This window comes from Phoenix dactylifera, chromosome 5 (genome assembly GCF_009389715.1).
Source record: "Phoenix dactylifera cultivar Barhee BC4 chromosome 5, palm_55x_up_171113_PBpolish2nd_filt_p, whole genome shotgun sequence".
NCBI classification, from domain to species: domain Eukaryota; kingdom Viridiplantae; phylum Streptophyta; class Magnoliopsida; order Arecales; family Arecaceae; genus Phoenix; species Phoenix dactylifera.
The window spans coordinates 687,035-828,285 of record NC_052396.1 but is presented as its reverse complement, the minus strand read 5'-3'; the positions used below and the strand labels follow the sequence as shown (position 1 = coordinate 828,285).

The window sequence follows — 141,251 nt, the reverse complement described above, 5'->3', positions numbered from 1 at the left end:
TAGGATTTTTCCATTCATACCATTCTAAATATCGGGTTTCTTTTTTTATACGTACCAATACCATCTAATGTTATTAAGAAAGTAGCGATTTAAAATTAAAATAACTGAAATACTCTTAATGGATAAACATGCGAAAAGAAATACTTATAATGGCATGCAAACAAATAGCAACTTTATAAGAATATTCACGCAATTTCACATATTTAGGAGGGTATACATGTAAAAAAAATTCTAATTTTGTTTTTGTCTATTCAACTTATTTTAATGCTCAAGTTAGTTTAGTATCTGCTCCCCAATATCTTCTGCGAAAATATTTCTCAAGAAAAAAAATAGATTCAATGATTAGATAATAAAGAGAGTTATAAAAGCTCTTTTACTAATCATGAGATTATTCTATTTTATTCTTATTCATTTATAACAACCATTATATTTTATTTAATCAAAAACCAGCTCGTAATATTTATTATCTTAGATGCATATGTAAGAGCATGGATCAAAATATAGAAAGAAATTAAAATCTCTTCAAGGCACATAATAGATTGCAATAATTAAGCTTTCTTGTTACTTGCTATGCTTATGGCTCGAAGAACAACATCAATCATCCTCATGCAAAATCATTAAAGGATTTCAGAACCCTTTAAACTTATTAACAACTTCCACACCCCTTACGTTGAGTACCTTAAGTCACTTTCCTTTGGAGCTTCAATATTTTGGACTATTATGTCAAAGGTATTCCTGCAAAACAATGTTTTGTGAGTTTAGAAGGATAATCATATAAATTCGAATATTTAGGAGATTTTTTATGTATATACCTTCTAAATATATGAAATTACATGAATACCCTCATAAAATTGCTATTTGCATGTATATCCTTATAAATATTTCTTTTTGCATGTCTACTTGTTAAATATATTTTAGTCATTTTAATTTTAAACCGCTAATTTTTTTAACGACGTCTGGTAGTGTGGGTACAGATAAAAAAAATACAAACAAAATAAATATTTTAAGAGGATATGCATATAAATATTAATTTTAGAAGAATATTTATATATATTTTAATATTAAAGGTGGCAAGTATATAAAGAGCCCGTCCAATTTCACTATACGCAGTACGTCCGTAAATAGGTTGAGTGGCAAGCTTCGTTTGGGATTCCAAGAATTTGGTTTAAAGTATTGTATTGATTCCTGCTCCATTTCCTGTCTTATGCGGCAGTTAAAATATTGGGAATGCATGGGAGTAGGTGAGTATCACCTGAGTTGGGAGTATTCATAGAGTGCCACAACAGCACTTGTTGAATGGAGCTCTGGGTCTTTTAATATTTTCCATTGATGTATGATCCCATTGGGGCCGGGAGGGAAAATAATAGTTGGATTTGTCTCAGCATATCAGCATGGGAATAGAATCTACTTGATGAGTCCAGCTATGATGGGTCCATAGGAAATGAAGCTATTACCTTTGACGATTTTCAGAGGTACTCGTGCAATTCTAAATATTTGTCACTGTAACAATATCAAGTTGCATCTGCCTCCAGAATGGTTTGCCTGCTATTGCCTTCTCTTGCCCTGCCTGAAGCTATTGCCATTATATATTTTCACTGCAATTTGTAATCCTGAAAGAAACAAAGACTAGCTCTAATGTCACATAACTTATAATTTTCTTTTTAAATGCAGTATTGCAGTGTGATATCTTCCTACCTTATTCTGTCCGGACATGAAAGGTTATATCAAAATCATCTAGTAGATGTGACTCCACGCATTACGAAGGAGACAAGGCATTCATATCTATACAGTCCAAGGTCTCTAGATCCATCTTACACCTCCTTTTGCCTTTACAAAAAAAAAAAAAAGACTTTATTGTTCTTATCATTCTCTGTTCGGATTCAAGATCTAATAATAATCAGTTAATCAGAACTCTCTATAAAATGATCAAATTGCTTGTTAGACCTACTGCACGACTTGATTAACTTCTAATTCAGGATTTCAAGTCAGAAATCATCAACAGTTTGGCAATCTTAGAGAAGACTATATAGAAGATTCTTTGAAGGTCTTCTTTTATAAGGCAACATCGAACTCTTAGCGAGAGGCGATTTACATGTTCATATTAAGCTGCATCCTAGTTTAGGAAGGTGAAAAGATTAAAAAAAAATGGTGTCCAAAAAAAAAAAAATATGTATATTAAAAAAATGAGGTTAAAACCTTTGTTTTCATGGTTCTAATTGACAAGCTATCACAATTCACGTAGTCTAGCCTTTCATAGAGTCAAGCATCGAGACCAGACCTAAATATATATTTTATCTTAACTTGCCAAAGCCTTGGTGTAGGATTCTTTTTTGGGTTTCACTCCAAGAAATAAATCGCATTAAATGGGCATGGAATTCCTCTAGGTCGGGCATGCGCTACGTTTCCTACTTAGATATCCTAAGCCTGCTTCATCCAGGACTACGATTCCCACCTCCCTATGAGGGAGTTGACATTGATGGATCTCTCATAATAAGGTCCCATGGATGACATGAAGGACAAAACATCACTTGTTGATCCCTTGTAACCTTGTTGGTCTATGGACCCATCATCATTTAACAATTTAACAAGAGCTAGCACAAAGGTACACACAAGAGGAACACTCTGATGTCATGTCATTAATCTCATTGAGGGGTGGGCTGATGAAATTTCTTTAGGACATGACCTTCATCATAGCGAGATCTACTCTGGGGATTTTGGGGAAGATTTCCTCCATATGTCACAAGATATCTAAATGCCCCAGATATGTGTGTGGGGTTAGGGTATTCAAAAAAACCCTTAAAGAATGAGAATAGACCTATGGTTTCAGATTAGGTAGGTCTTGGAGAACGGTGAGTGGGCTGTTTTACCTTTCTAGCTATAGGCAATTTTGACTGTCGGTTATTGAATGGAACCCATGACCTCATTGCACAGGGCCCATATAGCTTAAATATATGATAGAAAGTTCCGCCAAAATCAAAGCACCCATACCAACAAGCATTTATAGCTATGGATCTCCCCTATGGGAGCATTACACTCTCTTATGTCTGCTGGTATGGCACTAGTGTTGGTGTCCCTGAATCCATACAAGTGATGTTGGGGAATTTTACCCAAGTGAAAGAAAACAAGAGGTGTTGCTCCTATTATCTCTCTAGTAACATGAGTCTGGAATTGTGTATGCAAACTTTTTCTCCTTCACTTTTCTATAAAATTTGGGGCGCATTTGGTTCACAGCAATTGGAATCAGAATGAATTCGAATGGGAATCGAAATAGCCATATCCTCCAATATGTTTGGTTTGTGACTGGAACCAGAATCGAAATAGTATTTGAATACTAGGGGATAGAAGAGATTGAATTTTGAAGGATTGAAACATTTTCATTCCCAACTAGGAGATAGGAGAGACTGAGTTTTGGGGAATTAGGGCATTCCCATTCTCCTTTGGAATCGGAACGGAAATGAGACTCCCCCCAATCAAATAGCTAGAATGAGAGTCGCTTATTTCTATTTTCATTATAGAGTCCAAATCTCTCCAGCCAAGCATGCTTTTGACGTTTTCTCAGTTTGTTCTATTTCTTTTTTTTTAATACAGAGCAGGAAAATGGAAGGAGAACGCGAGAATAACCCGACACCAGTATTCTTTTTTCTTTTTTGCTTGAGAGAGAATTGAGCAAAGCCAAAAGAATTGAGCAAAACCAATATCAGATTCATTAAATAATGAAGAACACAATAACAAAAACCAAAATATTAGACTTGTATAATAAAATATCTAATGCCGCATTTAAAAGCACCTGTAGGATACTTCTTTAACCTATGGACTTAGAAATGCAATTGCCAAATTGATACTAGCATTAGGGTTAAAATATCTCAGCTAATATAGATAGTAGTTTATGGAATGCAAGCGGAATATAATGGCTGGGAATTTAAAAGGGCTTAGAGTGAATTATTTTATATTCTTCATATAGATTTTCTTATGAAAATACAATATATCTTCCAAAAAATAAATATAATCACGAAAATCATTATGATTCAGTTAAAAAAGATTATAATAATATGGAATGAAGTAGTATGAAGGAGATTAAAGAATGTGGGAAAAAGGTATTACTTTAAGTAGAAAAATAGGGACAAATAAATGTAGTAAATAAAGTGGCTGATGGATCTAATGCGATTACATGGATTGGATGCTTATCTTTTAGTGAGAATAACCAAGGTTTTTATACGATATGATTTATTTTAATTAAATTATTACTCTATCACTTAATAATTTGGTTTATGTTTGATAGGAGGCTTCTTAATTATCAGAATCTTTAAAAGCAAACACCTTTTGAATAGAAGTTAGAGGCTATGTGTATGTCATTTTAAGAAGCTAAAAAGACTAATACTTGGTAGCAGAACCTGTATTGAAGTTGTAGATTATTTTAGCCTCGTAGTTTCTATTTTGAACTAATAGATCTCCTCCTTTTTCTTAAAGAAAAACCTTTTAGTTTCTATTAAGATGAAAGAAATTTAAATATATCCAAAGAGTTAATGCAAGAATGTAACCGTAACTAACAAAAATAAGGCCTGTATATGAGATAATTAGGTTTCTCAAACCTATCAAAAAATATGGGCATGATTGCATGAACTATAGGTTTCCAATATAAACATTTTTAAGCATAATCTTCTTCATGTTAAAGCGAATTATACCAATTTTGTTCAAGAGCATGCACTACTGCCGCTAGAAAAGAGGTAACTCAAGCTTTATACTACGGCACACATGATTTGTCATGCTTAAACTTTAGTAAATGATTTTTATGTTTTCAATATTTCACTGCATGGTGCATTTTTTGCATAGTTATAGTTTTCTCTTCTTTCAACACGAAAAGGAAATAAAATTGTAACTTTTCCACTACACGTGGAAAGGACAGTGACCAAGTTAATCTTTGAAGCTGGATTATCTAGCAAAAGGTTTAAAGCCAGACTAAGGTAAGTAATGGAAAACTAAAACCATGGTAATTACCATCTACAAGGCAATTTCACACGAGATGTTAGGCAAGTGAGAAAATCAAAAAACGTTTCCCTATTCCAATAAGCTTGAGGTGGACAGGACATTACAAACCAATAAATGTGTATATGGACTTGAGAAAGAGGTTTTCCAACTTTCCATTCCATCACTTCCGCCAGTATATGGTGAAGAATAAAAACCAGAGAGGAAAAGGGGAGCATGCCTATGGAGTGGAACCCAAGGTTTAGAAGAGACATGTACAGAGTTGTGTGTGAAAACGTACGTCGCACCAACCACGGTTTCAAATTCAATGAAGAGCTGGAGGTAACCTTGATGGCTCGAGAGACATACCACAGGTTTATGGACCCACTAAAAATTCCCTTTTCCCAAAATGAATGCAAATGGGAAAGGTGTGAAAGGGAATCGATACCTCATTATATTTCATTTATTTCCTCCCTCCATCCATGCGCGCGTGTCCCTGTGGAAGGCAAGCAACCCAAGTGTCACTTTCTCACACTTTCACTATACAACATGGCTCTTTTTACCACTCCATCATTCCCCCACCTTTCAAACAACTCCTATTCCCCTCGTAACCCGTATAACAAAGCCTATTACTCCACGCATACACGCAACTTAACTCATTTCTCATATCATTGAAGAGACTGGTATAAGCAGTACTGCTTGAATAAGGAGGAGGGGGAGGAAGAGGAGAAGAAGAGTGAGCAAATGGAGCTTTTTCCGGCACAACCCGACTTATCACTGCAAATTAGCCCCCCAGACAGCAAGGCCACATCAAGCTGGGGCAAAAGTGATGAGAGCTTGGATTTAGGGTTTTGGAGGAGAGCCATGGACTCCAGCAGCAGCAGCATCAAGAGCAGCATCACCCCCTCGACATCGAAGGCCGATACCGGTGGCTTCGACCTCTCCTTAGCAAACCCGAGTGTCTCAAACACCAACACCACCGACCATCTCCCTCACCACCATTTCCATCTCCATCAACACGAACAACTCCTTCATGATGGGTATCACCAAGATCTTGGGATTACGAGGCCTATAAGGGGAATTCCGGTGTACCAGACCCCTCCTTCCTTTTCTTTCCTCCAAAGGCGACAGCAGCACCAGAACCAACACCACCAACTTTTATGTGACTCATCTTCCACTACTGCTTCGACCCCCTACACGATGCAAGGCATGCCGAGGTCCCCGCGATTATTGCCACGGTTCCCTGCGAAGCGAGGCATGAGGGCGCCGAGGATGCGGTGGACGACCACCCTCCATGCTCGCTTCGTCCATGCTGTCGAGTTGTTGGGAGGCCATGAAAGTATGAATCACTGCTGTGTTGTTTTTTTTTTCCTGACTCATCACTTTCATATGAGGCATAATTCACTTTGTGTGAAATGATCTGATCTTGGTATCCTGTTATTTCTTGTGTCGGCTGGATCTTATAAGGGGCCACGCCAAAGTCTGTTCTCGAGCTTATGGATGTCAAAGATCTCACGTTAGCTCATGTGAAGTCTCATTTACAGGTGAGGAATTCTCTCTTGAGTCTTGAGTACTCTCAGTTGGGTTCTCAGTATCGAGGTTGCAGAAAATTTTTGACTCTTCTGTTCCCCTTCTTTCTCCGCCTCCTTTTGGTCTTTTTTGCTTTCTTTTCTCTCACTTGGGCAGCTTGTTCTCATACTAAATCACATCGTAAGTAAGGAAACATCAAACTCTATATTGATTCAAGATGGGCTTTTTCTTATGTATTTTTTCAGAAAGATCCAAGACAAAACATAGATATTACACTCGAGGGGAGAAAAGGGATGATCAAAATTTTTCGGGGAAAAGGGGGGTAAATCATTTAAGCTGAAATTTTTCTTGCTCTCTTTTCCTTCTTTTCTTTTCTTCCATTACAGTGCACCGGCAGTTCCTAACATTATCATGAATCTCGTCACCCATTGGCTAGGCTCTCTCTCTCTCTCTCTCTCTCTCTCTCTCTCTCTCTCTCTCTCTCTCTCTCTCTGCGGAGAGTTGTAAGTTCTGCAAGTTTCTAGCAGCTTTTACTTGAGCTGCAGAAAGCACGCCATTAAAAGAATAGGAGAAAAGCAAAATACTGAGAAAATCAACGTACCGACGTTCAGTTCTAAAGAAAAAAATATATGAAGCACAGTGAACCATCATTTCTCAATAATTCTATCTACTTGGAGCTACATATGATGGCTGATATCACAATAAATGAATGTAGAAATGCATGAATATATTGGTACTTTTGTAGAGAAATAAATATTTTACTTCATGTTTTAATCCAAAATAAATGATGAATGGGAACTTTATTCATAAGCATTCAATGTGTCATCATTTACTAAAATGATATGAATTATAGAACAATAACACATACATATAAGACTGCTTTAGCAAATCTGCCAAGCTATTATTTGTTTACTGATTCATGGTACATTTATATGAATGGTTGCAGATGTATCGAACTGTGAAGACAACTGATAGACAGCCCACTTCTTCTGGTAATGCTGATCTATTTCTTCCAATGGATTTTATCATCGGTCTATCATTTTATTGCTGAAGGGAGAGCTTTTTTCTGTTCTAATTTATAATAGCAATAATGATTGCTTATCCCAGACCAAACTGAACCCGTAGAGATTTCTGATGACAACTTGCTCAACATCCGTGGATCAGAAGCCTCAATTCAGCCCGGAAGATCGGGTGGTAGTAATAGCACGAATCATTCTGGCCTATGGAGCAAAACTTCAAGGTGATAAGAAACTATTTCTTGTTATCCTTTTCTATCCAGTACGTTATTTTAATTAAGATACTGCTCGGAAGGATTTCTCATTGTATAAGAAGAGATTTTTTCCCCCTTTTTTTGGGAGTGGGGGTGGGAGTAATAGACCTATTTCATTATCCTAAAATATTTCTCAGCTGGATGATAAAAAATAACCGACGGGAAGAAATAATTTATATCTCACGGCCCTTCTGAGAAGCTAGTTACTTCTTCTGATTACTCAATGGTCAGAAATAGATTAAAAAATCCTTCTCAAAAAAGGAATTCTTTTTAATCTAATTCTTGAATAACTCAAGTGGGTGATTTAATAGCTTTCGCAATTCATTTGCTGCTAGTTTACTGACTTGATATGGTTTGAATAGAGTTTTTGAATCTAATTCTTGGCTCTTGTTTTTTAACATAGAAGATCCAATTCTTTATTGTTATTTTAGTTATGTAACTAGTATTTCTAGTGCGCAGACTTCCATTTATTTCACATTGAAAGAAGGATAATGTTTTAGTGGACTGGAGAGTTCAATGTCCGAGTCTTCAGGCGAGAGTCCTGAGATTTTAAATACTAATCATGAATGATGAAAAAGGATTTGCTATATGTAAAAGAGCTAGAACCTTTTCTTTTCTCCATTTTTGATTTCATACACAGCCTTGTTCTATGGATATTTCTTCCTTTAGGAAGTGAACATGTAAACCTTTTTCGAGCTTACGGTTCGTTCTTCACTAGTCTTCTGTCGTGGACTAACTCTGCCTTGCTCGATCTGTTTATTGGTAGAATTGAAAAGAAGGCACGTTGGAACACACCACAGCTTCATATATCTTCTTCCTTGTGTTTCACTTTTGGCCAATATAAGAATAAAGTGAGAGCCCTTGCCATTGACATCATGAAAAATCAAACTCAAGTAATAGAAAAATGGGGCACTTAAATTAATTGAGAAATAAGAAAGTTAATGCTTAGTAAAGGGTATTGCCATAGCAATAACAGAATTAAAAATGTGGTCCCTGAGTATCCACATTTGTCTAGATTCACAGCCCAATATACTTTAGGCAGATAAAAGCACCTCTCCTCATTCCCTTTCCTTCTATAACACCAATCTCCATCCAAAATGCTCCCCAAAAGCAACAGAGCTCATAGCTTTGTTCCATCTGTCCCAGGTTAGCATTGAAGATCCATCATGGTGCAATGATCTCCACAAGTAATTTAAAAAGACTAGGGAGCCAAGCTATCTCCCACTTCAAGAAACAGACCCATTTGAAAAATCTACATCAAAAGACACAGGTTTCACTTCGGGATTTTGTGGGTGCATGAGGCTAACAGAAGCAACCTTGGTGAACTATACTGCTTAGCCTTTTGAAACTTCCTCGCAGTTTCTTTTAAGGATAATGGGCAATCACATGGGAATGCAACTTTAATTCAATGGGTACCGCTGATAAAGCTAGCAATTTATGACAAGCTAATAGTGGAAGATGGCTTTCCTTTTCCTAGCATGCTTTTTTCTTGCATGGACTTCCACTGAAAGAAAATATTCCCTCCATGATGGTTGCTGCAGCAGGGGAGGCCGGTTCCATGACAAACCAAAGGAATCCACCACTGGGAGCATACTATCTTTCGAGGTGCTCATTTCAACCCATAACTCATATGATTATAGACAGTTATCTCTGTAACCATTATGATATAAAATGGCATTAGCATAATTACTTGCATGGAAAACACAACTATACCATCTTTTTGATCAAAGTAAGAAACTTTTATGGGATCTTTGACACCCATATATTGTCCCTTTTTGACAGTCGCTCCCTTTGAGAATAGTTATCTTATGCCTACCCCTGTTGTAAAAAGAAAAAGCAATAATTTCCTTTTGATTGCAGTGTTGGTGTTGCACTTTGGTCGGAACAAAAGATTGACATGGAAGCACTTTTGTGGTGCAGGACATGCAATCCAAAAGCTTCGAGATGGTATCGGATTTAAACTCATCGTGCCTCTCAGATATGAGCACAAAGAAGCCCAATCTCGAATTCACCTTGGGAAGGCCGCATTGAATCTTTGGGTTTTCATCCGCATCATGTGATCATCTGGGAGGAGTAATCAGGTGCCTGCAGGGGAAACACGAAAAAAAGGAAAAGAGAGAAAGACAAGGAGACCATTGAGGCGGAAAGCAGAAACAAGGCGACATGAGTTTGAGAGGAGCGAGCGAGTAAAAGCTATGCAAGCTGAGAGATCCCTGATGCTATGTTCTGCGTAAATATGAGACTGGTTTATTGTTTTCAAGATGTTGAGAGTGAGAAGAGAGGGTCTCCTTTTGCTGTCATAAAGGCATAAAGCACTGAAGGGATGGGGCTCCTTCATTCTCTTGCATATGCACGTGATTTGCTTTGTAGTTTCCCAACAAAGAGAAAAGGAAGGGACCATGACACTAATCAGTAGAATATTATATAATATAATCGAAATCAGATGCAAGGTTTCCATAGCTTATCCAATCTCGAATGCAAGGCTTTTAGCATAGCTTGGTATGAGGAAGAAAAACTCATAATCTTTGTAGGTATCTTCTTTGCTGAGCTAATACTGTTTGTACGTGTGTAAATGCGCACACGTGTATGTGCGTGTGGTCTTGAACTTTCATTCTTCCTTCTAGTAATAGATGGCCTAAGATATCATGAATGTAAGAATATGACAAACCATATGGAGAAGTTGACAATGACAACAGTTTGGAGTTTAAAAGGAAGAAATGAAGAAGAAGGATTTATAAAGTTGGTCTCAAATTAATTGAGATGCAACCTGCTCATGAAAAGGAATTTACAGAAAAACCGCTGCCTATGATAGTTGATATAGTTCTTGGTAAGAAAACATGCAGAAAGTTGACCTGAATGTCTGAGAAGGCTCATATATTTCACTAAACTTGGCCACTTCCTTGGTTCATGAGGACTAGTGGTGGAGGGCTCCATTGATGAAATAATGAATAATGATACAGGATCATGACAGGGTGTAAAGTTTAGGTGGTTCGACTAGTACAATTATGAAAAGAAAAGGGAGGAACAAAAAAGGTTAATTATTTCAAAAGAAAGTGACATGCATATCAAATAGAGAAGGTTAATGATCATGATGCCTTTTTTTTCCCTAGGTTTGCAAATACGTGAGTGCTTTGGTTGTATCGCGATTGCAAACCATGCTGAGGTGCTCTCTTTCTCTTTTTTTTGAATGCAGTGCTCCGATGCTTTTAAACGCCAAATCCTCCATCACTTCCATCGATCCATCATTTTGAGCCACCCCTTCTCTTCTTGGGACGCGGTTTACCTTGCTGCTGCTGCTACCTGCATTCATAGGAAATACAAGATGCATGCAGCCACTTGGGTCATGGAGCAGATCCAAAAGACCCAAAAGATGCATGAATCACACTGCCCCATGCATGTTTAAACACAGGTATAACTGTGACAATTCACTTGGGCTGCCAGAATGTCCATGCCATGGATTCCATGGTACTTGCATTTACAATTATTGATGAGGTAAATCACATCCATCTTCCAAGGTTACCAGCCGATTCAATTGGTAAAGTCAGTGGGGAGGTAGCTGCTAATGGTTTAGCTCCGAGCCTCCGAGTCCTACCTTCACCATAATTCATGATTTCAATAAAGTTCAGCCAGCCTCTCCTATCTCTCTCTTCTTCAAAAAACAATAAGAAAATTAAAAGCCTCTACATCTTTCAGACCCTTCTTTTACATATATTACATACATACTTATATACATGCATGCATACATATATGACTTCCTCCATTTTTTCTAAAAAGGAAAAAAGAGACCTCTTTTTGATCCCTCCCTCACTCCGGGCATCAGTTGGACTTCCATCCATTCAAGTTCCCGAATAAAATTATGATCTCTAAAGGTTTGGGTGAGGACATTTTATATGTTAATATGGTCTCTAAAGTTTCAAACTTTGGCAACTGCATTGTTACTGATGTTAGTGATGTATAGGGTTGAAAGGGAAAGATAAATAGAACGCAGTTAGGAGAATTACTTTTTCGATGCCCATGGAATGGACAGAAGGCTCCAGTTTTTTATTGGTGCTGGGCGGTTGGTCCGACTAATGGTAAAGGGAGGCTCCGAAGAGATGTCCCCATCTTTGAAATAAAGGCAGCTGGCTAAGGATGCGGAAGCAAAGGCAGTACTGTGTCAAAATACTGTAGGCTATAAATGATGCATAAGGGCCGGAAACCTAGTACTGTAGACAGAAACATGGTGTTCATGACAAACACAGGGACACAAAAGACTGTGTCTCTGATAATTTATTATACTAATTTTTTATGAAAGATTATAAGAAAAGTAAGTGTCATAGACATAACGAGACATACGGATGCCAATGTCACAAAGTCAATCTTGACCGAATACAACATCTATATGAGCGAAAGCATGCATCTCCATTTTTAACTTTATATATATAAGAATAAGTAGAGGAAAAAAAAAAAGGAGGAGAAGATTGAGTGTCTAATGGAAACCAAGGTCGCCCTATACATAATTAAATTTTAATATTATATTACAAGTTCATGGCTTGATTACTTTCAATGCTTTGTGCTGGTCACTATGAGGTTTAGCCGCTTGCTGGTTCTCATGCACCACAATGGCTAAGATGCTGTTTGGATGGTCTAATGTGCTATACATCAATAGCAAAATGTATCTTAAAAAAAAAATTCAATTGATGTGACTATCTAAGGAAGTTCTAATTTTTAATCCTAAAAATTTTATATAATAATTTAGGACCTCACCTAGAAATACTAGCCAAAATTTATTGTTTTAGTTCTCTGGCCTTATATAAGTACCGATCAAAATTTTTTCGGTGCACGACTGATATGGGACTAAATTCAGTAGATCTACCAATCCCCAAAAGATCCATGCTGCTAGTCCCTCATAAAGTTTTAGGTGAATCCACCCCAATATCATAATCACTAGGATTTCACTTAAGAAGACCCATCGAAAGGTGCTATTTGAATATTTTGATCATGCATATGAATGCATTCAAGATCTATCTAATGCATTATCGTTGTGAGGCTAAACATACACATATATACGCACGGATTCTCATATTTTGATCGGAAGGTTTGACATTATTATACAAATATCCTGTTTTACCACCTAATTATGATTATCTGGGTCAAACGCTGGGGAAACAGCTTCCAAGGTTTTGATCCTAGAGCCTCCTTCCACGACATAGGGTGCTAATACCTAATAGCACTCATAGCTTGACAAGGCCTAACTTACTAGGTCCAAAATTCCAAGTTCTCTTAGATTGCCCAGTACAGACATGGTTTTCCATTCTCTGCTGCTGCATCCGATAACGGGCATGATGCTTTATTAAGACATTTAACGTACACAAAATATTAACTCCTATAACCTCGTCCCATGTAATTTGATAGATCCCACGACCAGCCAAGTTAAGAAAGTAAGTCAATTTCTTTTACTTATTTTCTAGCTATCTTTTTGTTTATTCTGTTAATTACTAATTAGTAACACAATCGATGTAATTTTATTTTTATTATGTCGGTAAATGTTTCAATACCTCTGTTATTATTTACCAGTCCAAATGTTACATGGCATCTTTTTGAAGATAAGTCACTGCTTTGATCCATTTTTTCCATCAAATTTACTCTGGACGGGTTCAAAATCTATTGGCGTTGTTTTTGTTCTCTCATCAGGAGGGGGGAAAAAAAAGATAGCGTATCTCAAGTTATGTAAATAATGACACGATCATCTCTTCTTTTTTTTTTTTTTTGGTACACCAGTGTCTTACACGACATGCACAGGATAGCAGCCAACAAGGTCAGAAAAAAAAAAAAAAAGACGAAGAGAATAAGAAATATCTGCTTGGTTCACTTAGAGAAACTCACCAAAATGATGCACCACATAAGAGATCATTCAGTTTGCTATACTGTTCGTCTTCTGATAAATATGAATAATTTGAAGAAAAAATTATCGTCACTTACCGGGCATCGGATGTTGTGGAGCAAAACCCGAGGTCGGGCCGGTCATTTGGGAGGCGACACCCGTGTCTTGTCGAGCGACGTTGGATCCTGTCCGAGAGGCGCGCTGTCTCCGCGGTGGGGTATGGACCCCCGTGAGGGGACGCCTCCTTCCGTCCTTGTTTTCACCAAGCCTCGCTCGCACGCCCAAACAAACAGGGTCCCTCTCTCTAGGAGCTGAGCCTATACATATATAATAAACCTTTTTACTCGCTTTTAATGACCCAAGACGGCAGTGAAAAAGGTTTATATACATACATGCATATATATATATATATATATATTATATATATATATATATATATTATATATATATATATATATATATATATATATATATATATATATATATATATATATATATATATATATATATATATATATATTGGTGGGCCCGGTCAATCAAAGGATTGGCATGGTGATGACAAGGATGAGTATAAAATAAAAGGTGAATCCTCCATGAGATGCACTCCTTTTCTAGCGGATGGACTTCACTTGGTGCTTCTCTTCCTCCCCAAAGCACTGTCTAAAGAAACACCAGACCAGTTTATCTACCAGCGGAGGACTGTCGTCACAATGCTCCAAGCATGGTACTTCTTGTAAATTGTGCCTGCATTATGTTCTTAAAATGGAGTAAAACAAAGGGTAGGGCTCCAAAAGAGGTCAAGTGACCTAAGAAAGTCGTTATTAAAAGATAATCAACAATAAGAAGTGAAAAAAATAATAGAACCAACGTCCAAAAGAGGTCAAGTGACCTAAGAAAGTCGTTATTAAAAGATAATCAACAATAAGAAGTGAAAAAAATAGTAGAATCAAAGTCCAAAAGAGGTCAAGTGACCTAAGAAAGTCGTTATTAAAAGATAATCAAGAAGAAGAAGTGAAAAAAATAATAGAACCAACGTTGAATAAGTGGAGTACGATTTGTGGGTCATAGATATGGCTATAGCAGTCGATGACCAATGCATGGATCCCTATGTTCTTTTAGATATAATCATAATTACTCTTTCATCTACTAATTAAATGCCCATTTGCTCATAGTTTATGGACAACAATTAAAGTGCAGCTAAATCTGAAAGGATGGCCTGCAATGATTAGTGATCTGTAGACCAAATGGAGAAACAGAAAATTCTAACAACCAATGAGAAGAGTTACAGATCAATTGATTACTTTGATCTATTGGAAAATATTGAAGGAGCGAAATGCTCGAATTTTCTTAAAGAAATCAAGTTCTATCTATTGTGTTTTGTAGAAAATTTTATCAATCTTCTTCAGCTGGAAGCATCTATTTAGAGAAGCTGCTGGATCATCATCTCAAATTTTGGAATAACCTCGCAATATATTGGCGTCGCACTTAAGAGATGTTAACTTATCTTATTTAAAAAAAGACTGATTCACATCAGGATACAGAGTTCATGTAGTTGCACATTGAAGATATAGAGATCCTTCAAATTATTTATGAGATTGTTCAGTTTGTTGAATAGTTTAATGGGTCTACTTACGGACCACTATCTTTTTTAAAAGACATTTATTGCTCTTTCGTGTTTTCCTTTCTTACAATTTCTTTGTAAATAATTTCTGTAAACTCTATTTTTTAATAAATTCTAAGTGGCCTAGCCTACCTCTTCATAAAAAAAAGAAGATATAATCATAATTACAAACATGATCATCAAGTCTTGTTTTAATTACTTCATGTTAACTTCTTGATATCATTCATCTGGCTTTTTATTTTATTTTAAAATGCAATAAAAGAGGATATATCATTAAATATTTTGACTCCTTTGAAATGCTTGGCTCTCCGAGCAAGTGGATCAAATCTAAGTTTGTCCACTGGCCTAATAAAATTTTACATTGTTTTGGCCTTGCCTGCTTGGAGTCGTTCATTCTATACGGTCACCAATTGGCATGACCCGAATGAATCGGAACCTTGATCATTAAAGCTAAACCAAAGTAACCCACTTTGTCATCTAGCTTAGGTTGGATACAATTATAGAACTCATTTAGAACTTCACAATTATATGACCACAAACACATAAAATCAACCATTTCATGGTTGGCTACTAAGATGACAGAAATCATGTTGGTTATCTTTTGTCGTTCTCGACTCGTAACACAAAAAACTAGTACATTCATGCAGACAAGTTGTAATGATAGATAAGACAAGAGTGAAATGTCAAGATCGACATCTGTTATTGTATATGATAGAAAAAAGCATAGTTTACAGGCTATATGCTTCGACAGATCGTCAGAGCTATCATGTCTACAGGAAAAACACTGACCTTAGGTAGGCTCCACATGGCAGTGAGACTAGTAAATTTTCACTAACAACTAATACCATCAACCGATAGAGCCGTAAATAGTTCAAATCTGAGTTGAAACCTATTCAAAGTTTCAGAAACAATGTAAAATTTTATCAAAAGTACATCCACATACATCCCTCCTAACCCTTCTCATGATCTATGTCAGCCTTAGGTGGTTGTTCTGCGACTTATAACAATTGCAGCAAGTTGCAATCGAAATCAATTTCATCCCTTTGTTGCAGATAAAAGATCAACAGGCATCTTGTGTCTGTACAGCAAAAACTTGTTTTCCAAACTATTCCTAATAGCGTAATCAGTGGCTACCCTTGCGGTTGTTCTAATCCATTTCCACTGCGTCCCGTTTCCCAAACAAATATCGATTCCCATGCATTCCAAAAGGGGCTTCTACGCTTGTCTCTCCTCGCCAAGTCGAATTATGCGAGAATCACGCGGGAGCCCAAACGGTATTATTCTGCTCCTTTCCTGCCACCGCACAAAAAGGATACATGGAATAATATCAACCAGCTTGGTACACGGGAGGAGCACCGACCCCAGAATCACCAACCGTCCATTCCCTGGCACCCTTCCTGTATACGTTCCCATGACAGCCATGGACAGAGAGAGAAAGAGAGACAGGGGAATCAGGAAGGCCCGGTCAGCCCGGGCAGGTCCCATCAGGCAGTGGAATCGAGGAAAATCTCGGAAACCGAGGAAGAAAATATAAGAAAAAGGGCGGAAAATAAATGATTTGGCACTCCATTGCTTTATGATTGGGAGCTGCCCGCGGGCAGGGGCAGGGGCAGGGGCCCGTCCTATCACATCTCCGGGCAGCTCGGGTTTCGCATCGTCTGCTGCCGACCCGGCCCCGCTGGGCCGTCCTTTGTCCGCCCGGCATTCAAGACCCCGTCCCAATTCTTTATTTATTTTATTATTTTTGTGATTTGTTTTATTATAAATTTCCCCCTATCATAATATAAATATATATATGCGGGTGATTTGATAAATAGCTATTTTTACAGCAGAGTGAGAATGGGTACTGTACGGACGGTTCACATGCGAATGCTGATGTGACTACTCTGGGGATTTCTTTGCCAGTGATAACCGGGGATGATATCGCGAGAAGTGGTATGGAACGATCTATTGTGTGGTTAGGTTTTCGTGGAGGTGGGAGGGGAAACAAAATTATGCAAATGTGTTGTTCCGGAAAATTGATTAATGCTAGTCGGCAATAGAGAAATACATTGCGGATAAGAAACTTGAGTTAGGTACCACATCATGGGAAAAAGTAGGATTGGTTTCTAATGAACAATTCTGGCGGGGCCAACTTGAATGCGTGATTTGCATTTGATATTGTCTAGATATGGCGCCCACAGTTGCCAGCTCGGCCGACCAATGGCGCAACGACATGTAGCATGTGCAATCAACATCCGAGCGAACAACTCGGTATAGATAAAGAAGAATGTAATAGCTCGGTACAGGATCATGCGATAGGATCGTAACAAATTTTTGCTCTCCTCTCTATATAGATCAGATCGAGGGATCCTTGGTAGGAGGACTTTCAATCATAGTCTTCAGCTCTTCTTTTTTTCTACGCTTTATTCGGCCGAAACTCTGTTTGACTTAAACATCGGAGGATCTTCCGTTGAACAAGTTTCGGCAATCCCCAAGTGCTGCCAATTCAGCCTCCCAACTTATTTCCTCAATACACCATGCCTCAAGGTAACCAAGCTTTCCAAAACCAGGGCAAGGGCAAAGAAGAAAATTCGATGCTAAAATTTTCTTCACCTACGATGCTGCAAATGCCCATAAGCCTCTTCAAGAAAACAAAGTCTTTCCCTGTTCCTTGTGAATAATCCTTGATGGACTCTAAGCCAGAGGCAAGATCACTTTACCTAAGCAAAGGCCTCAGGATCTAACCAAAGTGAATATGTTCAAGTTCTGCTCCTATCACCGAGCATATGGCCCCCTATCAAAATCTAATATAATCTGATACTAGATACTTGATTAGGGCAAAGCATGAGAGCATATCTTTCAATCATCTTCCAACCAGTAGTTATATGCCATCACTGTCCATGGGTAGCCCATGATAAACGTATGGGCCTAACAAGCCATAGAGTCTAAGCCCAATGAGTCCATCTACCACAATGTCAACTCAAGCGGGCCTGCCTAGCCCGCTGGCGCCCCTATCGATATTACTAGAATGCCATTTTATAAAATAACGGCATCCTATCGTCTCCCTCGCTTTCCCATGGTCGCTCTACAGCTCTCATCTCCACCCTCTCCTTCTCTCGGCAAAACCCTGGCAGAACCCTAAGGGCCTCCCCCAAAGAATGCCCCCTCCAAAGCCCTCGACTTTTCTTTAAGCAAGGAAAGCTTCCATCTTTGACGCCTCTTCTCCTCACCCATGGCAACGGCTTCTTGGAGGGTTTCCAGCAATCATCTCACCGCGGTTCCAATTGGGACAAGAATCTACGAGGTGCGAAAAAATACGTTCTTTTCAAGTTTATTCTATTTGTAGGGTTCTGAAACTAGTCTTCATGTGAGAAATCTGTAGTTTTCGAATTTGTTTGCAAGGGGAATGATTAGTTGTTATATTGGGGAGAATTTTGTGGGAACAGTAAATGAGAAATCCTGAAGTCCGAAAGAGTTCTTTTTATTTTTGCGGCTCTAAATTCGATTTGGTTGCAAGAAACAGAGATTAGGGTTTCAATAGTTCTTACTTGCTATAATGAAGAAGTTTAAATTGAAACTCTGAATGAGAAAATATGAGGTGCGAGGAAATATTGAGCCTTTATCTTTCCCTATTTGTATTCCTTCTTTAGTTCCTTGTGGTGAGCAAGCTATTGCTTTTTGAATTTTGTTTGAAGAAGAATAATTAGGGCTTTCATAGTTGTTATTTTGTATAGAATTTTGTTAAACTTGTGAACAAGTAACAATTTGGTATATGAAAACTTTGTTTTCTTATTTGAGTCCCTATTTAGTTCGAAATAGTTTAACTGTACCTTTCTCATTTCAATCTGTTCTCTCTCTTCAGTTCTGAGATAGTCTTGACTCTTGAAGAGAGAAATCCCTAGTTTATGATATGTCAGTGAGAGGTGTGATTAGGGTTTCGGTAGGCTTATTGGAAGAGGACTTTCTCATCTTTTGTTCTCTATGAATGGGGAACAATTGCCTATACTTTAAAGTTGGGAACCCGTGGAACTAGAGAAATCAGAATATTAAATGATGGAGAAAAGTGTGAAATTTGCCAAAAATTTTACATCGGTGCATGGAAAGACAAGCACAGAGAGGCAATTAGAACAATGATCGTCAAAACAATGACTAAAACAAATTATTTAATTCATGTATAGTGTTTGGGTTGTGAATAGTTCCAGACGGTTCATGAAATTGACAGATTGTTGAATGTTTTGTGAATGATTCGATTATTCAAAGATGTTTCATTGATGATTCAGCAGTGACTATTTTGCGAACAATTGGAGAAGTTCTTGATGATTTGAGGGATGATTTAACTATGATTTTGTGAATATCTTGCATTACATTAATATTTTGCAGTTGCTTTGGTGTGATTTCAATATTTTAATATTGTTTTTGAGAAGCCAAATAATTGGCACTAGATATTTTTTCTGTATATGGTATCTAATATTTTGGGCATTGTCTTAAATGGGCATTTCATGTGGTAGGGATGCAGCTAGTAAATTTCAATCATTTGTGTCTAGTTTTAGTGTCTCCGAGAAAAATTTGGTTTGTCATTCTTCGCAGACTAGCTCAATGTGTAGATTTGATTCTCTGCAGTTTCTAGATAGTGTTGTGGAGGTGCAACTGAGGCTAGAATTGGAGCATTAGGTGGTATTCAGAGGTCCAGTAATATTTTTGTGGATGTAGATGAATCCTTGTTAGATCAGAGTTAAAGCTTCTGAGTCTCTTATGACTCTAATGGAAACTAATCATATCTTTGACAAGATAAAACCTTCTGTAATTGTAGTTGTATAAATGTATATAGTGTATTTAATTGTGCCTTGCAAAACCTAGATTATGGATCAAAACATAAGACAAAGGAAGGTTAGGAGTGGCATCATTAAGGATAATTTGACCTTTCTATCGAATTAGTTTCCGATGCTAAGCTTATGTTTCTTTAAAAAATTCAATGCCTTAGACTGTTGGCAAGTTGGTAAACAGGACCATAACACGAGTGACGGTCATTGGACATAAGAGAATAGTTGGATCCACCATGGGCCCTAACATTCTGTGAGCCCCAAATATTGGAGTAAATAATTTCAAGCAATGAGCTGCACACTTTTCAGAGAAAAATTAGTAGGTACCTTACTAATTCTATGCATCGAGGTGGCTACACATGGGACAATAGCCTAGTATGCAATCTTGAGCTATATGTATTGGTCTAGCATGCCAAAGAGCACTTTTAGAGATCCTCATGTCGCCAGAGGAAATAGTAAGAGAAGAGGTAGTGTTACTGAAGCAACAACCTAAATCGAATATCAGATCCAGTAAGAGCATCTCGTTTATCAATATAACATCATGAAGCCTAATAAAAGCCCTAAACCTACTCCATAGTGAAATTGACTTTAGAAATCCTCTACAAGAGCCAAAACAAGAATCAGATTCTTTCACACCTCAAAAGAGTATAAAACATCCTTCACGATCCATGCCTATCCTTTTCCATGTCCAAAGATGGTAGCTTCCCACTCTCCCATCCTCAATAGAATCATTTCCTAAGAACATTCCTCGTTTCCCATTTAGAATGCTTCGAAACTAGAGAAACTATCTTGACGCATGGTTATGCACTTGATTGATCCTAAGGCTTCATATTAAACAAGCCATGCAAAATTAACAAGCAAACTCAGTGTAGAATAGAGAATATACATTAAGAACAAAGAAACATAAGCTTATATTATACTTTTGTTAAGAATAATGCTGGCTACTGACTTGCTATCTATGATTAGCTTACATGTATGTGCATCTTTAATGTATTATGATATTCGATATTAGATTAGATGTTGTTATAAACGTATAGTATGATAACGTAGATCTATTTTTGCACTGTTGCTACATCGTATGTGCATGTATTCTAGTTGTAGCATTGGCGACGAGTCGACGAGAGAGATATGGACATGTATGGAACGTAGAATGTGGACTGCCCATTAGGTGTAGCCCCATCTAGACTGGTCGAAAGATGGAGTGGCATGTGGGAAAAGCATGCATGATTTTCTAAATTTAGTGGTAGAAATGTGGGCATGCACAGGCATGAAAAATAACGTGACAACGTTAAAAGTAAGTGCAAGTGCAAAGCTGATTGTCCATTTGTTAGATTGTTTTGCCCAGTCCATTTAGTAGTCAGCTTGTCTGGCTTGGTTGCATTGCATCCCGAGCAACTCATTGAGCAGAGTTTAAACTTGGCATGAGAATAGGATAAGCCAAAAACATAAAGTCTCAACGTATTAGATTGGAAAAGACCTGCCCAATTTTCAGTATGAATCACCCGTGTTTTTAATGGATCAATGGATCGATTGATTCAAATGGATTGGTTTATTGGTTTAAATTTGATATCTGTGTTCATAATTTGGACCACATAGAATTTGATAGATCATGCCTCCTGAAATCTACAGTGTCTATGATTTATGCCAAAGCAAGATAGAAACACAAGTTATTTTTCTTCAGCTCTGTCCTCAATTGGTTATAACAAAATTGATTCAAAAAAATGATTTTTAGTTTGAAATTTTAAGTTATTTTCAGCACATTATTCCTTCTATTGCAGTTGAATGGTGGAAAAGAGCATTAATTGGTCCAAATTAAGAAGATTCTGTTCGCGTATGGTCAAAACATGGACTTCATCTAATTGCAAATAAATCTGGAGGACTCCTGATAAGGGAAAACTAGATGAAATCGCATTAACTAAATTGAAAAAAAAAGCACAGGAATGTCCTATATAATTTTCATAAAACCCCCTTCCCATTAACTGAATCATACAGAATTTGACTATGATCATGGTTAGATTTATTTATGTAGAAGAACAGTTTTGCTTCTGCATTTAATAGCGGAACTTAGTTTTCCACTTGGAAAAATTGCATATAGGATTAATATCACATAATCGAAATGAAAAATAAACTGGGTTACATAAATAAGTGTAGGGGAAGAACTTGTCTTTTTGCACCCATAGTAGGTTAAACCGGGACACACACAGTCCGATACCATGTAGCTTAGAGATGAGGCTAATAAAAAGGAGTCCTATCTGAATAAACAGAGATTTGCTTGTGTTGTTTTGTAAAGATAAAAAATTACCGATGTTTTTATACAAAATATAATAATGCAGAGTGTTGTATGGAAAAAAAACTTGAAAAATGTTTACTTAGTTAATTGAACGATTAATCTAAGTAAGAGGCAGCCGGTTTGGTTGCCCATCGGTTGAACAGGGAAAGATGGGATTGAAACCTGTCAACAATGTGCCTATGATGGCAAAGAGCTCTGCAATTTAATTTCCTCCAATCAGAGAAAAAAAAAATTCTCATCTTTGGCATTCTCCCATACCATAGGATCATCAAATAAGTAACCTTCTGCATGTAATCCCAACCTGCTGTTTTTGTGACATAAAACTGCTTCAAGGTATGAGTCTTGGCTCATTGTGCGTGCTCATTGGATCCTGTCCTTCTCCCAATAACCTCATCCATCTCAGTATAACCTTCATGGCCCATACATGTCCTTCACTGCCACATCAATTTGGAGGAAAGATCAACAGAGCCTCTCCTCCTCATCCATCTAAACCAATCCATCTCAGAGTTTATTGTGAAAAAACCTAATTAATTACCTTTTCCACTTGACCCTTGCACCATCCCCACAACCTTAGCTCCATGGCTTTCTACAAACAAATGCCTATGGGCAGCCTTGTTAATGATCATTATTTGGGCTTCTCATGCAGCATCGTGCACCCTTTTCGACACATCATTGCTGGAGAAGCACGACCGGTGGATATCTCAGTATGGGCATGATATAACCTTCGCCACGACATTAGTGGCTACTTCATCAGGCACTGATGGTCTGCTCCTCGGAGAATGCGGTCCAAATCTGTTTTCAGATGTTTGAGAAGGCGACGCCTCCTCATTGTCAGCTCAAGAACTCACTTTAAAGGCAAATGTCATGTGCATTGTCGCAGCTGAAAAAGAGCTGGGCTTCAAAATGTAACATCGAATTGATTGAATCATTCATTGCTGCAACTACAAGCTACCGAACAACAGTTTGCAGACCTCACCAGTGACGAATTCAAGCCTTTGTACGCTGGATTTGGGCCATACCAAGCAAGCTCGGGGAAGGCAGTGAAGAGCTTCAACTATGAGAACATCTTTGCAGTGCCTGCAAGCATGGATTGGAGGGCTAAGGGCACAGTTGCTCCCATCAAGGATGAGGGCCAATTTGGTAAGTAAATGGTTGACCTAGCAGATGTTACACTGCCCCTTTGAATCGTCTTACTAAAGACCTAAACTATAATGTAAACTGACAAAGTGTCCAATTTTATAAACCGCAAACTTACCTGAACCTAACGTGACTCAAGCCAGATTCTGTTGCGATGAGTGAAAGAGGTAACTACGTTGGTGCAGCTCAGGTAGGAGGTACGTCAACATGGAAGCTTTTCACGGGAGTGAAAAGCTTCTCCTCGAATATGAATAAGTCTTCTTCGTCTATTAAGGGGTGAAACGAGCAAGCGGAGGCGAAAAACGGAATATCGCAGGTGCCCCATCAAAGTAGTAGCCTCCTTCCCTGTAAGAAGCCCAGTCAGTGTACTCCAGACTAGTGGACCATAGAAAGACGGGTGCCCACAGACCAACGTAGCCCACAGTAGCCCGCATACAATGGGAAGTCAAAAATGGTAGTTGTTTCCTTTCGTGTTGGATCGAAGGAGCTACTGGGCTTGAATGAAAGACGCGTAGTTCCGATACGAAAAAAGTGAAGTGAGGGTGGAGCAGCGAAATTTCATCTCGTGTAGTGGGTGTCCGTTTGGATGGAAAGAAAGTGATCCATCCAGTTCGGTTCATTTACATTGTTGTTTTATCTCCTGTTCGTTCGGTTGGAAGATCATATCGTTCCGCCGCCATGGAATAGATCGACTCAGTTCCCGTTCTTTTCCGGTGCACTCGCTTTATATCTCCGACACACAAGGAAGGACGCGGTGGGAAGGAAGCAGCCCTAGCCTCTGTCCGGCCGATCATTCGCTGGCATCTTGCATTCACGCCTCCGTTGACTGCCGCTCGGGGATGTAGTTGTAGATACGTGAGTCTTAGTGGGTCGTTGGCTCCACCTGTTATCTCCTTCTACGACATGCTGTTGTCGTCGCCATATCAAATATGTCACTTAGTAATATCTGCCTCGCTGCGGGTCAGCACCTCCGAAAGAAACGGAGGACTTCATTCAGTGACTCCGCGATCGCCCTCTGAACGATCAAGGGAGTGAAAAGTCACCCAGTTCACGGTGAGCCGGGGAAGAGGTCAGTCCTTTTGCTCTTGTTCAACTCGGAGCTTGGGAAGCTCGGACCCGGTCAAGATCCGAAGAACGACGTAATTTTAGGGCCTTGACTGGGGTTCAGGTTTAGGTTGTCAAGCTCACAGTTGAGCACTTTGTTGGTTGGTCTGCATCTGAAATGGTCCATAAGGCCATACTGAGACTGCCAGACAAAGTAATGGTAACCTTGAATTCTTTCATTTGTTTGAATTGCACGCTTGACATTTGATTTAATGCACGAACTAGGGTTCTGTTGGGTTTCGCTGCAGTAGCTGCAATGGAAGGAATCACCAAACAGGGCACTGGTATGCTGATTTCCTTATCAGAGCATGTGCTTGTGGATTGTGACGTTGATGGTGAATACCAACGATGCAACGAGGGCTATGAAGATGTAGCAGGAAACAATGAGACGACACTTCTTTAAGGCAGCGGCCAAGCAGCCGGCGTCTGTTGCCATCGAAGCCAGCAATTCTGCTTTTCAGTTCTATCCAAGCAGGGTTTCTAGTGGTTACTGTGGGACTGATTTGCATCATGGAGTTGCTGCAGTTGGATATGGTGTCGGCGACTGGACCAAACATTGGCTCGTTAAGAACTCATGGGGCTCGACATCAGGCGAGAATGGATACATTAGGGTGGAAAGTGACATTAAGGCCAAGGAGGGGTGGAGCTTTGCAGTGCCGCCATGCAGGCATCTTACCCCACTGCATGAGGGGAGTGAATGAACTCTTCATGGAACCTGCTTACCTTGCCACTGTTGCTGCTCCCCACTGAGGCAGGGTTCCTTAAACTCGGGATACATGTCCAGCTTTTTTTAACAAAAAGAAGGCCAGTAAAATCCTTAGCAAACTATACGATGCTTGGAGTCTTCAACAACTTGCTTATTTAACTGGCGTACAAGCAGTATGAACTTTCATGGCAAAGGAATATCAGGAAACTATTTTGTTTAAAGCAGATATGGCTCTAGTATTGGGAGAGCTGTTGTTTGTTCTCTCTGGTTTTTTTTTTTTTTTGATGAATGCCGTAGTTTCTTCCAGTAATTCTCTTTGAGGTTGCTCTTGTATGAACTAAAATCCCTTCTTTTGCTTCCTTTTATCAATCATAAAAAATCAAACATGGGTGGACTCTCACCTCTTTCTCAAGAAGAAATTGTAAATGAGTCAAGTTCGTCTAGATGCGACAGTAACTGTAGATACGACCTTATCTACAACCTTTTATTGAGTAGGAAGATATGAAGCAGCATCCAAAACGTGACCTTTCAGCGAGTCAGCTTATCTATCAATAGATATTGTCCCTAAGAATATTTAATATCATTTAATTGACTGATCTTGTTGAAATAGTTCTGAGCAGAAATTGATCTCATTATCTTATGCATTTCAACTGATTGATAATACAACAGCGATTAAGAATTAAAGAAATTATATTCTGACTTGCACGAAACTGTTGCTTGACCATGGGTTCTAAATCATCAAATTGATTAGGTGTCACCATCGGGACAATGAGTTCTCAATCGCCACCTCCATAGAACATATGCTGTGGAAAAGAAGTTCACTGGTGATACTGAAATCAGACGATTACTAGAGCACACATAAAAACGTGAGCATATTATTGCTCGGAAAATTTAAGGTCAATTTATTAAAAAAAAAAAAAAACAGGGTGCATTGATTTTTCGGTTTTTTTGCAAGCAGGGTGCATTGATTTATTGTTTGCATTTTGTTAAACAAGTTCGGAAAAGCACAATATACTTACTTGATAAATTCTGATGAGATTATAATTTGACTCTTGAGAGATGTGTAACCTGGTAAATCTAGAGAACCAGCCTGGCAAGATGTTCAAGATTTTTTTTTTAGAGAAAGAATTATTAATTATAATGGACAATAAACAAACAGCAAGTTCCTAACCTTTGGGCAGCTATTTGTCGTTCTTATTTCACGTTTTCTTCTTTAACTTATGTTGTCTGTGCAACTTATGTATAAACTGTGGCTTCCATCTTGGTGATGCCTGCAATTTAAATTTGCAGCAAAACAGAAAGTGGATTTGAGCATTCTTCCTGTTCGACATTCCTTGAAATATAATGGCCCCATTGCAAGCAGCATCATAGAAGGTACGCATGCATGACTGGTCATGCTTGTACGTTAAAACTTACCATATACTTCATCACTCGACCATACTAAAAATTCAGAAATTAATTGACGTGCATCAGATTTTGCAAGCTATTGTTAACTAGTGCTTCATCAAGAAGTGATACAATGATTGGAATATTTCTGGTGAAGCAGTGCTACGATTCCACCAAATCAACTATTGGACGACGAAATAAAAAAGAAGAAGAAGAAGAAGAAAAGATTGCCTAAGCAAATCGACTAAAGGAGGTAAAAAAGGAAATAATATCTCTAGCTAGTTTGTATTCTTGGGGACTTATTTTCATCAATTAATCTATCTCGATGACCGCGCCAAATAACTTAATCTGTTCCTTCTTCCGAGCCGCCCTCCTTACATCGATCGAGTAATAGCAGTTCTCGAGAATCTCGTTGTCCGTGAAAGCCTTAAAGATCAAAGTATCGTCAGGCTTAAGAGCCTTCTCCTTGGCGAAGGAGGACCACCCCGAGACAAACGCATACCGTTGCCCACAGCTTGAGCGGCAATATTGGAAAATCCACCATCGCCGGCTCTGCTCATCCCAAAACATAAGATAAGGCGCATCCGGAAAGAACCTTTTTGCTGGTTGTGCCGGTATGATCAGCCGATTCAAATATTGCATGCCGCTGTATGTCAGCTTCAAGCCGAACAACTCGCGGCCCTCTGTATTTCCTCTCCCGTCGCCATCGCTGCGAGGGCCCGTTGGTATGGCAGAGTGACCGCCAATGGACAAGCGGTGGGAACTGGAGATTGGATCTTGGAACCCAAGCTTACGTACAGGAAGCTCGGGCCGTGAGAGATTACTAACCAGGTTGTTGATGTAGTGGATGCCAGTGGCATATGTTTGAGCTATATTCCAGACAGCGTTGCTATACGGCATCGGCATTCCTGATCCAAGACGTTGCAGTGTCCTGGCATTGTTCCCTCTAGCCCTGCTCGAAGAACTCGAAGCCATCATCATTGCATGCGTCCCCTCTTGCCTTGTTGGAAAGTGGTGCAGCGAACTCGAGATATGGAACCCTGGATCGTCCACCTCTTCCTTCACAGCAACCCTGAGAAGAAAAACAATGGAGGATTAACGTACGTTAATATATAAAAATAAGAGGACAGAGGATTGAGTTAATCTTACAAGGGAAATCCGTATTGATTGCTCGGTAGAGAAGCCATGTTGAAAGCAATGAAGAGGAGGCGGCGCCGCTGGGACGGAGCAGGAGGAGGAAGAGGCGTTTGTATAATAGCAACGAGGAGTAGGAGGGGTTTATATAATTGAGAATCCAACTAGAAGAAAGGAAAAAAGAATCCAGAAAAGGAAACTTGCATGATGGGTCGCGTCCAAATAGGTAGATTCGGATCTCTCCGATGACACAGCAGAGGCAAGCTTATTATGAGCAGAAAAGGGCGGTGCCATAGCTAAGGCTTTCCTATTTGTTCTTCGTTTCCTTTTTTGAAATCTACACACTAAATCTTAATTCATTAGGACATCCATATTTAGTCGGCCTGACTAGATTTGGTGAGCTGGTAATGGTACTTGGTTTCTTTGGGAGATTTGGTTGAAGAGGAACGTAATATTCGTGGAATCAAAGTCCACCATAACCCAGATACACCCACATTTGAAACAGAGAAGTGATAGTCAGATCATCCATGTTGCGAGCAACGTGGATTAATGGAGGTGCCTCTTTTAATATTACTTGCAGCATTGGTCAGCCATACGTTACAACCTCGCACATCAGCGTCATGGCAAGTTTATGTATTTATAGATGGTTATAGGAAAATTTGTTTATAAAGTCCCCTAATCACCCTGTTCCCCAGCAGCCGCCACATCTACACCATCCTCCCAAAACCATCAAATTTTCCTATGCACCACCACCAGCCTTGGACGGTTTTACGTCCTGGAGTATCCTGAAAAAGGGCTCATAGATACATACCCCTTAGGAGGGGTATCTATCAAGCTCCTGCTACCATATTCATGAATAAGCGCAAGAGCCAAATGCCAAAAATCTGTATGGAGACAAAAGCTTCCAATCCCTCCAACTCAGAACGTTCTGAATACCTTAAATCCATCTAAAAGGTGATTTATGGAATACGCCTCTCTCAGATGACATGGTAGCCAAGCATTCATACAACCACTAGCTGATACCATATTCCCTGATCGCAACAATTGCACTCAGCATAGCATGGAAAGATCAAAACATGGACAAGTGTAACAACAAGGACACTATGAGAAAAGAAAGGAGTACAGTTGTAATGGTTCCCGATACATTCTACAATATGCTATATAAACTAGTCTTTCCTTTCTGTCATCAACCTACAGACTACTGAGTTCTCTGACACCACTGAAATAAGAACATGCAAACCTGACTCCTACATGCCATGATCATTTGAGTTCGAAGGAGCAACGCCTTTACCGGGTCAAGGCTTCATTTGCAGCTTCCCTGCCCAGGATCTTGGTGGTTCATGTCTCGCCATTGGTGGTAGCTGCAAAATAAAAGCACATATTTTTTTGAAGTTATGATCAATAATACGAGCACAAGAAGTACAAAAAGACGGATATGTAACCAGAGATGCCGACTTCTCCGCTCAGCAAGCATATCCGCCTGTATTTACAGAAATGAGCTGGATACACAACTGGCAGAAAAGTATAAAGGATAGGGGTCAACGTCCTATCTCATTCCGTCCGCCATGAGAGCACCAAATCAAGTAATGTTCCAGGGGACCATGCTTGTCACATTGCTGCAGATTGTACTGTCGCTATGAGAGCCCCAAGTCCGGTGGCATTGCAGACGATTGTGCTCATCTCAATGCCAGAGATCATCCCCCTTCTATCCTTGTTTCACCATGAGAGCCTCAAATCCGACAGCTTCGTGTGATACTTTTCTTTCTACAGTATCAGAAACCATGGCGACATCATATTTCAAAGTACTCTCCTCAGAAAGATATCAATTCAATCCCATTTTCATCTATTCTGGATTTAGAGTTTTTGGGCGGTGAGGTGGGAGGAAGAGATCTAAGGTTTTTTCTAGCTTGGGAGGTTCATTTCAATCAAGATTTAACTTGAGCTTGGTTTCAAGCTCAAACTCAGTTCGATTGGTGAAACAAACCAATCACAAACTGAGTCCAAGCCTCTTCCACCAGTGCCAAAGCCGAGATTGAACACGTTCTTGAGCTCGACTCGAGCTCAAGCCGAGTTCGAACACTAACTAGCTTGACCAGGCCAAACCTCAGTAGCTTAGTAAGCCCGGCTTGGCTTGTTTGCACCCCTAGGTAGGATGCACCATCCATCCAATAAGACATTGAGTAGTAAAGTGGGAAAGCAAGCAACTACATAAGACAATCATAGTTGATACAAAATGTAGTTCTAAAATTTAAGACCAGTACCAAAGAGAAATCTAACAAAATTTTAAACATCAAAAATCAAGTGCTTCTGTTTCACAAGATACCAAACACAAAATGGCAACTAAGCCTACCTATTAGATCAACTTTGGGCCACACTCATGGCACACTATCAATATCACTTGCACTCGGAATTCAAATCGACCCAAGCATGGGCTCAAACAAGGCAAAGTTCAATCTACAAAGCAACCTGCCTTAGCCTTGGTAAGCCCATAAATACAAATAAGCCCATAATTACAAAAACTGGACAGCACCAAAAGGCATGTGAAAGTCCATAACTACCATTATTAGATCCAATCGAGGAGAAGGAATTCCTTCAACCTACTGAACTCAAATCTCTAGACTAAAATAAGAAACAATAAGAATTTTCAAAAGCAAAACTATAAGCCTTTTACTTTCATTAATGTCCCATGATCCACAAATTATGGTATACGCCATAGGTGGAAAGTCGAGTCTGTAGTTTGCTTTCACTCCATCTGTTTAGGGTTCTAACGAGGGGAAGTAGAGTCTATGCTCTTTGCTTTTACTCCCTCTATTCTTTCTCTCCAAAATAACCACTATATATACTAGTATGGTCATTTTTATTTGAGTCAGATTTTTCTTCTTGCTAAAAAAGGAGAACATTCAAGTTCTCCAATATTTTATAGAGATCTACCCATTTTATTTCAATTGGATTTCTTTTCTAATTAGAAGAGAATGAGAACTTTTTATGCCAGTGAAGTCCAGACCAAATTGGACTTGGTTCCTATCCTAATTAAAAGAAGATACAAATTATCAAAATAATAAGAATATTATAAAATTCTCGACTTTAAGCAGAAGCTAAATCTTGACCCTGCATCAACCTCCCCATCAAATGCATCGACAAATTCTTTCTGCATTAAAAGTTAAGACTTCCCAAAGTTTTGAAACTTGATTTTATTCTAGATATGGCAGATCTTACTCCTGAAACTTGTCCAAACATACCTAAGCGGCCAGATTGGTCCACGACGGTTCAGATAATCCTTCTGGATCATTAGTTAAACTAAGTTCCAGCCACCACATAATCAGAGTTTAATTTAGCATCAACTACCAAAAAAGCCGGCTGTGCAGGCTTTATGTTTGCTACCCTAAGATCTCATAGTCAAACAAACCTAACTATTTGCTGAGAACCCAAAAAAATGACAAATTCTTCAATTCAGAAAACTCACCTTGTGCTGAAGTCTCATTATTGTTGATATCAACAGTTTGTCACCAATTATCTGCCTCAACTTTTTAATCAGGTCAATCCTGCTTATCTTTCTTTTCTGGTAAAAGTAAAGAAATATAAATTTTGAAGATGTCAAAGAACCATGAAAACAGAAAACAGTTGTCCGGAGACATTTCAAACCTTGAATTCTTCATAGTGAGTATTAACCGAGTCCATGTCTTGCGGAGACACTTTAGTCGAAATTGCAGCAAACAACATTGAGAAAGGCATCCAGGGTGATGTGGGAGTTCTTGGAGCTCTACCAAACATTGGTGCTTGCGATTGATTTCCCAAAGCTGGAGGTGGTTGAGGGTTCCTATCCTGATTATGACAAAACAGAATAAAATCAATCAAAACATTAATTATGCCAGCTTGTAAAGAACCACATGGTCTGCAATTGTGGTTATGGAGATTCAAAGACCATTGGCAAAGAATTTGGGTAATAAACAGTTGGACTTCCCTTTCCTAATATTTCCAACTATTTTATATGTCCAGTAAAATGAATTCAAGGATGAACTTACTTACATATGGAACATTTTTCATTTGCATTGCAATCACAAAATCAATGACAAATCTATGGGTAGGCATAGCTAACATGATCGCTTATGTGTATCATTTGACTTAAATATACCAACATAAATAGAATATTTTAATGGTCAAAGCTGTATTGTATCTCTGCACTTTCATGACGTGGATACAGAACACACCTGCAATAAGCTCTCAGGTGGACTCAAATTTGTGACTGCAGATGCATTAGATATACTTTCTTTACCGACCAAACATTCTGCAATAACATCAAAAACAACAGCTTTTTCAGACTTCAAATTGTAATGATAGACATAAATAAATGAACTAAATGACAGTATTCTAATAAAATCACCTCTGGCTCTGGAAGGCACTTTAAATGCCACAATATATTCTGGATAGATGTGAGTATTCACATGCATATCCCATATAACATAATGCTTTGGCTTTTGAAGATCGTCCACACCACTATCAAAATTTTCATTACTGGGCTGATACTGTTTTGATCCGGGGTGGATGACTTCCACATTTCCCATTATTACACGGCATAACATCATATGGACAACATCATTTTCGTCGACATCAGAATAACTAGCACTGTGAAGTGTGAACAGGAGTCTGTAAGTGAGGTATATTTCTTGAAAAAAGATATCAGCACAAATGATCAACAAAAAAAAAAAAAGACATCACTACCAATATGGTGGAAGGTAATAGGTTCAGAATTATTGATGTTGACAGTTCTACCTGTAACACAATTACATGCTATTCGAATAGCATAGAAATAAAACCAAAATAAAAGTTGAATAAAGCCGTACCAGATATTGGAGCAATTCGCTGGTGCAAGGTGAGTGCCAATGCCATATACGGGTCCATGCACAGGCTTCTTTATCCTCATAATCCCCCGCAAAATCATATCTTCCACAGCATCCCTAGAAGAAGAAAGCCAGGCATAACGGACATTTGCGTTGCCGCGGAAATTCTTAGTTATCTCAACCTGCTTTTGAAAAAGATTAAAGCGGATCTGCCCCAAATTATCTTTCAAAGGGGTTCTGAAGATACCAAGAATGTCCTTTGCATCAATAAAGGGACCCAAACCCTGGAGTAACATATCTTGCACAGCATTATTGACACGAGGAGCATCAACAGGTTTCTTCAACTTTCCCTGCAAAGTTCCAAGACCAGAGACCTTCGGAGGGACAAAAGAACACGGCTCATTTTCTCCGACTGTTTCATTGACTTCGGCATACATATTCTGGTTACTGGCAAAAATATTTTCACTCTTAACTCTCTTGACATTAGACACTACCTCATCATCAGGTCCTGAATTGGAGCTTTCAGCAGCACTCACAGAAATCTCAATATGCGCATTAGTTTCACGTGTTCCATTTGGCTCACAACTCATATGAACATGTTTCCCTTTGCTAGAATGATAACATCCATTTAATGCATAAAATTCAGGATGCCATTCTGGAAAAAAGCATTTACCATGTTCATCAATCCAAGCAATAGGCTTCTGCAGGCCTGTTTTCAAGTCAACACAAACCATGTGGACAAAGTCTAACAACAATTGCTGGTTCTGAAACATTGCTTCGGTAATTGCCTTCTTTAACCGGAAATCTTCACAGACCAGACTGATGATATTCTCAGGAAAATCTTTCCATTCACCATCCTGGTAAGACAGCATTCGCTGTGGTAATCCACTCCTCATAAAGTTGCGATAGTTTTTAACAATACACATCTCCGAATTACAGCTGGAGCCCAATTTACATTCTATCGCATCATAGCATCTGACAGCGGATTGATCTGCAATAGGCTGATGCGCCAAAACATGGCCAGCATCAGTTAAATATGCAGCAGAATCTCGCTTCCTTTTTATATTGCCTAAAATTCTTCCACTTTTACCCAACACCTTTTCGTTCGTCCCTTCCATTTTTTACAAAAGTGAACAGTAACCACTGATTAATCTTTTGCAACAGACTTGTTTCCACGAAACCTGCTTATTTGCAGTAATTTACAACTTCCCAAAAGGGTATATCCAAGTAAAGATCGTGCCAGAGATGACAGTGAGCAAGGTGACCCTGAAAAAATAAGCACAGCATTTAACATCGGTATTTACTTGAAGAAAAAATAAACTAGAATTAAAACAAAGAAAATTGGAACGAAACATTTTTAACCATATATATGCGTGTATATATAAATAAACAACTGAAGCAAGCTACTTGTCAGTCATTTAGCTTTATCATGAAGAAAGTGCATAATAGAAGAGGAAGAAAACCAATAAAGATAATGAATGGAGACATGAACAACCAACTAGAGATGAAATATCTGATGACAGCACCTAAAGTTTGATGTTCTAGCTAATGGTAAGCATCACAATTGACATTGAAAATCCTAAATGAAATGTGTTATTGTTTCATGAACTATTCAGTATTAGAATCTAAGTCAAGCAAACATCACAAATGTTCAGGGAAGTACAAAGATCCAGAAGGAAATATAGTGGTAAAAGCAAACTGCTAACAAGATGTTAGACGTGCATAGCCTATATATGGTCCTATATCGAAGGAAAATGTTGAAAATCCTCTAGTTTTCTAGTTCTGATGGTACCCCAATCTCTTAGAGTGCACAAGTACCTAAGCAACGGTAGCTAGACAATCCAGACTTTAGGCAACACGAAACTCATTCAGAATTTCTAACCTAAAATAACAAGACTTCTAAGGCTGATCGTACAAATGGAAAGGTGAAAACACGCCAATTCATACAAAGCAACAATATAGGTCCTCAGATTGTACCTACAGCAGAGAAGAAAACATTATTTTTCTTCCACAAATGGTGATATTTTTATAGAAAGGGTTTTTTTTTCTTTCTTCCAAAGCAATATGTAGACATAATAAGTCACCTAGATCTATTGTTGGGGAAAAAAGCTTCTATATCCATGTTTTGAAGCAAATGAGGCAGCAGAACATGCATAATATCTAAAAGGCAGAAAATTTGCAAGCGTGAAAAGCATCCAAAACCATAAAAAGCAGATAGAAAAATTGCAAAGTAAATAACTGTGACTTTGTACGTTCCCCTTTGCAGGACTGGATGCAAATGCATAGCTTATACTTTCATTACTTAAGGTAGTAGGACAGAGGTGTAGATACTAATTGCTAACAAAATAACACAGACATCATAACCTGTTTCTCCTTAAAATGCATAATAAAAATATCTTGGATTATAGCAGCCTCAAAGAGAAGCTACTCAAGAGTTTTAGCATGTCTATGAACCAAAATCATAAAACTGAATAGAGAACTAGGTGTTCTGCTTCCACCAAGAAGCTCACCAAGTCATCAATCTATTCAATAACTTCGGCAGCAAATTCCATTCTTTGGATAATGACCTAGACGAAGGCTTGCCAGAGGCATCTCTCACCACTGGCCAACTAATCAGCATACACAAAGTAACTCATCCTTTCCTCTTCAAGGGTTGCAGTGTTTTTATGATTGACTATCCACAGTGAATCGTAGAATTTATGGAGGACACGCGTATTGCAAATTATCTCCACTAAGAGAACAGTCGACTATAAATTGTCTCCATTCTAAGAACTAACACCTGAATATTTATCAATCGATGCTCGTAACTAGTTACATACAAGCAAATATTTGTGACAATACATGGTAAAGTTTCATGGCAAAATTATAGTTGTCAACTGAAAATCTTATTATGCTCATTGATCATTCATTGCTCACACAAAAATATAAAGTAAAATAAAAGAACGTCCTGGCCCTGCCCTTTCACAAGACCATGCTTTTTCGCTAGACAAATAAGATAACAAACAAAATCCATGCAAGTGAAGGAAACATCGCACGAAAGGCAACTTCAATGAAATGCAAGAAAACACTGGCTGCATCAGCAATAATTTTAACATTATTATGTAATACGGAAATGATACCAATTACAGTAGTAAGCTTCTTAAGAATTATGAACCAGAAGTTGTGCACACCCATTTGCTGCATGCAAGTTGACACATAGACTATCTTAAATGCACCAAATAACTATATAACAGCTTCTAGTATGTAGAATCCACTCAGGCGATAAATGAAGTAGCCCACTAAACTGGTCAAAGATAGTGCTCCTATAAAGCAATACAAGGTACATGCTAAAAGGGGAAAAACACCACTTGTCTAACGTAACACATATAATTAACTAGGTTTCCACTTAGAGATACTACTATTTAGCTCCATCTTCAATTCAATGTTTGAAATACCAAGAATTGATACCATTTTGACCAAGGGTTGGTATGGCACATGCCATAGCACTAACAAAGATACGTATGCATACACATGCTCAAAACATCCTCAGTATGGCCTTCTTTGGCCTTCAAACTCTGATTTTGGATTTTTTTATCATATTTTCTTTTCAAAGTGTGATGTTTTATAAGGAAAATGTGGGAATATCAAGTTGATTGCTTTAGACAATGTTTTATGTGTATTGAAGTCCTAAACGTGCTGAAATATCACATGGCATCATGTACCTAGCATACATTTAAAAGAAATGTGCTAAAATTAATCCCAATTTGGTTATTTTTTATCTTGGATTTATGCTCAAGGTAATGAATCCGATTATCTTGATCAAGTGGAGTTTTCACCTAATTTTTTGCCGATGTCATGGATTAGAGGTTGGATAGTCAATGAAATTTTTAAAATAATTGCATGGAATACATTACCTGGCTAGAATTAATTTCTAGCTTATGACTTCAAATTGGTCAATACAATGTGAAAAATCCCTATAGCAGCTTGTCCCTTCTTCTCTTATTTTTACCTTGAAATGGTTGCAAACAAGGGAAAACCACCCTTCAATCCACTTCCTGAGTGGTATCCAAGTATACTGCTTGGTTCCGGAGCAGTCCGAGATTGGTTCAGGAAAACCGACCTCAATCCATCCCTAAAATGCTTGATCTACCCCTAGTTCGAGCGACTTGGGGGCGGTTTGGATGGTTTTTGCTCGAATCAAGCCTCCCTGTACTGAATCGAGGCTCCCTGTATTGAGAAGGCCTCAACAGAGTATGTATCATTAGGTACAAGCCGCAACTACTCAGTATTTCAAACCTTGCTTCAATTAAAATGTGATCCAGAATTACTTTCCATGACTTAAAAGCAACAAAGTGGACCATGTTTGACTATTAAAATATGTTGAGCAATAGCTTATCATTATTGGACTCTTGTGACTTTTGTCATTTTTAAAAGCTCTAATTTGTCATTCTAAATATCTGAAATTGGAACTCATATTTCAATGACCAGCTTGTACCGAATTTCCTTCAAACACTTCTCACATTTAATCATGTAGTAAAATTCATCATCAGAAGAATTAAATATTGGAATGGGTATTTGTTTTCAAGAACTCTTATGCACTTTGACAAAAGAATCAACTTACGGAAGCTCCTGATACATTACATGACATGATGTTGCGAACTTTGACAAAAGAATCAACTCATGTAAGTTCGTTATACATTACATGACATCATGACAACATTTGAAGAAAATAACAGGATCTAGTAGCCAATATTTATTGTTAGACTAGTATCCTGAACTTCAATCATGAGTTAGCAAACGAGGCCAATAGACTGGAATATGTAAACCAAAGAACCACCAGCCGAATGTATAGCTAGAATGCTAAGCAACCCCAAGTAAATGCAATGAGGAATACACGGTTTGACAAAAAAAAAAAAAACCACCATGGAAATGATTTTTTAAAAAAGAAATGCCTATTGCAAATTATCTCTTGCTATGGTAAAATAGTGAAAAAGAAGGCCTAGAGAAAACTAACATCACATACCAAAACGATGCTCAGTTAATATCATGGATTATAGAACTTTAGGTAATCTTCAAATTGCAGTTTATTTGGATTATTTATTAAATAAAAATCATGTGAACACAAAACTGTAAACTAGCAATTATGCCTTAAAAGGAGACTTGTACGAGAAAACCAGTCCTATTTAAAAATATATAATGGACTCTGAATGAAAACTCAAACATCAAAGATGATTCAGTAAGTTCACTATTTCTCTAATAATCTTAATTGTCAAATATGTTATTGTATCAGTGAACCAGAGTCACTTGCAAAATCTAAATGTTAACACGTAAGTGACTTGCTTCAATATAAGAAAGAGTAGGAGATATAGAAGCCAATGGAAGTGGCAATTTTCAGATTTATTGTACAATCATGTTATAGCCAAAGTTGATGCGTTAAATTGCAGACACATTCCAGGGGCACTAGAAATGTACTCATATTATGAAAGAAAACTGGCATTGCACTAAAAAGAGGTTGCATGCATGTTCTTTTTTCTATAGGACACTTCATCTTAGACCAGAAGAAGGAAAAAGCATGACGATTTACCCAATAAAGGATAAAATACATCACTCGAAACAAAACTTTTTGAAGTTCAAAATGCTATTCAATTACATAAATCACAAAGAATATCAGATCCTGAACTTCTCTATTTACTGCATATGGACATGTCCAAAAACAAGTGAAAATGGAATGAAAAGAAAAGATAGAAATTATGCTGCAACTTGTAATCCAACTTTAGATTACATGAAAGTTCCAGACCCTTATCTAAAAGATGAAGAAGATGCTCCCAACTGTTGCTACCAACCTTTCCTAAGAAACAGCGAAGGAATTCCAAAACTTTGCCAATCAAAACCACAAAACATTATTGCAGGTTAAATGTAATAAACCACCAACAAATAAGATTACACAGACTAAGACTTGCTGTTCTGATAAAGTTATGATCTTCCAATAGAAAATAACACCTAACATTACAATTCAAGACTTATAGGAAACACATAGGATCACGCATGATCTATTTCCATAGATAAATTAGGAAAAGTGAATATTGGCATCACTCATGAACCGCTGCCATAAATAGAAAATGCACACAGATGACTTGGGTTTATACTTCTACCAACACACGTAAATGACACAAGAATATCAAACTGAAACATGAACATAAGAGTAGGAAAAACCACGATGATACAACACAGTATGAACAGGTCCATATTGCAAAACTTCCGTGGAAAAGGGGCGAAATGATAAACAAATGACTAAACAACTATATATATGTGCCAAATATTAATTTTATTTGGTTGCTAAAATCCTTTGATTGTAATTTATGCAAATGGTAGCCATTGGAACACCTCTTACATATTTATCAAGAAAGAAAATGGACATCAAAAGGCTCAATGATGCCGAACCGGGAGGGAGAAATGGCTATAGTGATGAGAATGTACTATTGAGCTTACAGTACGTTGTAGCTTTAAGATGAAATAGAAGAAGAGAGATAAAAGAATGAGGAAGAGGAAGAAAAGAGGGGAAAGAGGAGGAGGAAGAGAGGAGAGGAAGACGTGGGGGAAAATTATTAAACTTTCATTAACCCTAATTACCATCAAAGTTCCTTATAAATAGGGCCCAATAAGAACAATTAAAATAAACCCCCTTACACAAGAATAATTCCCAATAAACCCAAAATACATAAATGAACCCTAAAATGCAAACAAGCCTAGAATAAAACAAATGTGCAAATAAAATGGTCCCTAGCTGATGTCCCCATCAACTCCTTCCGGGTAGAAAAAACTCGACCCCGTCGAGTTCAGATCTGGCCGGCTGTCGTACTGCTCCAGAAGATCAGGGTCAAGGCGCTGCAACTCGGCTCATGAAATCCACATCACATCTGATTCGGGTCGACCTTTCCACCGAACAAGGTAACGTTGGTAGCTTTCTCTCCTGGGCTCATCTAATATATGTTCTATGTGTTCTCTGCATGCATGAAACTGTGGAGGTGGAGGCTCAATAGCAGGTGCTGAATCAGGATGATCAACAACAGTGGATGTACCAACAAAAGGGTCAGAAGGAATGAATGTTGACTTCTTGTATGGGACTAAATCTTCAATATTAAATGTCGCACTAATCCCATAGTCTTCAGGAAGATCTACAACATAAGCATTCGAACTGATTTTCTTTAGGACTTTGAACGGTCCCGCACTACGAGATTGCAACTTTTTGAACGTTTCCGAAGGGAGTCGTTCAGGTCTAATTCTTACCATGACATAATCACCTACATTCAATTCTTTATAACGTCTGTGCAAATCAGCAAGTGATTTATATTTTAAGTTATTAGAGTGAATATGTTTGCTGATCTCCTGATGCAATGAATGCAAGTGTGAAGCAAATGATTGTGCAGACTCAGAGACTCTATGTTGATGAGACATGGAAATCAAGTCTATGGGTTGCCTAGGTTTATATCCATTCACCACTTCGAAAGGACTCATGCCTAAGGTCCTATTGACCGAACTATTATATGCAAACTCGGCGGTTGGTAACACGAGATCCCAAGTCCTAGCATGCTCACCTACCAAACATCTTAAAAGATTTCCTAGACTTCGGTTGACAACTTCTGTCTGGCCATCAGTTTGGGGATGATAGGCAGAGGAAAATTTTAATTTGGTATCCATCATGTGCCATAGCGTTTTCCAAAAATAGCTCATAAATTTAACATTCCTATCGGACACAATAAATTTTGGGAGGCCATGGAGTCTAACGACTTCGTCAAAATAGAGTTTCGCAATCCTAGAAGCATCGGAAGTCTTGAAACATGGAAGAAAATGAGCCATTTTAGAGAATCGGTCCACTACAAAAATGACATCGTGTTTGGTCGAGGTACGTGGAAGCCCTATCACAAAATTCATTTACGTTGCTTGGCTAGTTGACATGTGCGACACTGACCGACAATTTTGGCCACGTCTCTCTTGAGACTCGGCCAGAAGAAACGTCTTTCCACCATTTTAATGATTTTGTCTCTTCCGAAATGCCCAGACAGTCCTCCAGCGTGTATTTCCCATACTAGGAAATCTCTCAAGGAGGTTCGGAGAATACACAACCGGTCAGAGCGAAAGAGGTAATCATCTTGTAAAAAGAAGTCATCTTGTTCTCTCTCTACTCCATCTCGTAGGATCAGGTATACATTACTAAAATCGGAACAAGTGGTATATTGTTCCCTGATCCTTTCAAAACCAATTACTTCAGTGCTCATCACAGATAGAAGAAAGATCCGTCGGCTGAGCGCATCAGCAGCCTTGTTCTCAACTCCAGCTTTATGTTTCAGTACAAAAGTATAGGCTTGCAAAAACTCAATCCATCGGCTGTGTCGATGGTTCAGTTTCTTTTGGGAGTTAAGATACTTTAAAGCCTCATAGTCTGAATACAAGATAAATTCTTGCGGTAGCAAATAGTATCGCCAATGTCGCAAAGTTTGCACTACTGCATAGAATTCCTTATCATAGGTGGAATAACGCAACCTGCCGTCGCTTAATTTTTCGCTAAAAAACGCGACAGGGTGACCTTCTTGGCTTAATACGCCACCTATGCCAACGCCAGAAGCATCACATGCGACCTCGAATACCTTAGTGAAATCGGGGAGGCACAAGACAGGCGCTTCGGTCATCCTTTTTTTAATTTCTTTAAATGCTTGGGATGCCGACTTAGTCCAAATAAAGTCTCCTTTCTTCATGCAATCTGTAATGGAAGACATTATAGAACTAAAATTTCTAATAAAGCATCGATAGAAAGTAGCCAGGCCATGAAAACTACGTACTTCTGCTAGAATTTTGGGCTCAGGCCATTCGACTATCGCGTTTACTTTTTTCGGATCCGCGGAGATACCCTTGAAAGACACTATGAACCCTAGAAAAGTAACGTGATCAGTTAGGAAGGCACACTTCTTAGGGTTTGCAAAGAAACTTTCTCTCCGCAGGACATCACAAACCTGCCTTAAGTGTAAGAGATGGAGCTCTTGAGTTTGACTATAGATGAGGATGTCATCAAAATATACAACAACAAATTTATTCAAGAAAGATCGTAAGATCTGTGTCATCACTCTCATAAAAGTACTTTGAGCATTTGTTAATCCGAAAGGCATTACTAGCCATTCGTCGAGTCCATCTTTAGTCTTAAAGGCAGTTTTTCATTATCCCCAGGACGAATCCGAATCTGGTGATACCCACTCTTTAGGTCAATCTTGAAAAATACTGTAGCACCAGACATATAGTCTAAAAGGTCGTCCAGCCTAGGAATGGAAAAACAATACTTAACCGTGATTTTATTGATAGCACGGCTATCGACGCACATCCTCCAAGAGCCATCTTTCTTGGGAGTGAGGAGTGCAGGTACAGCACAGGGATTCAGACTCTCACGAATATATCCTCGAGTGAAGAGTTCGTCAACTTGACGTTTTAATTCAGTGTGCTCGTTTGGGTTTAGCTTATGATGGGGAAGATTTGGCAAAGATGCTCCAGGAATGAGATCAATTACGTGCTGGATATCACGCATTGGAGGGCTTGTATCTGGAAGATCCTTAGGAAAAATAGAGTGAAACTCCTCCAACAGGAGAACTACGGCGGCCGGATGCTCGAGATTTGACTCCACATTGATAACTCTAGCCACAAGGGTGAACACAGGTGAGTGGCTTTCGATATCTTTCATTACCTCTTTCGAAGTAATGATGTGAAGCGACTCATCTTTCTGTGGTGTAGCACCCTTCTTTTCAGGGGCGGGATCTCTAGGAGGCAATGAATTCAGTATAATTTTTCGATCCTGAAACATAAAGCTACACGAATTCGACTGACCATGAAGGGTGACGTCCCTATCATATAACCAAGGTCTCCCTAGAATGATTTGACCTACGTCTATCGGAAGGCAATCGCACCAGATCTCATCTTTATAAGATAGGAATTGAATCGGGACAAGACATCTTTCCGACACCGAGATAGACGTCTTATCTACCCAGGCCACTTTATATAGGTTGAGATGAGGGGTAGATTTCAGACCGAGGCGGAAAACAACTCCAGACGCAATGGCGTTGATGCAACTCCCGCTGTCAAATAGGATCTTGCATGTTTTACTATTGATCTTAATAAGCGTGTAAAATAGGAAGGTTCTACGCCAATCTTGTTCGATCTTAGTTTGGGCTAGAGTACACCTAACCACATGGAGCCTAAGGCTTTGGTCATTCCGATCAGTGGGCTCATTTTGGTATTCAGTCTGAACAAACTCTAACCCGATCTGTTCATCTCCAAAGTCTTTTACGAAATCCTCAATGTTTGGTTCATAGACTTCTTCGACACATTCAGTCTCCTAGGCTCCTACTTCTAGTTCAGTCATTAGATAGGTCTTGGCATTACATTGGGACGCGATATGACCAAACTTTTGGCACCTGAAACACTGGATTTGACTTCTTGATGACGGATTGGAACCTACTATGCCTTTTCCTTTATCAGTTGACGAATTTTGAGCAGGCATCGGGGACGGCCTAGTCGGTGCTTGGCCAGAGCCGGGCTGATTAGGATGGTTGGAACATGGTCTGGATTGCGGAAAATAGCTTTGAATAGCTCGGGCTCCTGGGGGTATGGACCGAGAGTCGGTACGCCTCACTGCAGGGATTCGTAAGAAACTATCCACATCTTGAGCCAACTGATATGCTTGGCCAAGGGTGGTAATCTCTCGAAGGATTAATTCTTTCTGGATCTCCTCGCGGAGTCCTGCCCGAAATCTAGAAAGGGTAACAATTTCTTCTTCGATTACACCGCACCTCATGTGAAACTCCTCAAATCGTGCAATGTAATCGGCAACGGTAGAAGTCCCTTGAGTTAGTTTCTGCCACATATTCATAAGGCGTTGTCGGTAAAAGAATGGCAGATACTTCTCATTCAGTTTTTCTTTCATATCCTTCCAGGTGGTGATACGAGGAAGCCTCTGAGTCTCACGCATATATTCAACGTTATGCCAGTACCAGTGAGCTTGCCCAATAAGCTTCATTTTAGAGAACCGTACTTTTCTATCATCAGTCATTTCGTACCACTCAAAATAGTTATCCATGGCTGCTCTCCAATCAAGGTACACACTCGGCTCTAATTGACCAGCAAATGTGGGAGCATCTACTCATAAGGTACGAAGTAGTCGCTCGTCAAGATCACGCTGGTGATCAGGAGGAATTTGGTTCCTAGGGGGATGGAAAAAAGCTACAGGTGGTATGGTCAAACCAAGCTCGGGATAAGCTGCGATTAGGGTTGACGGTTCAGGAGTCCTAGGGTGTTGCACTAGAGCACGGATCTCTCTTTTGAATTCATCTTGATCAGCTCGTAATGCAGCTAATTGTTCTAAAATATCTTGTAGAACTCTGGGGTCCATGGTGGGTAAAGGGGTCTGAAAGTCAGTGAGGAGGTACTCTCTACCACTACGGGTTAGCATGCAGGGACTACTCTAGTTGGTGCTATGATATGCAATGCTACTAATGAACCCTAACTTACCAAATGCAATGCAGGACAACCTACTAATGCAATCTACTATGAATTCGAAAATCAGCAAATTTTCACAAAAATAACTTAAAAGTAAATATTACTAATCTGTACTGTGGTTATTTCAGAATTAAGGTAGAAAATTAGTCACTATAAAAAATTAGGTTGCAAACACGTGTTACGGTCGTTCAAAATCCGAAAGTAATCTGATTGATGGATATCGAGAACTGTCCTGTCGCTAAGTGTGCTAATTTAATATTTAGATTTAAATGGTGGGTAGGATAGGTGTGGTGGTAAATGTTCTAGATTTTACGGTTTGACAAGAAAATAAGTTTTAAAATAGGACTGTCATGCAAGAGAACTAGAACATAATTAGATAAACAAGCCGAAAAGAAAGAACCTGTTACCTGTGGCGGATGCAGTCAATCAGAATCGTGTAATCGTGGACTGGGGCGACGATCGGGGCGTGGTTGCAGACGATGGACACTCGAAACGGCTCCAATTGGATCTGATCACAGCTTGGTTGGGCTTGCGGAAGAGAGGAAATGGGGCCCAAAAGGCCTGCGGGTCAGGGCCCTCAACAGAGTTAACAGGGTGGGCGGGCTGGAGTGAGGTTGGGCCTTGAGGGTGTGTAGGTGGTTTGGGCCCGATGAGTCGGCCCGTGAAGGAAGAGGGGGGTAGCCAGGGGGGAATGAACCTGAGGTGGGTGAAGAGGGTTCAATGTGGAGACCCTCGATGAAATGAAAAGGGGGGGGAAGTGGAACGGCGGTGAAGTGGTGGTGTGCAAGCAGAGGAGGGGGACAAAGGGAGCTAAGCGGAGGCGGAGGCGCGGGTTGGGGCGGAGGCGGAGGCGCGACGGGCGGTGCGGAGGGGTGGTGTGCTCGAGGAAGGGGAAGGCGGAGCGGCGAGCTTTATTGGCGTGGTGCGGCTCAGCGGTGGTGCGGCGGAAGGGGGCAGCACGACGGGCGGTGCGGAGGGCGGTGTGCTCGGGGAAGAACAAGGCGGAGCGGTGACGGTGGCGCGACGGAGCAGCGGACGAAGGCGGAGGCGGTGATGGCGCTACGGATGCAGCGGCGATGGCAACAGCGGCGAGCAAAGCTCGATGGATGCGCGGCGGCACGGCGGAGGCGGTAGCGGCAGCAACGGCAGCGAAACCCTAGGGTTTCCCTTCGGCAGAAACAGAGGTAAGCAGGTTTTTTTTTCGGGACATGTGCAGGTCACGTGATCCTACGGTTTTTTTTCTGGGACACGTGCAGGTCACGTAATCCTACATTTTTTTTTGTAACCTTAACGGGTTCGGGTTAACGGATTCGAGTTTTCGGGTGCAACCCGCTCCGATAACCGTGAAGTTGAACACGTGAAGGTCACGTGCAAAATCTTTTTTTTTAATGGCTGCTGGACCCGAGTTACCCGATTGTGGGTAACGGGTTTAAGACTTACCCATTACCGGCTGCTTCTTCAACCTCCCGACCGATTCGGAAGGGCGATCCTGTTGCTTCGGCGGTGGTTGCGGAACGGTCGAACGGCGTGGCGACGGAGTTCGCGGCCGCAGCTCCGTGGTCAGCGGCCGGACGTGGCAGCAGGCGGACGACCTCTGTGTGCGGTGGTCGGCGGGTGCGTCGACAGTGCCAAGGGACAAGGCTGAAAATAGATCGGCGACGCTCTTCTTCTTTTCGGCAGCGGGAGTCACTCGTGGCCCTTCGACACGCTCCGGTGTCCGTGGTAGAGGTACCACGTAGAGCTCGTGCGCCAACCGGAATCCGGGGATCCGGCGACGCTCGGCCATACACCAGCAAGTTTTCTGTGGAAGGCGAAGCGGCCGCCGGCGATGAAGCAGGGGAGGACCAGCCGTAGAGATCTCTTCGTTCTTCTATTTTTTTTTTGTTGAAACTGACAGAGGGAAAGAAGAAGGAACTGAGAGAGGTCCGGTGAACCAGGGGTTGTTCCCCTCTGTCCCTTCTTGTGAGAACTGAGAGAGCGAAAGATCTTTTTTTTTGTTGGCTCTCGGTTTGGAAGAAGTAGCCGGGAGATAGAAGTGCCAACACAGTCTTCACCTGATGGCAGCCCACGGAAACTAAGGCCCTGATGATCTGGATCGGGGCTTTGGCAGCAAGGGCAAAACCCGCCAAAGCTCTAATACCAAGTTGATGCCGAACCGGAAGGAAGAAATGGTTGTAGTGATGAGAATGTACTATTGAGCTTACAGTACGTTGTAGCTTTAAGATGAAATAGAAGAAGAGAGAGAAAAGAATGAGGAAGAGGAAGAAAAGAGGGGAAAGAGAAGGAGGAAGAGAGGAGAGGAAGACGTGGGGGAAAATTGTTAAACTTTCATTAACCCTAATTACCATCAAAGTTCCCTATAAATAGGGAACAATAAGAACAATTAAAATAAACCCCCTTACACAAGAATAATTCCCAATAGTAGATGCAATATACGAATTTCCCCCCGATCGCTACATTACATTGATTTACAATTATTCATATCATCGAATCTCACCGCCAAGAGAGGAAGAAAGAAGAGGTGCTTTCAAGCCAGGGCGCGGAGCCCGCTACGCTCAGTCAAGTAACGAAGAAAAGAAAAATGGAATTTTTGTCAGAAGCGACTGATGAGTGAGAGCGCTACGAAGAGCAAAGCCCCGTAGCCTATCCGTGGTCAGGACAAATGTGCAAATAAAATGGTCCCTAGCTGATGTCCCCATCACTCAAGCTATTGTTATTTATGTTAGGGATTCAAGATGCAGTGAGGAATAAGGAAACATGAATTTATAATTCAATAGCAACACATGGCTAACAAGTATCCAACAATTTTCTCACTGCATATGCAACTAATTTTAAAATTTAAATGTGGATGTTGTATAGTGCTGAACATAGGTATGTCAGTGTTCATATGTACTACATATGGCCACAGCTAGTCTTACCCTCTAAGAAAATATTCATGCTTTAAACCAAGAATGTGGAATATTCATAAAGAATATGGATAAACAATTAGAAAGGCACCCAGAGTTTATCTCAGACCACTGGCTCCAGAGTCGGCAGCTTTTAAGTGGATTAACATCCACTTCATCACTAAGAATGCCATGTCTCACAAGTCTAGCAGAAACCCAGCTATTGAACACCATGAAAATGGTCGAGTATGATCCAATCATATGAATCTATCTGACAACATTGAAGGAACCAAAAGAGCTTAAAAATCCAAAAGTGTACATAGGGACACATGGATAAAATTAGCCTGCTAACTACGATGAAGATTTGATCTTGTTCCACCGAATGGCATGTCAATGTAAATCATAAACTTAGGTCATATGATAAGTAGAGGACACATCTTCCTTATTTTAAGTTTAAGTGATTTCTGAAAATAAGCAGCATTCGAGCGTGCAAATCCTCCAAAGTTTGTAATAGCAAAGAAAGCTGTCATGTATGCAGTCTGTCAGTATGGTAACAAACATTATTGTAGTATACTAATGGTGGTGCATGAAAACTTGCAAAACTATCAACTACACACTTGAAAACTTTTGAATGGACAAATGCTTGATAACTAAGCTTGCAACATCATACAATTCAGTGGATGCTTGGGTCTAGACATGCCAACTAGCTAGCATTATAAGTTATAAATCAACTCTTTAGAGTTAAGTTTGCCTACTTCACTCTTTCCGAGGAGTATTTGTAAAGTTCCCCTGATGCCACTTGCCCAATCCCCAATGATATTGCAATAATGATGGCATCAAAAATAGCAACCAAATGCCAGGTTTGGACTCCAAAACTTCTAACTAGGCTACCATACTCTTTATATCCAAGCTTGACACGTCTCACTATTCCAGTGGACAAGTATTAGTACGCTGTTGTCAAAGCTACTAGTAGATAATGGTTAGGTAAGTCAATTTGTCCACTTTTGTCGTTTATAAAAACCCAAGTGTTGCTCCATAATGAGTAACCACATTAACCTGAAGCAAAAGAAGCTGCATCCTTGTCATCTAGCCTGGTCTAATCTCTACAAAAAAGAGATATTTACTGAAACAATGTCAAAACCATGCCCCAGTCAATAAGCTAATCCTTTCCCATATCTTCATGCCTGTCCCATTGGATGTTCAAGTTATTAGCAGTCCTTAAAAGAAGTCCCTATATATGAAAATGCCACTAAAAAACTCTCCCTCACAGAATCACTGGAGCAACCTAAGCCTTCATTAACTCTGAGAGCAAAAATAGCTACAAAATATGATATGTGAGAGAGAAAAGAATGTCATGACAATGGATGCAGTATTTGATAATTATAACATCAAAAAATAGAAACCAAAAATCACACTTGTGAGCCAAACTAATATGGTAGCTATGATTGAAATTTGCAGCAGGAATAGAACGGGATGACAATTTTCACCCTAGAAGCCATATTCAACTATAAGCAACAACTCGCCTATTCAATTTGTAGCTATTTTTAACCCTAAAAATCATGTTTGACTATAAGCAAAAATCCATATCACAGACTCACCTTTTCCCTCACCTCTGTCTATATCCATCAAAAAAACTATTCCCAAATACCCATGATATTTTTAAAGCAAAACAGATATTAATTGACATCATTCTCTTCCTTCCTCATGCAAGTCCGACAACATACGGTACCACTACTAGTAGAATTAACAATGGAAACGAAAAATAAAAACGAAATAGTCTTGTCACAAAGTGCAAGAAATCTCGAAATCTGGAACCCGATGAACCACCATGAATGGCGTCTTCCCAACGGGATTCCCATTCAAAATCCCATGAAATCAAGCATGCAATGCAACCCACCCATATACGCACTGCGTCACGATGAAACAAGATCAAGCACCGAACACCGTCTAATACCTATCGATCCCTCAATTCCACTCAAATCATTCCAAGATCCCAACTTTTCTTTACGAAAAAGGACCCGGAGACCAAAACCCTCACCTAGAACCCAGCAATAGTACAACAATAACGGAATCAACAGATCCAGCTCCAAAGATCACAATCAGATGCAACAGATCAAACCAAAACAGACGCCGATCCGATTCAAGAACTTCATAACAGAAAAAATAGATCTTCACGAGATGGCGAAAGCAAGAACGAACCTTGATTCGACAGAGAGAAGGAGATCTAGAAATCGAAGAATCGATACCTTGGGCCGTTAGCGATTGTTAAATACTTCATCTCTGCGAAGAAGGGCTCTATCTCTCTCTCGATTCTCTGAGGTCGGGGCGGAGCTTCGAACCCTCGATTCCGAGAACGAGAAGAAGAGCGAGGAGATGACGGCGAGAGAGAGGCGGCTAGAAATAGCGGAGGACGGTCGGCGGTACGCTCTCTTTCTTGCGCCAAAAGCAAATGATGCTGCAACGCTGACAAGCGAGATCCGACGGCTGGGACGCGGTCTTGGAGGAGCGAGCATACCGGTGATCGCGATCTGGCCGTTGATCTGGTCTGATATTTTGGGGGGAGTATTGGGTGTTTATTGTTCGATGTATGGCGTAGACCGGGTGGACGCTGGCGAGAGGGGACACGTGGCGCGTAGGGCGGGCATCGACGCGAGGCGACCGACGGCCCGTTTGCGGGTGGAAGTTTGGGTCGTCGGATTTTAGAGTCGGCTCGCTTTTGACTTTTACCCCGGGAGCTGACCAGGCTTAAAGGCAAGGCACACGCGATTTAAGGCACGACCGCATCGGTGTGGATGGATTCGAGCGAAGGTCAAATAATCGGACGGTAAATGGTTGATAAATGATCAGCAATTGGACAGTGATTTCATCTCCATTCAACTGAAAGATTGTTTTTTCTTTTTTTTTTTTAGCTAGGTTGGTGAGCCTGTAAATTCTACTTTAAACCTAGGCGTCAAGGAAGACAAACCTTTCTTCATGCAAAATTTTAAATAAATGAAAGGGTTAGCGTAATCCCAAGTCTCACTTTAAAGTATTTTCACAATTTTTTACAAAAAGAAAGAAAGAAAGAAAGAAAAAAAAAGGCATACCATATAAAGTATGGGGCGTTGGTTTGGTATGACCGCGCTATACGTCTTCTCGGCCCAACTCTGAAGTCTTTAAATGTTTCATTTAAAAGCAAATTATATTTTAAATGATATTATCTCATATTTAAAAGCAAATTTTACACATCAGGCCATTAGACATGAGATAAAAATGCAGCTGAGACTCGGCTAAAAAACATTTAATCAAAAAAAAATAAAAAAAGAGATATCCATCCTATCCTTTATCATCGTATTTTCTACTATGCAATTATAACCAGCTACTAGAAATATATATTTTTCTATAATTTTTTTCAAAATTGTCTTGCTTGACATACTTTTTTTTCTCAGAAGTATCATGACTCAATTTCATCCATTCATACCCTTATTTCGAAGATCATATGAGACTTGGGAATACGTTTGCACTTTCATTTTTCAAAACTTTATATTAAAAAAGAAAAAAAAAACTGTGTTCCTTGAGATTTAGGAAAGAAGGCTGACCTTCTAAATTATAGCATAGCCCAAAAACTTTTTACAAATAGATCTTATGATCTATTCATAAATAAATAAAAAACGCAACCTTTTAATGTATGCCACAGTTGGTTGTTTGCTGTACAAAGATCCTATATTTATTTCAGATTTGAATGAAGATAGAATAATCATCTACGGATAATTCTCAATTAAACAGTTACCATCCACTTGGTATACTCATGCTGTCTACATCCAATGTCATCATTTATTACATCATTTTCACCCTCTGTTTTCGAAGTAAGGCTGCAATTTTGATGGTTTTGAGTTGGATTGAACATAGAATCTAATCTAACCCAACCTTTACACCTCTCAATCTGAATCAACTAACCCATCATATATTTAGATTTCTCTAACCCAATCTAAGCCAATCCTATTTTAAGCTAAATTTGAGTTGAGTCATAGCGGATTAGGCCATATAAATTGAGTTGGATAAGATCAAATATAAAATATAAGATGCAAAAAATATTTATGATATTTTTGCTGGATTAATAGTTGTTGAATTGGAGCCTCGATCATTTATCAATTTCAATGACATATCTAGATATAATTTAATAAAATCAAATATAGGGAGATTTTTTTGTGAAATATGAATGCAAATTTACAATAAATATATATAAATTATTTATTAATTTATAAATCGGGTTGTGCGTGCTAGGGCTAGGCTCGGGTCATGTTAGGTTGGGATTCAAGTTGAGGCGAAGAGTTCTCTATTAACCGGATTAGGATTTTTTAAATCTAAATTCAATTTAAATTTATAAAACCTCAATCCAATTTTACTCAACGAGCGGGTTAGGCAGGAGTTGAGCCCAACTCCAGCTCTACCGAAAGAAACGAAGTAACTCATTCTCGAAGTAAAAGCTCCTTAAAGGCGATTCGGCTACGGTGATCGATTGGATCTAGGGTGGAAATCGTGTAGGAAAGAATAGACCGCTGTTCTTCGACATTCTCAGACTATTATAGAAGTGTGGCGCCCATCAGGCCACACATGCCTATAAGGAAGTGAATTGGTGCAGTAATTGAGTTGCATTCTATACGGCCTACCATTTTAGAGGCTTCGTATGGATTAAGTGTGTAGAGTATCGAGAATGCACCGGTAGGATGTGAACTGTCGTTGTACCAAAAAAAAGAAAAAAAGAAAAAGAAAAAAAGAGAAGAAGTAAAGTCCCCACCACGCGTCTCCTCCGGGCAGCGCCCACCCAGTCCCCGCTCATACGCCGGTCGATAAAACCCCAATGCGCGCGCACACAAAACAAAAAAAAACAGTAAAACCCCAACAGCCCTAAATTTGATCAGACACGATCACCTCGCTCTTCTTTATCTTCTCGGAAGCCGGGGGTCCGAGACCTCCAACCCCGGCCCCGGAGAACACAGAGAGAGATAGAGCCCTTCTTCGCTGAGATGAAGTATTTAACAATCGCTAACAGTCCAAGGTATCGATTCTTTGATCTCTAGGTCTTCCCTCTGTCGATTCAAGGTTCGTTCCTGCTTCCCCATATCGTAAAAATCTATTTTTGTTATGAAGTTCTTCGAATCGAATCGGCGTCTGTTTTCGCTTGATCTGTGACTTCTGATTGCGATCTTTGGGTTCTGTTAATGTTTTACCATTGCTGGGTTTAGGCTAGGGTTTTGGTCTCGGGTTCCATTTTCGTGACGGAAAATTGGGATCTTCTAGTGATTTGGGTGGAATTCAGGGATCGTCTTGTTGAGTCCTGACAGACACAGTGGGGGGTAGGGTGGGTTGCATTGCATGCTCGATTTTAATTCCGTTGGGAGACGACGGTCATGGTGGTTCATCGGGTTCCATTTGGAGATTTCTTGAATTTTGTGACGGGTCCTTTTTTCGTTCCTATGGTTAGTTCTTGTAATAGAAGTACCGTGGATTGCCGGACTTGCATGAAGAAGGAAGAGAAAGATGTCAATTAAACATGTGTTTTTTGCTTTAAAAATATCATAGGATTCAAGGAATAGCTTGTCTTTCTGTATATTTAGAGGAAGGCGAAAGTCTGCCATATGGTTTGTTGTTTATAGTCAAACATGTTTTTTAGAGTTAAAAATGGAGACGAATAGAAGTTGTGTTGTTGCTTATAGTGGAATATGGTTTTTAGGGTGAAAAATGTCCACTCGTTCTATTCCCGCTGCAAATTTCAATGCTAGCTACCTTATTAGTTTGGGTTCTATTTTTGATGTTATTGTTATTAATTACTCAATTCATTGTCACAGCATCCCTTGATCTCGCATGTATCTTTTTTTGCTCTTAACAAAGGCACTGGTAGTTCTATAAGGGAGAGCTTTTTTTTTGGGGAGGGGGGGGGGAGTGGTTGTACCCAAGGGAGAGGTTTTTTAATGGCATTTTTATATAAAGGTACTTCTTTTAAGGAATGCAAATTACTTGAATATCCAATCAAGCAAACATGGAAATATGGGAGATTGGCTTATTGATTGGGAGAAAAAAAAATTTGATATTGTTCCAGCAGATGTCACATGTATGTAAAGGTAAGATCAAGTTATACATCAATAACACAACTTCCCTTGCTTTAGGTTAATATGGTTTCTCAATATGGCACAACACTTGAGAAAGGTCACAAGGTCCTTTGTAAAGGGCAACCGGACAAGTTAACTCTGCCTGCTTATTACCTATTAATAGCATTTGCAGCACATGTATTAATACTTGGTCACTGGAGTAGTGCGACATGGCGAGCTTAGATATAAATAGTTTGCTGCTCTTGTTTGAATCTTTCGAGTCTAGACCTGGCATTTTGTTTCTATTTTAGATGTTATCTTATGAGGAACTAGGTTTGGCAAAGGAGCTAGCTGTTCATGAGCTAGCTTGAGTGTGGCTTGCTCAGTTAGGAAGAGCTGAACTAGAGCTAGGCTTAGCTTGCTCGAGCTCGCAGAAAATAGCTTGAAATACTGGTTATATTATTTTAGTTATCATATACATGAATATTTTTTATGATTATTATTATAAATTAATAGAGATTATGTAAAATGAGATGTATTTTAATTATGTGATTAAAAATAATTGAGGTTGTTATTCTGAACTATATAAATGAAAGCCTTGAATGATTTTAAACTCGGTAGATCTCTCAAACAGGCCATTCATGAACAGGTGAACTCGGTGCTAAATTAAATGAGATAACCTGAGCTTGGCTTCATTATTAAACAAGCTGAGCTAGAGCTAGGTCTGGTTTGACTTGTGTTCAGGTTGTTTCCACCCCAGGGGCGGCCCAATACATTTGGGGGCCTTAGGTGACCTCATTGGAAGGGGCCTTTTTTATTATTTTTTAAATAATAATTTTTTTTAATAAGTATAAAAATATTTTTAAATTTTTATTTAAAAATAATTCGTCTAGCTTTTTGAGAAGCAAAATTACTAATTAAACTTTTATACTCAAGATCCATTAAAATACTATTTTCAATCGATAATATAGCTAATTCATTTAATCTTTCTTGTGACATAGTTGATCACAAATAAGATTTTATCAACTTTAATTTTGAAAAACTTCTTTCAGCAGAAGCAACTGTTGCAGGTATTGTTAATAATATCCTATATGCAATGCATGCATTTGGAAAAGAATCTGTTTTTTTATAAAACTAAAAATATCAATAGGGGTACTAGTTTCTGTTTGTAAAAATTTTTTTAAAATTTTTAACTCTGAAAACAGATCAATACCATCACTATCAGAATATTCACCATGCTTTAAAAAGTTTTCAAGATTAAGACAACACTTTTTCAAATCATCTTCATTCAAAGATTTTAACTTCTAAAATTAAACAAAAAACCAAAAACATTTTCATATATGGTAAATTGCTCAAACCTATTTTGAATTGAAAAAATAGCTTGATCTACTATATATAAAAAGTAATCAATTCTAAAAGATTCTTCAGCTGATCTTGTTATCTCATCATTATTATTTTCATCAAAATATTTTTTTCTACGGATCACACGTTTTTCACGAAATATAGGTTCTATTTCTATTTCATTTGCAATTTCTTTAGATGAATTCAAAGCATTCATGAATCTATTTGCCCTATAACTTTTCAAATAAGAAAGAAGACCTTTTAATTGATCTATAGCAACATCAATATGCATGTCTTCAGATTGTAAAATCTTACTAACTGAGTTAACAGCAAGCAATGTATCGTGCCAAATATTCATGCCTAATAAAAATTCAAAATTTTCAATCTCATATGTAGCTAAACATGTGGCTTCACTTTTTATTTTAGGATCTTCACTAGTTTCCGCTAATTAAACTAAAGCATCTCTTATTTTAGAAGCTTGGTTTTTAATTGCTTTGACACTTTCAATACGACTTTCCCAACGTGTTTGTGATAAGGGTTTAAGAGTTAATGTGGACATATTATCTTGTAAAATTTTTCATCGTTTTGTAGAAGAAGAAAATAAGGTATAAATTCGTTGCATCACTCCAAAAAAAGATATAGCCTTAGGACACGAGTTAGCAGTATCACATAATACTAAATTCAAGTTATGACATCCACATGGTGTGTAAAATGCTCTAGGATTTATATCTAATAATCTCCTTTATACACCTTGATGTTTTTCTTTCATATTAGATCCGTTGTCGCCTTGTCCTTTTATATCATTAACCTCAAGTTTATGTTTTTCTATTATATTTATAAGTTCATAAAAAAGTCCCTTTCCAGAGGTATCATTTACTTTTAAAAATTCTAAAAAATATTCTTCTACTTTTACTGAACTTGTTGAAGTATCTACACATCTTAAAACTAGGGTCATTTGTTCCCGATGACTTGCATCAGGAATGCAATCAAGTATTACAGAAAAATATTTTGCTTCTTTAATCTTTTTAAGTATTATAGCTTTAATTTCAGATGCTAACATTTGAATCAATTCATTTTGAATATTATGACCTAAATAATGATTGTGAATTTCACCATGTTGAATGCGTCGAATATGTTCTTGCATTATTGGATCAAATTCTGCAATCGTTTCAATAAAACTTAGAAAATTTCCGTTATTGCTTTGATAGATCTTTTCATTCTTTCCTCGAAATGCTAAATTATTTTTTGCAAGATTTTTTATGACAGCAATAATTCTAAATAGAACTTTTTTCCAATGATCCTTCTCTTGGTTTATTTGTTCTTGGAGACTTTTATCAATTGTATTATTTTTTAGCAATCTCACTTCTAAATCAATCCACCTATTCATGCTAATGATATGTTCATTAGTTGTTTCATGACTTTTAAGCTTGATGCCTAGATTTTTTCAATCCCTACTTCCTTCATTGACTAATTGACTCGTGCTAGGCTTTGAATCAAATAATTTACAGCAAAAACAATATACTCTATCCAAATTTTTCGAATACACTAACCATTTTCTATCATGTTTTTCACCATTAGGTAACTTACGAATATAATATATCGTAGAAAAGTGTATATTGTTTTCATCCTTAGGAAAATGAAAGTCATAATCCCTAATTGGACCTCTTTCCACTATTAGATCTCTAAATTTTGTATCAATCATTTTCCATTGACCAGGATCATATAAATTTGTAGGAATAGAACTAGATATTGTTTCACTAGCTCTTTTTCCACTATTAGATCTCTAATTGGACCTCTTTTTTCTTGTTTATCCTGTCTCCATCTGATTCTCCATTGTGTTCTTCACTAGATATTGTTTCACTAGCAATCTTATTTTTTAACTCTATTTCGGGTGCCTATTCTATTGATAATTCTTGAGTTGAATTTGATGTAGTGTTATGTTTGTTTGTAACAACAAATCTATCTAGAGCTCCTTTTTGAGATTGAATGAGTTTATCGATTTTTCTTTTTTTTTTTTGAGTTTTTCATACCCACAGTCATATTTTCTATTAGACATTTTAATCTATAAATAATATTATCAAACTAAGCAATTAAAAAAACACCACAAACAAATCAAAATATAAAAAAAGTTAAAAATGATAAAACTTAATTGTGTCAAGAAAAACAAACTCGGGTCCCGACAAGTAGTGCCGAACTTAATTGTGTCGAGAAGAGGTGGAATAGTTCCGAACTCGATGGCGAGAAGAGGCCGAATAGTGCCGAACCGTTGAAGTAGTGAAGTCACAACCAATCTACAATTGGACCAAAAAATAACCAATTCTAAATTAATTACTTGACTAAATAAAAATTAATTAGACCAAAAATTAATTAATAAACTAAGTAACTACAGTTACTTACTAACTCACCTGCCTCACATAGTCACACTCACAGACTCACAGTGAACCGCCGATTTGAACTGGGGGTCCGGGATCAGTGGGAATCGGGATCAGTGGGAACAGGGGAGGAGGTCGGGAGGTGGGACCGTGGGAGGAGGTCGGGACTCGGAAACCGGGAACCCCGAGGAGGCCGGAGCGGCGGAGGAGCTGAGGAGAGGACGGGGTCACCGTTCACGGCCTCACGGGAGGAGGTCGGAGGACCGTGGGTGGGGGCCTTCCCTGGGCCGGGACTCAGGAGTCGGGAGTCAGGACTCGGGAGGTCGGAGACTCGGAAGTCGGAAGAGCCGAGGAGGAAGTCGGAACTCGGAAGTCAGGAGGCCTCGCCGCCCCGGTCGCCGCGGAGCCCGGAGGTCGGAGGAGCCGAGGACGGCGACTCGGAGTCGGCAAGGAGAGGACTCTGCACGGACGCACGGTGGACCGAAGCTCGGAGTCGGAGGCCGGAGCTCGGAGCCGAGGACGGCGACGTCGGCGAGGAGAGCTGGAGAGGGTTTGCGCTCGCCGCTCTGCAACTTTGCAAGCCGATTCTGCCGAGTGCCGAGAACTGGAGAAGGTTCCGGCATTGAAAAGGCAGAGAAGGGGGGAGCCGGGGAGGAAATAGCTGTTGCGTTGCCCGTTGCTTGTCGACGACTCGACTGCTCGACCACGCCATCGCCCGTCGCCAGTCCCCAGTCCCCAGTCCCCGTCGCCAGTCCCAGCTCAGCCGCTCAGGCACTCAGCGCCGCTAAAACCCACTCCCCGTCTGGCCGTCTCAGCCTTTCACGTCGCCGCCCAAACCCACTCCCCGTCTGCAGTCTGCCATAGCGCCATTATGGAGGGAAAACTGGGTGGGGGCCTTCCCTGGGCCGGGGGCCTTAGGCGACCGAGGCGGTCGCCTAAGGCTCGAGCCGGCACTGTTCCACCCCTAAGGGAAACTGTATGAATACCCCTTGGAAAGAATGAAGTAGGCAAGCTTAACTTTAAAAAATCAATTTATAACTTGCAGCAGTAGCTATTTGGCATGGCTATACTGGAGCATCCACTAAATTATTAAGTTATGGCAAGCTTAGTTATCAAACATTTGTCTGCCCAAAAGTTTTCAAGCATAGTCTTGGTAGTTTTGCAAGTTTTCATGTCATCAGTAGTATACTACTACAATGTTACTGTACTGTCAGATCGCAGGCATGACAACTTTCTCTGGCCTTTTCTATTACTGGTATTGTTGACAATGCTGCTCAGTGTTCAAAAAGCATATCATCACGTAACCTATCTTACAATTTAAATTCACGTGTCATTCGTTTGAACAATATCAAATCTTTGTTGCAATTGACAGGCCAATGTTATCACTTATCAATGCATCCTTATGTGCAACCTTTGAATTTTAAGTTGTTATCCATGTGTCCATGTGTGCACCCTTGGCATTTTAAGTTCTCTCTGTTTCTTAGAAGTTGTCGGATAGATGCATATTATTGGCTCCAAGGCTTTCATAGAGTTAAATAGCCAAACCCTGGAGTATCCGTGAACATGCCAATATTAGGGCCGTTCTAAGCAACTCAATGGTTTTAACAAGCACCTGCTAGAAAGTCATTATTGTGGTTTCTAAATATGATTTGATCATTTGAATTAGTAGTCAGTATGCTTAATATAGTTGGTAGTTAATGATTTTTTTTAATATTTATTTTAACCATGTTGTGAAGAAATAACAGAATCTATAAGATATATTTGCTAAAGTTCAATAGCTAAGATCCTGATCAATAATGGACACGATTTATGTGTAAGAAGTAATTGTAGGATATCACTAATGTTATATTTTTCAGAGAATATGATATGTATCCTGATCAATAATGAACATGGTTTTCATGTCAGAAGTAAGATATCAATAATGTTATATTTTTTTAGAGAATAGGATGGATGGAAGCATGTCCAGGATTAGGTCGGGGATTTCAGACCCGAGTCCTGGTAAAGTGATATAACATTCAAGATGAAATTAAAAATGTAACCCCCCATTATCATTAAATCGGTTGGATTTTTTTTGAAAGTAGAGTACGACTTTTAATACAATGGAAATCATAGGCTAAAATCCCTGTACATGACGAAACAAAGATTCATCCACTGTTCATCCTCCAGGTTCTTGTATCAGATACATGGCGTCGTCAAAATAGTAGTAGTGATATAAAAACACATAAGTGAATGAGTTCTAAGTAAAAAAAATAAAAATATGATGATGATATTTGCAGCTAAGCAATTTAATGACATCGAACTTAACAAAAGCCAGTGAAAAATGTATTCATAACTAGGTTTTGGGTTCCTACTATACTTGGCTTATCTTTTTCGATAAGTGTATAAGCTTTTTGAGCTTTAGATTTTCATCCATATATAGCATTGCATTGCCTAGGATGGATCATATATACTCTATGTAGTGGGATTGGGGCAATATATTAAGTGTTGTAAAGATGAGAGTCTTCACATATGAAGAAAAAGGAAAAAAATTACAAATATAGGAATGGAATTCATATATTCACGAAAGCCATCATTGTTCAAATAACTTCTTTTACAGTGGCCAAGAGAAGGTTATTTTGAAATAAATGGGTATATAGTTCTAAAAAAGAAATATAGTTCTAAAAAATAAATTGATACATAAATCTTCGTGGAATACTTTAAATTTAAAAAACTCATATTTTAATATAGTATAAATTTGTCTTGTTTGATTGGGAGAAATTTGGGTTCATGAAAGAAGGCTCACATGCTCTTATTTGTTTATCCTGGCCAGATATATGTAACAATATAAAAACTTTATGCCAAGCAAAGAGAAGAAGGACAGAAAGAGAGGAGAAAACATGGGAAAGGGAACTGATCTATGGGATGATTCTGCCCTTATTAATGCCTTTGATCACGCCATGGCCACCTACAAGGTCTGTCTTCCCTTTGTCCCTCTTTATTCCCCTGCTATTTTCCTCTTTGTTTGATGAATCTCTTTGTTTTCACTTTTCAGTTTAATTTTCAATTTTTGAGCAGCAAAGGTTCACTTTTCCCCTTTTACTTCTCAGCACGCGCGTGCGCGCGCGCACACACACAGAGAGAGAGAGAGAGAGAGAGAGAGAGAGAGAGGGGGGGGAGGGAGAGGGAGAGAGAGAGAGAGAGAGAGGGTTTTGAAATAAAGGACCATCATGCTCATGCTACTGAATAAGCTGTCCTCCTGTCCCTCCCAACCCCACCAAAGAAAAGAAGGAAATCAGAGACTGTAAAAATTAGAGGAAGAAGATTTAAGACCTGACTACAAAAGGAGAGGCTTAGGATTGTAGTTTGGAGTTTCTTGTTAGAAGTATGATGTCTTTAGGTTCTGGAGTTGCCCAAGGGATTCTTATATCCGCATGGAAGAGATATTTTCACTGATCACCACTACACATGGGACTTTGGAATTGTATAATTGTAGTTTACATTGATGAGAATTTGGCATTTGTTTTATTCCTCATCATCTTTCCTTATATTTGATTTTGTTTGTTGTTAGTTCATGTTACATAAACAATAATCCAGTGACAGCAAAGTAACTTTCTTGAAGTGAGCTGGTGTGTTGATTTCGTAAGGATGACTACAAAAATGTTCTTAAGCTATAATTAGATCTTCTTTGTGTGAGCTATGGTGAAGGGATATTTAATTGAAACCACACTCTCATTTAAGAAAGGCATTTCTGTCTGTAATATGTTTAAAAGCATAAAAAATCTTCTTTATATGCTATAAAATAAAAATCTGGTTTAATAAAAGGGATACATGTCACTTTTTGTCCATTTAATTGAAACAAGATCATAATGGATAAAAAAGATTATCAAATTGGAGTTCTTAATCTCCAATCACAAAATGGTCATACTGGTTTATGAACTCAAGCTGGTGGAAAGAAAATCAAGTTTCACATGTCAAGTTCTGAAAAATGAGAAATTCCTTTAGTCTAATGGATTAAGAGGCATGCATCTGATTGGCATTGGATCTATGCTAGTATGTTTCTTCTTCTTATTCTTCATATTTATTTTCACGCAATCTTTTCAATAAATTGACATTTTAATAATGGCTAATTTGAATAAATAGTAAAACATGATTCCAATTTGTGCTTGATCTGTTATGCCTTACTTTTGCCTATTTATTTTATTAATATTTCCGTTTACACATTCTTGCAATTATATATCTATTTTCATGCAAAAAATGACCTTTTCTTTTTTCAACAACATTGTGGATATTTAGCAATGCCTACTTGAATTAAATAGTAAAACATAAATCCAATTTGAGTTAAATCTATGTATCATGCCTTAGTTTGGCCCAATTTTAAACTTTCATTGATCGCTGCTGTATGTCAGGCAATGCATACTGAGGAGTACCAAGGCAATTTCCTGAAGGAAGGAAAACAAACAACTGAAAGTAATAAAGATGAACCTGTTCATGCCGAAAAGACAACGGAGTAAGTTAAATATGATTTCTCGTGCAGATGGATTATTCCTTGAATGTTATTGAAATATTTCATCATATTCATGAGTTTGTGTTTAACTTTTTGTTTCTCTTATAAACCATAAAGAACATTTTTTTTAAAAAAACAAATATTTTGCAGGAAAAAGAGCTCTGAATGCATCATGTCACTGCATTATTATGGTGTGACCTCATTGACCTTAAATATCATTCTTTCTTTGCATCTTATGATATGGAGGAAGTCTCATAAGTTTCTTTTGGACTTCACTCCTGATTTCTTAATTTTTCTACTGAATATTAGCCACCAAATGCAACGATGAAACAATTATAAATAGTGAATGTGCGTTTACCTATGATGGCATTGATGTTTAGCTGCTCTAGTGTCATTTAGGTATAACCTTTCTGGATGGTCAGCTGTCATGGTCTCAGTTAATGGATCAGTACATTTATTGGTGAACCTGTCCATACAGCTTAGATTCTTTTGACAGAGATTCTACTTATTCAACAATTCTTGGTTATCGCGATTTTTTATTTTCCCATGGCTGCCTGATGGTTTTAATTACCCCTCTGAAGAGATAACCTCTGATTGAAAGAAGCTAGGAGCTTATTTTCTATTAAAAAACTGAATAATGTCTGGGCAATATGACAACCCATAGTGGATTAGAAGAGAGAATTATTGTGACACAAGACTGGAATTTAGAGTCACTGAAGACAGAGAACCTTTGGCTTATTGCGTGGTCTGTAAATAAAAGATGATTAATCATAACAGCTAACCTTTGCCTTGGGTTATTTTAGAAGCAAGCGGACCCATTTTTCTCATGTCAAAGAGACACCACCACTGAGCTTGTATCTGGTCTATGACCCAGATTTGTTAGAGAAAACTGTTTAGATGAATAAGGCCTGATGACACCATTCAATCTAGTTTCAAATGGTATTGTTTAAAGTCTAAACCTGGACTTGGGTTAAATAAACCTTGACTTTGTTGGAATTTGGAACATATCATACTACCTGAGTTTCATGGTTCACATATAGTTTAGGTTTGAACTGATACAACTCGAACTAATTGGGTCCACTGGTTAAATAATACATACTTGCTAGTTACAAGCCCAAACCACATACTGATGGGCTTTCTGATTGGTTGATGGAGCATCCAACTCACTTCGTCTGCCTATGAAAATGAAGGAAACCCCATCTCACATCAAGAAATTCTCCTTTTTAAGTATTTTTGCATACAGAGCAATGTTGGGATATTTTCTGTTGAAGTACCAAGCATTGCATGTATGATGATTGTAAAACTGGCTTGGTACTCTGATTTTCCTTTGAAATTTATTATAAAACCAAAAATATCTTCTTTAGATAATTACTGGTTGTGTTCAAAACTTTTTCATTCACATTATATTGTGTAGTTTATATTAACTATTCTTTTGTTATGCTTTTCATCTGAAGACAGATAGAGCCGGATGATGACATCAATAACATAAACAGTGGTGCAGCAGAGGTTCATGTATCCTGCTGTTCCAATGAAGTAACTGCTGAAGATCTTCCAGATCAAAAAGATAATCTGGGCATGGATTTCCATGCCACAGAATCTTACCCATATTCATCAGGCGCCCTCTATACTGATGGGAAGATAGATGGTTATTCTGTTCAGCAAAGCACCGAATTTAATGAACTGTTAAGACAGTATTATGAACTTGAGGAGAAGAAGCAGAAGATTGTCGAGCAACTTCAGGATACAAATTATTTGAATTACCAAACGACAGCTCAATCTTTCACATCTCAGATGCATGATGTTCCTGCATCTAACGCATGTAATGCTTCTGAATATGCTCGACAGCATCCATGCTCCCTGTGCTCGTGTCATTATTTAGCTGTTCCAATATCTGCTTGTGCCATTGGTGGTTTGTCATCTGAAGGCTATGGTTGTTGCCCACCATGGATTGCAAGCTGTTCTGTATCTCCGGCAAATCTATTTCCTGGTGACATACCCTTTCTCCCTAGCCCTTTATCTCCATGTTTCTGAAAATTTTTCAGCTGCATGCTAACATTGTGGTTCTCATTAGCTGCTCACGCCTCAGGTGCTCAGTGTCCTGCTCAAAGTGGAACTTGTTCTATTGGTGCATCATGCTCAATGGATCCTGCAAAACAATCTACATATGCAGATGACGAGGTTGTAAAAGCAGGAATGATAGCTGCTGAAAGAACAATAAATTCGATGAAGACAGAAATATCTGCAACTTCTAATATCTGTGAAGGTAGGTGGACATACTATTGGACTAAACATATTTTATCTGGATCACCAATTTTGTTTGATGCTTATATGCTTTTAGTTAGTTAGGCTGTTGGTCTCTCTCTCTGTTGGCTTATCTTAGCTCAATACTATTTCAATGGGACATGATTACATTATGATTTATGGTTCTCTTTATTTTCAACAGTATTTTCTTGATATGGCAATAGCTGGCAAAGTGCCCTTGGGTAAATAGAATACATTATAATTTTCTGTTTAATATTGCCTTTTCTAGAGGTAAACCTTTCTTGGGCTATTTATTTAACTAATTTCGTCAAAGCCTGTGATATTGACCAGCAAATAATGCTTACTTTGACTCTGCTTTTTCATGGTGTAAATTTGAATGTTTTTGAGATAAGAATTTCCTCCTTAGACATCTTTAATATAATAAGTAGAGCACTCCTGAAAGAACATAAAACCATAGGATTGAGCAGGGTGAATTTTCATTTTGCTTTGAAATTTTCTTTCAATTCTAATGAATTTGTTTTGTTCTGGTAACCTGTCTAGTTTGATTATGAACATGCAAATAAACAATTGATGCAAACATGGCAGTGTCAAATACTATATACCCAACTAGTATGGTTTTTTAATGGAATAGTGTCCTTAATTGACTGCTATTTCGGCCTTCAGTAATGGGATGGTAACCACACATCATTTCAAGACATAAGCATTGTTTGGCATTTTATGACCTGCAGTGATATTGTTGGTTTTTGCTCATCTGAGTCTTGACATGGGTCAGCTTCGCTATCAAACTTATAAGGTCATACAGTATACCTGTATACTCGTGTGATTATTATGGAGCTGGATGTTCTATGAAAATCCAAAAAAAACTGTTCTCTTATTGGTTGGTGAAGGTGGAGATGATAGACTTATGCAAGGATTCTTATATATGCCAGGGACACTCTAGTTGTCACTCTTTCACTGCGAGCAACTAATATGCCCCATCTTCATTCCCAAGCAGTTTGATGGTAACTTTCTCCTTTGTTCTCAGCATTTGTTGCTTTTGTATTGTTCCCCGTAAGGCAGGAGGGAAGGTCCTGATTACATGAGCTCCTACCAACTGAGGTGCTATAGCGTGCGTTAATGCGGTAATCTAAGAAAGAGAATAAATTGTGCTCTACACCCTGAGAATGTATGACTCAGCATTTTATTGCAAACAGGGTAATGTTCATTAACGCAGAGTTTGTTTTTTGCACATTGCAAGGAAAGGATTAATATCTCCATTATTTATTAGTGGAGCCTGTGGTGCCATAGATGGAGTTTCACCTGATCACCAACTCATGATGAGTCATGGCTCGCAAAACATATTTTAAAGATGTGATTTCTCTCACATCAAATCGCTAATTACACTTCCAAATCCTCAAAGTAGTTAGATAACATGATTCTCCTTATTCACTTATTTACACCTCCAACCTTGCAAGGTTGCCTCCACCCTGTTAGTACCACGGGGCACTACCACCCCCTTTTTAGAAAAGGAGGAAATACATCTAAAATGACTTTCAACACTGTGTTGTTGCCAACATTTGCTAATTTGTTGCACTGAACTGGGAGAAACATGGGACAGGTTTAAAGTTGTTTGCCTTGCTGAGCATCTTATGGCACATTGTTCATAGAACATCTCCTTTTGTGCACTTTAGTCTAATCCTACTGATCCATTAACATTGCTATTTCATTCCGTCTTCCTCTTGCCATTTTCATGAACTATTTGGTCTGGCTGAGCAGGGGAAAAACTTATTGCTGCCACCCTAAGAAGTGAGAATTTGTAATAATATTGTTGGTCTATCATAGCTCTGCTGATGTGGATCTGGTCTTCTGGTAACTTTTGTGTGAGGCAATAGCAAGCACGGAAAAAAGTGCTGATGTTGATATCTTGATCAATTGGAGCTCTGAAAGATTTTGTGATTGCATAGTTTGACATAAAAGGCTGATAGTAACATCAATAGCATATTATTAACAAAAAATTCATGATTCTCATTTGGAATTGCAAGCACGGAATGAGAATGTATTCTATCCTATAGCATATTGCTACCTACCATCTAACTCTATGGTAATATGTGGAGTTACTCCAGATTTGAAACTCTAGTTTGAAAGAAAGCACAAGATTTTCAAATGCATCAGAATGACCATGCTCGTGTTATTCACTTCTTTGTATTGGTTGTTATTGGAACCTTACATGACTGGATGGGGCTTACATCATTATCAAACGTATCATATCTTAAAATTATTGTGCAAGAATTTCTTCAAATTTATACTATGCCTGCATTGGTTAACCAGATTGTGGTCATTATTTACTTTTATATAAGTAACAAAATTTCCATGAACGCGAAATGCTTTATTTTTGTGAACATAGGAAAGGAAATGGGAAAGGATAAATCAGAGAACTCAGGTATACAAGAGCGCAAAGGGTCGGAAAGCATTGGCCCAGAGACTGATCTCGCCTGTGTTCTGAATGCGTGGTATTCTGCAGGCTTCCATACTGGCAGGCAAGAATATATAATTTTCAGATCACATGTTACACATTTTTTGGGAAATTCTATTGTGGAAGTGTTTCTAGTGCCATGTAGCCTACGCCTTATCCATATTGGAAGCAGTTCACATTGCATCTGGATGTGATTGGATCCTGGTGTGGTGTGAACTGATTCCATCTCTAACGTCTAATCAAATTCTGTCAAATGTTTTCTTTTTTCGCTCTTAGCCTGGTAGTGATGTTCAATTTGATTATTCAGCCTACTGCACATATCCTAAATGACCTGATTACAATTACTTCTTTTCATAAGTAAAATTCCACTTTAGCTGATTGCCATTGCTCATGACTAGTAGTACCTCTAAGCTATCTATTGGCCTACAATTTTCCTAACTGGTTTTCTTTGGGAACAATAAAATCTAGTGTTTCACTTGTTTTGTCTTGCAGGTACCTGTTGGAGCAGTCTAGGAGAAATTCTCACCAGTAACACTGCTATTGGTGATTTTAGCATCATGGTTGGGCCAACCCTTCAATTGCATCAAACTTGAAAGTAATGTTGGTAGGTTCATTGTCAAGCAGTTACAGTCGCTGTAGTTGGCGGACACTATATTCTGATTGTGAACGGTTGTTTTTTTTTTTTGTACTTGAATGGCTTGACAACCGACTAAGTTATTGTTTTTAAAAAACAATAGGAATGGTAAATTATGAATTATTTTATAGAATACTAAGAGCATGTCTTATTACAATTTTTTGTGAGGATTGCTATTTTTTCAGTTATTTTATAAATAACGTGACCGTAGTGTCATAGAACTATTATGTTAATTTATGTTTTATACTCCGTGAGTAACCTTCTAGACATGACTATAGGCACGATTTGGTGGTGTTTCAGGCTCCACTAAGGGTAGAGATTTGGATATTGTATTAAAAGTTTGAAAAGAATTAGAGAATCAAAATTTAGAAAATGAAAAGGAAACAAGTCATATAGGCAACCATTTTTTTTAAGTTATCTAACGGCACACCCGCCATCAGTAATGATATGTAATCGTTAAATTTATTATTCATGTGTATTCATCAATAGGACATTGTATAATCTATGAGTAAATTATGAAAGAAGTTTTAATTATGATAATTCAAAAATATTTTTAGAATTTTTACCCATTTTTTAACTATATAAAATTAAATAAATATCTTCATAAAATTATTATCTATATGCATTTTTTTTGCATTTTTAAATTATTTAATATTATTAAAAATCAAACGGCTTAAAATTAATTAATTATTAATAAATAATATTTATAATAAATATATAAATATAAAACAAATATTATTACTCATTATATTAATATATTTATAATATATTAATATAATATATAAATATAATTAATATTAATTTTATAGTATAATAAATATAATATTAATATAATATAAATAAAGATATTTTTGTCGAGAAATAATAATTTGAGATTATTTTAATTCAATCCAACATGAAAAATTCTCTGGCGTTATTTGTTTTATTTTCTCTTTAAAAAAAATTAGATAAAAAACTTATTATTTATTTTATCATCTCTTCTATCTATTTTTTATCAAATATAATAATTTAATATAGAATTTATTCTCATGCTAGATTAGCCCCAAACAAACGGGCTCTAAGTGAAAAATTGAAGCGGTCAAAATATATTTCTAAGCTTATTCGCCTCGTCTCAGTGGCCCAGAGATCGATAGGCGTCCATTGGTCGGCAGCACTCCATCTGATAGCGAGTGCTGGGCTTCTCACCTACGGGAACTGCATTTTGGCCCGTGACACGTCTCTCAAAGTTTGTGGTTCCAACGTCATGCCGGCAGCATGCGCGGAAAGCTTCAGTCGGCCAATCGCATCCATTGCTGACTGACATGTGTTCGCATCTCATTACTCTGAGCGCCTACCAAGACGGACTCGCCGCCGCAATGCGACTCGCCGATAGCCGTCACGCGCTCCTGCCCCTCCGCCTTTTCCTCTTCAGGACCGACTTATATCTTTCGTGCAAAGAATGATTAACGTTCCCTCGCACGAAGTCGTTGGAGGATCCCCAAAGTCTGCCATTCATCCGGCGGGACAGCTGATGATCCAAAAGTGGTTTCGCAAGGAGAAAGATTAACCATTCTTCCGCATACTCTCTCCTTCACCACCTCTCCTTATTCTAAAAACCTTTTAAAATAAAATAAGAAGAAATTATAGTGATACATTCTCAACTTTAAAATTTCAAAATGACTTTCAAGTTTTCAAATGGTTCCAAACTGATCTGCGATCATCTTTATTAACAACATATACTATTACATGACCATCACATGGTAGCATAAAATTATATTATGACCAAAATATCCTTCGTAGGATGAAAATCCTGATGCACGTCTCAAAAAACTTTTAGCATATAATCTAAAATCAAGAATTACACATCGCACAGCTCTCAAAGCACTCTAAACACCTTCATTCATCCGTTTATACAGATATCAAAACATCCTTAGTATATGACTCATAGTTAAGAATCACCCACTACATAGATCTCAAAGCACTCCTAATATCTTTATTCATCCACCTGCACAAATCTAAAAGCATTCTTAATATATGACCCATAGTTAAGGATTATCTATTAGCACTTCAAACTCCTTCAGTCATTTATCTGCACATATCTCAAAGCATCTTTAGCGGATGGCTCATTATGTGCTCTATAACATCCTAAAATCTTAAAGAAGCTATGCGGTAGACAAGAGTAGCCACGCAAACCAATATTTCCATCACAAGCCAGATCAACATGTACAAAACCGAAGATTTCAATAATATGAGAGACAATGTTTTTTTTTTTTTTTTTTGGTCTCAAAGTTAAGACAGTATATGGAAGAAAGCTTATGAACCATAAGATGAGAATGGAATTGAAGTAGTAACCATAACCATCTCATAATTCAGTGTTCCCAAAATGAAATATGTGCCAAAAAACAACATGCATACATACATACATAAATCCATTTATCATACAGCTTATCCTTTTAATTTTTTTTTTTTTTTTGTGGGAAATGCTGTTCAGAGCAGACATAAAATGTGTTTCTCTGAAATATGTATCAGACTTTTCGGTAGATTACCTTACAACCATTAGATTCGCATTCTTCACATTACATTCATTATAAAGGCCATAGAATTGACTCCTTATGTTTAATCTCTTCAATATTACACTTAATTTGCATCGAACTAAGTGTACGACATCATCACAGACCAAGGAACTACCATGGAAATGTGAGAGTTTGCATCCTAAAAAAAAAACTGGGTAAAATGCATAACTGAAAGCCACACACGATTATAAATTTGATTTTAATTATCTGAAAATATTGACAAATAAAACCCTACTCGCTTTGAGGCCTTCCTGCTCTAATCGTGGCATTAGTTTTTTGTCCATCATAAAGCGTGCCAGAAGTCCAATGAAAGCTTTTCCAAATCAACAAAAGTTTGGATTTCTTGAAACAAATGAAAAAGAGGGAAAATTCAAGAATTTAGGGTTTTTTACTTGAATGGCGACCATGGATATTAAAAAGTATCCTCTCCAAAGCATCTAATAGATTTATTATTCAAAAAGTATCATTCGAATTGTGGATACCTGCGGTCGACGGAGTCTCTTTAGCTTTTGGTTAATCCTGCAGGGCGCTCTGAGCCCGACTTAAGGAACGTCATTGTAGATACCTGCGGTCGGCGGAGCCTCTTCGTCTTTTGGTCGACTCTGCAGAACGCCCCGAGCGGAGAGGTCCGGCCGAGGTCTGCTCGGCCTTTCGTAGGGTCCGGGGTTGGACTGGTGCTCAGCAGGATCGAGGTCTGGCCTGCTTGCTGCTGTTGTCTATTGGGCTAAATTGGATGATCCTATGTCGTTACCTGCTTGCTGCTGTTGTCTATTGGGCTGAAATTGGATGATCCTATGTCGTTAGCTGGCAATCTCCTCCCCCCCCCCCCCAATCCACCAAGCATGGTTGTATCTTTCCAGAATAAGCGTTCACAGTGAGGCATGTTTGATTTAGATGAGTACTGTCATGCGCAAATAACAGTGGCTATGGAGATTTTAGACCTCATTGTTGTATAAGACAAAAGATCGATGAGTGTAGGAACAGCTGCTGCTTCAGAAATTAAGCAGCTGATCATCATTTATTTATTTTTGATAGATACAATGGGAATGCCACCTTCTAGGACCAAAATGTGCTAAGAGGTATTGCAACTGCTTGACTGGAAGTCTCACTGGCTAATTAATTCATTGCGTTACACTATATCGAAACTGATCATAAAATACAAAACCAGATGATAAAGTGAAGGCATCGGCAACCATCGACTTATTTGATCCCTCAAAAGCAGCTCCCTTCTGCTTTTAAAGGGTAGAGAGTTCAGAATGAATGAAACCCAAAGCTAAGCAATTGAAAGAGCACTGATGAAACAATTTAATTGCAAGCTCCAAGGTCCGGTGCAGGCAGCTTTTAAGAAGCGGCTAGTTTGGCTCTCAAATCCTTCCTCAATATCTTTCCAGAGGGGGATTTGGGAATGGAATGGACGAAGTAAATTTTGTGTAATCTCTTATAAAACACCACCTGATGTCACATAAAATTTCGAGTCAGACACTACGTACTAAGCCTCTACCTTTGAAAACAGCAGAGAGAAATGGTGAGTGATTCACTATTAATCTTGTTTGAAGGAGATTTATGATTGCAAAGCTTATGCTGATAAGGCATTAAACCCACCAGTTTGGCTATGAAGTCTTTCACAGCTTCCTCAGTGAGGTCTGTATCTTTAGCTCGCACAACAAAAGCAACCGGAACTTCACCTGCAGCTTCATCCTTTTGCCTGTCATGACAGCCAAATCCTTCTTCTAATGAGTGACAAATTTCCATTAATGAATTGATGAGACATGGAGTTAAAAGTGAACGAATATAATAGAAGAGTTTGTGGGGACTACGGGATCACAGCAGCATCAGCAATGGAGGGGTGGCTGACAAGGAGGCCCTCAAGCTCAGCTGGTGGAACCTGCATCATGTCAACAGTCCAAAAAGAATAACCATCACAAAGAAGCTATGGCCATAGTAGCAAATGTTGTTCTCTGGTTTTATTTTCACATGCAAGTCCATGGCCTTTTTGAAAGTTTTGGTTTTAATAGGGTTTGTTGGTAAATTTCTAATGGACAATTATAACCAGTCTCTCTTTTCTTTCTTTTTTTTTTTACTTGTTGGCAAACAAATAAAAATGTTCACCTGAAAACCCTTGAACTTGATGAGCTCCTTCACTCGATCCACTATGAAGACCTCATCATCATCATCCACATAGCCAATGTCCCCTGTGTGTAGCCAGCCTTCTACGTCTATCGTCGACGATGTGGCATCCGGATCGTTGAGATAGCCTGTCAGATTTGTCATCGATGCATGAAAATAGAATTAGTGGGCATGCATGTATAATGCTGAATATCATATATTTTTATTTAGATTTTTATAAGTTTTGATCAAGTGTCTAGTTGGCATATGTTATATACCGAAGGTGTCAATTAGTTGATGTTGAAATATTTTACATTGGCATTTTGTGCACTCCGTAGGTTCACGAATTACCTTTCATGATCTGAGGTCCCCGAATACATATCTCGCCGGGCTGATTCCGGCCAAGGGAGAAGCCGGTCTCCGGATCGACGACCTTGAGACCGGCATTCCTCACGACAATGCCGCACGAGCCTGACTTGGCTACGACAGGATCTTTGGCAAATGCAGGGCACATCGAAAGCACCGGACCGGCCTCAGTCATTCCATAACCCTGCATATAAAAGCATGCACTTAAGTTCATGATAAAATCTTTAACAAGTGACTAAGTTATCTATTCATTTATCATCATCAAGTAGAGTGTTGGCTATAGAAAAGAATTGAATGTTAAGAAGGATTTACTTATGTTGGTAATATTTCCTGCACAACTTTAATGAAAAAATTTCACAAAGTTTGACCAAAAAAAATTTCACTAAGTTTCAGTATTATACATCTTGGTTAGTCCTATGACCTATTACGTAAATTCTTAGTAAATTTTTAAATGTCAATCCAATCCATGTTGGAGCTGAATCGAAGAGATTCAATCCAATCCATGCGGCTGCCATACAATAAAACAAGTAGGTTTATAAAACAAGCGGGTAGATCGAGAGCAACTCCTCGCATGAAACTTTGGAAATGTCAGTAGTTAGCGTCGTGGTAGGTGCGACTAAACGATAAAATTCTCTCTCTTACTCTCTCTCTTTTCCCGAGTTGCTACCTACCAAGATAAATGGGTAGGTGGGGCCAACTCCCCAATCGCCATTGTCAGTGGAGTAGATCTTGCCAAGGATTCAAGTGTTTGTTGTGTAGTTTTAAAGGAGATGATTGTCCTGAGCTGGAACTAGACAAAAAAATTATCACAGACTTTTATGCAGGTTGTCCTTGATGGTAGGAAAAAAAATATACAAGTTATTTTTAGCTTCTTTTATTTTATCATCAAAGAGATTCATATACAATGGGCTAGATAATAGGAGCAGTTTCCTCTAATATGAGATAATTTATTACAACTAAAAAAGACTTTATAAGCAACAATTTTTCTCTCTTTATTAGGTTAATTGATGAGGTCAAATCCCATTTATCAGTAATTATTTATATGAAAGCATAAACATTAAATTTGGACATTCTACAGATTGTTTTGATGCAGACAATCATGTCCTGGATCAACTACATACATTCCACAAACTCAATTTGATACTCATTCTGAAGGATAGCGTTAAACAAATTCGAGGAAAAGGGCGAATTGTAGATCTGTATAAGGATCTTGTTGCAATCAAGATTTGGACCATCCAAACCACACTATTCCGAATAGCCAAAAGTTCACTAAATCAAAATAGATTGCACTAGTTTTACCCAACCCTGACATGGAAAAAAATAAGAGAGCGAATTCAGCACTTCAAAAATCCCCTAAAAACAAAAACAAGGTTCTTTCAAAAGCAATTAGTGACACCCCATGCACGAAATCCGACGTTTCTATGGATACTATGGAGTACTGTATATTTATGGATGGCCATCGAACAAACACGTGCCGTGTATGATATGGCACATGCTTGTGGACTATCATGTTTGACGGACATCCATCTATTGATGGCAGCCATCCACGACTATATAAAACTCCGTGGTGCCGTATGTGCACTACGGAGCACCATGCTGTGGTCGCGCGGTCACGCTCAGAAGCTGAAACATCAGCATTGACAAAGTTTATGATCATGCGCATGACAATATTCACCGTAACTTAAATCATTCAATTCTAATTACATCAAATCTGTTGCCAAATCTTGACCCTTAATCCAATGGAATAGTCGTAAACTGTTCTCAGCCCAAACTTAAATCTTGGCCCAATCCATTTACCGGTATGCCTTCTGTTGCCACCAGGGGACAAACAAAAACTTTTAATTGATCCCAGCATGTGGAATACGACAGATGGCACGTGACAACTGACATGCGGTCATGAAATGGTGACCGTAACGGCGAAACTCTGAAAACATTAGAAAGAGAGGGAGCGAGAGCAACTCACCTGCCCAAAGACAGCCTGAGGGACTCTGGTTCTGAGCGCCTCTTCGAGCTCCTTTCCCAGTGGTGCCGCCCCGGAGAGCACGATCCTTATCGAGCTGAGGTCGTACTTCTCGACCACCGGATGCTTTGCCAGGGCCAGGACCAGCGGCGGCACCACCATCGCCACCGACACCCGGTGCCTCTGAATGCCCTCCAGCATCGTCGTGATCTCAAACTTGGGCATTATCATCACCGCCGACCCTGCTCTCAAAGAACAGAGCAAAACAGAGTTCAGGGAGAATATGTGAAAGAGGGGAAGCACGCATAGCACCACGTCGTCGGTTTTCAAGTAGAGGTTCGGATTCGCCCCGTCGACTTGCTGCGCGACGTTCGATATCAGGCTCTTGTGCGTCAAGATCACTCCTTTGGGCAATCCTGTCGTCCCCGAGGAATACGGGAGCGCAACAGGGTCCTCTGGATCGATGGTGATATCGGGAATCGCCGTCTCGTCGGCCTCCAACACCTCGGAGAATGGTATGCATCCCTCTGGAGGGGCATCGACGGTGATGACGGTAAGCCCGTCACCAAGGTCGGGGAAATTCTCATTGCGGAGTTTGTCGACGTAGATGGATTGCGTGATGATCAGCTTGGCGCCCGAGGCCTTGAACTGTTTGTAGATCTCGGAGGCAGTGAAGAAGGGGTTCGCGGCGGTGGTCACCGCCCCGAGCATGGAGGCGCCCATGAAGGCGAAGACGAATTCAGGGCAGTTTTGGAGGAGAACCATGATGACATCTCCTTGTTTGATGCCGAGCTTGAAGAAACCAGCGGCGGTCCTACGGGAGAGGAGGTGGGTCTCGTGGAAGGTGTAGGTCTTGTCGGCAGTGGAGGAGATGAGACAGGGGGCGTCGGCAACTTCGGAGAGCTTCTCGAAGCAGTAGGCGTGGAGCGAGAGGTGGTTGGAGAGGGGGATGTCCGGGAACTTCGATCGAAATATCGTGGTTTCGGGTTGGTGGATTTGGGTGGGGATTTGGGGTTGGGTTTCAAGGGAAGCAAGAGAGATCATGGCCATCGGTATTTAAAATTCTTTTGAGGTGGGGAAGAGAAAGGTTGCTCTTGTATTAAAGAACAGAGGAAAACAGAGGAGGGAGGAGTTGTTCCTTGATGGAAACAGAGGAAAACAAGAGAGTTTAGAGAAAAGAGAGGTGGACGTGAAGTTAGGACAGGGCAGGGTATATAGAAGGGAGACAAAATAAATCTATGCAGAGAAAAATAGCCAAGAGACCGGAGAAACTCTGTTCGTCAAAGGAGATCTTTAGAACATGAAGATAGTGCCAGCCTTGCTTGAATGAATGAATCAAAATAGCAGGATAAGTAGAACACAAAAACAATATCTAAGAGCGAAACAATTTTGATAGTTTCGCGCGGATTTAGAAGAAACGAAAGATCTTGTAACCTCACTACCTCTGTCTTAGAATGGAAACAGCGAGATTAATGAAGAAAATTCAGCAAGAGTTCGGGGGAGAGAGAGACAGAGTTCCAAGGACAGAAGGCGAGAACTGAGAAGAGAGGAAGGAAAGGGGGTTCAATAAATACAGAGGAAGAGATGGGAGTTAGGTGGGGGAGGGGGGTAGATGGGAAAACAAGAGGCGTGGAAAGGAGCACACGCCCATCTCACTTTCAATAAAACCTGCCCTTTCTTCTCACAATCTGTCCATCTCTCGTCAACCACACCTACCTAACTACCCTTCATTTTTACCACCAAAAAGTAGAGATAAACTTTGTCTCCTCTCCCATGCCCGTCATTTTACCTTCTCTTCTCACTGTTTCTTTCCCTGAGCAGATCCAAAAACTAGAATCCATGGCTGGCTTAAGTTCCATAATGTCCAGGTGATCCATGATAATGTCATTTCTATCCCTTTTTTAACTTGAGGTATGTTCCCATATTGACTGCTATTATGGCTTTAGTCCATGTTGACTAAAAACTTATGCAAAGTCATGATTTTGATGCTTATTTTTTTTTGTTTAATCGTAGATATTATGCATCAATCAGAGATAACAATGTGTAAACACAGACCTACTGCATGCAAAATATATATCTAACTATATACAACAAGTAATGTAAAATGCTGACCCCAACATGGTGACATTTTGCCAGCATAGAAGAAAATTTATTAAAATCTTTTGTTTAAGAATTTTTTCAAGAAATAGGCCATCAAAATTCAAAGCATCAAAACTATGCTTGGAAATTTTTTTTTTAAAGTAACCATATATAAAATGTTTCTATTGAGCTTTGACGGAACTACTCATGGCATAATGCCATGCAGAGGCAAGAAGGATGGCTTTTAGGTAGGTACGTAGGTAATAGAAACATCAGCAGAAAAATCAATTGAAAAGCCTTATTCTAACCAAAGAAATCCAAAGAAGAGAATAGCCACGGGAATAGCTAACCATGAAGCCCACCCTTTAATAAATGCATTAAATCAGGGTTACCAATCTTTCTTGATTTCTTCTGCATGGGTTGGAAACAAACCCTCCCTCAAATTTTCCGACATTCGTAACAAGGTATAAACTTTTTCCTGATAATGCGTGACTGTAATGATCGATCCATTGGCTCTAAAAGGAGACGAACATACATACAAATATGTCTTAAGAGTCTGGAGAGAAGGAAAAAGGGATCAGCAATTTGAAAGGTCTCACGAGATGCTTGTGATTTAGGAACTACACATTTACGAGGAAAAAAAAAGACAGTCTAACCTAATTCAACCACCACCTAATTTGCATCCATTCATTTATTTTTATCATCACTTTTGTTAGACTTTAGCATGCTGTTTTGTTTTCTCTCTGTTCTGTTTCATTTTTTGGCTCGGTTCTGTTTTCTTACTTCTGGGTCTCTATGTATTGCTCAATCTGATAGTAGTTGGGTTGAAGTTACTTTCATTCCCTACTAAGCTAAGAAGTCACCAAAGATTTAATTTTGTCCATGAGAATTGGACTCTGCCAACAATTAATCCTACTCAATTTGCATCCTAACAGCATGAAAGACTGAAGCACAAGAAATTGAGCATTTGCACAATAGTCTTAAATACTGCCCATGGATGATGAGAATTCTATTAAGAAACAAGACCTCCAACTCTATGTTTATTGCTTAAATAAAGAATGAGATAAATGTAGCTCGGAGCTTTAATGTGCAAATCTTCTACGGTTGTAGTTATAGAAAATTTCTACAATCTACATATGCCACAAATTTCTATTATTATGTGCTTGGGATTTAAAATCACTAAAATAATTGGTTTTAAAATGAGAATGTCAATTAGAAATCTATCACATGCCTCAATTATGGAGATTCCCTAGGGTTTGAGTTGTAGAAGACGTGTTTCATCTTTTTTCCGATAAATTTTATAACCTCTTCTTTTCAACTAGTTTTGTTGGATGATCGTGCGGAACTTTTCTAACTTTTTTTTTTTCACTTCTATATTATTGTTCTTTTTATTTTTTCTTATACTTTTGATCTTTAATGAAATTGAAGGGGCTCAACCTACTCTTCTCATGGCAACGAATAAGGAACCTGCAATCTACTTAAATCTAACATAAATGTAATTTTTAGTTGGATCAGATCAATCGATGAATTGATGGGTCAATTCAATTGTGATTTAACACATTTGTACCATGCTCTCTTTCATTTTCATCCATCATGCCCATGTTATTTAACAGTTGGACTGGTCTATCAGCTCTCCGGTGGATCTTTCCTATAATATATGTAGACCCCACCCTTATGGACAGATAAGATGCCACGTCTGGTTTGTAAAAGTGGTTCCGGTCCTTTTGGAATTGTTGGCTTGACGTGGATTGTGCTCCACGAAGTGTCACCATGTGGGTGAAAAAAAACTAAACAAAGAAAACCCACAAGCACGCCCAATCCTTACAGATCAGAGCAGACTAGACTTGTCCGAGCCTGATAACTACTGTGGACCCACGTGGATGCAAGGTTCTTAAAACAAGAAGACAGCGTGGGCGGTTGCGCGAAGAGGTCACATTCTCTGGTCCAGCCACGTTCCATGTGCTTGCCCCGCTGTGGAACGCGGCACGTGGCCTACCGTTCAACCGCCATTAAATATTGCTGGATTTTTCCAAACCGGCTTCGCTCCCAAACATGAGGACAATCATGCAAAAGAGGACCCAGCTGCAAATGCCGCCGCCACCTTTAAGCATCATTTGATTCACTTCCCATTCAAATACTCTCTCTTATTTAGTAAATTCCAATGATTTTCTGAGCCTGAATCTTGAGTTCGGAGTTAAATTGGAGAGATCTAATCCTACATTCATGGCTACATTTGTAAATATGCAACACCATTGTAGAGATTGATAGTATCATGGAATCTATGCAACTCTGTTCGCCTCGCAATATAACGACGGCATCGTCGTAGAACTACGCCTGAAGGATGAATGAAGTATATTTTTATATTAAACTAAGCAACGGGCAGCAAAACATCAGAGGATGTCTTGGTTTTATTTAAAAATTTAATCTAGCTAAATGTGTGATTGCATGCTTAAACATAAAGGGACAAATGAAAAAAAAAAGAGGACTACACTGGCCTCCTTGTGATGTTTCATCCTTTTGAAAGTAGAGTAACTTGAAATGGTTGCTTCTCCTTCTAAAGGAGGACTTACATTTGAATGCTGTCATTTTGCTTAACAGCAGATTTAGATGCCGTCAAGGTGTTCAAGGATGTCTAACAAGCAAAACAAAGATTGAAGGAGACATTTCAAATAGCTTCTTCTGAAGGCCTCACAAAAGAGCCATAAAGAAGACAACAAAATCTGCTAAAAAATTGAACATCCACAAAAGTTAGCACATTGCTAAGGCCAAAGCATGAGGAAAAAATAATTAGTTGCACACGGATCTGATCATGTTCGCTTCTTGTTCCTCATTGGGTGCAAGTAACTCCTTAGTGAGCTCTCAGGACTAATATATAATAAAGCACTACCTTGAGACAGTAACGCATGCATGTGAGCCTAGATATATATGTATATGAACACATGCTTGCATTTAGGCATACAAAAGTTATACGGAAGAACTCTAAAATGGAAATTATTAAATGAACTCACTGTTGCGTAAGGATAGCCATTAGTAAATGATCTTAGGACAAGTTCAAGTTTTTCTCTTTATTATTTTTTTTTTCATATTTAGAACTGTTTGGATATTCCTACAGATTTTATAAATTGAGTTATTTATTTAAGCATGGCTCTACCAACCAAACACTTTTTCAAACGAAATCCTAAGGCAATTTTTTTTTTTTTTTGGCGGGCTAGGATTTGGGCAAGCCTTTAGCAGCTGCAACCTACTCATGCGTTCATGTTCTTTAGAAAGCTAATTACGTAGCATATTAGTTGGCCAATTTCGCAAACATTGAACGGCTGAAAGGATTCGGACAGAAGGATTTCCACGTATGTTAGCTTTCTTCATCAACACGGATACAAGGGCACCTCTTTTATCCGCTTGTTGTGAGTTCTCCTTGTAGCCTCGTTCCTGAAAAAAACAAGAAGAAATGCGACCAAGATGGGCCAATAGGATCGAAACCTACAGAATTTTCGATCCAATCTTGCAGGAGTATCCAAAAAATGGGACCAAGGGTCATGCCAATAATCTACTCTCAGATCTATTATTCGAATGATAATATAGTTGGAGAATTGCTTATCTAACCTGATTCTCTTGGATCTTGCCTATTATTAGAAAGCTCAAGACTCAAACCACTCCAAACAGGTCTATGTTGAATTCGTTTCATAAGCCAATTATACTCTTTACATGTAAAGAACATATCATGAAGCTAATCAAATTTACTATATTCCATCATCCTAAATCCCACTTCGATCCATTAAAGATCCTAACTTAATGGTTTGGCAACTCACACGCATATCCATCCACCGAGAGACCAAATCTGACTGAATCTATCTTCAACAAGCATCCTCCAGATCTCAAACTGATCCATTACAAGTCCTAGTTTCATAAACGTGTCCGAGTTTGAATTAGCCAGAAAACTAGGATTTTTGAGGGAATAACTACCTACCATTTATAGATCATAGATTCGGGGACTGTTTGTTGTCAATTGCTCCTTAATTGAAGTAGTAAAATTGTATCAATCAAATCCTTTCTGGTGCTTCCAAATATTATCGAGGAGGTGATCACTCTTTGATTGAAAAGAGGGTTCCGTTCTGATTTCTTAACTAAAAAAGAAGTACAAGTTGCTTACTAAAAATCCTATACATGCATTCCACAAATACCCAACGTCTCTAATTCCATTACTTAAATCCTAGCGAGCTATGAACCAAGTATCCCAAGCCAATATTTCTTATCCCCTGCTCTCCTCTGCTCCCTTTTTTCTTTCGATTCAGTGGCTGAAGGATGAGTTCTTCCTTGAGTTGTCATTGACCGACTGGTAGCTGAAAAGTTTCAAAAATCACCTAATCGTTCGAATCTTTGTTGCGAAGTCTATAAATTATACGTAGCGGTGACCGAGAGTGATTGCGCATCGGCCTGAAGGGACAAAATCCCAGTACAGTAAGAGACTTCTTAGGCGACCCTCAACTCAGAAACGATCAGACTAATCCGACTCTACAAACCCCTGAATAGTTGGAGGTTTTTATTCAAGGAGTCTTGGCGAAGCAGGATAAACTTCAGAAACGTCTGCTCTGTCTAGGGTTTGGGAGATAATATCTTGCTTTGAGAATAATTACTGGTGAGATTGAGAGCTTATGTATTGAAGATCTTCCTCTGTCTTATACCCTTCCAATTTTTTTATAGGTCATAGACTGAACTATGTAAATCTATGTGTCTTTGCGAGTGTTCTCTCTTTGCTCTCATAATTCTAGATCTAAATTCTTTGCATAACATCTTTTCTTCTCGACTCATTGATTTACTATTTTACTTATCCCTTTCTTTGCAAACTCCATTTCATTTTGCACCAACATAATCTCCACCCTTTTATCGAACTTTCTCGGTTGTGAAAAACCCCAACTTTCTATATGCCTGATTTTCCCAAGTTAGTAGATAGATCTCGGCCCAATACATAACTCTACATGTGTTCCCCTCTTGAATTGAATAATGCCTTTCCTAATATCCGAACATACATTTTCTCAAAACTTATAGTTAATTGCTCCTCTATGAGATCATCAAAGTATTTTTTTTAACAAAATTTTTAGGAAATAAATCAATACAAAGTTGTGTATCTAGGATACAACACTATACTAGAAGATATCTATAAGTTTCAAAAGAGTTAAAAATATAATAATGAAAGAGAAGAAAAAAAATGAAAAAAAAAATGGAAAACCATACCTTGATGCATGTTCTTTTTTATTTTTGTAATTAACTTGATGCATGCTCTTTATCTATATTCTTTTGTAACTACCAAAACTTCATACCAACTGTATTATCCCAGCAGATTTTCTTCTATTCCCTATCCTTTCCATCTCTCATGAACACGGTTAAGAAAAAGGCTTGACATCCTCGACCACTTAGCTAGCCCAAGGGGCCAACATGATCCAACAAAGAATTGAACCCATCCACACTCATCCTCACCCAGCTTTGTGGTTCCAGGTCAACTGTGGCTGAGTCTGTTGATATCTACTACATCTTCTTAATATTAGACCATGATGTAAGATGAATTCATTGTGAAAACTCACTAAAACAATTGTTGGCTAGAAGATTTCTTTTCAATTGCTTTTTTAAAAAAGAAAACTACCATGTATATATATCAATCTTGCAAGGAACAATAGATAGGAAACATTCTATTGACTTTTTTGTGCGACACTAGAATACTTAATTAGCTATTTGTTTTGAATTAAGTTAGACCAGATAGAGATACGAGTTTAGACCAGATTAGGCAATTAATTTGGATTTGTGTTGGGTCAAAGGAACCCAAGCCTCGAAAAGCTTACTAAGTTCAATTTATGAGCTGCTTCGATATTAAAACCTATCGTCTTAAGCTAAACCCATGTTAGCCAAACCAAGAACTGCCTCACCATGCTTTGTGTTAGGAGCCGTATATGGAAACCAACGCACCGCGGTTTAAGGTTGTTTGGAGAGGGGAGAGTTTTAGTTGCAACGGAGTCAAGACATTCTTTTTATATGTTTTACTCCCATAAACATATACTGCATCTGTTTCCAGGGAGCACTCAACACCCTTCTTTACACCCAAACCATCACTTAATGAGAGAGTATACGCGTGGATCTTCTCACAATTAAGTTCCCATTAAAACCCGTTTTTAGTAATGAGAGGATTCGTGCTAAATTGCCTAATTTTAAGGACATATTAATCCCCCCAAAGGTCTATCTTTCCTTCTAGTCCTCACTTCCCATAATCGGCCCCTCCTATCCTTCTCCAAACCCAGGTCCAACTTATCTTTTGCCGGGTCTTCTTTCCACCTTCTCTCCTTCTCCCCATTATAAAACCCAACCTAGGCACCCTCTTCCTCCATCCAATCTCTCCATTAATTCCTTTTCTCTGCCACCTCCCCTTCGTCTCTTCTTTTTCCCAGGTAACAGCATCCTTCTTTCTTATTTGCTTTCTTATCATGGGCTATATAGATGCGAACTTTTACTAGGGCCACTGTCTCCGCTTTCATTGGTGTATATAGTTTTGATCCATGCCTGCCTCTTCAACTTTTTACTGCTTCTCTGTGTTTAATATTGGATCCATTGGTACCCTCTCTTCAGGTTTCTCCGCAAGGACAAGGACTGCCGAGGCTTTCGATTGTTCTCCGTTGCGAGCTCCATCCACATGTATCGTTCGATGGCCGCTAGCGTGGTTGGTGCAAGGAGCACGGCTGGAAGCATGCTGTCCATGACCGCCATGGCGGCGGCGGCACGCGAGGGCGAGGGCTCGACCAGCACCGGAGGCCGCGGCCCGTTGATCACGCAGCGCCCTCGAGACGAGCCAGGCTCCTCGATGCTCTGTTCCCACCACAACAGAGCATGGCTCGGCACCTTCAAGTCGGAGCCTGCAGCGGCCGCGTCCTACGACAGCGCGGACGTCAAGCTGCACCGTGGTGACTCGCGCCGCAACCTCCCGTGGAATGAAGTCACGGTTCGCGAACCCCGGTTCCAGGAGCAGTTCTCCACCGAAGCGGTCCTCAAGATGATTAAGAGTGAGCCTTACGAGTCGAGGTTCGCTGAGTACCTGCAGCTCATGCAGTCGCCACAGGCCTCCGTGGCGGCCCCTCTCAGGGGCTTCCTTGGCAGTGGCGGCGGCAGCGGCATATTCTGCGAAATGTTGTTCACCAAGGAGCTGGCGCCGAGCGACGTGAGGGAAGATGAATAGGCTGTTGATACCGAAGAAACATGCGACGCGGTTCTTCCCCGAGGTGTCTCCGACGTCGGCGGACGAGCTCTTCCTCGAGTTCCAGGACCCGGAGAGCCGGTCATGGTTCTTCCGGTATCGTTACTGGAAGCGCAGCCAGGGTTGTTACGTCTTCACCAAGGGATGGAATAAGTTTGTGAAGGAGAAGGGGCTTCGGGCCAAGGATTCCGTCACCTTCTACCGGCGCCAGGAGCGAGAGGGACGGCAGAGAACATACTTCATGATTAAAGCAGTCCCCCGCAGACAAGAGGAGGGCCTGGAAAATAGGAATGGGACAGTCGGTTCAGGCCTCAGATAGAAAACAGAGGTGAAGGAAGAGGAGGTAAGATCCGGGTCAATGGCAGTGTCCGGGATGACACAGGCGCGGCAGGAGAAGAAGAGGGTGAAGATCTTTGGGGTGTGGCTTAGTTGAGGAGGGACATTGGAGGGTGGGTTGGAGGAACAAAGGCTCTTTTTGATTGGAATCAATGATGTCGTCTTCTTCTTTTTTTTTTGTCAAACTTAGGATCTAATGGAACTAACCCTTGGGTTTATACTGGTTTTGTTGATCTACTGGTCTGGTGGTTAATTTTTAGTCATGAAAACTTAAATGCTTTGTAGCTGTAAAAGTGGCAGGACTACGATTAATACAAGAGTAGATTCCTGCACTTCTTTGAATTGTTGCCTGCCTTTGCCATGTTTTAGTGAATTCCAATATTTCCAGTTCTGTTATGTTTTTGGTTGCACGCTTTCACTTGCCTCGTCACTGTTAGGTTTTTTTTCGTTTTTGTACTAGCGTGGCCAGTCCGCTTGCTTGTAGAACTCCAGTCATAAAAAGGAGTTTGAGGAATAGTTAAATCGCCACATAACTGAACCTCCATTAATGGATCGACCTGAATCGGTGGCTATGACCAGAGCTTTGCTATATTTGCTGGGTGACAATGCACCCTTGACGATGTCTGTCATCTTTAGGCCCCAAATTCTTTGACGACGTCGACCGTAGGATCGCACTCACCATGGATGTCAAAGAGCTCCGAACTCATTCATTGTTCCATCTGCACCAATCTCAAAGCAACCACTGCGGTATCCAATAGTAGATTCGGGGAATTAGTACTTCTTCTTTTGTGCGAAGGCACAACCCCTGGCCTAACATTACATGGTGGGATCGCTGTGTTTTTCTTCTTGTAAACAGGCTCATGCTTTCATGGGCAAGGCTAGCTATTTTACCATTAGAAGTTTGCGAGTTGGGCATCAGCCCGTTTACTCTCTCTGGCAGACTTGTTGAGGGATGGAAAAGAAGGCCATCCAATGCATAAGGCTCTCGTCAGCGTGGGATCTAATACGAGGAGGATCAGTTGATCAGAGCACATATGGATGACTTACAGATGGAAAACTTATTCTTGCAAATGCCCATCGCCATAAAAACATATGGATTTGGGATGGGTTTCCTCTGTTTAATCTGTGGTATTGTAAAACGAAACTAAATTCTGGCTTCATCAGGTCAACTAATGAATGCTTATCTTCCAACAAGACAGCAACAGACCCACAAATATGGCTGCTTTTGTTGGTATGCTATCTCTTCATCGTTTTCAGTACACATGAGAAAAACTAAAACACGGCAAGGTAAAACTTGAGAATATTACTACTTTATTTTCTCTCAAGGAGGAGAAAATATTATTACTTGTAAAGAAAAATTACAGACGAACGACCACTCTTCCTTTTAGTAAGTCCTAATCTAAACAAAAGTCCCAACCCGACTCATAAAGTCTACACTAATCGGAATCAATCAGTTAAAGAGCCCTAACCTATACTTTACTCTCTTTTTTTTCAGTAGCAATGGAGGAATCCACACCTATCTCCAAACTTGACCCGCTTACAATATATCCAGTCAAACCCACACCTAGGTCTACTGCAACAAGAAGTTCAGATCGGGGCAGTACGTATGAGCCGCCTTTCCTCCTGCTAGTACCTGATCCCCGTGAGCGCGGCCCTTACTGTGAGCTCAATCAGAGGCCCGTCCTCCAACAAATAGGCCGCATCTTCAAGCTCGAACAAAGCCTCGAGGTCGATGCTGACGAACTTCAATTCTCCTCCCACTTGGCGATCTCCCTCAGCGCATCGCCGTCGTCGCCTTTGCGGTCTGACCCCTTCAAGGTGGCGGTTGGGTGGGTGGTCCAGTACTCCGCCACCTTCGCCAGCGTGTGGGCTTTCACGCCGGCGACTGGAATGCAGAGGGGGGAGTGCCCGTCCTCCATCATCCTCTTGATGGCCTCCGACGACATGGCCGCTTTCGCTTCCACAACGAAATCTCTACCGTCCATGCTCCTCAGCCTTATCATCTTCTTGGGTCTCGCCGCCATGGTGCTCGTCGACGACATTCTCTCTCTCTTTTTCTCTGTGAATACGTTATCTGATGGACAGGATTGGAGGTGTTTATATAGATTGAAGTCCTAACCCTACCAGGAGTGTGTTCATGCTTGTTAATCTTGGTAGGAATAGGAGTAGAAGAAGTAACTACGTACGAAAGAAGACGTTGCTCGACATCATGCGATAACATTTTACTCCTTTCCTGAATAGGAATGTGATGCCATGCGATTATAATACGACTCCAGTACTAAATCTCTACACCACAGTCATGCCATGCGATTGTATAATTACGGGTCGGATCCGAATCGCACAGGGTTGGGACCTGAGAGGCCACTGCGAAAAAGGAATCGGGTTGGAAAGAGTCGGCTTCTGTTTGGATAAACCCCGTTCGAGTTGCACCCCGATTTCCCCGTTGTTTGCTTTACCTACGGTGACCGGAACCCTGGTCCACCTACCCACAGCATTATTGTAATCAAATGCATTAGAAAAATATTATTTGCCATTTTGACTTGCCTTAAAAAGACAAATTAAACATGATCAAAGCTCTATATATACTGCTCCGGAGAAAAGAAAAAGGAGAAAAAAAATATCTCATACCTAACGGGATTTGTGCGAGAGAAAAATCTCGGGTTCGGAATCTCTTCCCTTCTGATTTAGGCTTATTTTTTCTGAATTTCTCTGCGCATGATCACATGTTGCTTGCGTCTACATGTTTGTAGATCTACGATTTTTGCTTTTTGTCTGAATTCATGAGCTTAATTGGTTTTTACTGAGGGGTCTTGGAGAGAAGTTCCAATTTTGGTATTTGAAAGGAGGATTTTGTTGAGGATCGCAATTATTTGTTTTCTGGAGGGTAAAGTTTTGATCTTCTTCATGTTTGTGGGGTTTCCTTCATGAGTTTCGGGCAAGGTTGTGCTGTTCATGTGAGAGGCTGGATGATGGGTTATGCTGGGTTTTATTTCATAGTATTTTTTTTAGGGATTTTTTCTTTGTATTAGATAGATCCATCTGTTATCTGTTTGGTACTTGTTAACTGGTTTCTTTGAACGGCTCTCCTCTCTAATTAATGATTCTGGTTTGTAGCTGCTTTTTATTCAATTCAGGTGCTGCATGTGGATTTTCTTTTTTAGTGGTGAAAATGGAGACTAAGGAGGTAGAACTTCCATGTGGATGTTCTCTTTTTTAAAAGAATAATCATGAATTTTGGTGGTTTTTCTCATAGTAAGATGTGGTAAAAACAAAAGATCAAATTTTGCTGAGGTAGTCGGAACAAGTTTCAGACGACATAATATTTCATTCCAGATGACAAATTTCTGACTTTGTGATCTTTCTGAAACTTATAAAGGAAAACAACTTTGTGATCTAGAATGAAAATATTATAAACCACTGAGAGCTTTCTCGAATGGAATCACCCCTTGCAGGCAACGGGGCAGGGGTTCAATTCCGGTTAGAGTTAGCCCCCAAGAGGTGGGGCAAGGGATGGGATGGGTATAGGATAGAAAGGTGGGGATTTGATGCTTGGATCCTGTTTGAAATCAAGCTTCTGCCAGTTATGTGACATTTTGATGCTTGGATCCTGTTTGAAAGATCAGTCTTTTCCACTTATTCAAGTATATCATTTGAAACTCTATCCTGATTATAAGATCTTCATTACTATCACCTTTTCAAGGATATTTCACTTTTCCTATTTGTCTCTCTCTCTTATGAAGTAAGCTACTCGTAGTAAGATTTCTTTTTGCATTAGAATCTTGATTATTGGGTTTTTAATTTAAGAAAAGTGGATTTTGATAAGAGAAAGTGCATTTTCTGGAGAAGAAAAAGGACTTAGACAGGATCAGATATCTGTCTAGAACTTAGCTAAAGTGCTTCCTGGATGTGAAAGGCTTTGAATTGTAATAGTTGTCGATTTATTTGATAAGCCATCAAAGATGTGCTGTTTATGTGGGATTATATGCTGAATTGTGTTGAAAGAGAAGTCCACCTCTTACTTTTGGGGAACCATCCTTTGAAACATATTCCTTCCTAGAGAAGGATGCATCACAAATCTTTTTGGCGTTCCATGTTGAGGTTCATCAAACTAGAATAAGATTTTTTGAACTCATAATTTCTTATTGGAGTTTCAGCTCACAAAATGCAAACGATACTTTCTCGTGCTATCTTTTTTCCCCCTCATCTTATTACCCTTTGATCATAAATCAATTTCTCAGTTTACATGTATATCTGCCTGGATCTTGAGGTCATGCCAGACGTTTTAGAACCTCCATCCTAGATTGGAGGTCTGTCTTCTTTTTTCGGTCTTTGGTGGTTGAGTTTTGATGGATCATGGGCTTTTTTTCCTTCTGTTCATATCATCTAACATTCTAATTGTTATATGCTGTATATCGGATAATGTGGGGATTGATCCTACTGGTATTCTTATGCAGTCAAAAACAGTAAATTAAACATGTTATGCAGACATATATTGTCAATTAGTTTCATTATTCATTTTTGGGTTGTAATTCTTGGTTGGATTTGCTGTAAGATCCTCACTTATGTCATTATAGTAGCACTAGAAGCGCTTTTTTTTAAAAAGTTTTTATATGAGTTTTCATTGGTTATAATTTTCTCAATCTTATCCTAGAATGCTGTTGTTGATATGTGTATGGTTTCGTTTTTGATTCACATTGATTAATGACATTCTTGTAAATCCTTGTCCTCATAATCCACTTACATCAGGTGAAAGATGGCTCTCACAAGAATTGGCCTTGCTGGTCTGGCTGTCATGGGCCAAAACCTAGCCCTAAACATTGCTGAGAAAGGGTTCCCCATTTCAGTGTACAACCGCACCACTTCAAAGGTTGATGAGACTGTTGAACGTGCCAAACGTGAAGGAAATCTTCCAGTTTACGGTTTCCATGATCCTGCATCGTTTGTCAAATCAATCCAAAAGCCCTGTGTCATCATCATGCTTGTGAAAGCTGGTGCACCTGTTGACCAGACCATAGCAACGCTCTCAGCTCACATGGAGAAGGGTGACTGTATAATTGATGGTGGCAACGAGTGGTATGAGAACACAGAGAGGCGAGAGAAAGCCATGTCTGAACTTGGTCTTCTGTATCTCGGGATGGGAGTTTCTGGCGGGGAGGAGGGTGCAAGGCATGGACCTTCATTGATGCCTGGAGGGTCATATGAGGCCTACAAAAACATAGAAGACATTCTTCTCAAAGTGGCAGCCCAGGTTCCGGACAGTGGCCCCTGTGTTACATACATAGGCAAAGGTGGTTCAGGCAATTTTGTGAAGATGATCCATAATGGAATTGAGTATGGAGACATGCAGCTGATTGCTGAAGCTTATGATGTATTGAAATCTGTAGGCAAGCTTTCAAATGATGAGTTACAGCAGGTGTTCTCCAAATGGAATAAGGGAGAGCTTCTTAGCTTTTTGATTGAGATCACAGCAGACATTTTTGGAATCAAGGATGACAAGGGTGAAGGTTATCTGGTAGACAAGGTCTTAGACAAGACCGGAATGAAGGGTACTGGTAAATGGACTGTTCAACAGGCAGCTGATTTATCAGTTGCTGCTCCAACAATTGCAGCATCTTTGGATTCAAGGTTCCTTAGTGGATTGAAGGAAGAAAGGGTTGAAGCTGCCAAAGTTTTCAAGTCAGGTGGCTTCAGTGACATCTTGAGCAGTCAGCCAATAGATAAGGCGAAATTGATCGAGGATGTGAGGCAAGCTCTTTACGCTTCAAAGATCTGCAGCTATGCACAAGGGATGAACTTGATAAGAGCTAAGAGCATGGAGAAAGGATGGGGCCTCAAGTTGGGTGAGCTTGCAAGGATATGGAAAGGTGGGTGTATCATACGTGCAATCTTCTTGGATCGGATCAAGAAGGCCTACGATCGGAATCCAGAACTACCAAATCTTCTAGTGGACCCAGAGTTTGCAAAGGAGATATTAGATCGCCAGTCTGCTTGGCGTCGAGTCATCTGCCTTGCTATCAATGCAGGTATAAGCACTCCAGGTATGTCTGCAAGTCTGGCTTATTTCGACACATATAGGAGGGAAAGGGTGCCAGCTAATTTGGTCCAAGCTCAGAGGGACTACTTTGGAGCGCATACTTATGAGAGGATTGACATGCCTGGATCCTTTCACACTGAGTGGTTCAAGATTGCAAAACAGTCAAAGATCGGAGGTTATCTTTGATGAGTGCTTTCGTGGAGACATGGGGGTTATTAGTGAATTGTGTGACTTTGGCTGAGAAAAGGGTCCATCCCTGCTTTTTAACAAAATAATGTCCCAGATTGGGATAAGGAGACCAGTTGAACTGTTTAAATTTGTGTTACTGCAGCTTTAATGCATTTTTATTAGAACTCTGAAATTTGGATATTATGTTTACTAAGGTTTCACATTTTAAGTTCTCCCATATCTTGGTGAGGAAATCAGAAGGTCCGGCTAACATGTGGAATTGTACTAGTTCCATCTGTATGCTACTTTTAAACGCATCTATCAAATCAATTTTGCTTATCAGTGTTGTGTGCCTATCTAATCATATAGAACTTGTTAAGTCCTTGTTTACCGATACTGCAATCTCTATGAGACACAACAGCAAGAGTTTTATCTACTGTATTCGCTTTATTATTTATTATATTTCTTCTTCTGATCTTGATTCTGCCAAAGTTTTTACATTCGTAATGATTAGTTCCTTGCATTTGGCTTTTCAACCTCTATGTTGTTGGGACAGTTGAAAATCTGCTATTTTCTCTCTTTTAGGCATCTGTTGGCACTATTCTTAACAGTCACCCACCCGCTACTTCATATGCAATGTTAACTCGGAAAGTCCTCAACATTAACTTTATGGTGCCACACTGTTCCAATCAAGAGGTGTAATCTGTCGAGCTCAATGAAACCTGCGCCTGATCAAACTTGTTTTGCATTAATTTCAAGCCTGAATTCAGTAGCATGCTTGACTACTTTTCTATATGAACGAGAGTTTGTTCAAGCCTGATTTTGAGTTGAGCCAGGTTTGCTTCTCCAACATCACTTGCTTTCTTCCCATTCTTAGAACAAGTTGGAAACCTATAAGATGCATACGGTACTGACCTTGAATTCAGTGGGAAGTTCTGAAAGAAATTTCGATGGACTAGTGCTCATTTTCCATAAACATGGTAATAGATTTGATCAAGACTTGCTAAGCTAGAGGAGCATCTTCGAACAATAGGCTATTCTTTCTCAGAAGATACCCTTGAAATCCAGTCTTCTCTTCGCATATTGTTGGAATTTTTACACAAGTCCTAATGTAGACTGGATTAGCAGCAAAATTTTCTTGCATGGTTTCATGCTTCTACATCTGACTAGACCATCCACCAGTGTAGCTGCGTCATGTTGTTGCCCCCTGATGAATCTGCCAAATGCGAATATTGTGGCATGAACACAAACCAAATATTTGCATGCGAGCGAGCAACCCCTTGTTATTTCTTGCTCTAAATTGCAATAACAATGCGGCGAATGAGTCTGTCATGCTATAGTTAGGTTGAATTTCTCTCCGTTTTGTATTTAAGAATCTGATTGCATTACAGTTTCGAGCGATTGTTCAATTTCATTATTTCATTGGCAGGCTTCAACGTCTTCGGCAAGTTCAACTTCCAACTGCTTGAATAATTTTATTTGGTTAAAATGATACCGGCTGCCTTGAGACTCCCCACCTTCCGGATAACCATGACATTAAATTTGGATTCAACAGAGAAGTTTGGAAAAGACAATATTGAACCCAACTTTCTAGGTTGATGGTTAACAAGATTTGTGGCTTGATCTAGCCAGTTTCTCCAGGATCATGTAATGGAGAATCGCAGCAACTCTTAGTAGCAACAACCTTGACAAAACCTCATCGCCCAATTACCAAGGCCCAATGATCCTCATGTCACCACCTAAGAATAAATAACAAGGGAGAAGAAAAAACGATTGCAGCCTAAAAAATCAACTTCTCTTTAGTCACTTTTGCTCCAAGTCCTTGAAATACCCTGTTGTTCTGCAACGAAAACAATCAGAAGAGACAAGGTTTTACTTGTATCTGCCAGCCGCTAGTCTATTGCAATCTACTTATGAAGGCCAGATAGTCGGCGATCAAGACATGTCTTATGCTAGACCCCCGCTGCACCAAAAACAAAATCTCAGATATAGCAAAGTGCAGAAGCTGGATTGGTCTTTGCCAAGATCCTTTTCCAAAATAAACAAGTAGCTTGCTGTTAATTATTAACAGGACTGCCGGTGATTTATTGCCTCAGGAGCCAAGAAAGCTACAGATCATTTCAAGGCAACAGAGAAGCTCTGCTCGTTGTAAGGTATACATCTTATCAATCACCATTACTAATCCTGGAAAAAGGCAAAAAATGGATCCATATGCTTCACAATACATTCGATTAGTAATTTGGCATCAATGAAATATCAAGGAAAACCAGTTGAATAGTTTATTTTGCATTCTGAACCGTCAAAAATTGCTGGCCCACGCATAAGTGATAGAATAATTATGTAGAAGGCGTGAACTTAGCTGTCAAGCAGAAGTGCCAAGCCATTGTTTGACATTTAAGAAACCTGACAAAATATTGGAGAATAAGCACATACAGGGAGATGTGTTGTGATAAGGTCCACCGTGGTTGCGTACCTGACATCAAGCTTGCTAATAATGGCTCCAACAATATCAGCCCAGCCTCTCATTAGTCATCACTTCTGGAGAACATTTATGTTGTGCAGGAAATGCAAGGTTCTGGATTCTCAATCAGCTGCGATGTCATAAATGGAGTTCTGGAGATGATGTCGCCTACTCACCTAACAGAACCACTGCAGCCATTTGTTCCCATGCAAGTCCACCACCAGCAGCAGCAAAACCAGTGCACATTCAACCGCTCATTTGTTACGGCCACCTTCAGGAGGTTCTGTGAAATATATCTTTAGATCCATGATATATAGTTCCTGCAGTCTACTTTCCAGAGGATTATTTGCAAGCATAACATCACGGTTCCTGCTCTGAACCATCTTCATATGTCCTGTTTGTATCAGCACCTGTCATCTAACCAAATAGATTAGAATTATCTCAAGTGCAGTACCTTAAGACTAACACTCACTATGTAGGCAAAGAGCCGGATGTCAATTTATATGGGCTATTAGCCTTGGAATGAATTTGCTCAGAAACTAAAAACAAAAGGTACCAAAAATAAAAAGAATAGAATTCATTTTTTTGAAGGATTACCTTGGGTGCCTGATAAGTGCTAAAGCCAACAAACCAATTTCTAATGCAACAGCATCCACCACTCCCAAGGTCACTAACAACTAGATTGTTCTTTTCATTCATCGTTTCTGCTTCTTTCTAATTTCAACTAAATCAGAATATACTATTAAGTTGAGATATTGTCAGATTCAACTTGCAGGGATCTGAATTGCTTGAATATTCCTCCAGCGACCTAGATACCTGAAAATAATTTAAGAATTAAAATAATCATCCAGTAGAGGCTGATTCAGATTCCACCACTCACCCAAGGAATTCATGTTTTCTGCATTCATGGAGGACTTCAATATTGCATCTAGGAAATTTATTCCACAGGCAGAATAACTTTAAAAAAAAAAAAAACATATCACATGTTTTAGATGTCTCCATGTTCTGGTACACATTTAAAGCACCACCAAGGTCTTCAACAAGGACTAGCAAATCACAACTTGATCATAGTTCTATTATTTTACAGTGTTTACATACTACAGTAAGAAATCTTTGTCTATATAAAACTTCTAATACAGAGTAGTAGATAATTAAGTCTCACTAATTATACATTGCATCAAACCATAAGGCATACACAGTAGATAACGAGCGAAAAGGTCACAAGCCTTCCTTTTAAAAGACAAGGGCCAGACTTGGTTCCAACACGTCCTGCTTGACTTGACTGTTAAAAGATCAGTCAAGGCAAATTAATAACAGGAACCATGCTTAGAGAGGTCAGCATCAACAACATAGCTACCTAGAAGTAATTTACTGCATCAAATTTTAATCGTCATTTAAAAATACTATGTGATATGGGCATGGGCATGGTCAAATTCTAGTCAGGTTATGATCCAGAAAATGGTATGAAGCAGTTGTGGTCTTAGCAACCACTTGGTGCAGTATCTGCTTGCCCTGCTTTCATAATAGAATCTGAGTGCTTTTGGGTGTCATCAACAGAATGTTGGTTGTTCTCATCAAGTTTTGCATCTTCTGATCCTTTTGTGGGTTCTCCAAGTTTCTCCTGCAAAGTAGCCGTTCAATTAGTCTTTGGCCGTCGTGCTGCAGGCAGATCGACATGCTAGCATAGATAACGCTTAATACCTTGAGAGAGGCATTTTGAGCAAGAAGTTGTTCATAGTCCTCCCTCATCCTGTCTACTTCTGCTCTAAGGGCAGTATTTTCCTCTTTCAAACCCTCAACACGTCGAGCAAGTTCTTCACATTCCGCCTGTTAAGTCAAAACTCAACCAATATTATGCATATAACATGTCGAGATAATATTCAGTATTTCCCCCAATAGCTTTCTGCCTCAAATTATGCATATTATACCTGCTTGCGCAACCTGGATCGACGTGCAGATTCCCTGTTTGACTGCTTTCTTTTCTGCCTTTTGAGTTCTCTTTCATCCTGTCCAGATAATCATCAATTATTCCAACAAGATTCACCCAAACTATCATGTAGTTCCATGAAATCATGCCGTGCAAGGAAACAAGACAACATTTTTCAGAATCCAAAACATGGTCTACTATTGACAGCATAGGTCAAGGAGAAGGACAGGAAAAGAAAAGATTAAATAATGAAGCTTCACTCATTTATATTCTGATAGATGACTTAACTGGGATACTGCTAAAAAGCAAAACCTTTGTAAATCATCGCAACAAATGCACTCACAATACAATATATGCTACATTAAAAGATAACAAGATAAGAAGATATATAGATTAGATCGAAAATTTATGTACATGCAAGACTATTGTGCAAGATAACAAGATATCATCATGTTGAGAATAAATGTATTTGGAAATTCATTGTGCTTATGACCAGGTGGAATGGATGCTCAGGATTTTTGTTTCGTACTAGGTGTCTGAAAAACTGTCATTGATTTAAAACAGTAAAAAACACATTGAGAAGTCTAGCTGTAACAGTAACAGTAATGGAATCCATTAGTACCAGAAATAAATTTATACCTTTCAACTGAGAATTAAATAACAACCTCAGCAAAAATTGCCAAACAAGAATAAGACAACATATATTCAAACAATAGACAGAAAGTGAGATAAGTTAGAGGGAAGCAGTTGGAACATGCAGAGAAAAACTTATTAAAAGCATATATATTAGGCTAAAAGTTATACTAAAACCAAAAGCCTGAACTTTTATAATGACCAAGTTGCGAATACAACAAAATAAGATCATACCTAACAGTATGTAAAACTAAAGAACAAATTTCAAACTACAAGTCAGAATTCAGCAGAAGCAATTTTTGAGCTAATCAAAGAAAATATACCGATCTTTAAAAAAATAATGCCATGATAGAACTTAGAATAAAATCATTCACAATGACAAGAACAGTGGCTATAAAAAACACACCTGCATCCAAAGCTCTGATGGAACATTTTCCCGAGATCCAACAAGCCCACCAGGAACCATTGCCCCCGCAACTGTGGCTGCAGGGACCTTCCCACGAACTGGAGGGATGGGTGGTGGGTTTGATGCATTCCAGTAGTCCATTCCTATATTTAAGTTTGTAGTGGGACCAGCAACCCCCCCAGGCACACCAGCTACTGGCATAGGCATTATCGGAATAGTTTGACTTGCTGTTGCCTGTATTGGTGCACGAGATACTCCGTTCTGAGAACCACGGCCAGTGGTATCATTTTGGGATCCCTCTGCCATAGCATATCAGTCAAAATACCATATCATGAGTAAAGCAGATATTAGGAAATTTTCTCATCAGTGAATATCAGCTATCCTACCATCAAAAGAATCCCGTCCACCACACATCTTTGGTTGCGAGTCCTGTAAAAGCTTACAGCTTACACAACATTAGTACATAATGAACCAAATGATTTTATATACAGCATCCTAAGGAGCAGGAATAACAAGGCACTTCTTATTTATACCAACATGATTACAGCACATGTTAATCATAATAAAAGAAACAACACTGCTCCTTAAAAGAATTTAAAGAAAATATGCGGATTCTGATGCCGCTTTGCACAGGCTTGTATCTGTGATGTTTGATGCAAGTAAATGCTGACAAGCCAGTTGATTATTTTTACAGCAACCATAACCATTACTACAAAACTGTCAGAAAAGTTGCTACAGTTGTCTAGATGTTTAAACTTCAAAGTAGACAAATAATAATAAAAACATGAAATGCCAAGTATGAGCAAAAATCAACAAAATATTATCATTTAGTGATTACCATTTCTTACACTCTTAATAACTTGAATGGTTAATAGATTTCTAATATTATGGATTTCTAAGAACTTCAAGTGTGCAACACATCAGCAAGTGTTTTCCATTGTAAAAATGGTGGTGCACTATGATCTGTTGAATCTGTTGTTGCATGATTTCATATTCTTTTGAGCTTAGAAGTTGGAGTTCTACAAAGTGATAAAGATGCAGGGAATGTAACATACATTCTGAGAATTCACATCACTTCCATCGCTTGAACCTTCACTTCCACTTTCACTACTGCAAAGATTATCCTTTTATCAGGTCTTTTATTGGAATTTTCAAAATAGTGGGCATGAAATACTAGTATGAAGCATGGAAATAAGCATTAGAAAAATTGTGCCTGCATGTTTTTTTACCTTTGAGAGAAGACTCCATTGGCTGCCCCTGATGTTTTACCCATATCATTGTTCTTTCCTGTAATCATGTTTAAACTACCTAAACTTCCCTTTGATCTCTTGATAGGACTCCTCTCCTTACCTTCGGATGACTTACCATCCCCTTCCATTCCAGTAGTCACAGTCCCCTACAGGTAGAGATAGCATATATAAGACACTATCATGTATATAGCATGCATAAATTTTATGATAGTATGGTTAAGCAGGGTACTTACAGAAGCCTCAGGATTGCCATTAGTAGAAGGAACAGCATAGGGACTGAACGGGTGAGAACCCTGTTGAAGGATAGTAAGATACACAGTCACACAACTAGTTGGTTGCATTCTGCATTGACTACAGGTTAAAAAGTTACGCATTCAAAGTAAAACAAATGTGGCCGAAGATAACTATAACATATACCGGTGGAATAGATGGATGAGCATACAACCCTCCATGAGGATACATAACATATGGAGGTGGTGGGGTCCCAAATGGAGGCATGAGGTGCTGAAAAGAGAAAACAGGAAACACATAAATAGATTTCATCATTACTAGATAAATGTAACCTCCGAAATCCACTACTCCACCATAGTTAAATTGTTATTTAAGAATCTTTTCTTTATTTCCTTTTCTTTCCATGTTGTTCCCTGTGAATGTGTTTAACATCAACACCCATATCCACCAACCATTTCACACAATAAAGGCCCATGTATAGGCTCAACAAAAAAACAGCCTAGAGACGTGTATAGGCTCGACACAAAAACAGCCTAGAGACAAGTGTTAAACAGGCTTCTAGCAACAACTCAAGTATCATGTCCAGAGATAGTCTCAGTTCCACTTGTTTCTTATCTTAATCCAACCAAAGTAAATTTACATTGGTGGGCTCTTTGGTTACTTCCTTGCCAATTCTACTCATGTTAAAACCTGAGATTTCAGGCATTAATTTTTTCCCCTTTATTCACGTTCTATAGTTCCATTGCAGGTCAAAAGAATGACAAGTAAACAACAAACTAGAAAATAGAGGCAGGTGGTATTGCGAGATAGGGCCTTCATTGACTTCATTTTTTAACAGAACTGATCATACAAGCCATCGACCAGCTAGATGGCCTACAAACAATTATTCCAGCCAAATAGTCATATTAAGGTACTTTCAACATGCTGCATGAGATTGTCTTCCAAGAAAAAACCGGCCTTGTAAACTTCATTACATAGTTGGACTGGTAAACAGATTTTTCTTGTTTAATTATGATTACCAATATTTTCAATTTCAAATTGTCTCAATTATAAACCTTCCAATCAACAAGACCTATAAATCCAACACAGGAAGTGAAAGATCTCAGACATACAATCAAACGACTTAAAGTAAGGAATAATACAAATAAAAAGCACCTGAGCTCCCCACATGTAAGGATGAGCTTGGGGACTTGACGCCACAGGAGAATGAAAGAACCCATGCGGCGGAATCGGAGAGTATGCCTAATCAAATAAAATTACAAGGTTATGATAGCTAAATCTACAGTGTTCTCTATAAATTCAGAATATATCAAAAAAAAAATCCCGTCCAATCAAAACAGAAATAAACATCTACAGCTAGATCACCTGAAAACCTGACCAGTCTGGGTACATAGTGGTGGTAGGACTGGAGCTTGTGGCTGGCGGCTGCTCCTGAACAAGAAGGAAACAAGTTTTCCACTTGAGAGAAAAAAGACAGAACGGTCGAATTTGAACAAATTATGGGATCCTGGAAGATAGATCGTGTACCTGCGCCCCCGATATCTTCGTCGCCTTCGGCGGCGTGTCACTCTCGCTGCTCCCCATGATTCACTAGTGCTTTCCACCACTCTCTTTTCTCTACCTTTCTCAAGCCATTCTAAAGAGCAAAAACCTCCGAATCACACAACCAATTAAACAAATCAACAGCCGATATCACTCAATTCGGCTCCCGCACTCGCTCCAAAACCCTAACTCGTCTGGAACTCTGGACAACCCTTAAAAAAGAGCAAAATTTTAGCATAAACCAAGGGGGAAATCTACAAATCTAACCCAAAAGAGGTGTCCATCCCAAAAAAAATATTAAAAACTATTTTTTCAAGAACAGATAAAAATTTCGATTAATCAAGAAGCAGAGCGAAACTTACATCAGAAGACGAGCTCTCGCGAGCTAAGACGGAGCTCGGAAACGAGATCCAGGCCCAAATTAGGGCAAAATCATCCGGCGAGCCCAATCCATCTCGCGATTTCCCCGAATCAGGCGAACTGGAGAGAGAGAGAGGAGCAAGAAGAGGCGAAGAAAAGAAGGAGCAAAGTGGGAACCGGGCGGAGAAATTTACGGGTGCGGAGAGCGCAAAGAGCGAACGTCCCTTTAAGCCGTCCGGTAGTATTATACGGAATTGTATTCGGATAAGTTGTTCCGCATATACTGATTGGATATGGAGTACCATATCCGTACGGATCATAGCATTAATCTTAACCAGGGGGTTGGGCTAAACCAGGTGGGTTTTATTGGGTTGGGATTTTTTTTCCACCGGATGAAACAGCGGATCCCAACTCCAGCATTCAAGTAGAAACCAGACTGAGAGTTCACCTACTCCAACAATTTCAATTTTTGAACTAAAATGATTAATTAACATCTATTTTCTATTTTCATGTATATATTTTGGATCACACATTAAAAAAAATATTATACTTAGTATACATTATTGGCTTATTTTTTTGATAATCTAAATTTTTAGAGCCAAAAAATTAATTAATAGAATTGAAGTTGTTGGACATGTGATGTCGACGGCCAAAAAAAAAAAAAATGGTTGCTATAAGGTGAATATAATTATAATAATTCAGAATTTTATCTAAAATGACTAGTCGAAAGATATTTTTTAAATTTTTTAGTCTTATATAAATATTCAAAATTTTCTTGGTGAATAATCATTGTGGAACTAAATATACGCGGATACGCCCACAAGAATTCTTATATATTCTCCCTTATTTAAGCTCTAATGTTCTCGTTAGGCTAAAGGTTCAAATCTATTTAAATTTAATTATAAGCACCGCTTTATGATCAGCTTCAACGAGCTTGTGCTGTAGTGTTTCTTAATTCATATGGGTTAAGGTCAAATTTGCTCTGATACCATTTATGATCTCATCCAAAAATACTAGTTATAAAGTATTATTTAGATTTTTTGATCCTGCATAAGTATTCAGGATCTGCCAAATGAATAACTAATGTGGGATTAAATACACATCTACATAGGGTCATCGCAGTAATAGATTTGAAATTTTTTGTTTCTTGATCTTCAATGATACGTTTACCCGAAAAGAATATTTAGAAGTAGGTTTTACTGCAGTTCTCATTAAAAAAGTCCTATTAAGACATAAAACATCTTGAAAGAAAGGTGGAATCAAAGCTAATCACTTCCATTCGGCAAATGAATATTAGTGATATAGAAACAAAAGAAGGAAGAAAGAAAAGCTAGTAGCAGCAGAAAACAGATTAGAGAAGAAGTGCCTAAACAACAAAATTACTTGAAAATAGCTTGCAAGCTTTTTTCTGATTTTAGCTGGACCTGGGGAGGCCTCCTTCCAGCTAATCCACAAAAGCATAAAAGTTATGTAATAAGAGAGGGGTATTGAGAATATTAAGAAGACGTTCCAAAAAAAAAGAGTCAAGAACAGATGATTGATGTCATCCTCTGTTTGAGCACCATGAATGCACACTACAGCTTGGGGGAGACCGGTTCCATTTTTTCTTTGTTTTTTGCGATTCTCGACCATAAGAATCCTCTTCTTGGTGAGGATGCAGCAATATTTGATCTTCTCCCGCAGAGACACCTCCAAAGTTCAAAGCTCTATAACAGTTATTCACATTAAAAATCGAGATTATCTTTAGACCATCTCCAAACAGCAAAATCTTCTCTATTAAACCATCTTTAGACTATCTCCAAATAGCAGAGTCTCCTCTCAAGACATAACATATGTCATCCTAGGCCAGTTGTTAATCATATTACCTCTTTTAAATGTAGATGATTACAAAATTATATTTTAATTTTGTAATGACATTATCTTATGTTATTTTTAGTATTATGCTAGAAAAGGCTTTTACGCAAATAAAATGACATGCATGTTATTCCAAATAAGAGGAAATAAGGTTTCACTATTAGATATATATTAGTTAAAAAAGATTTCCTTTATTCGCACTAATTATTGACTTTCCTATTAAACTCGTATCTTTTAAGCATTTTCGCATGCAGTTCTAGCGTGGTAAAAAAATATCAAAGTTCTTGCTACATGGAGGTTCAGTTGTGTGGCGATTTAACTGTACCTCAAACTCCTTTTTATGACTCTCGAGTTCTACAAGCAAGCGGACTGGCAACACTAGTACCAAAAAAAAAAAAAAACTAACAGTGACGAGGCAAGTGAAAGCGTGCAACCAAAAACATACAGAACTGGAAATATTGGAATCCACTAAAACATGACAAAGTCAGGCAACAATTCAAAAAAGTGCAGGAATCTACTCTTGTATTAATCGTAGTCCTGCCACTTTTACAGCTACAAAGCATTTAAGTTTTCATGACTAAAAATTAACTACCAGACCAGCAGACTAACAAAACCAGTATAAACCCAAGGTTTACTTCCATTATATCCTAAGTTTGACACAAAAAAAAAAAAAAGAAGACGACATCATTGATTCCAATCAAAAAGAGCCTTTGTTCCTCCAACCCACCCTCCCATGTCCCTCTCTCAACTAACCCACACCCCAAAGATCTTCACCCTTTTCTACTCCTGCTGCGCCTGCGTCATCCCGGACACTGCCATTGCCCCGGATATTACCTCCTCTTCCTTCACCTCTGTTTTATATCTGAGGCCTGAACCGACTGTCGCATTCCTATTTTCCGGGCCCTCCTCTTGTCTGCGGGGGACTGCTTTAATCATGAAGTATGTTCTCTGCCGTCCCTCTCGCTCCTGGCGCCGGTAGAAGGTGACGGAATCCTTGGCCCGAAGCCCCTTCTCCTTCACAAACTTATTCCATCCCTTGGTGAAGACGTAACAACCCTGGCTGCGCTTCCAGTAACGATACCGGAAGAACCATGACCGGCTCTCCGGGTCCTGGAACTCGAGGAAGAGCTCGTCCGCCGACGTCGGAGACACCTCGGGGAAGAACCGCGTCGCATGTTTCTTCGGTATCAACAGCCTATTCATCTTCCCTCACGTCGCTCGGCGCCAGCTCCTTGGTGAACAACATTTCGCAGAATATGCCGCCGCCGCCGCCACTGCCAAGGAAGCCCCTGAGAGGGGCCGCCACGGAGGCCTGTGGCGACTGCATGAGCTGCAGGTACTCAGCGAACCTCGACTCGTAAGGCTCACTCTTAATCATCTTGAGGACCGCTTCGGTGGAGAACTGCTCCTGGAACCGGGGTTCGCGAACCGTGACTTCATTCCACGGGAGGTTGCGGCGCGAGTCACCACCGTGCAGCTTGACGTCCGCGCTGTCGTAGGACGCGGCCGCTGCAGGCTCCGACTTGAAGGTGCCGAGCCATGCTCTGTTGTGGCGGGAACAGAGCATCGAGGAGCCTGGCTCGTCTCGAGGGCGCTGCGTGATCAACGGGCCGCGGCCTCCGGTGCTGGTCGAGCCCTCGCCCTCGCGTGCCGCCGCCGCCATGGCGGTCATGGACAGCATGCTTCCAGCCGTGCTCCTTGCACCAACCACGCTAGCGGCCATCGAACGAAACATGTGGATGGAGCTCGCAACGGAGAACAATCGAAAGCCTCGGCAGTCCTTTTCCTTGCGGAGAAACCTGAAGAGAGGGTACCAATGGATCCAATATTAAACACAGAGAAGCAGTAAAAAGTTGAAGAGGCAGGCATGGATCAAAACTATATACACCAATGAAAGCGGAGAAAGTAGCCCTAGTAAAAGCTCGTATCTATATAGCCCATGATAAGAAAGCAAATAAGAAAGAAGGATGCTGTTACCTGGGAAAAAGAAGAGACGAAGGGGAGGTGGCAGAGAAAAGGAATTAATGGAGAGATTGGATGGAGGAAGAGGGTGCCTAGGTTGGGTTTTATAATGGGGAGAAGGAGAGAAGGTGGAAAGAAGACCCGGCAAAAGATAAGTTGGACCTGGGTTTGGAGAAGGATGGGAGGGGCCGATTATGGGAAGTGAGGACTAAAAGGAAAGATAGACCTTTGGGGGGATTAATATGTCCTTAAAATTAGGCAATTTAGCACGAATCCTCTCATTACTAAAAACGGGTTTTAATGGGAACTTAAATGTGAGAAGATCCACGCGCATACTCTCTCATTAAGTGATGGTTTGGGTGTAAAGAAGGGTGTTTATTGAGTGCTCCCTGGAAACAGATGCAGTATATGTTTATGGGAGTTAAACATATAAAAAGAATGTCTCGACTCCGTTGCAACTAAAACTCTCCCCTCTCCAAACAACCTTAACCCGCGGTGCGTGGTTTCTATATACGGCTCCTACACAAAGCATGGTGAGGCAGTTCTTGGTTTGGCTAACATGGGTTTAGCTTAAGACATAGGTTTTAATATCGAAGCAGCTCATAAATTAAACTTACTTAGCTTTTCGAGGCTTGGTTTCTTTGACCCAACACAAATCCAAATTAATTGCCTAATCTTGTCTAAACTCGTATCTCTATCTGGTCTAATTTAATTCAAAACAAATATCTAATTAAGTATTCTAGTGTCGCACAAAAAAGTCAATAGAATGTTTCCTATCTATTGTTCCTTGCAAGATAGATATTAGATATATATACATGGTAGTTTTCTTTTTAAAAAAAACAATTGAAAAGAAATCTTCTAGCCAACAATTGTTTTAGTGAGTTTTCACAATGAATTCATCTTACATCATGGTCTAATATTAAGAAGATGTAGTAGATATCAACAGACTCAGCCACAGTTGACCTGGAACCACAAAGCTGGGTGAGGATGAGTGTGGATGGGTTCAATTCTTTGTTGGATCATGTTGGCCCCTTGGGCTAGCTAAGTGGTCGAGGATGTCAAGCCTTTTTCTTAACCGTGTTCATGAGAGATGGAAAGGATAGGGAATAGAAGAAAATCTGCTGCGATAATACAGTTGGTATGAAGATTTGGTAGTTACAAAAGAATATAGATAAAGAGCATGCATCAAGTTAATTACAAAAATAAAAAGAACATGCATCAAGGTATGGTTTTCCAAAAATTTTTTCATTTTTTTTCTTCTCTTTCATTATTATATTTTTAACTCTTTTGAAACTTATAGATATCTTCTAGTATAGTGTTGTATCCTAGATACACAACTTTGTATTGATTTATTTCCTAAAAATTTTGTAAAAAAAAATACTTTGATGATCTCATAGAGGAGCAATTAACTATAAGTTTTGAGAAAATATATGTTCGGATATTAGGAAAAGCATTATTCAATTCAAGAGGGGAACACATGTAGAGTTATGTATTGGGCCGAGATCTATCTACTAACTTGGGAAAATCAGGCATATAGAAAGTTGGGGGTTTTCACAACCGAGGAAGTTCGATAAAAGGGTGGAGATTATGTTGGTGCAAAATGAAATGGAGTTTGCAAAGAAAGGGATAAGTAAAATAGTAAATCAATGAGTCGAGAAGAAAAGATGTTATGCAAAGAATTTAGATCTAGAATTATGAGAGCAAAGAGAGAACACTCGCAAAGAGACATAGATTTACATAGTTCAGTCTGTGACCTATAAAAAATTGGAAGGGTATAAGACAGAGGAAGATCTTCAATACATAAGCTCTCAATCTCACCAGTAATTATCTCAAAGCAAGATATTATCTCCCAAACCCTAGACAGAAGCGAAGCAGAGCAGAGCAGGGGATAAGAAATATTGGCTTGGGATACTTGGTTCATAGCTCGCTAGGATTTAAGTAATGGAATTAGAGACGTTGGGTATTTGTGGAATGCATGTATAGGATTTTTAGTAAGCAACTTGTACTTCTTTTTTAGTTATGAAATCACAACGGAATCCTCTTTTCAATCACTGAGTGATCGCCGCCTCGAAAATTTTTGGAAACACCAGAAAGGATTTGATTGACACAATTTTACTACTTCAATTAAGGAGCAATTGTCAACAAACAGTCCCCGAATCTATAATCTATAAATGGTAGGTAGTTATTCTCTCAAAAATCCTAGTTTTACCGGGCCAATTCAAACTCGGACACGTTTATGATAAGATATAGGAGCTGAGTTAGCCAGATGAAACTAGGACTTGTAATGGATCAGTTTAAGATCTGGAGGATGCTTGTTGAAGGTAGATTCAGTCAGATTGGTTCCGAATTTTCACAGGATCGGTTGTTTTCAGAGTTGGATAGTTCCTGGGCCCTAATTTGGAACCCGGCGGACCGTTGGCCCATGTTTTCTTGTTCGATGGCACGTGAACCCGTGTGGCCGGCGAGCATTGAAAGGACCTCGAGGTCTTCCTCTCCATTGCGCGGCTTTCTATGGACCACCGGCAAGAAAGTTAGGAGCCATGGGTCCTAAGAAGACAAGGAATATGGTCATCAGACATGGAATATGATATGCATCACATTCCTATTCAGGAAAGGAATAAAATGTCATCACATGATGTCGAGCAACGTCTTCTTTCGTACGTAGTTACTTCTTCTACTCCTATTCCTACCAAGATTAACAAGCATGAACACACTCCTGGTAGGGTTAGGACTTCAATCTATATAAACACCTCCAATCCTGTCCATCAGATAACGTATTCACAGAGAAAAAGAGAGAGAGAATGTCGTCGACGAGCACCATGGCGGCGAGACCCAAGAAGATGATAAGGCTGAGGAGCATGGACGGTAGAGATTTCGTTGTGGAAGCGAAAGCGGCCATGTCGTCGGAGACCATCATGAGGATGATGGAGGACGGGCACTCCTCCCTCTGCATTCCAGTCGCCGGCGTGAAAGCCCACACGCTGGCGAAGGTGGTGGAGTACTGGACCACCCGCCCAACCGCCACCTTGAAGGGGTCAGACCGCAAAGGCGACGACGGCGATGCGCTGAGGGAGCTCGCCAAGTGGGAGGAGAAGTTCGTCAGCATCGACCTCGAGGCTTTGTTCGAGCTTGAAGATGCGGCCTATTTGTTGGAGGACGGGCCTCTGATTGAGCTCACAGTAAGGGCCGCGCTCACGGGGATCAGGTACTAGCAGGAGGAAAGGCGGCTCATACGTACTGCCCCGCTCTGAACTTCTTGTTGCAGTAGAGCTAGGTGTGGGTTTGACTGGATATATTGTAAGCGGGTCAAGTTTGGAGATAGGTGTGGATTCCTCCATTGCTGCTGAAAAAAAAAGGAGTAAAGTATAGGCTAGGCCTCTTTAACTGATTGATTCTGATTAGTGTAGACTTTATGAGTCGGGTTGGGACTTTTGTTTAGATTAGGACTTACTAAAAGGAAGAGTGGTCGTTCGTCTGTAATTTTTCTTTACAAGTAATAATATTTTCTCCTCCTTGAGAGAAAATAAAGTAGTAATATTCTCAAGTTTTTGTTTTACCTTGCCGTGTTTTGGTTTTTCTCATGTGTACATGAAAACGATGAAGAGATACCATACCAGCAAAAGCAGCCATATTTGTAGGTGTATTGGTGTCTTTTTGCAAGATTAAAAATCTGGGCAGTAAGAATTTTACTCTTAAAAGAGTGCCCTTGATAATATATTTTAAACCGAAACCATTATGTTCGAATCAACCGTTCTTTATATTCGGCAAGATGAAAAATCAGAATATTACAACTTTTCTCCACTCCTTAACACATCAGGCCGTATAGATCTTATAAAAAGAGAAGAGGCCTATAAGTTGACTTATTTTAGTTATCCTGTCTTGAGGTAAAGAAGAGGTCTTCAGTAGATGTTACTCTATAACTTATTTTAGTTACTTTCTATGTGCCGAAAGCTACTTATAAATAATCAAGACAGAATAGTATTATTAAATTAAGAGGATTTCAACATTCTAAAAGACATTTTTCCGACAGTTAAAGGTTTGGCAAGTCTAGATGTGTTTCACAAATGCTTGGACTGCCAACATCCATGGCCATGATCATGTAGCTTTAGCTTTCTTAACAGTCACATAGGACATCCCTTGGTGGCTTATTTGTTGCGGCAAATTCGGAATACTAGGAGTGTGGAGGCGTTTCAAGGGGAACAGAGCGCAGCTGACTGGTTCATCTCTTTTGTGAGGTTTGCCATCAGTGTGGTATCATGCCTTCATATATCCCCTATCTGGGCTCTCCCATCAATAGGTTGCATAAAATTAATTTTGTTGCTTTAATTTGATCAAAATAGTTGATCAAATAGTCTGGTTTTGTCATTCGTGTCACGAACAAAAAATTTTAGTTGCTGCATTTATCTCGTGTTTTGATGATCCAATACCCCTCGTGGAACTTGACGCTATTTGCAGGGGTCTCGCAACAGCTGTTCGAGATTTGAATCCCTCAACGGTCATCACCTGGTCGTATGGTTATAGAGACTCCAATCATCCATTCATCGTCCTCAAACTATTTGTTGGCTCAAAACAGTTATGACCAACTTCCATTACCATAATCTTGCATAAATATCCAATAACCTGAAAAATATGGTCCTTTGTCCCTGGAAGCATATTTCAAGTTCGAAGACTAGTCTGAAAAATTCAAAGAATACAGGCCTCAGGTCAGCTTTCAGCCACCGCTCCTGGTGGACAAAAGATTCTTCGAGGCATCAAAAGAATAGGACCCGGAGAAGGGCCGCAACAATGTTTCCTTTGCTTCTGTGACGTAAGCTGTTACAAAGAGCTTGTAAAGGAGAGGCTACAGAACGCATCACGATGCCACTAGATCAGGTGTCTCTGCTTCGACTGACAACAAAGCTTCATACACCTTGCCTACCCATGTATCCAGTCGATCGTGCAAGGATTTGATCTGGGAAATCCCCAAAACCCTAGGCTGCACCCACGAGACGTGAACTGTGCCCTCAACTTGATCTATTATGCCTTCAATAAGATGAACCTGTACAGGATTTTGAAGCATTAATACAATGTGATGAAGTAGCAAGGAAAAAAAAAATTACTCCTACTGGATTTTTCCATACTACGCAACCACAAGTGAGTTAGGATACATCTAAACATCAGACTTATGAAAATGCTCGATTTATAATTTAATGAGACTATATTTCCTTTGGCTCTTCGGCTAATATGCGCCTTAGAGTGAATATAGCACCCCTTGTCAAAAGTCATCTCCCCCACCCTTTGTCTAGACTCTTTCCTTGTCGAGAAGAATTTCGAAAGATTGATCCTTCATTTCATGAGTTTACAAAATGACCATTCGGCCAGATCTCCCTGCCCTGTCAACAAAAATACAGAAAGTATAACTTACAGAGAGGCTTTTCATTAGAAGATATTCCACATCTTCAATAGAGAGTCTGGTTTGTTCGGCAATAATGCTTAATGGAATTGTTCGATCTTCAGATGACCGACTGCAATGAACAAAATTGCAGCATGTAAAAATGACAAACATGAGCATAAAACTTGAGGCCCCTGTACTGTACTGTAGAAAAACTGTATCGCACATATTTGGCACTGCCTAGCAGACCTTACCTAAAGATGATTTCCATCAAACAAAGAATATTGATTTTTTCAATCAGCTTCTTCTCATTCTCTACTAATGCAGGCTGTGCACTCAAAGCAGCATCATGGACCTGGCAGAGTTCTTGATAGCGTATCAGATTGCCAGTGTTGAATGCCTGAAGTATATGGTAAAGCCACTCCACTTTGGTTCCAAGAAGACTACTGATCTGCAGAACATATTGTAAGCTCAACCTATCTAACTGGGGTGGTACATTTGAATTCAGAGTTATTTAGTGGGAGATCAAAAGCCAAAAGGCACATCAAAGACAAAGTGCATCAACTCATAAAACAAAGAACAGAATATCGCAAGCAATAAGCAAAGAAAGAAACGCACATTTTACAAAATATACACAAATCACGTATTGTCTTCGAAAAAACCCATTATTGTATTTCTTATCATAGAATAAAAATTAGGACACAGTGAAGACTTTCAGATGTTCCTTCCTTTGCATGTCATATTTGGAGTTTCTACCAAAATCCAGACTTACTGCTAAAATCCAAAAAAAGATAAAGGTATTCTGCTAAAGTTTATACTAGCGGAATTTTCTCTCTCCTCAGACTAAGTTTATACTGGCCGAATTTTCTCTTCCCGGACTCCATTGAAGAATAAAGAACAAATAAAATACAACAGTCTAGCAAGAGTTCCCATTTCACTTTGATCTTTTTTCAATGCTTCAAGATAATTGCACCTTCTATAGCCATTCAATATTATAAGAAATTGTGTTTACAGATTCAGACAGTGATGCATTCAAGGTGAAAATTTTAGATATTAGAACTTTAATATAAGCATAATAAAACAATGGCAAGGATCAAGAACATCACTACGTGGTAGCTGAATAATGGTACAGTGGAAAATAATGCACGTTGGATCAACAAGGCACACCGAATCAAAAGATAGCCCAAGCATTAGGCTAAGACTTGGATGAGGAGAATAACAAATGAGTGTAATACATAACAAAACGGGTAAATATGTGGTCGATACAACGATCATTAGCAATATATGGCAGTGAATTATTTGTAAGGAAACCTAATTAGATCAATTATGCAATTTTGCTGAGGTATCAAATTACAGGAAACTAGAGTTGTGCTTGTCAGAAAGTATACAAACAGTCAAGATCATACACAATCATGGGACTTTCTTTTGATGGTGACACAAGGTTTGTATATTCACCCTCCTTTTAAAAGAACATCTTGTAACTATCTACACAGTGCTCAAGAGAAGAAAGAGAAACAGCTTTGGCCCCCCTCCTCCCAGATAAACTCTACTTCAAATTAAAATTTCAACAGAGCTTAATCTATTAGGTACTCCAATTAATCTAAACAAATCAAAGAGTTCCTTACCCAAAAAGAAAAATCAATAAGAAAGTTGCCAAGTACCTGTATTCAAGTAAACCAGCCACGCATCATCCGGATAGCTTGGTTTTTGTACAGATGAGGTCAATATGGTATATACCAATACCATACCGACCCGGTCACCGGCCGGAACGATGCCTGACACTAGTTCGGCAAACCTTAATTTATTCTCTATTATTATTTCTCCTCTCTATCCTTTGTCTCCTCTATTGAGCCATTCCTTCTCTTTTCTTCTACCATCTCACTGTTTTGACTGTAAAAAAAGACAAATATTCAGATCTAATCAGATCTAAAATTTCTTTCCTTCTACTTTCTCACTGTTTTGGCTGTGAAAAAGGATAAATATTCAGATCTAATCAGATCTGAAATTTGTTTCTGTGCATTCCTATTATTTGCAGCCCTAGAAATGAGGGGCTGCATTTGAAAGTGATTTCAGAGTTTTGGAACAATTATTGAAAAATTATCACAAGCAAAAACAAAACACGTGGAAGCACTGGACCAAGGCTAGCCTAAACATGGTCCAAAACATTAATAAAAAAACCATCATATTTATGGAATATATATTTCTTACTACATGACATGCACTGCATGCATGTTTGCATAAATATCTGTGCATGCCTGAATGTATATATAACTGTACTACCATTCAATATCCATAAGTAAAATACACATGCTTGGTATTACAATTCTACCCATCTGTGATTAAAAAAGGATCTAGCTTTATGTGTTTCGTAAACTATCGATCATATACTCCAGGCATATATGACTCTAAACTATATATATAGAGAGAGAGAGAAAGTCCACATCAAGAAAGATAGGTACACAATTCTGAACCCAGTAAAATTCCTTCATGTCAATGCAGTATCCAGATAGAGTAAATTTTCTTCATTGTCAATGCAACACCCAGGTAGAACATTGATCTAAACACACTTTTTTTGATAAAAGTAACATATAAGGAGAATAAATAAATGCAAACAAAAGGAAAAGTACAAATTAACATGGGACTATGAGATAAACCACGAATAAAATCCCTCTAAACCAAGAACAAAAACCCTCTTGCCCAAACAAAAATAATAAAAATGCAACTAAAAGCTTAAGAAGTCCAGATGTATCGCTTCATACAGCATTATCAAGTGAATTCTTTTTTTCTTTACAGCAAAGAATAAAACAAGTTTCTGTGACACAATACAAACAATTAAGTGTTCAAAATTCGCCATAAAAACATGTAATGTTTATGTAAAACTTCCACTTACAATTGGATGGGCAAGCAATTCCCCAAAGTTATATATGTTATCACCCAGCAAAGCAGAAAGGGAAAGGTCAAATGCCAAATCCTGAATATGCAAAATAGGTAAAAAATTAGTTAAGGACCACAAGCATTACAAGATTAAACAATTTACTTTTCAGCAACTTCTAAGTGAAAAACTAAATCAAAATATAACAAGAAATTTTGGTTGACTAGATAATAAAAGCTTGTAAAGGGACTGTGAGCTTATTTCACAAGCAGCAAGTATGGTTAGAGTAAAAAAAAGTGAAAAAATCATAATAAACTTGATGTCTGTTAAAGTAAGGCTCCCTTTGGATGTCTGCACAAAATATCTTCTGGGTAAGATCATGCAGGTGTTAAGTGGGAAGAGAGGAAGGCGGAAAAAAGAAGAACAGGCCAATCCAAAAATCTTGTTAGGTTTGGGGTGCTCAGAAAAGGTTGAAAAAGAACAGCATGAAAGAAATTTCTACAAATTCAGGAAAACAGAGCATTTCCATTTTATTCAACATCTAAATTATCATAGAGACAAAAACCTAACCAGCTTGAATGATTCTGAAAGCGACTCCACTGTAATGTATGCAAGATAAAGAAGTGCACTCTTGTAAAACTCAGCAAATTCCTGGCAAGATTTATGATACTGAGAAGATATCCAGTAATAGCTAGCATGTACAGAAGGATCGACATCAGACATGCTATCTAGCGTGGCCTTCCCCTCTTCTAGAAGTTTCTTACACTCCCTTTGATTCCCTTTCTCAAGATCAAATGCAGCTATTTGCAACTTCACATATAGAATAGGCTCTTCGATTCGTAACTCCCTTGTAGCATGCAACTTTTCAATTACACCCTGAAGATAGCTAATTGCAGCTTCTTTTTCTGAATACCGACGTGAAACTATCACAGCAAAATGTGCAAGTTTCAGGAGATTGATTTTTGTCTCAAAGTCCGTAATGAAGTTATGATAGAGCTGTATGAGAGCATCACCTGCCTGATAGGAATAAAAACAAATAAAGAATGTGAGCAGTACAAAGAAAAACATGTATTCAGAGTCAAACATGATTAGAACACAAATAAACTAAAATAGGGCATGCACACGGAAGCGCACACGTGTGCACACACACACACACACACACAGAGGGGACAATGTATCAAATGCCCAAGCACAATAAAGAGTTTGAGAATATCTCAACCAGATTTTCCAGGTATCTCAACAAGCATGGGAACAAAGTTTCATACACTTAAAACATTCATTTCCCTGTCCATCAAATGTATATGCTAACTAGAAGACTCGCAGACTTTTAAAAAATAATAATAATGGTTCATGCCCTAAAGAAGCATTCCCCTATCTTACTTCAAAAGACATAGGACTAATTACACAAGGTGTCCATATAATCTTGATAACTTTGTATTAAACATATAAGGAACACTTTGCTCAAAGTGTCTAGCAAAACTTAAGAACACTGCAAGTGTTCGACACTGAAAAGTAAGAGTCTCCTACATGACACTCCAAAAAAAGTGCAAAATGTCGGACATTTTTTTGTTAATGTCAATAGGACCCTTCAAAGTGGAGTATCCAGCCATGTCATATTATGTCCTGCCATGTCAAAGTATCCAAAAGTGTCAACACTTCTGGATAGCCGAAAATGATGTATCCAGGTAACAATCATAAACTAGGTATGACAAATTGGAGAAAGTTTGTCTCAATTATGGTCTTTGTGCAAAGCGACGCACTTGCTGCCAGCACTTTTGATGTCGGATAACAAAGCTAGGTCACTTACAGCATTTTTTAGTGAAGTTCTCAAAATGTTGAATACCTATATGTCGAGTTCAACTAGGATTATCCCACCTATAAGAGCTAGAGGCGTTCAAGAATGTATGAGGCAAAATCTCTGCTGAGTTTTCATCAATGAAAAAAGGAGCATAACTTGTAGATCAAAACACAATGTACATGCCAAGGAACAAGATGCACTTTAATTCAAATAACTGTCAAGAATGCAAGAAAAACAAATAGTGAAGGTGACAGCTTGTTCTAGTACCAAGTGTCCAAAGCAAGAACTAATAAAATGCATACATTTATTCTTGCAAACCACCAGGAAGTGGAAGAATAATGATAGTGTGTGATCTTAGAAAATTGATGCAATCTTAGGGTTAAGTCTGCTCAAAGAGTGATTTGGAGGCCCCTTTCACAAAGACTACAAGGGGGTCACCCTGAATTTTCTCCAGTGCTAAACTCCCGAAAGAGTGTTAAAAGCACTGGATTATTGTATTCTAGGATTATATAGTGCAACTGTAACTAAAAAAAGGTTTTACAGTTGTCCAGAAATTCCAGCACACATCAAAATAGAACTAACATGCAATAAATATGGAAGGAACCCTAAATTATGATATAGCAAACATAAGGATAGTAAATCATGCAAAGAAAATCAGCAAGTAAAAGACTTAAGAATTAAATAGCATTATAACATCTGACTAAAAGAGGATTCTCAGTAAGTTATGCAGTAAACCAGTAAATATGTTAGATTCAGATGTAAAGCAGCAAGGAAAATAGTGAAAAGATAGATGAGAGAAACAAAGGGAGGAAAAGAAGAAGAAAAGAGAATAAGGAGAATGCCAGATCTCTTGGAATAATGTATTTGACTTTCCAATCTTTAAAAAAAATGATTACATATAATTAAAAATAAATTTGCATAGTGTACATCCGTAACCACCTTTCTGGAATGCCGAAACCACCCCCACATAGAAAGGCTTCTTCTCCTGAGAGATCATGTCTTCTTAGTTTTCCCTTTTCTTCCTCTTCTCTTCTAAGAGACACGACCTCTCAAGAAGTGACAAGCCCGAAAATGCGAGAAAATAAGAAAGAGGGGAAGAGGCATCCCTCTTAGGGTATACAAACACTCAAGGGAAGAAGGACTAGAGGTCATGTGCCTCTTCTCTCTCTGTCTTTTTTTAGTGATTGGCCTAACTATGGGACCTCATTAATAACTAATTAGGGCTGATTTGGCCTTTCAATGGAAGTCAAGCCACATCATCCCCCGTCTAATCACTGATATGGCTCCACGATGATCATCTGATCACCAAAATGACTATTAGATGTTTTAAAGTCAGTTATATAAACTCTGTAACCAACTAAAACCGAAAAAAAATAGATTTAAAAGAAAGATGTAACAGATCAATTATTAAAATCAACTCTAACAAAAACTCCCTAGACCTGCAGCCTCCAGTAAACCATTTGCTTCCAATATGAGCCTCTTGTTTTCTAGCTAGATTCAGAAGTAGATCAGAGATATTGCCTAACAAACCCCTTATATATTATGGATCTACACTAGGGAATCTTGCCATGAAAGAGAACTAACTATTAGACACTTTGTTTTGGCTTTGGCTTTAAAGGACATGGACAATATCAAAGCCCGTGATTTTCAATGGTGTTTTTGTTGGTATCGACATGTGAAGTACAACTAAGGGAATTCAAAGAAAACATCACCAACATCCATGTTAACTGCACAGAAAAACAGAGTCCTAAACCTAACCTTAAAATTGAATCCATACACCATTTATCTTTATAACCATGGATCGTGTATATGTCACGAGCCAATTCAAGTGACAAAGCTTTTGAGGATAAGGCTGTCAATGGGCTGAGCCAGCCCAAGCAACCCAAGGACCTAGACATAAAGGGGGGGAAAAAATGCTAGGCCCCATCTAAGATTTTAGGCCACAAAGTGCAGATGTTGTTGGGGGGGGGGGAGGAGGGGGGGGGCAACATTAGGTACCAATTCATATATTCATACCATCCACCACACAAAGAAGATGGAAAGCATAATGGATAGCACCTGGACAGCCAATGGTGCTCTTTATAAAACATTGAAAAGTAAATGTTGTTTAATCTTTAGCTCAATATTATCACATGTTAAATCTATTTAAAGTATGAAAAGGAAGATTCTCTTCAGCTTCTCATAGGTGAAGGATTCATGAGCAATTCAGGTAACCAAATCATGTCAAGCGAATATTTAAGGATGGCATATGTCATGCCTAGTCCATGTTCCTAAGATTTTTTTTCTTTTCAGCTATACGCAATTCCATAAGTAGCGCACAGGAAGCCTGCCATTCTATTGTAGTATTAGTGCTCGGATTATATGAGGGATGAACTAAACTTCAAACAGCCAGGAGACAGATTGTCCTACTAGGATATGGAACAATAATTACAGACAGCCCCATAATAGAAAGAAAAAACCAACAACTAATCTAGTACAGGATCCAAAAACTTATATAGAGTACCCTTCATCAAACAATCAGAACAGTATCAAATGATTCTCTGAGTTGAAACACGATTCAATGATTGAATTAGTCAGAGAGAATGGGATGTCTTTAGGAACTACAACACCTTGTCTACAAGATAGTTCTGTCCCCCACCATACCTTTGTAAGGTTTCCCGTGACCATTTGGACTCAAGACAACGAACGCAACTAAAGAATAATCCATAAACCCTATAAAAAAGAAAAAACAAGAAGTTAGGGAGAAGGAACAGGCCTGAACGACGGCTAGGGCAACGAACTGCTCGAGCTTGAGGGTGAGCTGGTGCCAGAGCTTCCGCTGGTACAAGTCGGCCAGGGAACTGTACCAGTCAGCGAGGTCTGGCTGGGCGTTCCGCTGCGATTCTAAGTACTGGAGTGCCCCCGCCATGGATGGATCGACCTCCGCCCCGCCCCAGAGAAGAGATCGAGACGATTCGGGACGAAATCTTTAAACCCTAGCTCAGCCTCCTGGCTTTTCCCCGCCTCTTTCCTTCGCCTTCCCCTTTTTTTCCCCTCGGCGAAGAAGCGAGGAAACCGTCGATCCCTCCGAACTACCGCCGGCTTTTTATTCCGGGGTCGTCTCAGGGGTTCACCATCCCGGGGGCTTGATTTAGCTGTTGGGGAGTAAACATCGGACAGCCCTTTCAGCGAAAGGATTGTCGCAACGTTGGCTTGAATTGCACGGGACCCACTGCCATTGGATATGTGGCATAGTGCCAGGGAGAGTATCTGCGTCGGTTCAGGCGGCCGAGCGAGGCCTTTTTCCCCCCCCCCCCCCCCCCCCCCCCCTGAATTGCACGGGACCCACTGCCATTGGATATGTGGCATAGTGCCAGGGAGAGTATCTGCGTCGGTTCAGGCGGCCGAGCGAGGCCTTTTTTTTTCCCCCCCCCCCCTCTTTTTTTATATAAAAAAATCTTTCTAAAAATTTAATTTTGCGAACGCTCCTTAGAATTTTTTTTTATTTTTTATTTTTATAAAATACTATTTTTTACCAATGCTCCGAATATAACAATTTTTTTAATAAAAAACATATTTATTTTAATTAAAAATAAAATAAATTTTGAAATTATTTTTTTATTTTTTCTTATGATTGCTTTATAAATATTTTTTTCACAACTATTAAGAGTATTTTAGACATTTTAATTTGAGATCGTTAATTTTTTAACTTCATTGGTATAAATATATATAAAAATAAAAATAATAAAATAAATATTTTATAAAATATACATGTAAATAATAATTTAAAAAATATACATGCAAAATTGGATATTTAAGATCTGCAAATAATATTTTTTTTTTACTCTTCTATGTTCTTATCTCTTCAACTGCCACTTTTGGACGACCCAGCCCTACACGCCAACCGATGCTGTACCAGCCGTGATTTGGGTAAGAACTAAGAACTATGCGTCATGTGCGATGCATGTGATTCAAAACGTGGGCTGGCTCCTTCTTGCGTTCTTCTAAAGATGAAATATTAGCAAAGTTCACCAGCAAAAAATTAGAAAATATTAGCCAAGATATTGCCTACAAAAGATTTTGCCTTGTGAATCGATAAGTTTATCTTTGCAAAGGAATTATATTTAGTTTCTAATTTAATTTCAGAATTACCATATGATGAAGTAATTTGAGGAATTTTTTAAGAAAAAAAGTCATTACGTTTGCAATTCTCGTGCAAGTAGTTTACTTCAGTAAGCTGAGAGCTTTCAATTTGTCATCTCCTTGCGTTTTGCAATTTTTGAATATCATCCATGTACTCTTGCGAGTTATATAACATGCTTACTTTAAGATGAATCAATGCTATTATACTGCAGAAGGATGAGAAAGAAAGAAAAAGGGAACAAAGATTATCTCCTTTTTCTTGTAAAAAGAAAAAAAAAAGGGTCTCATTTCATTGTCATCTTTTCAGATGCCACGACACATATTCTTTTTCTCTCTTTCAATTTTTAAAACATAGAGTCTTACCATCTAAATTAAAATCTAATTTAATCTATTGAGCTAATCCATCTCAATTCTCAATTCTCTATCTCGCTCTACAATACCTAATTATTGGACTCATAGATTAATAGACTCCCCTATCTCTCTCCCTCCCTCTCTAATTATCATATCAATCTCTTACTAATGACTGAATTGAGTTAACAAATATGCCAACTTAGATATCTCTTCCTGTTCTCTCTCTCTCTCTCTCCCTTCCTCGGGCTGCACAGGGAAAGTAGGAAAAAGGTTAACAATATATTTTTACGAAAAAAGATAACTTGATTTCAACCATCAAATATGCCAATCAAATTGGATGAAACACCCTTGAGAGTCATTGGCGCACCAAATCAATCAAGCCGATTAGTGAAGTTGTGGACAATCAGGCTAAGTTGGTTTTATGCCTTGGTAGACAAATTTGAAATCTACCAATAAAAAGTCAACTAAATGACAAAGGCAGAATAATATAGATATAAGATCAAAAATGAAATGGTTTGAATAAATGTTTGAGAATAAGGCTTTAATTCTCCACAATAAATTGATTTCTGGTCTGGAGGAAGAATCCCAAGATACAGTGGGTGATGCAGCATGAGAAGTACTTTGTAACGGTACAAATGCGTGATAGAAGTTGGTTGGAATGTGCGTGTGAGAGAAGGAGGGGCCGTTTCTCTTTGCTTTTTTTTATGGAAGTGTTGGAACTGAACATCCTGTTGCATTTATGGACTAGAAAGCCTATTTGAGCATTGCTCGTATCAACCCAACACAATCTTAGCCAGGATCTTGTGAAGTAAAAAAAGAGCTTCACAAATCTTTGAAGTCTATGGGTTTAGGATTTAGGCTAGAATTTTGGCGGGCTTTTAGAAGATATTAGTTGGGTGGGCTAGGCGCAATTCTTTCTACATGTTCATGCAGGAATTTCGAAACAAGCTCTAAATTTGGTGTCAATGTCATGCTTATATCCATGTCATTGTCTGTGCTAGAAAATGAATCTTCAGGTAAATGTTATTAGAGGAATAGCCCTAACAACCAGATGAAGACATGCAGCGTAGCTTAAACAGATATGCTTTGATCTCTCCGATGAGCCTGTGCTAAATTATAGTCCTGCTCATCAGGCGGGCCAGGCCGCGTTTAGGCCGGTCTCAACCCCATATAAGACCAAAATTGGCCAGGCCTGATCCTAGTATTTAGTCAGGCGTCGGGCTGGGTGTCGGGCTTCTTTTTTTTTTTTTTTGGTACAGCGGCAACTCATACAGTTCGTGTGTAAGTATAGCAAGAAGAATCAAGCAAAAAAAAAAATGACCTAGTAGAGTAGGGATGGCAACATCACTCATCCACATGATCGCACCAGAGTGCTGAGTAACAAATGAGGCAACCTAGTCAGCAATTTTGTTCGCCTTCTGGAACATATGGACTGCCTGGAATGAACCTATGCTCCTTATCAAATCATGAATGTCGCACAACATCAGGTGCCTACACCCAAAGCAGTCCCTACCCAAAGTGTTGGGCTTCTTGATAGCCCACTTCTCTCTAGACCCGATCTATGATGCGGCGGCAAAGTTGTTAGTGATGCGGTGGTGGTGGAGCAAGGGTGGAAGCTCTTTTAGAAGGCAGCGAGAAAGTTGGCGGTGGCGACGGAGGGAGGTGTGGAGCTGGAGAGGATGGAGAGATGGGGGTGGGGGTGGTGAGGATGAGATGGAGAGATGGAGGTGGGGGATGGGGGGCTAAAATCGGTGCCACCGACGGCCGGCCATTCTCTAATCCACACTTTTTTCGTTTTTTAGATCTAAACCCAACCCAATAGCTAATGAACTTTTCTCTACATCCGGGCCGAGATTTTTGGGTCAGCTTAAGGTCCAGCTGTGGCGGCCTAGTGAAAGCCTAGCCCATCGCTCATGCTTGGGCGGCACGACGCATCAAACAGACAGCCGCCGCACGTAATTAAGATCGACGGCTATAATTCAACAACTCCCTTCCCTTAAACCCTACAGCCTCCCCTCCAATCCCGTCCCCTTTTTTATTTCAAGAATTTGCTTCACCAAAACCCTCCAACTTAGGGTTTTCTCTTCCCCAAAGCCTTCGAATTCTCTGCTCTCCGCCTCGCTATCTCGGAAGAATAATGACTAGTGTTCGGGCAGTAGCAGCTGCCGGAGCCCTGGCAGCGGCGGCGATGGCGGCGGAGCACGTCTACGCCGACGGCTTCTTCCATTTCCCGGGCTTATCCTCCTCCTCCTCCTCCACTCCGGCGGCGCCTCCGCCGCAGGCGACCCCTGGGACCGCCCCCCCTCTTCCCGAGGTCGCGCCGAAGGAGGAAACTAGGGTTCGGAATGACTACCCTCGTACAACGGCGGCGGGGTTTGATCCGGAAGCGCTGGAGAGGGGAGCGAAGGCCATTCGGGAGATCGAGAAGTCGTCTCAGGCGAAAAAGGTTCATTCCTGGTACCGATCTGCTGCTTTTTTGCTGGTTCTGTATAACAGGAGATCTCAAATTGGCTTTCTTTTTCCCTTGGTTTTAGGTATTTGACTTATTAAAGCACCAAGAAGAAACGAGGAAGGCGGAGTTGGCTGCAAAGAAGGCGGAGTTTGAGGCAATTAAAGCTCAGCATGAGACCGTAAGATTTAGTCGTATCAGTGCTTTTCTTTTTATTTTTTCTTTCCCAATTCTAAATTTCTTAAGGCCATTTGGTATTTCTTTTCGTTTCTGTTTTTGTTTTAAAAAAACTCAAGAAAAAAAACGAACGAGACTGAGCATCATACCCTTTTATTTTTTATAATTGTTTGAAAAATCTTTAAAGCTTTCGGAGTCAAAGATTTATTTCTCTCCAAAAAGAGTGAAAATAAAAGCAAGGAACAGCGGAAGTTTTGTGGAAAAATGCTGTCTTCAGCATCAATCTCAATGTGGTATTGCACTAATTTGCAGAGAAACAAAACACAAAAACAACATTGACGCGAATCAGGTTCTAAATTCTTTGTTTTCAATCACTTATTCCCCTCCTAATGACGTCATTTGAATTTTATAACATAAATCTCACTTAATATTTATCAGACCAATTGCAGTTGTCATTCTTTCACCAGTTATAACTGTTTATAACATTGGTGGCTTTGGATTTCAATAAAAACCCCCTAATCCCCTCCCCTTCCCCGTGGTGCGTGCATGTGCATGCTCCCACCACCCCAAGTGAGAAGGAGGGTGCCATGCATGCATGTGCTCACTCCAACCCAGGGAAGAAGGAGAGCACAAATGTTTGAAATGGATGTTACACTGTCATTCTTGACTGTTGCAAGTAATTTGATGGAAGCATTTTCAAGTTGGCCTGTTAATGGAGGTGATTGTTAAAGTAACAGTTAAATTTATTCTTTGCAAACTTGGAATGTTTCATTTGAATGCACCTGGAAACGTATTTTGGCTGTTTCTTAACTTTGATGCTCAAATTGGAATGTATCACATTAAGATTTGGGATGATGTGGGCTATTAAGTGGCTAAATCTGATATTATACTATCTTGCAGGACAGGCAGCGTGTGATCTATGAAGAGCAGAAAAAACTTACTCAACACCAGGCACAAACGAAGGCGCAAATGGCTCGCTATGAGGATGAATTGGCTAGAAAAAGGATGCATGTATACCTCATATCATTTCGACTATAGGTAGTTTCTTTTTTCCCTTCTTGTGTAAGTTAATTAGCTTCTTTTTGTTATTTTGCAGGCAGAGCATGAAAGTCAACGAGCAAGAAATCAAGAACTTGTGAAAATGCAAGAGGAATCCTCCATCAGGCTGGAACAAATACGGCGTGCTACTGAGGAAGATATTCAAGCCCAGCGAAGACAGACAGAGAAGGAGAAGGCAGAGATAGAACGTGAAACAATCAGAGTTAAGGCTTTAGCAGAAGCAGAAGGAAGAGCACATGAAGCCAAATTGGCTGAAGAGGTAAATAGAAGGATGCTGGTCGAGCGAGCCAATGCAGAGAGGGAGAAATGGGTATCAGCAATTAACACAACGTTTGAACATATAGGAGGTGCTAACCTAGTAATACATTTATCCAATTCCAATTTTTTACTACAAGAAAATGTTCCATGTCTTTGTACCTGTCATAACAAGTTTATATTTATCAGTTACACTAATTCATTTCTAAATTTAGACACAGTGGGAATTCATGATTAAAATTTGACATAATGATACCTATTTATGTGTTTTTTGTGGTTGCATATTCATGTTTCTGAATGCATGCCACTGAGCTGTCAGTTTTGTTAATTGAATTAGTGAAGAACCATAGATTTTTGTTGCAATGTAATAGACAAAGATGGGTGTTGTTTCATGGTATGGTTACAGTCATATGATTGACAACTTCCAAAATTTAAACAATGATTGCATACTGACGTACATGCTTATTCTCCAATTTATTTTTATGGAAACATGTCAATTGTGCTGGCCTATCAAAGTTCAAATCATCTTGTCAGATGGAAACTTTGTGTAACTGATGGTCTTTAATCAATATATAGTATGCTAAAGTAGGGGCATGGCAAGATTGACCTTGTCAACATGATTAAAGCAAACTTCAATAGTTTTTTATGTTTGTTTGTCTACCATATCTCTTCCTGATTACCATTGTTGGAGTCATGGATCACGGATTATTGAAGTGTTGTGTTCTCATGCATGTAAAAAGCATATTCGATGGACGTAAGTAGCTAATAACTGGCCCCAGCCAGCCTGATATCTGTTGGATCAGGCTGGGCCTAGGTAAGAGGGGCTTTGGGCCTGGATCAGGCCCCAGAATCCAGGCCTGAATTGAATTCCTGCTGGATTTGAGCTGCCTCTGGTGTACCTCCTACAACGACTCAAGCATATGATTGACACTGCAGAAACTACACAAAATCAGTTTAGTTTTTCATTTCATGCAAATAATCGCCAAAAGATTTCCTGAGTTATGAAAGACACAATTCTTCTGTTTTTTCATTAAATATTTGATTGTAACATGTTGCACACTTATTTCTCTTTCTGTTTAAGAATGTAGCACAATGTTACTTGAGCACCAAACCAGAATAGTTAAGATGATTCTTGAATTCAATGAGTTGCTGATTGACTGGCTTTCATATATTGTTTATACAAGATAGGCGAAGCTGCACAAGAATGATTAGTAATATTTAGCTGTACTTAACTGTACACGATGCTTTCCCAAAAAGACCCAGTTTCATTTCTTGTCACATCTTCTATGCATGCAACAGCCTTTATTTAGCTAGTAGTAGCAGCAGATTAACATTCAGCATCGATTCTTGGGAAGCTAGTGTGTTTTCTCTTCCATGCTTACCTTTTCCTCTCCCGAGTTGATTAGAATCGTGCATTGCCAACTTTTACATGTTCAAGTCATATACGAGCAGGCTATCCTGTTGCCCCATGGGTTATTATTTGTACATATTTGAATAACTATTTCAATCGCAAGCTTCTGTTTGTGTGCATAAAAACCATGCTGTCTAGATTATTGCACTTTATGTACTAGGATTCTGACTAACTCTAAGCTTTCAAAGTTCGTAATGATTTATTTATGGTTTCTCCTTCTTTTTCTTTTCTTTTCTTAATTTCTCGTAGGTGGTTTGCGAGCAATACTCACTGATCAAAACAAGTTGGTCGTAGCTGTTGGGGGTGTAACTGCACTTGCCGCAGGGATTTACACTACAAGGTATGGCACCGACAAAAATCTGGAAGGTTCTTCTCCGTTTGTTGCTCTTATCCTTGCATCTGAATGCATTAAATGCATTTCTGGTGTTTATAAATTAGGTATTCAAGATTTGTATCTGACTTAGTAGGTGCTTGTATGCTCCAATAGAGTAGAAGTTAGTTCAGCTAAGCCTTAATCCCAAACTAGTTAGGGTCAGCCACACGAATTCTTTTTCTACATTCCAATTTGTTTAGGTCCACACTTTCTGAAAAATGTAGCAGTATCAAGTTCCTTACCACTTCATTCCATGTGATTAATTTAGTAGAAGTTAAAAGATTGAATATCTAAGGATACCAAACATCTCATCACGAATTGGATCGCATCACACCGCAATAGGGCCAATAGTACTTTTTTTTAGGTACCATGGCCATGGTTTTGTCATGTCCAAAATGATCTCCAAATCCTCCAGAGTTGTTCTTGGATGATCTTCTTTCGCACGGAATAATTTAGGATGCAAACTTAAGTTTCAAAGAAGAGAAAACCATCGGTAGAAGAGAAGTTAGGAGTACCTCCATGCTTGAAAGAAGACTAGATAGCTCCAAAATCTGCATCTTCCTTGTGCAGGTTATTAGTAGGTCAAAACCCACTACCTCAGTAGAGAGAGCATTAAGTAGAATATGTCGGCGGCTTAGTATGCCTGCAACTCGATTCATCACATCAGACTTACATGTAGATGAGGATGAGGAACCTGCTTTAGCTCAAGTGCCAGCAATTGCGGCAAAAGATCCAATTGAACTGATGCTTAAGGAACAATCCATTAACATGGATCACATCCTATGTTCAATACTTGGTCAGATGGAAGAACAAGCAAGCCACTAAAGATTCTTGGATGCCAGTAGTTGAGTTGATGATGCTCTCCTTGCTTTGTTGGAGAAATACAAGGCTTTTGACTTGAGGGTGAGTTTTCTCCAACCTAGTGGGAATGATTCACATTTTAATAACTTGGCTGATATGTACTTAAACTTATATATATCAAAGGCTGGCCAAAGGAACAAAAGGGTTCGATTCTGGGTTTGAGCCTAAGTTAGTTCTAGAAAGCTGTTACTGATTGCTTGGAGATCTTGTCCAATCAAGCGATGTTAAGATGAATCAGAGATCTTATTTAATCAAAGGACATCAAGATGAGTTAGAGATCTTATCCAATCAATCGATGTCAATATGAGTCAGACATATTATCCAATCAATCAACGTCAAGATGAGTCATAGATCTTATCAAGAGGCATAATATGGCTAATATTCTTTTTTTTCTTATTTGCGATTAACTATGTGGACATATTTGTAGGAAGGTTTAAGGTGTCCTACAATTATAAACAAGGATGCCTAACGATTATAAAAAGCATCTTGAATTGAATAAAACTTTTAGTTTTATTTTCCTTTGTTCTTTGAGAGTTACTGCATGTTGCTTTTTGCTCATATTTGGCTACTCTATTGTTGGGTAGAACTTCTTCCTCAAGAAGAAAGATCATTGTGTGCACTACATGGACGTCATAATGAGCACCAACAACTAAATAAATGCTATATGATGGTTGACGGTAAACATCACAACTTGGTATATAAATATTAAGATATTTATTTCTCATGAAATATTTATTCATGTACCCTTTAGTATTTGAAATGTTCATTGTAGTTCTTATCCTGCTGGAGTTTTATTTCCATGCCTTGAGTAGCTCTTGGTGGTTCTGTGATGTCTTCTTATAGCCATCATTACCCAATTTCAAGAAGGACGAGAAGTTTAAAGGTGTTGAGCCTCTAGACTTGGTCATAAATATACACAATTTAAAAAATCATTTTAATGGTGCTGGGACTGTTTATGCAATTATCAGAATGTGTTTGTTTGTCAGTGGATATTCCTCATCTATAGGGATTTATCATGTTTAATTATGATGCTAGAGGGTATTGGCAAATACTATGGCAACAAAGATTAAAAGAACTGATTTGTTTCTTAAGCGGGAAGCATAACCCTCAAAAGTTATTTACCAAGAATAATAATGAAAAATTTAAGGGATATGAAATGCACTTTCTCATGGATTTTTAATGGCAGACATGTTTTTGGTTCAAGTTCATCTTCACTGTAGGATTGATCCATGCAGTACAATCCTAAGATTGAGGCAACCTTTAATTTTGTGGGGGAAAAATGATCTTGACAATACTTAATTTACATGGTCATGGACATAGAAATCAAATTTTTGACATAGACTCGGCCAAGCCAAATAATTAGTTTTTAGCCCCTCTTAAGTGTAAAAGTACTTTTCAATAGGAAAAATGCTAAAACACATACTTTCTAATGTTTTAAAATAATCTTCTTTGATTACTTTCTTGTAGATGGCTATCATTTCTATGTGCTTAGGTATGAATTAGAAGTTTAACATCTTTATCCTTTACATTTCTATCAATTTAAACATTACGAACTTTATATTATAAAATTTCGATTAGGATACTTGTTCTGATTCGCCTTTTTTGTTTTATGGACCTGAGAATCAAGTTGACACCGGCAATGAACCTGTGTCACGCACCACATTCAAATCCAATATATTCCCATAAGCCTAACTATTTTAGGTCAAACATTGGCTTCGGACTGCATTCTGTGAAGACAGATTGGCTGATGATTGTAGAAGTTATATCTAAAGGGCTGTGTCAGTTCAGTATTGTTTCAACTCCCACCAGGTTGCTGAGCTTTCCCATGCAGCCTATAATTTTCGTCAATCTTTGGAGGGTATGTGATAAGCAACCTAAATATTCATGGTTGCTTAGAAGAAGGCTTCTCATTAGATCATATTTGAATAAGCGGCAAGAAGTGTGAGCTACTCATGGTGTGACATGTGAGCATAAGGTTGCAGTAGGGATACAGCATTGGTAAACTATAGGTCGTCTTATAGATGACAGATCGGTTTATGAAATTAAGGCGACCATGATATATGCTTGGTTGATATTAGTTGTGTCAAGAGAAGGTTGATAAGATGGATATGCACTTGCTAGATGTGTCATGCTGTATGTCTTTATGGGTCAAAGTTCTGGAAAATGCAATTAGGCAGGTTATGTTGGATAGGTTGGACTTTAGGCGATAAGTAGGTGCATGATGTACTAGAAAAAAAGAAAAAAGATAAGAGAGATCATACGTGAGGTTGTTTTTGTATGTTTCATCATAACCAGTGAAAACTGAAGATGACACTAAATAGAGAAATGCTGAGGGTGTTGAAGATTGTTTTAGGTGGAAGAGGAGCCATAAGTAAATTTGGATGGAAGAGGTGAGAGAAGATCTGGTGAATCTTTAATGGAAGAGCTAGTTAACAGAGCCAACCCAAACAAATCTAATCAGGCTAGCTAGTTCTGCTTATGCTGTAGTAATTAAATGTTGATCTATACACTATTAAACTTCCTATTATATTTTGTAGTTTTCTTTTTCGCATTAAGTTTAAAAATACCATACCACTATGAACGAATCTATTGTCTGCAGAAGATTAAATGGAAGAATCAGTTGGTGAATTACTAAACCAATATGTGAAGATCTGTTCAGGCTTATTGGTCTTGTTTATCATGCAGTTATATATGATTACTGGAGTGTCGGCAGACATTTATATTTACTTAGCAGTTACATTTTTTAGTACATTTTTTGGCCAGTAAATTCAAGATGGTAATACCATCTTGAGACGTGATAATTGCCTTTATACAGACCTTCCCCTATTTTTTGACACCTCTTTATATGCTTCACTTTGCCAGTTATCCAGAAAGTTCAGCTTAGTGCTGCCAAGATGTAGTGCTGGCAAAAATGAATGTATTGTATCGGTTGCGTTGTTGGGTGAAAGAAGAATCTGTACAAATCCGAAAGGTTTAAAAGGGGAAAAAAAACTAATTAGGACTATTCTGTTGGTATATGTGCATCTTTGAATCCAATCATGCGTTGCTGCACTAATTTAATTACAATATCGAAGTTTCCCTGCTTGACTTGAAGATTCTATGGTTGTATTTATGTCCTTGATAGGAATTAGGGGAGAAGGGTTTTAAAGCTGACACTGATACAAGAAATTAGGCTTATAAAATGGTATATCATCTGCCTGCTGACAATGCAACTCGGAAAAGCATGAGACATTTGTGTTGAGCTATGTATTGTTGTCTTGTCAGTCTTGATGTATTATCTAGATACCAGGTGTATCAGTAAGAAAAAATGAGTTCTAAATTTGCCTTGGTTGTTTATTGCTTATAGTTGGATTTAGTTGGGACATGGAAGAATCACAAGGGCTGATGCTGAAAGTGAGTCAGCAATCCTCATATTTTTTCTTCATTGTACATAGTACTCATACAGTATTCATATGAAATAATAGTAAATCTAGTGTAATGGATATACTATGAAGGTTTTAAGGAGTAGTTTGTCTGTGTGGAGGTAGAAACCAAACTAGTCTAAAAATTGACAGCCTTCTATTGGTCTCCAATGAGTGTAATAATTGTCTTTTTGTTTAGTTGGTGGCGGTAGATGAAGAGGGAAGCTTGAAACCTTAAAAGCATCTGAAATCAGGGCCTGTCATTAAATTCTGAAGCTGAGCCAGTACCTATTTATCTAATAATTTTTGGTGTGATTATATACCCTTGGTTATGATATGTACCTCTGATTATTAAAACAAAAAAACAGATGTATCCAGATGGTCGAATGACCTGCCTTTTCATTCAGAATGAGACATACAATCACAAGGTTAGATCCCGAAACATTGAGGTTAGACTGTAACCTCAACCCTTGTTACACAATCTGGCAGCATGTCTTAATAGTCTTATAGTGACAATTTATTCTTGTTTTTATTTGTTTAAACTCTCAGATGCCTTTCTATTTGCAGAAAATTATCTGATTGATGCCTTTCATGTCTTTTTCCTCACCAGAGAAGGTGCTAGAGTGGTTTGGGGATATGTTGATCGTATTTTGGGCCAACCATCTCTAATCAGAGAATCATCCAGGGGGAAGTATCCTTGGTCTGGTTTCTTCTCTCGTGCCATGAGCTCAGCATCACGCAAAATGATTAAAGGAAAGAATACAGGAACAAACGGAAATGCTTTTGGGGATGTTATTCTGAATCCCTCCCTTCAAAAAAGAATTGAACAGCTTGCCAGTGCAACTGCTAATACCAAAGCCCATCAGGCCCCATTTCGTAACATGCTCTTCTACGGCCCTCCTGGTACAGGAAAAACTATGGCTGCCAGAGAACTATCTCGTAAATCTGTAAGTGACTATCTGATGTTGTAATTATTAATTATGAAAGAAAGCAAAATGTTAGTTACTGTGCTCCAACTGATTGTTCTGACGATTCTTAGGGTCTAGATTATGCACTGATGACTGGTGGAGATGTTGCACCATTGGGCTCACAGGCAGTGACCAAGATACATCAATTATTTGATTGGGCCAAGAAATCTAACAGGGGTTTGCTGCTTTTCATCGATGAAGCGGATGCATTTTTGTGCGAGTAAGTGATCTACATATTTGAACATTGCATGATCAAAATATGGCTAGATCAAACAATCAAAATATGGCTAGATCAAAAAACTTACTGATTTCCTGATGTAAGCTAAAATATGTTGTCGTTTGTCATTAGTCACAATTTTGCCTTTTATATGTTCAGATATGCCATTACATTGCAATAATCTGATACGACCTTTCAAAAACATCTTACAATGTCACTCCACCTTTTGAACCTTTATATTCTTGTTGGAAAAACGGAATAATTTATCCACTACCTGGTTGAATTGTAGTTTTTCTCAGTGTCTAAATTCTCACTTCTCATGACCTCTTGAGGCCACTTGCTTCCTTTTATGAGGAGCTTTGGACACAATTTTTTGTTTTGAAAATTTTGCGTACCAAAGTTTATGCTGCATGCATGGTGACCTTGCCCACTAAAATTTTCTACGACAGTCTGCATAGAATAACATTATTACTATATGGTAAATTCATATATGCTATTCTTTACATGAATGTGCTGGTAGATGCCAGGAAAGGACAAACTGAGCTGTATAACATACCTTCATTTCTCTAGGCGCAACAAGACATACATGAGTGAAGCCCAACGGAGTGCTCTTAATGCTCTCCTTTTCCGCACAGGGGACCAATCCAAGGACATCGTTCTTGCCCTGGCCACCAACCGGCCTGGTGACCTCGACTCCGCCGTTGCAGACCGTATAGATGAGGTCCTTGAATTCCCTCTGCCTGGGGAAGAGGAACGTTTTAAATTGCTCAAGCTTTATCTGGACAAATACATCGCAAAGGCTGGGGACAGCAAGCCTAGTTGGTTCAACTTGTTCCGGCGCCATCAGCAGAAAATAGAGATCAAAAACATAACTGATGATGTGATTAGGGAAGCAGCGGTTAAAACTGAGGGGTTCTCTGGCAGAGAAATTGCTAAACTGATGGCCAGCGTCCAGGCTGCCGTTTATGGAAGCACAGACTGTGAACTTAACCCAGGCCTGTTCCGGGAGGTGGTAGATTACAAAGTTGCAGAGCATCAGCAGAGGAGAAAGCTTGCTGCTGCTGAGGGAGGTGCTTGATTTATTTTTGTTCTTTTTAATGAGTTTTTTCGGCCACATCTTGTACTTGATTGCTATATCGAATAGTTGTTTTTTTAAATCTGCCTCTCATTCATATATTTCTTTGTACCCCTTGGGGGATTTTGGCGAAAATGTCATCATTATGTACTCGGTAATTGCTCATCGGTTACCAATAGAGCAACCTCTGGGTTAGAAATAAACTTAGAGGTGCTAATTTTCTTTGATGCTTCTGCCAATATGAATCCTGCTTCTGTTGTTTGGATACTCTGCCACTTGTTAGCCCTCTATGCCCTCTCTTTCCCTTCCCCCCTCCTCTCTCTATCCTCTCAATAAAGCGGAGCGGCCAAGTCAATGGGGAGAAAGCATTCCTTAATCTGTGAACGGAATTCCTATCACCCATTTTGTTGGTACCCCGCTACGTTGTCTGGGCGAACACCGGGAGGATGTATGATATGTTCTTTTTTTATGTTCAAAAAAAAATAAAGGATTAATTTTGTTTTCAGTGGTTACAATCGAAAGTTTACGATGAACCGGTCTCATCCGATTACCCTCGCAACTCCAACCTCTCCCAGCCCGACGTCCTCCGGCATCAGGACCGGCACTACGGCGTTACCTGAGCCCAAGGTTCGTTTCCTTCTTGAAGTTAAACTAGGACTCGGTTATGAATTAGATTTTCCCCAGGCAGGCTAAGACCACAGGTTCTGCACGCTTTGGAACAGTCCCCGTGTCTTATCACAAGGCATTGCTGCAGTATGCAGTAATGATATCTACGGCAAATGGACTGTGTTTTTTATTTTTTTCCCACAACAAATTCAGTATAATGCGCATATAAAGTATGTATTCTTGATAATATCACAATTCTCCATAGCACAAGAATCCTAAAATCTGGATTGCAGGAGCACCAAGACAAGAATCATGGAAATTTCTGCAGTCTATATACCTCGTATAGTTAATAACTTCAACAAGGCAACAGTATTACACATTTCTCATGTATTCAAATTTCACTATGATACAACTTATAGTCAAGTGAACACAGGAAGGAAGGGGAAATATAAAACAATGTCAAGAATAAGAGGGAAAGATGACAGCATGCATGAAGAAATACAAGTTTTATTAGAGCTCGTATGCTTATTCGCCTGTAGTCCAATTTTCAGCTGCGTTGCATTCTTCCAGCAGAGTCAGGATGTTATGTTCAGGGGCACTTATGGATGGTAATATGGTCCGTTTAGGTGGGTTGGAGTGGGGTTTCCTTCCACCAGCTTCGGATTCAAGATGCGGTTGATCCTTCACAACAGGTAAGTTGGTTCTCACTCTTGCACTTGCGGACGACATTCGCTCCTTCCATACTCTTCCATCCTGATATCCGTCATCCATAAGACCATTTATATCCATTCTTAGCAAAGATGGTAAGTCCACAATTTATCCAATATCACAAGCATTGCAAATAATCAGCTAGGCAGAAAAGCAAGAATGCAGGGAACTTTCAAATAATTTTATCGGATTAGTAAAGGCTTCAAGTTTGAAAATCTAATGTAAATCTCATGCAAGTCTTAATAACGACGAGGCTGCTTTTAGAATGCTAGTCTTCACACCAGATGAACTGATAGATACATAGAATTGTCCACCGTCCCTGTTTCTATTAGTGTCTGCCAAATTGGTGAGCTCTGAGGTCCTTCAAAGGCTTCATGAGAGACTGAATTCGATGTGGCTCCAAAATAAGGACTATGAATCAAGATCATATTTAGCAAGGTATTGGGTAATATCGTTTGGGGATTTTCACTGATTCTGAGAGATATCAGAGACCGGGATATCTACCTTTCCCAAAGATATTCTAATTTGAACATTTGTAAAGGAATTACTGACAAAACTTTGTGGGCTAAGTATTTGGAAGATGCAATGCAGGAACTCTGCAAGCCAGTCCACCATAAGGATTATAATCATGTAATGCTATCTCCATTGAGATAGTATCTGATATTATAACCTTTTAGCATATGAAATGAGGGCATAAGTTTAGACACCGGGAGATAGATGATTAGCATTTATTTGTACAATATGAATAACATACAATTATTACTAAAAATAGAGTATTGTTTTTCATTACCAGTTTAGCATTAATATTAATATGTTCATCTGTGCAATCAAAGTGAGGAGCAGTTGATCACCAATTGTGAAACTCAAATCCTACATCTTGCTTGAAATGCCCAATTTCTATGGTCCGCTGAATCGAAAAGGGAAGCCCAATTAGATAGTACATGTTCATGCTTATATTGGGAAAAAATGATCTTATTTCAATGAAATATACAGTACCAAACAAAGGTATTTGGGGTTGAACAACAATAGACTGCCTTGAACTAATTCTAATCAAGAATAAAGAATAAATGACATATAATTGGTAAATAAATAAGATAATGCAATAAGTACAAAAATGTTAGTATGCAGTAGCAGAAGGCAAAGAGACAATTATATAATTAACATGAGAGAGACCAAAATTTCCTGCTCTTATTAAATCAATAGGAAAAAGGATTTCTCAAACCATGCCGAACATTTATGGTGGCATTCTGTAAAACATGATGTGATCCTGTATGAATCTGGCCAGAGAGCTTAGTCGACAAGAAAATTTATATGCATACTTTCACGCAAAAAGAAATGCAGGAAAACAGGAACAGTTAACAATCAGTTTTATCATCCCACCTTTTATAAGTTTACATATGCTTGCTAACTCTAGCAAGAATTAAATGTTTAGATTTCTTGATTATAAATATAACTCCTGTGAACATAAATTCTATTTCTGCAAGGGCACAAATGGTTGTGTACTAGAACACTATTATATTGGATGCTCAGCAAGAAAAAAATATTTGGTGGGATACCAGAAGATGTCACCTAAGGCCTGACTGCAATTTAGTGAAGCGAATAACTATCACGCAGGGACTACTACAAGTTACTCTTTTAAATTTCACAAGGAAACAAAAAGAAAAAAAATCAATGATCTAACTAGCTTGTTTTGGTATGATGTTAAGAAGAGTATAGCAAAGTTGAGAATGATTAGGCGGATGAGTAATACAAATGGAAGGATGTTGGACAGTATACTTCAGAATGTTCAGAGATTTTGTTATAGTCATATGCTTAACTACAGCAAGGGCTTGGTGAGAAAACAATGCCAGATTTATGTGAAAGTAGAAGAAGAGGAGACTTCAGAAACATAAAGTTCGGCAAAGGATCAAGAAGAATTTGAATCGAGGATACAGCAATTGATTATAAGAAAGCAAGGAAGGATTTATAAAACAACCCTAGATAACTAGAGAATAGTAGTTTAAAAGAACCCTAGACTTCAGAATTGTTCGACAAAGGATCAATTTTTTCGATAAATGATTAGCTACAAATAAAATATATCAAGAGTAAAAAGTAGCCCCCAAAAAAACAACCTGAATGTAACACAAATCCACGAAGAACAGTAGAAAGGAATACACTGAAAAATAGAAAAATAACAATGTCCAAGAGAAGCAATCACATCTGATGTTATACATGACAGCATCCAGAAAACTATAAGGTCATGTCATTAATTTTTAATCGATGCACTAATGTACAATAATGATGATATAGATCAACCGCATTTTTTAAACAAACAGACATCAAAATTATCTAAATTTTGATGATCTTTAAAAATGGGCAGACAAAAAATAACAAACAACACAGGCCCCTGAAGATGGTACACAGGACATTGATTTGTACGTGAGCCTGGTTGCAAATAACCAGATCTTTACATGCTGGAATCCTTTTAATTGGCGTGCAAGAGAGAGAGAGAGAGCATAAGAAAAGTGAGAAAAATTAAAGAATAATGAAATCTAATTGCGCAACAACAAGAATTGAATGACTACCACCACCATCCAACGATTAGAAAACCAAGCATAACCGATGTAAAATAAAAAAAAATCATGAACTAAACTAAGGGAGCTCAAAGGAATAATTACATAGCAGCAAAAGGGAGCAAACACTTACATTAAGTATTGAAGGTTCTGGTAGTGGGCATTTAACTGGTTGGTCATTGTTGAGAGGCTCAATTGGGTGCTCAACTGGCTTAAGCTCAACTGCTACTTGGACTCCATGGGCAGCAGTTGGGGGTGTTGGACCTGGTACCTCTGCAATAGGTGCCATCGTTTCCCCAACCTCCTGAAAATAGGGAGTTGAGAGAGAGAGAGAGAGAGAGAGAGAGAGAGAGAGAGAGAGAGAGAGAGAGCAAGCTAGTAAAGTCTAAGGACTCGTTCGGTTTGCAGAAAAAAAAATATTGGAATATTTTTTTTAGAATCTAATTTCTAAAAATATGATGCCTAAAGAAATAATTTTGGCATGTTTGGTTGACTATGAAAAAGTGGTCATTCCAAAGTGACTTATGTTTGGTTGAACATCTACTTTTCTACAAAAAATATGTAAAATATCTATTATACTCTTAATAAAAAGAAAAAACTTATTCATGAATTTTAATGGTTTAAGAGTAGTTTTAAAAACAAAAAGCATCACAATTTTCAACGAGTGGAAAAGTAGCTTTCCCAGATCCCTCATGGTTTTTCTTTCCTATGAAACATGAAAATCTTATTTAATGCTACTTTTCCATCTCTCTACTTTAAAAACTCCAATCAAACAAGATGCCTTTCTTGATGACCACACTCTTCCTCCTCCTTTTCCCACAAACCAAACGTAGTCCTAAACGAGTGTATTGGTCAATCAAGTTTTTCTTTTTTTTTATAAAGAAAACAATTAGCAACTTAGTGCAGAAAACTTAGTCAACCAGATTACAGGGAAACGAAGTTATCAATAACAAATAAACTATTGTTGTTTTCTTCTGAAAAGAGAAAACGGTTGCAGTGGTAGGAGCGGGGAAATCTTGTAAAATTAAGATTTATAAAAATAGCAAACACCATAACGTATTATAAGAATGCCCAAAACAAGGGAAATGAAACCAATATTACTGAAATGACCAAACTAGCGCAATAACATAATAGCTGAAATTAACTCCAATGGAAACATAGAGTTTTCCAAAAATGTAAAACAGACGACAAGGCCAAGAGACCCATAAAAAGGTCCAAAAAAGGGCAGTGAATTCAAGTAACAACAAAACCAAGTTGGGTTATTTCCTACTTGAATAAATTTTGAAAGGAAAAAAAAGAAAAGCATCAAACAAACGAGATAAATCTCGACTAAAAACACCGAGAAATCCACTGCAATCAACTGATCCAACACATCTATCATATCAAATCCTGACATGAATTTCCATTTATAAGAAAACTACACATACTCGTTCTGAAGTAACAATAGAAGTGGGAAAAAAGGTTGCTTTCTTAGGTTCGATGTGCTTACGATCGCGCTGTTCGCCCGCCGGTGGCGGCTCCGCCTGCCGGAGAATCGAGAGAAGATTCCCACCATCTCTGCCGCCGCCGCCTCCTCCTCTCCTCTGGAACTCTTCTTCTACCGAGGTTACTTCGCTAAATCACGACTTCAGCTCCAGGTAGAGAGAGAAGCTGCGGGCGCGGAAAGGGAGGTGACCCGACTTGACTCAATAACAAGTGGGATTGTGGAAAAGGGAGTTCATCTCATCGCTGGATGAACGGGCAGCGAGGGAAGAGGTGAGCGGTAACTCGGGCGGACCGCCGTTTCCTCGGTTGGAAGGGGTTTGCCTTCGAGTTCTTCCTAATGGCTAACTATAAATAGAGATGGAATAGAGAGAAAATAAAAAATATTTTCAGGAGAGTGGATGACGCAATTGCCCACTTACAAGCCGTGGAGAATCCGCATGGAGGACTGCCCTATGAGGAGATGGCAGAGCTTAGAGGAAGCCAGGAATGCACAGCAGAAGGGCTCTGAAGGTAGAAATCTCCAATGTAGTGGATCAAAAAATGAGAGGGGAATACTAGATTCTTCTATCAGTCGATACTAATCAGAAGATAGAGGAATAGGATTCAAAGCATAAGGAACATCGGTAGCATTTGTAGTTTTTCAGATTTAGATGAACAGCTCGTCTTAGGTGTAGTGGGGTCGCTTCAGACCTATGCCGACTAAGAGAATCTTGGACTCTGAAAATGCTATACTTATCAATCCGATGAACAGGAGGTATCACCTATGATGTCTCGATTTCTACAACGGAATTGAGGGTTGTATGAAAGGATATCACCTATGTAAGGAGTATATTAAGAGCTGATAATACCAACTTGAGAGAAATTCAGTAATGGTGGTTCGCTGGATTCAAAATCTGATGGAAGCAAGTGACAAGCATCTGCTATTGCAGGATATCTACAAGTAGGTGATGGGTTGTGCTCCTTCCGGGTCAATCATGTATTTCGAAAAGTAAATAGGGTAGCTGACTAGGTCTATTTTCTACGTGACTCAGTATTTTGGTGGTTGTTTGAAGGATAGACTCGAGACTACCACATTTCTCTCTTATCTTACTGTATTTTTTTTTTTTTTTTTTGTCTTATGTGGATGCACTGATATTAGACTTGCGTGATCCATCCGTATTATTAATATATATATATATATTTCAGCCAGTGTACTTTTTTAGAGATCTCCCGCGTGAATCTTCCCCCACCAAGAAAACCACAGTCGACTTTTGGAGCAGGCTCACTGGATGGACGGTGACACGTGGCTAGTTTGGGAAGTCGAGCCGGCGACCGACGAAAGAGACGGGAGCGAAGGACTGGGATCCGGGGGATGTTCTCAAACAGGGAACACCGGACCGTGCGCTGCCACAAAGGGCTGATGTCACGGCTCTTTTTTTTTTGGTTTTTGGGTCCCCTTGATCTTAAAACGTGTCGGCACGTGTCGGAACAGTGTCAAGGGATTCGAGTCACGCTTTATTTTATTTGAAATTTGTGACTGGGCTGTGATGTGATTGGAAGTCATCCGGCGAGCACTCCACGGCACGTGCCTCTCCAGATGTGACGCTTGGCAAAGTGGCGCGCCTTTGTTCTCCTTTATTTGATTCGGGCGTGCCAATTATGAGGCTGATACGTACGGGCTCCTCACGCTTGAAAGATACGCCACAACATAGGATCCAATGCTGTGTCATCTCTTTTAGATCTCCTGCGATTCGCTCCGGTTCTCAACAATGTACCTCGAGAGGTCCCGTTTTCAAGCCTCCCTCAAGGCTCAGGCTGTGTGATGCACAGATGGCTAGTGATTGAGAATTTTGACATCTTTTAAGATACATTAGTTTGCAATAAAAATCAATATCAAAATTAGAATTCAAGATATATTAGAATAAAATTTGAAATGATGGCATCATCAAAAATGTTTGATTTATGAATGAAATCGAAATCAGAATGAAACTGAAATTTGAATACTTTTAAAAAATTAGGGCATTTCTATTTATTTTTATTTCTATTTTCATTCAAAATCTAACTTTCTTTGATCAAATATAGTCAAAAATTAATTGAGTGCAAACTAATTTAGGATCATAGGTGGGGTATCTACATTGCTCACCAGCCGACCTTCGATATACCATGCTATTAAGCTGCCTTCTTCGAGTAAAGCTGTATTTGGGATCCAATTAGTTGGAGCTGTTCATAAAATGTTTGAGGAATTTTATGGGGTAGAATATATTGGATAACCAGAATTTAGCACCCATAGCATGCCTTTATGTGTCCAATAAATCTTCTCTATCTATTTAAAGTGTCTTTTTTTCCATTGGTGTTTTGGTGATGCTGGGATGTTTTTGGTGCCTTGAATTGATTTCCCTAGCAGTTCTCTAAATTGAACAGTACGGCCAACCATGAAGATTTTGAAAGATTTTTCAGTTAAGTTTATGGTTTCTATTGGAGGCTCTTAGGTCATTTGATTAAGTAGACATGTTGGTTAAATTTGAGCATCTTGACAGTCGTTACATATCCCAAAAAATTGGCTCTCAAAGCTAGAGTCTCCATGGCTAAAATAAATGGTCTTATCTTGAGTATATTTACATTGTAGGATATGTTGCAAATTCCAGGGATGTGCACCCAGGCTCCAGCTTGAAGTCTTGTTATTTTTTGAAGCAGAATGTGCTTTGCATTTCGTGAAATCTTAAGGGCCTGTTTGGTTGCACACACGATTTGTGCAATGAAAATTCCCTACAAGGGAGGTGCTTGGAAAATGTTACCATTGGAAAGAAAGGATATTTTTTAAATAAGAGAAGTTTTAGGACCATAGAATTCTTAAAAGATGAGGATGATATAAATTAGCTTTTAGATCGAATTAATAATCATGATTATTTGGATCGTGCGGTCATGAGCATTTCTGATCTCAACCTTTCATCATCTTGGGTGTTCATCTCCTTCCTCTTGGGTGTTCTCTTGTATGAGGCTTATCCCAAGTATAAGCTGCTCAGTCATCTAAACACCCTCTAAGAAAAATAACTACTCATATTATTCTTTCTTTACCACCTTTATGATGCTGTATCATTTCATGTTGGTTGTTTGCAACTCAAGATATCAATTATTGGGTTTACCTAGGTAACTGTTAACACTAACAAGAGATTGGTGAAGTCAATAACTTTGGCAACCAAATCTGGTTACTTTTTAGAACCATCACAAAGAATGACTTGATCATGGTTTGAACTGACTAATTTTGTTAAGGTGGGGCACAATGGGAACCTCAAACATTACTAAAATTTCTCATACTATGAGGGACAATGATTACTTGATGTAATTTTGTACTTTTACGCAACTTTATCGTCATATTTCCTAATACAAATCATGGAAAAATCATCAAGTTTGATAACAAGGAGATTACAATATAAACATACTGTCCTGATTTGTGCCTCAATCATCTTAAATCTTTAGGGGTCGCATATGGTTAGAAATTAAGATTGGTGCTCAATATGTTAATCATGTTGCAAGTTTGGCTAAATTGGGCTTAAATCTTTTAAACTCTAGGATTTACGAACCCAGAGTCACTTGAAGGTTTAGGCTCCGTGGCCATCAAGAGAGTTGCAACATGACGAACTTGCAACCTTATGGCCTGTTTGGTATTGCTTTTTTCTTGTACTACGAAAAAAATTGAACTACACTGAACTAGTATGCATCAAGAAACCCTTTTATCATTTAAATTATTTGTAAAATCTATAGAGCCTTTGCAAGCAAAAGTTTACAACCGGAGATTTCAACAGATGGCACGATAGTTTAGGCAATTATACGTTCTTATCATAGTCGTTCAATTTGGTACAACTACACAATAGAATGAGTAAACTATGACAACATCGAACAAGCTATGAGTAATCAAAACATCACATCCAAATGACTAATCCTATACTGAAAAAATTGGTTATAGTGATACATGGCTAGCATGAAGAATCAGCCACGTAGAACTTAGTTACACTGAATTAGGTGCAAGTGTACAGGAAACACCACTGGAATTTGAACACCATCTAAAAAAACTGAATTCAAGATTTATACTTATATTTGCCCCAAATGCTCACCCTTAAATTAGATCGCAGAAAAGGGGCTCTTTGTCCCCTTTTTTTAAGTACCAGTCAGTCCGTCGGTCATTTAAAGCGGTCCCAGCACCATCCGGTGTCTAAATGACTCCAGCCGATCACCTCTTCTTCCTCTGCTTCAGGTCTAGTCGTCGGCCGGAGTTTACAAGATCCGGCGTCTGATCACGCCTTGGCGGCAGCGGCGGGTAGTGGTTTCTGAAGGAGGGCGGTGAGGTAGACCTCGCCGTAGCGGAGGCCGCCGGCGTCGGTCTTGTTCCCCAACGCCCACTTGATGATCTTGTACCCCAGCCGCCCGATCATCGGCGCGTATACGGCGTCCAGATCCGACCCCTTGCAGAAGAAGTGGTCCACCCACAGGAACCCCCCGGCCCGCAGCACCCGGTCCGCGTCGTACAGCAGGAACTCCAGCGCGGGCGCCGGGATCCAGCGGTTCACGGCGTGGCCCGTTCGGACCAGGTCGAGCACGCCGTCCTGGACCGGGAACCGCTGCTGGAGCGGCGCGTGGAGGGGGATGACGCCGCGGAGCGCCGCCGCTTCGCTGTAAGGGGCTCCCAGGTTCATGGTGGTGGTCAGGACGGTGGCGTTGGCGAGGAGGCGGAGGCGGGCAGCGAGGGTACCGGTGCCGCCGCCGACGTCAAGGGCGAGGCGGATCGGCGCGGCGCCGGCGGAGCGGGCCAGGGAGAGAAGCTGGGGAAGTGGGAGGTCGAGGGCGGACTTGGCGGAGAGGAAGCGGGAGGCTTCGGTCCTGGAGTCGAAGCCGAGGGAGGTGGGGAGGCAGGAGAAGGAACGGCAGGGGGCGGCGGGGGGCCAGAGGACAGCAGCGTCAGGGAGGGAAGGGGGAAAGGAATCGGAGGGGAGGGACGAGGGATTGAGGGGCTTGGGTGGGGTAGGGGAGAAGCAGCGGCGACGGGGGAGCGGGTGGCAGCCGCGGAGTAGGAGGGGCTCGGCGACGGAGTGGAGGTCGCGGGGGCAGGGGGCGAAGGGGGTGTAGTTCATGTAGCGGTGGAGGAGGTCGGGGTGGTCGGAACAGGCGGAGGCGATGGGGCCGATGTGGGAGTAGAGGAGGAGCTCCGGCGGGGCGGCGGTGGTGGAAGGGGAGGAGGAGGAGGAGGCGGAGGAGGTCGTGGAGGAGCGGAGGCGGGTGAGGTGGGTGATAGTGGCGCGGATGGTGTGGAGCTGCTGAAGGAGGTGGTCGGGGACGTCGGCGGCGGCGGGATCTAGGGTTTGGGGCGAACGAGGGGAGTTATTGCGGATGGAGGAGAGGTGGTAGAGGGAGAGGATGTTGGTGGCGACCATGGCCACTAGGAGGAGAAGATTGAGGCCCATTCCGATCCCCATCCCCATTCTCTCCTTCCTCATCCACCGCCTTTCTTCCACTCACCCTCTCTCACTCTCTTTAGTTCGGTGTACAGACCGTGGAGGGTAGTGGGAGAAGTTGGGGATTCTTGCATACGGTACACCGCTTTAATTTATTGATAGTAAAATGAAAGGAGATGGCATTATTGTAGCTGGTCTGGTTGGAAAGCTTATTAAGGTAAGCTTTTACTCAGACCCTGGGGTTAAGCCGTTAAGTGGGTCTTAAGGAAGCAATCATTTTTCTTATGAGCGAGACTACTGTCTCATTGGAAAGTTTATTTAAAATAAAAGGCCCTAGGCATTTCACATCTTATGAAGATGTGAAGATTGCCTGACTCTTCTAACTTTTGAAGTTTGGGAAACAAACTACCAGTTGAGATATTATATTTCAGAAGACAAAGCCGCCTCATCTTTTTTGGGACAAACAAAGCCCCCTCGGTTGAAGATAATGATGCAACTTGGGAATTCTGGAAGATTTATTAAGTTCTAGAGAATGTGAGGTGCAGGACTTCAAGTGATCTCTATCAACTAAGACGCACTTCGGGACTTGTTATCTTTTGACTTTTTTTAGTGTATTCGTATCTGCTATGTATGATCTCAGAGTATCCATTCATTCGATACTCATCTGCTTCTATTTCCACTTTCCGTAAGCGAGTCCTGGCTCTTTCGAGCTGCTCAATGGCCCCTCATTCGCTTTAGCGCAAAAAAAGAGAGAGTAAATGTTGCTATTTCTTCTGAGTTACTTGGCGGATATAGAGAGGCTGGAGGTAGCTGTAGTTAGCGCACCAAGTGCTTTTCCCAATGTATGGCAATTCTTCTTTGGGGCAATTTGCAAACTCTACCACGTTTCAAAAGAAGGGAGACTAGGATTTGTTATGGGGTAAATTTATCAATATTATAATATTAAAATTCTGAGATAAACAAAAACAATGCAAACATAATTTGTATAAAACCACTTACAATGATTCGAATGTCAATTGAACTTGATAACCGAGTCTTGTGTTTAACACAATTTCCATAAGACAAATTCGTCTCCCTCTCGACGCTTAAGGTTTGTATAGACGTTTGTCTCCTAGGATAAACGGTATGAAACCTCTTGAAGATGAAGCACTACAATCTTCTAGCCTTGTTTGAAACTTAATGTTTAGTACTCAATTAGGAGAATGGGCTGGAAGGAATAAAGAAACAAGTGCAGAGAGAGAGAGCAAATCTGGAAATCTGTTTGCAACTTCAAAAAAAGATCCTGCAGATTTCTGGTGACATACAGATTTCTAAAGTGAATGATAATTATATATTACAACCGAATAGCAGTTATGGGAAGTTAATAAATTTCTTGAACAGACACAATTGTTGACAGTTGACAGTTTTAAAAAACTGTTCTGCCACTATATAAACCATTTACTGAAATATGTTCTCCCAATATAGAATCCATATTTTTCCATTAATAATCCATTACCAATTTGATACTTTGAAGCTAATTATCTAATTCACTACTTAACGAATTTGAGCATGTGAATATATCACGTTATTCAACTCAAAGAGTAGAATACATTTCCTCTT

The 141,251-nt window shown here is 39.2% G+C and overlaps 14 protein-coding genes and 1 long non-coding RNA gene across 28 annotated transcripts; 7 read left to right on the top strand and 8 right to left on the bottom strand.

The window, feature by feature from the left end:
• Positions 1–5,535: 5,535 nt before the first annotated feature.
• LOC103717127 (probable transcription factor KAN2) lies at positions 5,536–10,219 on the top strand. 4 transcript variants are annotated; one of them, XM_039126381.1, is made up of 6 exons: positions 5,536–6,301; positions 6,430–6,506; positions 7,439–7,484; positions 7,600–7,732; positions 9,304–9,367; positions 9,623–10,219. In XM_039126381.1, the coding sequence occupies exons 1-6, from the start codon at positions 5,707–5,709 to the stop codon at positions 9,656–9,658; spliced, it is 951 nt and encodes a 316-aa protein (XP_038982309.1). In that variant the 5' UTR covers positions 5,536–5,706; the 3' UTR covers positions 9,659–10,219. The 4 variants fall into 4 exon arrangements, with proteins under 4 accessions (XP_038982309.1, XP_038982310.1, XP_038982308.1 ...); XM_039126380.1 differs by having other exon boundaries at positions 5,538–6,301; positions 9,307–9,367; positions 9,683–10,219; XM_039126379.1 differs by having other exon boundaries at positions 5,542–6,301; positions 9,683–10,219.
• A 12,988-nt stretch (positions 10,220–23,207) lies between these two features.
• On the top strand, positions 23,208–25,704 carry LOC103717105. The gene is made up of 2 exons (XR_605637.4): positions 23,208–23,478; positions 24,805–25,704. It is a non-coding gene; the product is annotated as an uncharacterized LOC103717105 (long non-coding RNA).
• Positions 25,705–26,983: 1,279 nt separating this feature from the next.
• LOC103717106 (B3 domain-containing protein Os02g0683500-like) lies at positions 26,984–27,646 on the bottom strand. The gene has a single exon (XM_026808458.2). The coding sequence runs from the start codon at positions 27,644–27,646 to the stop codon at positions 26,984–26,986; it is 663 nt and encodes a 220-aa protein (XP_026664259.2).
• A 1,191-nt stretch (positions 27,647–28,837) lies between these two features.
• Positions 28,838–49,536, bottom strand: LOC103717107 (probable inactive poly [ADP-ribose] polymerase SRO1). Of its 2 annotated transcripts, none has more exons than XM_017845191.3 (7): positions 49,289–49,536; positions 32,647–33,909; positions 32,187–32,428; positions 32,014–32,090; positions 31,448–31,627; positions 31,269–31,364; positions 28,838–29,166 (listed from the first exon to the last, which is right to left on the bottom strand). In XM_017845191.3, exons 2-7 carry the CDS (start codon positions 33,759–33,761, stop codon positions 29,101–29,103), a joined length of 1,776 nt encoding a protein of 591 aa, XP_017700680.2. In that variant the 5' UTR covers positions 33,762–33,909; positions 49,289–49,536; the 3' UTR covers positions 28,838–29,100. The 2 variants fall into 2 exon arrangements, with proteins under 2 accessions (XP_017700680.2, XP_008803591.2); XM_008805369.4 differs by having other exon boundaries at positions 28,883–29,166; positions 49,242–49,459.
• A 2,302-nt stretch (positions 49,537–51,838) lies between these two features.
• Positions 51,839–66,811, top strand: LOC103717118. 6 transcript variants are annotated; one of them, XM_039126374.1, is made up of 8 exons: positions 51,839–52,080; positions 59,633–59,774; positions 61,209–61,309; positions 62,761–63,293; positions 63,378–63,569; positions 63,751–63,789; positions 65,952–66,084; positions 66,513–66,811. In XM_039126374.1, exons 2-8 carry the CDS (start codon positions 59,658–59,660, stop codon positions 66,550–66,552), a joined length of 1,155 nt encoding a protein of 384 aa, XP_038982302.1. In that variant the 5' UTR covers positions 51,839–52,080; positions 59,633–59,657; the 3' UTR covers positions 66,553–66,811. The 6 variants fall into 6 exon arrangements, with proteins under 6 accessions (XP_038982302.1, XP_038982303.1, XP_038982305.1 ...); XM_039126375.1 differs by having other exon boundaries at positions 51,840–52,124; XM_039126376.1 differs by having other exon boundaries at positions 51,842–52,080; positions 63,393–63,569.
• A 3,368-nt stretch (positions 66,812–70,179) lies between these two features.
• LOC103717120 (4-coumarate--CoA ligase 2) lies at positions 70,180–75,183 on the bottom strand. Its single transcript, XM_008805388.4, has 6 exons — positions 73,642–75,183; positions 71,664–71,862; positions 71,316–71,461; positions 71,024–71,091; positions 70,809–70,911; positions 70,180–70,658 (listed from the first exon to the last, which is right to left on the bottom strand). The coding sequence occupies exons 1-6, from the start codon at positions 74,686–74,688 to the stop codon at positions 70,548–70,550; spliced, it is 1,674 nt and encodes a 557-aa protein (XP_008803610.2). The 5' UTR covers positions 74,689–75,183; the 3' UTR covers positions 70,180–70,547.
• A 7,222-nt stretch (positions 75,184–82,405) lies between these two features.
• Positions 82,406–82,933, top strand: LOC120110919 (AP2/ERF and B3 domain-containing transcription factor At1g51120-like). Its single transcript, XM_039126961.1, has one exon. The coding sequence runs from the start codon at positions 82,406–82,408 to the stop codon at positions 82,931–82,933; it is 528 nt and encodes a 175-aa protein (XP_038982889.1).
• Positions 82,934–85,807: 2,874 nt separating this feature from the next.
• On the top strand, positions 85,808–89,829 carry LOC103717122 (6-phosphogluconate dehydrogenase, decarboxylating 1-like). The gene is made up of 2 exons (XM_008805392.4): positions 85,808–85,947; positions 88,034–89,829. Exon 2 carries the CDS (start codon positions 88,041–88,043, stop codon positions 89,505–89,507), a length of 1,467 nt encoding a protein of 488 aa, XP_008803614.2. The 5' UTR covers positions 85,808–85,947; positions 88,034–88,040; the 3' UTR covers positions 89,508–89,829.
• Positions 89,830–91,701: 1,872 nt separating this feature from the next.
• On the bottom strand, positions 91,702–98,517 carry LOC103717121 (bZIP transcription factor 1-D-like). 5 transcript variants are annotated; one of them, XM_026808448.2, is made up of 15 exons: positions 98,302–98,517; positions 97,925–98,151; positions 97,763–97,828; positions 97,553–97,639; positions 96,584–96,670; positions 96,400–96,459; positions 96,146–96,312; positions 95,972–96,026; positions 95,303–95,354; positions 94,917–95,215; positions 93,879–93,956; positions 93,652–93,777; positions 92,548–93,571; positions 91,963–92,360; positions 91,704–91,892 (listed from the first exon to the last, which is right to left on the bottom strand). In XM_026808448.2, exons 2-13 carry the CDS (start codon positions 97,979–97,981, stop codon positions 93,431–93,433), a joined length of 1,275 nt encoding a protein of 424 aa, XP_026664249.2. In that variant the 5' UTR covers positions 97,982–98,151; positions 98,302–98,517; the 3' UTR covers positions 91,704–91,892; positions 91,963–92,360; positions 92,548–93,430. The 5 variants fall into 5 exon arrangements, with proteins under 5 accessions (XP_026664247.2, XP_026664250.2, XP_026664248.2 ...); XM_026808446.2 differs by having other exon boundaries at positions 91,702–92,360; XM_026808449.2 differs by having other exon boundaries at positions 91,702–92,360; positions 97,763–97,822.
• A 2,831-nt stretch (positions 98,518–101,348) lies between these two features.
• LOC103700342 (AP2/ERF and B3 domain-containing transcription factor At1g51120-like) lies at positions 101,349–101,876 on the bottom strand. The gene has a single exon (XM_008782292.2). It carries the CDS (start codon positions 101,874–101,876, stop codon positions 101,349–101,351), a length of 528 nt encoding a protein of 175 aa, XP_008780514.2.
• Positions 101,877–104,934: 3,058 nt separating this feature from the next.
• Positions 104,935–105,327, top strand: LOC120110918 (SKP1-like protein 13). Its single transcript, XM_039126960.1, has one exon. The coding sequence runs from the start codon at positions 104,935–104,937 to the stop codon at positions 105,325–105,327; it is 393 nt and encodes a 130-aa protein (XP_038982888.1).
• A 1,343-nt stretch (positions 105,328–106,670) lies between these two features.
• On the bottom strand, positions 106,671–115,227 carry LOC120110787 (26S proteasome non-ATPase regulatory subunit 13 homolog B-like). Its single transcript, XM_039126373.1, has 6 exons — positions 114,912–115,227; positions 110,929–111,375; positions 110,377–110,457; positions 107,741–107,937; positions 107,520–107,619; positions 106,671–107,153 (listed from the first exon to the last, which is right to left on the bottom strand). The coding sequence occupies exons 1-6, from the start codon at positions 115,062–115,064 to the stop codon at positions 106,968–106,970; spliced, it is 1,164 nt and encodes a 387-aa protein (XP_038982301.1). The 5' UTR covers positions 115,065–115,227; the 3' UTR covers positions 106,671–106,967.
• A 3,418-nt stretch (positions 115,228–118,645) lies between these two features.
• Positions 118,646–128,974, top strand: LOC120110786 (ATPase family AAA domain-containing protein 3-like). Its single transcript, XM_039126372.1, has 8 exons — positions 118,646–119,075; positions 119,164–119,259; positions 120,156–120,266; positions 120,352–120,661; positions 122,230–122,320; positions 127,226–127,562; positions 127,655–127,803; positions 128,371–128,974. The coding sequence occupies exons 1-8, from the start codon at positions 118,767–118,769 to the stop codon at positions 128,876–128,878; spliced, it is 1,911 nt and encodes a 636-aa protein (XP_038982300.1). The 5' UTR covers positions 118,646–118,766; the 3' UTR covers positions 128,879–128,974.
• An 817-nt stretch (positions 128,975–129,791) lies between these two features.
• Positions 129,792–135,073, bottom strand: LOC120110785. The gene is made up of 3 exons (XM_039126371.1): positions 134,231–135,073; positions 132,875–133,045; positions 129,792–130,234 (listed from the first exon to the last, which is right to left on the bottom strand). The coding sequence occupies exons 1-3, from the start codon at positions 134,294–134,296 to the stop codon at positions 130,007–130,009; spliced, it is 465 nt and encodes a 154-aa protein (XP_038982299.1). The 5' UTR covers positions 134,297–135,073; the 3' UTR covers positions 129,792–130,006.
• Positions 135,074–138,130: 3,057 nt separating this feature from the next.
• On the bottom strand, positions 138,131–139,932 carry LOC103720996. The gene has a single exon (XM_039126370.1). The coding sequence runs from the start codon at positions 139,692–139,694 to the stop codon at positions 138,498–138,500; it is 1,197 nt and encodes a 398-aa protein (XP_038982298.1). The 5' UTR covers positions 139,695–139,932; the 3' UTR covers positions 138,131–138,497.
• Positions 139,933–141,251: the final 1,319 nt, after the last annotated feature.

Excerpts from the sequence above, each read along its gene's own strand:
- LOC120110919 (XM_039126961.1), top strand. The coding sequence starts at position 82,406 with ATGGCCGCTAGCGTGGTTGGTGCAAGGAGCACGGCTGGAAGCATGCTG.
- LOC103717120 (XM_008805388.4), bottom strand. The coding sequence starts at position 74,688 with ATGGCCATGATCTCTCTTGCTTCCCTTGAAACCCAACCCCAAATCCCC. Across the intron at positions 71,092-71,315 it reads TCAAGTTCAAGGGTTTTCAG|GTTCCACCAGCTGAGCTTGA; the intron begins GTGAACATTTTT and ends GACATGATGCAG. Across the intron at positions 70,659-70,808 it reads AAGACTTCATAGCCAAACTG|GTGGTGTTTTATAAGAGATT; the intron begins GTGGGTTTAATG and ends ATGTGACATCAG.
- LOC120110787 (XM_039126373.1), bottom strand. The coding sequence starts at position 115,064 with ATGGCGGGGGCACTCCAGTACTTAGAATCGCAGCGGAACGCCCAGCCA. Across the intron at positions 107,938-110,376 it reads AATTGCTTGCCCATCCAATT|ATCAGTAGTCTTCTTGGAAC; the intron begins GTAAGTGGAAGT and ends TATGTTCTGCAG. Across the intron at positions 107,620-107,740 it reads TTGATGGAAATCATCTTTAG|TCGGTCATCTGAAGATCGAA; the intron begins GTAAGGTCTGCT and ends TGTTCATTGCAG.
- LOC120110785 (XM_039126371.1), bottom strand. The coding sequence starts at position 134,296 with ATGGTGGGAATCTTCTCTCGATTCTCCGGCAGGCGGAGCCGCCACCGG. Across the intron at positions 133,046-134,230 it reads GGCGGGCGAACAGCGCGATC|GAGGTTGGGGAAACGATGGC; the intron begins GTAAGCACATCG and ends CCCTATTTTCAG. Across the intron at positions 130,235-132,874 it reads CAGAACCTTCAATACTTAAT|GATGGAAGAGTATGGAAGGA; the intron begins GTAAGTGTTTGC and ends GACGGATATCAG.
- LOC103717107 (XM_017845191.3), bottom strand. The coding sequence starts at position 33,761 with ATGGAAGGGACGAACGAAAAGGTGTTGGGTAAAAGTGGAAGAATTTTA. Across the intron at positions 32,429-32,646 it reads GCGAATTGCTCCAATATCTG|TGCTAGTTATTCTGATGTCG; the intron begins GTACGGCTTTAT and ends CACACTTCACAG. Across the intron at positions 31,628-32,013 it reads CACCTGAGAGCTTATTGCAG|GATAGGAACCCTCAACCACC; the intron begins GTGTGTTCTGTA and ends TGTCATAATCAG.
- LOC103717121 (XM_026808446.2), bottom strand. The coding sequence starts at position 97,981 with ATGGGGAGCAGCGAGAGTGACACGCCGCCGAAGGCGACGAAGATATCG. Across the intron at positions 97,640-97,762 it reads CAGACTGGTCAGGTTTTCAG|GCATACTCTCCGATTCCGCC; the intron begins GTGATCTAGCTG and ends TTATTTGATTAG. Across the intron at positions 93,778-93,878 it reads GATCCAGGTTGCGCAAGCAG|GCGGAATGTGAAGAACTTGC; the intron begins GTATAATATGCA and ends TTGACTTAACAG.
- LOC103720996 (XM_039126370.1), bottom strand. The coding sequence starts at position 139,694 with ATGAGGAAGGAGAGAATGGGGATGGGGATCGGAATGGGCCTCAATCTT.
- LOC103717118 (XM_039126374.1), top strand. The coding sequence starts at position 59,658 with ATGCCAAGCAAAGAGAAGAAGGACAGAAAGAGAGGAGAAAACATGGGA. Across the intron at positions 63,570-63,750 it reads AACTTCTAATATCTGTGAAG|ATTTTCTTGATATGGCAATA; the intron begins GTAGGTGGACAT and ends ATTTTCAACAGT. Across the intron at positions 66,085-66,512 it reads GCAGGCTTCCATACTGGCAG|GTACCTGTTGGAGCAGTCTA; the intron begins GCAAGAATATAT and ends TTTGTCTTGCAG.
- LOC103717122 (XM_008805392.4), top strand. The coding sequence starts at position 88,041 with ATGGCTCTCACAAGAATTGGCCTTGCTGGTCTGGCTGTCATGGGCCAA.
- LOC103717106 (XM_026808458.2), bottom strand. The coding sequence starts at position 27,646 with ATGGCTTCGAGTTCTTCGAGCAGGGCTAGAGGGAACAATGCCAGGACA.
- LOC103700342 (XM_008782292.2), bottom strand. The coding sequence starts at position 101,876 with ATGGCCGCTAGCGTGGTTGGTGCAAGGAGCACGGCTGGAAGCATGCTG.
- LOC103717127 (XM_039126379.1), top strand. The coding sequence starts at position 5,707 with ATGGAGCTTTTTCCGGCACAACCCGACTTATCACTGCAAATTAGCCCC. Across the intron at positions 7,485-7,599 it reads TAGACAGCCCACTTCTTCTG|ACCAAACTGAACCCGTAGAG; the intron begins GTAATGCTGATC and ends TGCTTATCCCAG. Across the intron at positions 9,368-9,682 it reads GGAGCATACTATCTTTCGAG|GACATGCAATCCAAAAGCTT; the intron begins GTGCTCATTTCA and ends TTTGTGGTGCAG.
- LOC120110786 (XM_039126372.1), top strand. The coding sequence starts at position 118,767 with ATGACTAGTGTTCGGGCAGTAGCAGCTGCCGGAGCCCTGGCAGCGGCG. Across the intron at positions 120,267-120,351 it reads TGGCTAGAAAAAGGATGCAT|GCAGAGCATGAAAGTCAACG; the intron begins GTATACCTCATA and ends GTTATTTTGCAG. Across the intron at positions 127,563-127,654 it reads GAGAACTATCTCGTAAATCT|GGTCTAGATTATGCACTGAT; the intron begins GTAAGTGACTAT and ends GACGATTCTTAG.
- LOC120110918 (XM_039126960.1), top strand. The coding sequence starts at position 104,935 with ATGGCGGCGAGACCCAAGAAGATGATAAGGCTGAGGAGCATGGACGGT.